We start from the raw sequence: 107,839 nt of genomic DNA, 5'->3' as shown, positions 1-107,839 counted from the left end.
CAACACGTCTGTCTATTCATATATCTTCGTCAGAGAAGCGCAGGCTAGTGCTGGGAGCCTTCGGCGATAGCGCATATACCTGTGTTTATGACGCGTCACATCAGCGGTCATCGCTTCTTGTGCTGGCACTGTACACATGGAAAAATTGTTTATTTAAGAACACCGATGCGAAAGCTTAAATATAGAGTGATTTATCCTTGTTATATTTCTTGATACCTGAGCCTAGACGCGCCGATAGCGTGAGGACGCACTCGGCTGATACGCTAGGCCTAAGCATCGTTGGGGACCGATCTCGGCGCGGGTAGATGGCGAAAGCTAAGATGTGCGTATTTTAGCCTCAAAACATTTTAGTACGATAGGGAAAGTGGAAGCGCACGAATTACTTCAGCTTTGTTATCGGTGCGATAATATCATTCAGCGATAAGCTTCGAGCTCGGGGTCCGTCGCGCGTCTGAACGACTTCTGCATTTCATGTCCACTCCACAGCACTGCGACAACGGCGACAATTCCCAGTCATACGTTACGTGTGAACGACTTAAAAACGCGGTGTCCTCTGCGTTTACGTGGTTTCGTTCAAGAATTTAGCTATCCGCCCAGTCAAAAGGGAAAATTTAAAAAACGAATGTGATTTTCAGTTTCAATGTGCATGAATAAACATGGCCAGCTCACGCACCTTTATTCCAAGCTGTAACACGAAATATGGTTTTATAACCCCCAGATATAACGTTATTTAGGACAAGAGACTAGTATAAGTGATAAAATTGTATAAATTAAGTATTTAATATTCAGCAGCGCTCGTCGATGCGTACTGAAACGAGCGCGCCACAAACACAACCAGCGCAGTTTCCAGTGCGAACCAGCGAACTGCAGCGAGAACCAGCGCCTGTACAGCACAAACCAGTGCGCCCCAGCGTCATGGCAGTGGAACCACCGTCTCTTCCACCGGGACCCAGCTCTTATCCAGCGTTCTCACTGGTGTACCAGTGAGTCCCAGCGAGTGCCAGCGTACCCAGTGCAACCCAGCGCCAAAGAGCGCGCTGTTTTCACACTGGAAGACGCTGGGAGACGCTGGTTTTCGCAATAGGGACGTCCACACAAGCGGGGAAAAATGTGCCCGGCATGCGAAAGCTCGCAGAAAACAGCCGAGGGGGAACATTTCTCATGCGTCATCGCGAATGTCTCTCAGCAATTTCCGCCGCATGCCGCTCGCCGACGATCGGGGAGATCAGTGACATGGCCGATTTATTCACGCGGGCAATTGCCACGAGCAGCTGCCACTCTCTCCAAGCATGGCACATCTCCGCAGCACTGATTCCAGCTGAAAGCCAATCTATGAGATGCTTACCGCCGCGGTAAACACGATTTTAAAATGTGGCCGTGCTATCAACGGAACGACCATCACAAAACGGAAACTCTACGACTTGTAGTACTACTGATCCACAGAGACGGGTCCGAGGCAAGCACGCTCCGTCGACTGCAGGGAACGCTGTCACAGCTCACGCATCTCGTTAGGAGATTTGAAATTCATAGAGGCGCCCTGAAAGCACAAGTCACCTTTGAGCTATGCAAGCAATTCTCACCAGTCGAATAACATACGGCACGGCCTACATCCCATTGACGAATGCAGAGGTAGAAAAACTTGCCATTATATTACGCAAAGCCGTCAAAATTGTCCCGGTACTCCCGTGCATGGCATGGACTACGGCACCTCTCAACATAGGCATACACAACACCTTGCAAGAACTATGGCACAAGGCATCATCATCTGTACATGCACACAAGGCAACAAATGCGCATGTCTCAGCAGGGAGGTGCTCCACAAGAGCAAGGTATAAATAGCCGAGCACTTTGCAATCAAATCATTCCTCGTTCCATCATGCCTGCTTGTCACATGATGTCAGAAGTGGGAAACACAGTTGAGCAACATCGTTAGTATCGAAAGCGTAGGCTCCCTCGTTAAAAACTCCCTAGCAGGGACCGCCGCGACAGCTTGACAAACATGGAATCTGCAATAAGTGCACCCCGGGAACCGCTGGACTCAACAGGAGACGTTTTTCACAGCTGGACCGTCTGGAACCAAGGCTTCGACTTGTATGCAGCGGCAACGAAGCTGAAAGAAAACGTAAAGGATGTTCAAATGGCAGCATTCCTAGTGGCAATCGGTGAAGAAATAAGGCGATCTTTCTATACTTTCACGTTTGAGAATAGCGACAAGCACGGCATGAAGATTCCCATTGAAAAATTTGAGGCTCATCTCAAAGCAATAACCCAACTGACATTCAACGAGGCTCTGTTTGGCTCTAAGAATGAGCGAGAGGGTTAGTCGTTCAACGATTGGCTCGCAGAGCCTGGGACGCTTGCACAACATTGCGAGTTTGGCGCACTCGAATACTGAATGCTGCTACAGCAGAATTATTTCTAGAGTCAATGACACAGCCCTGAGAAGAGACTTGTACTGGAAAATCTGTCTCACGCCAAAACTGTCGAAGGGAGCTGTGCAAGTAAACAAGGAAAGGAACGTTTGATCAATACACAGGACACATGCCTATAGGAATAAATGCAGTGGAATCAAAAGCCAGCAAATGCTTTAGAAGCGACTGCGACAAACATGCGAGTGGGAACTATCCGCTCTTTGTAAGCAATAAAACAAGTGCGCAGGCCGACGCGATTTCGCACGCAGATTCCAAAGGTCCCAATCACGACAGCGCAGCGAAGCATGAAGTGGACAAGAAGTTCAGATAACACACGATGAAGAACTGTTCCCTCAAACACTTAAAGTCAATACTGTAGATGGGCTTGATCGTTGGACTTTGCCAATATTTAATTCTGCAAGAAAGAAATTCCTCCCACCACCATATCCCGGTGCATTTCATCAGAAGCGTGTACGTGGACATTAAGTCTGTAAAATTTTTTTAACGCGGTTTTTGCCGTTACTCTTGCACTAACACTACAATTTTGAAAATAGGAAAATATATTTGCCACTCAAAGCACTCCTGTAAATTTTGATGGTTGAGAAATGCACTACTCATAAGTTGTAACACAACCAGTATGTGCATTAAACCGACGTTGCATGTGGCATTCATCACTGTCGGAAACGTGAGGTATGCCAAGCCGACGAATGCCAAAGGTATCGTAGGTTTCACGGTTCATACGTTGTGTACCAGTGCCACTACACTACACTGAGAAAAAGTGACATTATTACGAAACTTACACTGGGCATCTAGGTTTCACAAGTTAAACATTCTCTGTTTTTTTACTCCCATGTTCTTGCCTGATTCGAAAATAAAGGGTGGTTGCAGTAAGTACGATGAGGACAGCCATAGGGGCTTCTTGGTACGGCATATCTTATTTTGTAGTAGCGCAAGCGCAACAAGGATAACAGAACGGCACATCTGACACACGCAGCGCTAACTTTCAACAACAGATTTATTTCCCGTTCTCGTTACTATATATACACTCTCGAACCGTCATACAGCATGTGAAAAATTTCGGTATAAAATGAACAAAAAATATAAACTTGGAACCGCACGTGAGCAGTTCCTTGACTCACGTATTCACAGACATGCACACGTTCAGCGAGAACAAAGATAATTAAGCTATTTTGAGTATAGTGATATGGATGGTTTACTTACGCATGCATCGCCGAATGTTGATATGTGTCCAGCATCTATTATCAAGCGCGTCATATCACACCTGCTTCTACTCATGATGCCTGTTTCTTTAAATCTAAGTTTGCATTTTGCATCTGTGGCAATGGATGGCAAGAAAGCCGTCAGCGGCCAAGTTGTTTACTTTTTTATTGTGTTCTCGTAGTCTGTCATTTATGCATCTGCCTGTTTGACCAATGTAGGATTGTCCAAACCCGAGTGGAATGCGGTATACCACACCGGCGATGCAATCAATGATTTTTTTTTCTTTTTCGCATGCGGTACGTGCGATTCTTTCTGGCCTTGTGTTTTTCTAGGTATCTGGGCATCAATGCAGATATAAATTATAATAGCTGCAGTCAATGTTGAGAATTCCAAGAGAAAGCAGCTGTTAAAGAACAGGTATTCAAGACACATATGAATAATTTTAACAGAATTATTTGCTCAGAATCCTAAGAGACAAAAAGAATGACAAGCGCTGGGCACACTCGCACAGTTCGATAAGTGGACACAGGAAGTAATGCTGTTCGGATAGATGGCAGCCGAACTACAGCTACGAAAGAGGGGAAACAAGTAGACGGGTCACGAAAGGTTGTAGGCTGGTTGCACAGCAGGTTGCCTTGTTCTCCTGACTCATTTAAGAGTGACGAGTGGAGCCTGGTTCTGCGTTGTTTCCAAGATGCCTGGTCCGAGTGCGCGTCCCAGCTTGGGTAAAATTTCTCGGCAACCTTAAAAATACAAGCCAATATCTATAAGTACAAAAATATTTTTCACCGCAGGACAAATCGGAAACATACCTTCTACACCTAGGAAATTATGAAAACAGACACAAATTAGCAGACTCAAGGTAAATAAGTATGCAAAAAATGTAGATAAGCGTGACAAAATGCTTATAGGATGGAGCGCTTGTCATTTTTTTCTTGCGTGGATGAATAAATGCATCTTACAGTATTGTCAACTGTACAGTACTTGGCCCTCAGTATGCCCCATTTTTTAAAGTATGGTATTCCATACCAACCATACCAAAGTGGCGTTCGAGCACTAAGGATTTCGTTTTGAAAAATGGGAGGCCCTTCAATATAAGAGAAATCTTCATTTTACAAAATACTTCCAGTGATATTTTACTGCACTAAGTGAAAATTGTAATAAGGCACCAAGGTATGCATATTAAAAGGCTTAGTTGAAAAACTGATTCTACGGTATGAAAGCAGAACAAATTTTGTTTCAGAAGAATAATGAGAAGCCTTACACAAAAATTGAATTATATATCATATATTATATCTTACGCAAAACGGCACAGAGATGTGGAGGAACTTGCAAAATAAAACCAGCTGGCCTATTTTTATCCTCATATTTACCATTATTGCTGTCGTAGAAAAGGTATGCCGAATCCCACGTCTGCGAATACATTGTCTATTTTTTTTAATCGGCAAATCTTCATGAAACTACTTTTTTATGTTGGAAAAAATATTGAATAACTAGTTTGCAAATAGTGTCACAATTTGTGTCGTAATGCATCTAATCGGCATAGCCTCTTGGCAGCTAAGACAAAATGCATGACCTTGAGCACTCTGCACCGATATCAAGGAGTGTAAACTGGGACCAATTTAATTTCTTCATTACAAACGGCTTCAGTCAAGAAGGCGCTGGTGGATTACATCGATTTAACCGCATGTTGCTCTCTGCTACAAGCCTGCTTGGCATCATCACTAAGGCTGTGCACTCTCTAGTGGACGTAGTCGGGACAGAATCTGGTGAGAGGCAGGAGCAGTATTCGCCATGCTGTACTTGCAACAAATTTGCATATTTGTTATTAGTCCTACTATGTTGCAATTTTACATGAATAATGCAGCACTTTACTGCGTAATAAGGCTACCATTAAAAATGAACGTAAATAGTTAGGTCCTATACCACAACTATAACCGCAAGAAAAACTAAGCTGCCATCATATTTGTGAAAATGAAAGTAAAGGCGAGAAAGAATGTGCAACCAAACTGTGCATGGAAGCTCGGCTGGAACCTGAGCTAATGAGAACGATTGATCTGCTAGTCGACCGTAAACCTGACATCCTAAAACGACATTGTATAATTTTACAGCATAATAACTTATAGGCTCATTTGAACAGCGGTGTAAAGTCGAGATGGTGTCTGCTGCCGCCGCTGGTTTCCGGTGTAAGTAGCGCTTCCCTCCTGGAAAAGAAAAAAAATACATAGTTCCAGATGGAATCAACTTTAATTGTGTGTGCAGCGGAAAGATGCGCTGTAAACGCATGCTAGCACGCGCGGACACACAAATGTGCCATGCAAACCGCGTAGCATCGATACATGCACGGCTTTCATTGCAGTAGGATGTTGTTAGACAAGTAAAACTCTATGTAGCAGATGCATAAATGCCGGTAGAGGGCAGTTAAAGGTCTGAGGAAGAAAAAGAAGAAAATATATATTGTCTACCTCATGAAATCAACCTGGCTAGGTGACTATGTCACTGGCACATTTCAAATAGGATTCCAATAAATCATCATTACCATCGCGTCGTGCCACTTGCCTTGCGATGTAAGATGCGCACCATATAGGGTCGATACGTGCACGTTTTGCATTGCGGTTACGTATTATTACACAAGGTAGCACGTCATGTAGCAGAGGCCCAGGTAGCGATGCAAGGCAGTTAGATATGGTTTGATGAAGAAAAATGAATGTTTTGGAGATTTATAAATATTCGGGTAATTAAAGACGTGTATGGCTTTCCTGAAGCAGGCTGATTTTTGCCGTCCCATGCCAAAGGCAATTCCAGTAAATCACCATCATTATTACCGCCGATAGTGCAATTTGGAATGCGGGCCGCGTAGGTACAAATTTGCTTTGCAGTTCTTTTATATCCCACCATGTGACCCTATATGTAACACTTTCACATAGTAGTTGCATGTGGCATGTATCTAGATCTGGGTAACTCAAGCAGGCTATGTTATTATGTGTCGCTATCCCGTTTGAATGGACCGCTAAAACCCCCATTATCATCATCATCAGCGGCAATATACGACGATGGGTCAAAAGATATGACATGTTCGCCACGTATAGTCTGATATCAGTTTTTACATTTCAGTACACGTTATGGCGCCTCATCGCAATGTACGAACCGCTGCTGAAGAAGGAAATCGCAGAGGTTGCATGATTGCGTGCGGCTGCAACCGTGTCAGATCGGGCTGAGCAGACCGCTGGGCAGAAAGCAGGACATGCCGCAGCTCACCGTTGGCGCCGGGCTAACAGTGCAGATCGTTCTCATGAAAACGACGCAAAGAGGCTTTGCCGCGTAGATCCTGCAGTGTGTGGTGCCGAAAATGGAGCTCCTGTTGAGGCGCTGCTCTAGCTTGCGCTGTGTCTGTGCTTCGTATGCCGCGCAAGCCAGCGACTGTTTAACCTGCATTATTCGAAGCTGCACTAATCCAAGTTCCAGATCTCTTAACATAAGTATGGGTAAATCGCCAGTGTAATTCAGATAACGACCTGCTATGGTTGTTAATGCTACAAAGTGCGAGGTGTGGGAGAAGCTGGCAAACAAGGTATTGAAAAATAACAATATGCGTCTCTACATGTTACTATTGTTTTTTTTGCCAGTTTCTTGCTCTAGCAAAAAATAGACAACTTTCACATCCTTACGATTAATCCTACAAATTTTTATTACATAACACCTAATCCTTCACCAAGCGCAATAATACTTCATTTTAACGGTAAACTGTGCTGAACGAGGAGTATCACTAGAGCCAACGTTTCAACAAGATGATTTGTCTCCTTCTTCTTGTCAAAACATTAGCCCCAGCGATTCTCCTTGTTCGACGGCTCTTCATCATTTCACGTCTCTGTCTTTATGTGTACAGTCAACCACAGAAGTTTACGGACCACGGGACCTCCGAAAACGTTGAATTCCTGAGCAGCCTGTAACTGTAGTCAGTAGAACGGAACGTGACAATGTAGTACACAAATGCTGGTATAGCCTGTAAACGCGAATACTAGGCTGCGTTGTGAGGCAACGCACACATTCTGCTTTTTTCAGATCTCTTGCTCCGTAAAATATTGTGGTTAACTGTACATCTGTCCTTTCAGTGTTATTTCAATGAGATTGTAATAACAGCGAGTTAGCAAACATCGTTGACGAGAAATTTGGACTTGTTGGTAGATAACGACAGATTAAATCCGTAACATTGCGACACGGACAAAGGAGGTTTGTGTGTCTTGTCTCCTCCAGCCACGTCTCATCTTTGCGCGATTATGCCGTCTAACGTTAGTGTATTCCCCTTTGCACAATATCGTAAAAATGGCTAAACTGAATAAAAACTGGAATGAGGAGATAGAAATTACAACAAACAGCGTCACACTGGTAAGTAGATAAGAAAAAGTACCTGCTACGAGTTCTGTCCCACATATCGGGCTGAATAAGGTGGATACTTACTGTGGCTGTTTGCCGCTTCCAGAATATATAAAATAAAACGCATTTCAAAATTTAAGAAGATAGGCAGACAACAGCAGTAGAGAAGCGGATGACACAACATTGGTCCGTAAAAGAAGCTGAACTAATTTCTGATAGGCGACACACGAAGTTGTTTTCTTAAATTAGTAGAATACGCCACACTTACTGATGTTTCATTCAACGCTGTCAGGACTTAAGGGTACGTGCAAAAAAAATCATTTCTGTGAGGAAGCAGTACAATAAAAAAATAGTATTCTACATTCACAATGAAGTATGCTGCAGAAATTAAGATAAATACAGCTGTTTTTACTTAAAGTTGTTATAGACCATTTCACTGTTTACAATCATAGGCCCTGGACAGTTTCTACTTTTGCTCATTGACGTAGTCCACTAAATTTAGTGAGCGAAAAGGCATTGGCTGCGATATTGACTTGCAAGAGTGTGTTAAAATCATAGCTCGCAGATTTTCAACACTTTTTCTCTCTACATAAGAACAATTTTACAAGTGAATGTTGCCCTAAGAGACACGAACATATTTACGTATTTGTTTCCAGGGGTAATGCGCATGTCCCTGAAAATCCAGCAATACTATTAAGGTTCACAAAACATATCCAGGTTGCGTAAGCCTCGTAGGTTTTACTATATAAAGGATGCAGGAAATTCATGTCTTTAATAACACCAGTGAAAATAAAGATTGCAAGAAAACAATAAATTATATGTCACCTTAGATTGCTAGCTAGTGTGTTTCTGACTTGCAGTGAAATTCGCAATAAATTCATTTTCTTTCAGCATTTAAAGCATTGTGCCTCTTATGTTTGCGCATCCAGCCGCTATACTACAACGAAAGCTTCTATGATGCCACGTCACCCGACACTCCTAACAGCAGTGCAGTGCTTTTCTCATTCTTCGTAATGTTCCTAAAATGCTATCAAAACTTCAAGATACTCAAGCTGCCTTCAATGTTTTTGACGACCTGTCTTAGGGAGCGAATGTCACACTAGCGCTACTTATTCTAGTGGAGTTGGGAGCTCTTTCGTAGTAACTTGGTAATTGTGAAATCGGTTTTCTCGGCAATTGCTGCAGCGACATCGACGAAGTGAGTTACATTTTAAATAAAATGACAAGTCTTGTAAGAGCTGGAAGCAGCTGTTCATTTTTTTTTGCCGTCACCTTCTTAAAAAGTCTTGAAAATGGCAGTGTCAACTTTAGAACTCTGCGACATAAAAATAAGAACGATACAACAATTGTGTAAAGTTCACCGAATAACACATCTAAAGCGGACCGAATCGATTCTGCATACGTGGCTATGAAAAGTACTGCTTTAGCGAATTTGAATTTTTTTCAAAACCCTTGCAAACGTGGGGATAATTTTACGTGGACAGCAATCTTATTCCTATACAAAAGTTTCTGGCTCCATCTAGGTAGACATTTACAGTTTTTTAATCATATATCTTGCTATTTGGTTAAATGTGTGACATATCATTGTGATGCAGCTCAATGTTCTGACTTAGCTGTAAGCGATAAAGTCGCAAATAACACTATAGTTTGGAGATTTTACTGGCACCATGATAAAAACGTCGATTGGGACAGTTGCAAAAAACTAGCCGTCTAGAAACGCGAATTACTGCTCGCCATCTTCAGCGACAAAAACAAATATATCATTGGACTCACCCATCCATTTGTCTGAAAGTAGCGTTCACACTAAATTGGAGCAGCTGCTCAACGTAGGCACGCATTTTCTGCTACCCGCCGTACAGCTTAGTGGCTATGGCATCGTGCTGCAGAGCTCGAGGTTGCAGGTACGATAGGAGCTACCTGCAACAACACTACTGTTCTTAAAGCTAGGTGCACGTTAAGAATCCCATGCGGTCGAAATTAGCCCTGAATCTCCCGCTATGGTCTGCTTCATAATTAGATCGTGGTTTTGGAACGTAATACCATTTGATTTTTTTGTGACGTTTTTTGTTTTCTCAATTAGTGTGGCAAATGCCTCGGGTCTTGTATGCATGCTGACTTTAGCATAATTTATTACGTTTGCGTCATATTCTTTCTTCGTGAAATATTTTTAGATGCTACGACTGGAAGAACAGGGCAATCGCACATGTGCGGCTAATAGAAACCTACACCTTTCAGGATAGCGAAATGATAGACCGAAGGAAAGGCAGTGCACGTACGTGGTATTTAAGTGTAAACATTAGGGCCATTTCCGGCGCTAGATAACAGCCGTATAGAATAGAATAGAATAGAATAGAATAGCTTTATTTCCATCTAGTTGATGGAGGAGGCTGCAAGTGAAAGCTCCTCCAGTAGGCAGCTTGACGAGGCCCGCAGCCCCCTCTACAGAATATTCGGCAACAACATACATGCAAGCACATATGCATCATACATACATATAAACACATACACATATACATATGTATACATTCATATATATATACATACTCGTATATACTCTCATGAACCCACATACTCGCATTTACACATGCAGACCCATATCTATACAGAGCCACTGGTGACTAAACCAAAAATACTTAGGGTAGCTTGCGTGGTTCTCGTGGTGAATACAAATGAGACAAGAATACGCCACTGAACATTATATACACACATATATATACAAGTACATGCATTCATATACCCGTATATACATAAACACTCGTATGCATACCTACACACACACACACATATACAGAAGCATATATACACACTTTATATACATACTAGCCGAGAGGATGTACACTCAACCAGTAATTTAAAAATCATGCATATACTAGTCTCTCAGTTGTTGGGCCGTTATTTGGGTAATATCAAAGCCTAGATAATTATATTTATTTAGAAGCATTGGCATTGTGGGCGACAGCTTCTCCCTTAGATAATTTGTTCTGGGTGTGACCACCCGCCATATCTCTTTATGACGGGTAACATAAAATTTGTCATTAAGTTCAAGGTTAGAAAGTTCTCAGAGATCAGGTCAGAGATATCCGCCGGAATCAATGTTATACCCATATATGGATAAACATCAGCTCAGATATTTTCCACACCTCTTTATAAAACGTCTTCTAGCCGTATTTCCAAGACCTAAGCTGAAAATATCTTATGAAGACCTTTTCTAAGCGCCTTTTACTGCACATCCTCTAGACGTACATCGAAAGACGTCTTGGAGCCGTCTTGAATAGTTGTAGAAGTTTTAGCACATGTTTGCTGGTTCAAGAGGGCTACAAAACGTCTTGTGCTCAGTGGGTAAGGACCTCGTTAAAGCTTTCAGTAACCATTTTAGTGTTGTAGATGACGTGTAGCATGAATCATAATCAGAAGGTTAGCATATCTCATTTCAATACTATCATGGGCGCAAATTCATTCTTACCAATGACTAGCAAAGACTGGAACAGCTTATCCCCTTCATTAACAGATATAATTAATCCACTTATGTTTAAAAACGCACTTGAAAACGAACTTTTGTAATATACTTACCATTTGTCTTGCCTATGTGTATGTACCTTTCTCTATTGCAGCGTTTTCATCAGTTTTCATCAGCATCATGATCAAAAAGTTAACAATGCATTTTGTAAATCTACTGTACATATGTTTTTTTTTGAATCTCTTTACCATTGTGTACATCACATTTGTATTTGTATCTTTTGTACCTCTGTTTATTATCATCGGATGTCAACTCAATTAGCAATTATTACTGCTGTTATAATTAGTTTTTTGTTTGAGTTACTTTTACCGATGTTTACTTTGTATTCCCTTAGCCCCTCCCCTCTATAATGCACTATGTACCTTGAGGGTAAAATAAATGAAATGAAATGCAGTCTCTATATATTTTACTTATACCTTAGAAATTCACTACTGCTTCAGCGTACGTCAGAGGAGGGGCCACGGGAGCCAGCTGACACGGAGGTGGAAGAGCTTCCATCGCTTGCTCTTGAATTATATGTCGGAGCGCTGGAGTCAAACATTGAGAAGGTTTCTCCATGGTCGGCAAAATCGAGAGCTGTCGTACGACCTACTCGAGCCCAAATTCTTTTATTTGCGTCAGCAAATTTGTGTGGTTGTCGCCTATAATTATTGCTGCTAACGAATCTTCCGCAGGCGGTGGGCGCCGCGCTAAGATGCGTTGTTTCCGTAGCTCGTCAAAACTTTGCCACAAATTGATAACTTCGGCCACGGTACGTAGATCCTTCCACAACAACATCTGCAAGGCATCCTCATCAATCCCTTGCATAATGTGCCTTAATATATATATATATATATATATATATATATATATATATATATATATATATATATATATATATATATATATATATATATATATATATATATATATATATATTGATATATTCAAGGCCTGCATATAACACGGTTGGCAGCTGATTTGGTTGTCACCTTCGTTGAGCACTCTGCTATCATGACCAATACTTCATTCTTCTTTTGAAGACAGTCTGACACGTAGGTTAATATACGCGATGTCTTTTTTGCGCCTCCATCGCATTTTCTGTAAGCACAGATTTCTTATATTTATATTGTAAAGCCTAGTAGATATCAACAGTATCTCTAATGCGGTTGTATTATAGAATTTCTGCACCATGATGTAAAAGCATTTCTGCACACCAGCGCTGTTGTTGCTGTCTTTCGGGTAATAAGTAGCGAAATCTATCAAGGCCGTCGCGGAAGAGCAGTTGTAGTAGTATCTCGATTACATTGACAAATCTCGTGATCATAGTGAAAATTGTTGGTAGTAATACATAGTTTTGCAATGAAAAACAGCCTATCATAATGGTTATTGAGAAATATGGTGTCGCAAACGAAGGCTGAATGCTCAATCTAAACATTGTTTCCCTATAGTAATGTGTCTAATTTGATTTTCATTGCACGTATGTTGCACCTATGTTTCGCTGCACCCGCCCGACAACCGGCCAGGGGGTTTTTTGTGTGGTCTAATTGTGTGGCCAAATTGCACGATTTCGACGTAACCGTGCAACATCCTCCTGGGTAAATTAGACTCCGATCCTTAAGTTCCACTGTATCTGTCGCCCTCTGGAACTCTGAGCCCCGGCCAGATGTCTTCATACGCGTTGACTGTCGTTCCCCATTGCCTCGACGCCGCTCTTTCGCTGATGCCTCTTCGACTTACGTCGGAACGGGAAACCTAATCGCCGAAGATCCAGAGGCAAAAACGGCGTCATGCTCGAACACCAAGGTCTGTTCCTGCTCCGACTAATGGGATTGATGTATATGTGTGAGCGTCGTCGGTGCACTTGCCTTCGTCGACACTGGTGTCGCAGTTTCAGTTCTTAGCGTCAGACTTTGAAATTTGCTCATATAGTTTACTATGACAGTGTCAAACATGTCACATCGTACCGCCGGCCCGGACTGCATCACGTCAGCGGCTGCCATACTACTCGCGTTCTGATTAAGGACCTCCTCTTCATCGCTGAATTTCTGGAGCTGAATTCTCGCTCCTACGATCTTATTTTGGCCTGAGATTTTCTTTACGCGAATAAGGCCATCATCGACTGTTCTCGTACTGAAGTGAAACTTCAAACGCTTTGCATCGCCCTGTTTCTGGACGCTTGTGAAGCTGATGGTAACGTATTTGTTGCAGAAAGGTGTTGCAATAGTACTGCCCTCATCTGCCCTTGCCACGGTGTGCTTCCTGTAACGTCGTCGCTGCTGGAAGCGCAATTTTTTGCCATCTGCTATTCTCGCTCGTCACAAATGTTCCCCGCTACCTTTGGCTATTTTAGAAGTTTTTGATGGCGTCAGCAAATTGCTTGTATCGAACCATTGGGATGTTTGCTCACTTTGCTTTGCGGGGAATGCGTTGTGCGTCGAGTCTGCTGCTATCCTTGATATGCCAACTGGCTCCATCAACACTCATGAGGCCGCCAGAGTGATCTGTAAGCCGGTGCCAGAACCCAATTCGACCAATGTTCTTCATAGCTCCTTCGCTGACATGTTGACTGTTTCCCAACGCGCCCAGCTCCAACACCTCCTCGACCAGTTCCGTTACTATTTTGGCTGCCAGTGTGTTTCTGTGGGCTGCACATCATCTCTTTGTCAGCGCATCAACACGTGTATCAATGCGCCACTGCGACAAAGACCACAACGTGTATCCACCACAGAGTTTCGTGTTACCAACGACCAATTATATGGCATGCTCAAGCGGGGCCTTATCCAGCGTTTGGATAGGCCGTAGTTATCCCCAGTTCTTTGTAAAAAGAGGGAACGATCTATTCTTTTCTGTGTCGATTACCGTTGGCTTAACAAAATCACTCCAAAGGATGTCTGGTCTTTGCCGAGAATAGACGATGCTCTAGACTGCTGTCAAGTCGCGCAGTTGTTAAATTCTTTAGACTTAGGCAGCGGCCATTGACACGACCTCATGGCGCCAGACGACCAAGCTAAAATTGCCTTTGTTACTCAAGATGGCCTATATGAATGTCGGGCCATGACTTTCGGGCTTCGGAACGCGCCCGCAACATTTCAGCTACTGATAGACAATGTTTTGCGTGGTGTCAAGTCGACAACGTGCCTGTGCCACTTAGGTGATGTAGTTATATTTTCACATGACTTTTCCATCGATGTCTGCAGACTACAGGATGTGTTACAGTTCCTAACTGACGCTGGCCTTCAGCTCTGCCTCAAGAAATGCTTCTTTCGCACTAGTCAGCTCGCCATTCTTGGCCATGTGATATCTAAAGACGATATCCTTCCTGACGCCGCCAATGTCCACGTAGTTACAGATTTTTCCATATCTTTCTCCGTTGACGATAGCAAACGTCTATTAATTACGAAAAAATCGCAATGAGAAAAACACTAATGAAAATCCCTTTCTCTTATGCTGTTTTGCCCAGAACAGTTATATGTCCGCAATATGTTTATCGATATCTTGGCAAACACATATCACAATCTTTCCTGGTCGAGACATATTGACGCTGTAAGGGCTAATTGCCTTCGCAAATCGCTAAAATTTTAAGCACCTGCAGTTCGTTTTCCGGCATATAATATAATTTGACCACATACACAAAACAAATGAAAAATTAGAACAAATTCAAAAGAAAGCTCTTGAATTTAACTACATTTCTTAAGGCCTAACTTCCACAACAGATCCCCTTAGATGTAGTGGCTCCTCTTCTATTACAGAACGAAATCACGTTCCCCGATTAAAATTCTTCTTGCAGCTACTGAATGGCCACTAATATATTGATGCTTCGCAAATAATAAAGGGACAATAAGGCAAATACTACGTTGACGTGGACTGTTTACATACCATTCCAGAAACCTGGCAACGAATAGCGAATGCATTTCAGTCCGAATACATTTTTCGAAATTCCAATCTCCCACCACCCGGGTTAGTGGCGACGTTCAATACGCCATAACCACGCTCTGCTTCCGGCGGGGAGTGAAGTGGCGCCAAGAAATGACAGTACGGAGCTAAGCCAGAGCAGTGGATTGGCCTCTGCAGCTTCTTTTTGGTCAAGTGGCGTAGACTGTTCGGGAATCGCGCGACATCACATGAATTCGCTGCTATTTGCAGTCTGTGCGCGTTTCGCGAGCCAACAGAGCCAGCGCAGCACTAGGTGATAACGAAAGCACTGTTACGTGAAAGCGTGGGCGGCATGGCGTCAAGCGAAAGCGACACCTTCCTAACACGCGTGTCGTTAACAAGACCTATTTCAATGAGTTCTCTTTTGTAGAAATTAAATACACCTGGACACGCAGCGTTTTCCTTCGTCTCGCAGTACTATACAGCGCTGTTTTTTTTTTGCAGCGAGTGCCTGAATAGTACTCACAGAATTTAACTAAGGAGTGCCCGAATGCCCGAATGTTCCGTGAGGGCTCCCATCAAGCCCCATATATAGCTAAATTTCTCGTTTATTAAGGCATTGTTCGCGATAACATTGATGCTTTAGAGATTCCTCCGAACTAATCAACCATTTTAGCCTAACTTGATATTTGTCTTTAGTGTTCCTTTATCACCTTTACTGGTTATGCTACTCGTGATAAACACTTTCTCGCGGTAACCTCGTTAACACCGGCTAACAACTGCTACAAGTACGCTTATTTTACAAGAACAATACTTGAATGAAATAACCTTTCTGAGGAAGTCGTTACAGTAAACCCTTTAGGAAGTTTTTAGGCGCAGCTGTATTCTTAACTCTATCGTACATAATTCCGTTGCTCAATTTTTTAATATCTTCTGTCCTTTTTGCCATGTTGAATTCACACGTGGACAAGGTGGCATGTAATGAATGTTTGTATGAGTGTACTTGTATTTTCCGACCCTCTTAAGATCATGTAAAAGATTTCGGTGTCTAAAATAAAATAAAATAAAGAAAAATAAAAGAACTTGCTAGCCTGGTTGGCCTCTCTTTTTACCTTAGCCGCTTCATTCAAAATTTTGCCTCGATCCCTGCTCCCTTACCTGAGCTATACCGCAGCGACTCGGACAATTACACTCGATAGTCGTCGCCATTGATCATTAGCACGCTACACAGGAACAGCCGCTCTGCCTGCTGCCACTGCCCGTAATATAGCATCGTTCCTCCTGCAAGAACTACTTCTCCGTCACGGAGCACTTTGTGAACTATTGAGCGATAGACTGCATGTGTTTCTTTGCGAAGTCATCAACGTGCTCCTTGCTGAATTTCGAATTGTTCATCGCATCACCACCACCTACCAATCTCAAACTAGTGTTTTGATGGAAAGAGTCAACCGCAGTATTGATGACATGCTCGCCTAATTCGTCGCCCTTTATCACACTGAATGGAAGCTTATTTTGTCGTTCATGACGCACGGCTACAACACTGCACCCCAGGTGACCACTGGTTTTTAATCATTCTTCCTCTTGCATGGCCTCTTGCATGGCCTTAATAGGGCCTTAAGCCCTATTACGACCCACTTTGTTTGAATGAGTTACGAGAGTGACTCCTTCTCCGATGGGAGTGTTCGCCTGAACACCAAAAGGAGGCTTTTGCCGCAAGGCACACATCCACCCATACATCAGCGCCTATCTAGACGTCAACGCTGCGGGGACACCGGCCCTTGACGTCTGCACGAAATGACACAGCGCCCGTCATCACCTGAGAGCCTAAACTAAGCATGAGGGGGTCCCCCATCCAATACTACCAGACAACGACGGTGACCTGGAGTTCGCAGTAAATTACATAGTTGCCACGAGGAAAAACCCCACCCACCCATCAGTGCCTATCCACATATCAAACCAACCTGGACACCGACTTTTGGCGGGTCCAGAAAAGGCCACTACCCCAACTTTACCTGCGAGCCTGAACTTTACCTGCGAGCCCTGTCCAATACTCCCAAACAATGACGGTTACCTTGGATTCGTGGGTTGCTATCCTGCCGCATGTACCATACTATCGGGCTTCGGAAGCGGAGTTACTACGGAGTGTCGCGAGCATGGGCGTGAACTGCAACTGAATTCAGTATTGTCATTTGCAGCTCGATAGTCTCCAAATTCCCTAGTGAAAACAACGGTATTAAATACGGAAACTTTTCGAACAGGAGCCACAGAAGGTCCTGATGTGATCCCGGACGTTTAACTCGCTCTTGTATTGAGTGAGCCTCCGTACCCGGAGCCTTTTAAATCCCCCAATAAACCGTTTTTCCTTCATTCCTACAGCCTGATGAAGCCGCCGATGGGCTTGGTAGATTCCTTGCACTAGCGCCACCCTAAGCTTCAACAAACTGGTTGACAGCATTGAGATCAAGAAGGCAGTTCTCACGATCTATGATCGGTGAACCTGTCCATGTCTCTCTGGTAGACGCCAGCTTTGCAATATCGAGGAAACTACAAACGGAAGCGCGACTTCTACGGATCCGGGATCAATATATCTGCTCTTCATGGCTCAGAGGAAGGCAACCATTGAAGCTACAACGTGGAGTCTTGGACGACTCGAGAAAAGTGGAAGGAAGATCAGCAGAAGGCATTTCCACCAGCTACGATCGACGCACCTGGGAACGTAGCTCCGGGAGAAGACTTTCGCAAGCTCAAAGTTGGGTGAATGCTTGAGCGACTATATTTCGCCCGACATAAGGGCAGGATTCTATCGGGAAATAAGCTATCAGTGATCGCCACCGGGTGTGCGGGCAATACAGGGTAAGTTGTAGTCAGCTGTCGAAAATCATGGATATAACAGTGCTAAAGAATCAGGAGCTGTTTCTCTTAGTAGCAGATCTCGGTATGAAGATTAACCATAGGTTGAGGAAGCCTGAAATTCGTATGGCGATTGACGAAGTGAGTTTTGATAAGGTTGAGTTCACAAATGCCTGGGAAAAGATAAGTCACGATATGGAAAAGAAGGAGCGGAGACTATAGAAATAGCGGAAGAGAAGGAGCGCGATAGGTTTAAAAGAGCGCAAGAATAGAGGGTGCGAGGATTGAAAAGGAGGTAGAGAAGAAGTGCGAGACAATGGAGCGCGATAGGAAAGAAAAAGCGGAAGACAAGAAACAAAAACAAAAACGAAGGCAGGCAGAAACTGGCTCGCGAAAGTAAGACTAGAGCGATCAAGATTGAAGTGGAGGGCGGATACGGCGCCTCCACAAGCGCAAAACGTGGAAATTGTGTTTGCTTCAGGCGTACGAAACAGGCGATGACATCGCTGTCTACCTCATTAACTTTGAAAGGATTCATGAAAAGCGAGCATTTCACCAGTACACATGGCCGGAGAGGTTGTTTGACTTGATGCCTGGAGAAGTCGTGCAGGTCGTAGACCGACTGAGTGCTGCCGAGAAACGCAGGCAGAGTTCAGTGAAAACGGGTTTGCTCTCTAAATACAAGCTCCCCGTAGAGGAACATAGGTTGGAACCGATTTCATCTAAAGAAATTCAGGAAGAAGGGTTTGCTTTGTGTTAGACGTGGAACACAATGCAATAAAAAAGGATGAAACAGCTAGCTCGGGAGGCGTAGCTAAGCCGGAGGAGGAAATTTTTCTGACTTCCCCGCCAGACATTCAGGAAGTTGGTCATGCCGAGGAGCGGCCAATTGAAAGAAATAAAGGCACTCGGGACTGACCAGAAGAAACGGCGCCAAGAGAGAGAGAGACGCCGTAGAATTGCGGCCGAGAAGACAACGGGGTCGAGTAAATCTAAAGCCACTAAACCCTGTGGGGAGCATAGAAAAAGCCTTAGAACGGCTTCCTTTGCTGGTTGGAATGTTGGGAGTCAGAGCGCATCCGAGTCGTCAGATGAGGTTCAAAAGAAAGCGAGGTTTGTTGCCGAGGAGGACAAAAGCCAGGGGGCAAATATGTTCCCCCTCGTTCTTCTCGAGGCGCAGCCTGTGTGACGAGAGAACGTAATGGTCAGGCTACGTGACGTGGTCATACCAGGCAAGTGCATTCTGGCGACGATGCAAGAAAGATTCGTGGACAGCATGAAAAGTATCGGAGTCTGCAGTGAGGAGAATGACATGCGTGCCATTTGTTTTCCCGAATTGACAAATGTGACAGCAGCATTCACACAGCGCCCACCTTGAGTACGACTTAAGGAGACGCGTTTCGAGCGCGTAACTTTTGCAAAGTTTGTGTTTCGATATGATGTTTATTTTTAAAGCAGATACGCTTGAATTTTATTTTTGAGATACACTTGCATCGCCAAGTCTAGTTTGCGGTTAGAATCCTGTAGCTGCGTACTTACGTGTCCGTTCACTTTTCGGAAGCAGTCTCGAGCATTTTTTTAAAGAAAGGCGCCTATAGAGAGAAGCCGTTGTTAACCACGCAATTTAGAAAATGTTAGTACTGTACTTCTGAGGTGTGTCTCGCTCGCACACAGGGAAGCAACGCGCTAGTGCATATCTGGCACGGGCATTCAAAAGACTACAGTGTTTGACAAGTGCTCAGGGTGTGTGTGGTAGAAGTTAGAAATAAGTTTGAAACATTGTGTAGCATGAAGCGTGTAATTTACGCAGCAAATGTTCTTGTTTCGTTCTTTTTTAATTGTGGGGGTCCTTTGTGGACCACAGAAAAAAGGCTATTCCGCGAGTCCCATGAAAGTCGGTGATTAGCGGAGCTTAATCGCAAAGTGTGGATTGCTTGAGAAGAAAGATGTGACGTCTCGGCCTGTACTTTTCTCGTCAGACTTCTGCAGAGAATGCATTTTCTGGTGAGACATGATCAACCACGGTGAAGGTGTCGTCTTTGCCCAGGTTAACTAAAGCGATGAAGCGCATCCTGTGCTGTACCTTACTCGAAAACTTATACCGCCAGAAGAGGCTTTTAGCACCTCGGAGCAGTGGCGTAGCTTGGTCTTCTGGCACCGAGGGAAAATAGGTCTTCTGTCACTCCCCGGGTGTAGTCGAGGATATCGACAATTTCGTGATTTCAGCACCGATACAGCCGCTTTGGATACCGCGCACGTTCCCCGGGTCATCCTCTCCTGCGCTTTCTTTCCCGGAGACCGCGAATGCAGCAGGTATTCACGCTGTTTTTTTCTGCGCCAAACATGCGCCAATTAACACAGGGTGCTGCACTGCTAACTTGTGATGAGCGCATGTGCACATCTTCTGTCAGACTGTAAGGCTTGGCAGCCAATACAAATGCGGCGTCATGGAAAATATGGCTTACGTCACAAGTAACAAAAGACATCTTTATAAAGTTTTAATTAACAATGTTAGCGCCAATATTGCATTTACAAAATAGAAGACCGGCATTCATGTCTTGCACAACAACTTCACAAAAATCGTCGTAGGTACTATGGCGCCCAGTATTTTCGCTGTGGGCAGCCCTGAACGAAAACGGAAATTAAATTGGGTCAGTAAAGCTGATCTCGCCACCCTATTAGAAAAACAGAAAACGCCACATGCCTCCATGCTGCGCGGGCGCCAATGGTATGACAATTACGAGTTTTCTTCGATCCATTCTGATCAATAAAGCCTTGTTTTTATTTTCTACTATACGGAAAAACGTGATTATTTGAGCTGCGGAAGCACCACAAGATTTCGAACAGATTAAAGCGCGCTTCGCGTCGATGCCTGGCGTCACCATAAAAAAAAAGAAAATGCCGCGATGAAGCCCCTGCTAGCGAAAGCTTGCACTACTGTTGTTCTGCACTTTGAACTGCTGTCTTTGAAGATTGTTCGTCTTCACTGCGCGTTCTGAACGGAAGTGGGACCCAATAGCCTCAACGCCTTACAACGCTTGACTACGTTTAGCGACGCCTGCTACCAGCGTGAACGCACGGCATGAGCGTACCTCACGTGAAACATTCCGCTAAGGCGAGTAGTTTAGTGACCATTTCATGAGTTAAATTTTTTAGCCCGCACATTCGAGCCGTTACTTCGTGGGGAATGTATAAAGCTGCAGCGGACAATTCTGCGGCGCAACGCATCGGGTACATCAGGTCAGGCTACTGGATTCTTTGCCATTTGTGCCCAGTCAAGCCGGTGGAAAGAGGGTTGTCTTCAAACGTATATGACCCCCCCCCCATCCTCACTGGCCCCTTGCACCCGGGGCTCACGGCCCCCTGGCCCCCTCCGTTGCTACGCCACTGCCTCGGAGACAGAGCGTTTTTGCATGGTGTGGAAAATTGAAAAGCTAGCATGCGATAATCAAGGCTCTAGATTCACGGTCGAAAGTAGCAATTAAACAATTCGCTTGCATCACTAAATCAAATCTTTGAAGAAACGACAGATAGGTGAGATGGTCTTATTTGACCGGAATTTGACCGGCCCGGGCTGGGCGGGGGCAACAAGCTCCGAGTGTTTTTTTAGGAGTGTGTTTTGCGAGAATAGTTGCCAATGTTTTCGACATGTGCAACACATTTCTGTCTCGACATGTGCAACACATTTCTGTCTTACTGATAGCTGATCACGGCTATAAAGGACATAGACAGACAAAGGGGTAGAACATTGTAAAGCGATACGGGGATCATAGCGCCCGGCAGGCTTGTCACTCAGGCGCGCCGACGAGTGTATGTGTGCGTACCTGTGTATTCCCAAGGAAATGGACACCACGAAACAAGGGCTAGGGCCTCGAGCTGCTGTGTGACATGAGAAGTCACTTCTAGAACGATCCCCGGGGCCGCGACTGAACATTGACTCTTCAGGAAACCATGACGTCTGGTAATCCTCATTTCGGATCTTTTTGTTGTGGAGGTGTTTGTTACGTCTCAACAGCACAAAGGCGTTAATAATACGTTTGCCACAAGGAAAACACCCACGAATAAATCAGCGCCTATCCAAACCTCAACGCAGCATGGACACCGGCTTATCACGGATCCACCAAAGGTCACGACCCCACAATTACCTGAAAACCAGAACTAAGGATGCAGGGAGGGGGTGGCGCATCCATTGCTGCTGAAAACCGACGGCGATCTCAGATTTGCAGATAATTAAACATTTGCTAGGAGGCAAAGTCCCACCCATTCATCAGCGCCTATCCAGAGGTCAACGCCGCGTGAACAGCGACTCTTGACGCTTCCGCAAAAGGCCAGCACCCCCACAATTACCTGACAGCATTACCTAAGGATAAACGGGGTCCCATCTAATGCTAACGAACACCTATGGCGACCTTGGATTCGCAGGTTGTTATCCTGCCGCATATTCCATATTTTGGGGGTTCGCAGTGCAGCGGGCATGGGCGTTGTTATTGCGACGGATTCGACAATTGGGATTCGCTGATGCCGAGTCTTCCGATTATCTAGTCGACTCGCCTTGGGAAGACGACGGTATTAAATGCGGAGACTTTTCGAGCAAGCAGGAGGGACAGAGGGTCCTGATATGAACTGAGATGTTTTTTTACTCCTGCAGGCAGTGCGTTTCCGTAACTGGAGCCGCGTAACTAAGCCAGTAAACCACTTTTCCTTCGGTCCTACAACCCGGCGTAGCTGTTGATAAGCATGGTGAATTCCTTGCCTTCTCTCCACTCAAAACCTCAGCGGGGGTGATTGTAATGAAGAGAAATGGCTGGTGGTGCAGCCACATCACCAGCCGTCCGGAAGGCGTGAGCACGATTGCCTTGGCAACTCTGGTTGAAATGCTTCCAACGTTATCTCCTGCTCTCTTGTCCTATCCTTTGATCGCGTTAGCATATAAATACTATTATTTTTCTCAGCCAACGCGTTTCTACCTCTTTTTTTTTCTAAAGGTAAGCAATCGATATGTTATTAGAAGGAGTCTCGACAAATCCTGCCTTCCCAGTATGCACAGAAAGTTTGATACATTACTGCGACTAAGAAACGTTCATAAACAATTTATCAGAAATCTACATTGAGGAAGAAACATTCAACTTCTTTTTTGCCTGAATATAATTTTGCCATGTATACCCTATGTATACCTAAGCAAGACAAACGTTTCTCTCTTTGGTCTTGTCATATCTGGCATTTCTCGGCATTTGTGTTTCGTTTTTATGCCAATATGCAGAATATATGGCCACTCGAGGCACGGTCATGCCATCAAAGAGAAAGCCGCCGTCAGCGCGATGCTGTCAAGCTATCGATCTCGCTTGCGCGAAATTAAAATGGTTTTTGAAAGGGACAACACGGGCTGTGAGTTCGGCTGCTAAAACAAGCCTGCATCTACATGAGCCCTAGGCTTCGCCCATGACAGCACTGTAAAATGCACTGGAACGCGGTTATACTGTCAGTACAAGTTCCAGTGACGGCAACACTGCTGCCATTGGCGCCGCGTTTGGCACAAGCTCTCAGCTGAAGTGGCAGGTGGTGCAGTTGTTGTTGCAAGTGTTGTGCAAGTGTGTAAATAGCCTTCAGTGCTTTATTTCTCGTCCGCGGCGTTTTATCTCAATGTTGTATCCCATTGTCCACGCCGGTTTCGTTATAGCATCGTCATAATTTAAGAAGCGATATCTTATTGCCATCATGGCATCGTCGTTATAGGCGTCATTCTTTCTTCACCACTCAGTGTCACAGCGTCGGCATCATGCATTCGCGTTATGCCTATATTCTCACGGGCAACATCGATAACATTGTGCCATGGCAAAGTGAAATTATATAATGCAAGACATTCAGCCAAGTCATCGAAGGTCTCACAATTACCAATGCATGTGTTAAATAACTGACTTCATGAGCATGGTCTGTCGCCGCATTCCTTGATTGATAATATCCTTACCGTCAACAGTGATTGTGAGATGAGTTCTGTTGTAACTGTTAAGTGTAAGCGGTTCCAGTTGAGGACAAGGCATGGCCGGGTACAGTTTGTTGTGTGCAGGCAAAGCAATCCTCCATATTTAAAAAGCAATTTTTTGACTGATACCTGTCAGTGACTGTTTAGTTGCTCCTAACTCTCACCTCTAATTCAATGAAAGTTCCGGTGCCCTTACGCTTTGGGCGTCTGTTTTAACTGTTCGAGCAGCGTAAGGGGACTGTTCTGCAACCACACTTTCCTATTTACGCTCAGGAATCTCATTTTCCTTAAAGGTATTTGTCCATTGAGAGCCGTTTCAAACAGCCCCACCAGGAGCTCCTAATCCTCTAAGAATCTGTGGGATTATTGCAACTGGAAGACGCTTCTTGCATTTGTTCGAGGCTCTACAATTTAGAGAAAAATGCGAATTTCTAAGCACCCTTGCTTAGAAATTGGAATAGCTTTTAGACCAGATATTCGTTAGATCAAAGAAAGTGCGTGGGAAACGCAAGGAGATCCTTTAGGGTTTAAAGCAAAGAATAAAGAAGCTGATCCACTTCAATTACTCAACTGGCTCTGAATTCATTCGCTGCAACGGCATTTTCTCATCTGACACCCGGTTAGGCACCATCTATGGTGCGAGAACTCTTTAACGCTGCTGAATATCTGCCTACCGCTTTCATCGCGCAGCTGATGATAACGCCGCCGCGACAATGACGTTGGCGGTGACATTGCAATGACTGACATCAACGATAGCCTAGAGCCGTATTTGCGGGATAAACGCTGAAAGCACCCTTTGCTCCGTTAGCCCGCAGTAACCAAATGTTGCGCTAAGTGACTTCCACTGTACTTCATTCGAACGGGGACACATATTCTTGTTTTTTGTGCAGACGTTGATCACTAGAGTTTTGGCACGTATACTTCTCCTGCCTTGCTCTTCACGGTTTTAAGTTGCCTTTTGTTTTATAGTTGCCATGACTGTCATGCTGAATTTGTAAGGAGAAGCGAAACGGTTGTCCTAGGCAAACTAGAATGAGAATGGTGGGTAAGCTTTCTGCGACTCGCGCAAACGTTGAGTACGTTATGGTTAGGCGAGGTTAGTGGTTAGAGAGGGGCGACACGAATGAAGAAACTATATTTAAAACTTTCAATGTACCGGAGGTTATGAGCACCGTGTAGCGTTCTTGTGTATTAAACCATATCTGCAAAGCGTAACATTCAGTTCAAGACAATTGTGAAATCAAAGCGGGCACTTCGCTTTCGGCTGTTAGCTGTCGCTCTTCTTAGGGTATCTGGTATATATTTGCCTAAAGCTCCTTGTTTTGAAAACGTTTGATTGAGCACCTACTGCAAATATTGACATTGCATTCAAAGAAGGTCCTACTGAGCGCTTGTAATACATGTGAGTCGTCTGTCTCCCAGTCTCATGAGACGACAAAACAGTAAGCGTACCCATGTGCATAGAAAAGATAACAAATACGGTGTTTTGTGAACCGCAATAACCAGGCTCTATGGCGCACCTAGCGCCTAGGTAAAGGTGTGTGTAAGAGGAATTCGTGCAGGAACCGAATAACTGTTTATAACAAGGATTTATTATATGCTAAGAAAGCCTTAACAAATGAAGGATGTTCACAAGAGTTGGGAAACTTCTATTCAGACATTTTTGTTTTTTTTGACTTTTTATTATTCTTCGCTCTTCTTCTACAGCGTAAAGTATCCGGTGCATATGGATTCTCCTTGGCACCAGGTCGTCTGGCGTGGGCTTCTTTGAGGCGTTCACGTGCTTCCACAACTACAGGTTTCTTATCCGGCCCCGTCCTTGGAGATCTCTGACCATACACTCCTTCTGGTGCAATTGCTTCCACCATTTTGCCTTCTATGCGCCGATCATCTGGAAAATAAGATAATCTTTTTCGTTATTTAAGGACCCACACACCATCCAAGCATATTGCTGCGATAGAGGGATTGTTTTTCTATGTGCGGCAGTATTTAACAATGAATCGTGCAATATTTTGCATATTTGTGGTCGAGCAAGGGTGTAAATGTGTGCGCCTTCAACTAAGAGAAGTGCTTCAGTGGAATAGATAACACAGTCGGTTCGAGATAGAGGAGCACGAAGAATGGAGTGAGCACATCGCGAAGTTCGCGCAAAGCGAAGTTCGGCAATACTTGCTGTGGCATATGCACCATGAACTGCCCGCATCTGTTCTCTAACCCCTCTCATCTACGCAAAAGTTCTTTAACTTTCGCTCTTGCACGTAAAGACGTGGAGTGGGTAACTGTGACCTCAGCCAGTTATTCTCTACGATGAAAGCGACGACATCGTAATAAAAAAGGACGGCTACCTTTTTTAGTTTCAGTTGTCCGTTCGCTCTCTCCATGCCTTGCATTGGCGCCATTAGAAAATGTTACGGTACAGATCACTGAAACAAATGAAAACAATGACTCCATTTTGCATGCACTTTCAAATGAAATAGCCGCTATAAATGAGGGGTCTCCTTAGAAGCCAGGAATAACACCCTCGCTATGCAATGAACGAGGGTCTCAATTTCGCGGGGGTGGGGGGAGGGGGTGATTGCGACGGTCTCCACTCTGGCAGTTTGGATGTCAGCACATAGCGTGCAAGTATTTATCAGCCAGGTTGCTGATCCTAAAATTCTCGTATACTGCATGATTTCTGGAGTTCAAATGTAGTGCTACGTCAGTTGCTGTGGCCACAACTGGGCCAAGTAAAAACACACTGAGGCTGTACCTAGCTCACATGCACAAATATCTAATTATGTGGAAAAAAGAACAACTGCCACTGTAGGTTATTTGTAGAGCGCCGCGGGAATGACGCGGGCGATGTAGTTTGGCTCCCATCGGCAGCGATTTGTCTTTTTGTCTACATTCATTCCCTTTTCCCGAAATAATGCTATGTTTTTGCTAATAGGCAAGCCTCATTTCCCCGCACGTGTCCTTTGAATCATTCTCTGTCGATCTTATGCGCTTGCAGCAACGAACGACCATCGGTTCCCCTTCTCTTTTTGACATGGGGTTGGCATTACACAGGAGTTCATCGATTGTGTCATAAAAATGAAACAAGAAAATTGCGCAAATATTGCTTTCTCAGAACAACAGTGATGCTGAGACGTCCTTCATCAGAATTGTTCAGTAAATGGCACAAACATTTATCGAATACATTTGTGTATGTATGAGAACAGTATGGAAATACCACCTTCAATTCGCGCTATATCTTAAGCATTGATTACAGTGATTGGGGAATATAACACTTTCGCCTTTGCATACAAAAATACTATACTGTTTTCAGATAGAGTCATTTATTCGAAGCACACATCTGCCGTAGCCACGTATAAAGATAACTGGTCGTCGTCCTCTCGGTGGTAGGACAATGTTACCTCAGGCACGTACCCAAGGGGGGGGGGCCGCCCCCCCCCGTAATCAAGTGGCATACCCCCCCCCCTCCCCACTCACGCCACCACTCCTCACACATTCCTAAAGCGCAGCCAGATCAATGTTGAGACTTCACAGCTGTTCATCGGACAGCATTATGCTGCCTTTTTCACTCCTTTTAGATGGCGGTAGTTATCGGCATCTCTTGTAATGTGAAGGACAGTTTTCTCGTAGATTCCGCACCCGCGCGATTAACTCGAGATGCGTTCAGTTGTCACCATCTATTCAACCGTCACGCCCATAGCTGTTGCTTTTGTTAGTTCAACCTTCTTTGTTTAGGCTGATCCAGGGACCAGGAGAGGGATGCGGCTGTTACTCAACTGGTCTGTACTCTCATGGAACGAGTTGCGGCCGGAGAAAACGCCCATTGCGTTTAACTTATCCCTTTGCTTCATTGTTTTCTTGAGTTACGGCTCGCCGCAACGCTGGCAGATGCCCGCAACCATATACACGTGATATGGGTTAGATAAGGTGGGAAATAAAATAATGTGAAAGAGCGTCAATCTTGGAACCCTGCAATAACCCTTAAACCCATAAGCAAGATGACTGTCGCCTGTTACCTCGTCTGTTTTTCCCTAACTGTATAGCACTTTTCGTGCAAAATTGGCAACTGGAAACAAAAATCGCAAGGAGTTGAGAAATTAAGCGATATACTAAGGGAGAGAGCCAAGGCAACAACCAAACTCCAAGCAAAAACGAATAATAAGAAAAGTTAACCGTTGTTTATGATAATATTTATGGATCAACATATTTTTATTTAAAAAGGAAATAGAGAAAACGCCACTGGAAGTGGAGAACAATTACATGTTTTTAATGACGCTTCTACTGTTATCGTTCGAACAACCTCACGTAGCCACTTCTCTGCTGCACTTATGTGGGTGTTTTTCTAACCTTTCGCAGTGACCGCTGTACGTCTAGAATTGCAGAGTACTGCGCTCTACGCGGTTGTATGGGACTGGCAGCCGCACAGCGTTACGCTATTCGCGGAACTGTCAAAACTGATCAACAAGGCCGAAATAACTGATATTCGAAACTATAACATGAGAAAGACTGAAGAAGCCGTAAAAAATGAACGCAGCCCGAAATCAGTAAAAAAGAAACCTGGCATAGGACGAACCACAATGTATGCACTAAAAGATAAGAAGGATAATATCATAAGCAATCTCGAAGATATAGTAAAAACAGCGGAAAAATTCTAAGCTGACCTGTATACAGTACCCAGTGGAGTCACGATAGTTCACTTAGAAACAGTAATGAACAGGATACAGAAACTCTCGTATAACTAGCGATGAGGTCAGAAGGGCCCTGCAAGACATGCAACGATGAAGAGCAGGAGGATAAGGTGGAATAACAGTCGATTTAATCAAATATGGAGGAGACATTTTGCTTGGAAAACTGGCGGCTCTTTATACGAAGTGTCTTTCGACTGCAAGGGTCCCAGAAAACTGGAAGAATGCAGACATTATGCTAATCCACAAAAAAAGGAGACGTTATAGAATGGAACAATTATGGGATCATTAGATTGCTCCCAGTATTATATAAAATATTTGCCAAAATAATCTCAGATAGAATAAGGTTAACACTGGATTTTGTCAACCAAGGGAACAGGCTGGCTTCAGGAAGAGATACTTTACAATGGATCACATCCATGTCATCAATCAGGTTATCGGGAAATCTGCAGAGTACAATAATCCTCTCTATGTGGCTTATGTAGATTACGAAAAGGTATTTGATTCAGTAGAGATACCAGCAATCGTAGAGGCACTATGTAATCAAGGAGTACAGAACGCTTACGTAAAAAGCTTGGAAAATATTTCCACATGCGTGAGGTATTTGTTTGTTTGAACGAGGCGCGTAGGCGCCATCATTCCGGAAAAGAGGAGGGAGAACGAACTGGGCTCGCGCTGTGAATCTAACCGGTCAGCGCTGCAAGCGTTGTTGTAAATATAACCTGTAAATAGTTTCTCTTCTTACTGACTCGTCTTTCGCGTTAGAATATCTACAGAGCTACTACAGCTACCTTAATTCTACACAAGGAAAGCAGGGAGATACATATAGAGAAAGGGGTCAGACAGGGAGACACGATTTCACCAAAGCTATTTTCTGCGTGCTTAGAACAATTCAAGCTATTAAACTGGGAAGGCTTAGGAGTAACGATCGACGGCAAATATCTTAGCAACCTTCGGTTTGCCGATGACATAGTTCTATTCAACAACAATGCAGACGAGTTACAACAAATGATTGGAGACCCCAACAGAGAGTGTGTAAGAGTGGGGTTGAAAATTATTATGCAGAAGATGAAGATAATGATAAATAGCCGGGCAAACGAACAAGAGATCAGGATGGCCAGTCGGCCACTAGAGACTGTAAAGGAGTACGTGTACCTAGGTTAATTAATCAGAGGGATTGGTGATCAAGAGAAGGAAATTCATAGAAGAATAAAAATAGGTTGGATCGCATACGGCAGACATTGCCAGCTCCTGACTGGAAGCTTACCCTTATTATTGAAAAGTAAGGTGTGCAATCAGTGCATTTTGCCAGTGCCAATGCATTTGCCAGTGCATTTCGCCTGTGCATATGCGGCAGAGACTTGAGAGAAAGTTAAGGACCACGCAAAGAGCGAACGAACGAAGATTGCTAGGCATAACGTTAAGAGAGAAAGAGAGTGGTTTGCATCAGAGAGCGCACGGGTATAGACGATATTCTAATTGACATCAAGAGGAAAAAATATAGCTGGGCAGGTCATGTAATGCGCCGGTTAGATAACCGTTAGACCATTAGGGTTACAGAATGGGTACCAAGAGAAGGGAAACGCAATCGAGGACGACAAAACACTAGGTGGAGCAATGAAATTAGGAAATTCGCGGGCGCTAGTTGGAATCGATTGGCGCCGGACAGGGGTAATTGGAGATCGGAGAGAGAGGCCTTCGTCCTGCAGTGGACATAGAACAGGCTGATGATGATGATGATATGATGATGATATGATGATGATGATGATGACGACGATGATGATGATGCTGATGATGATGCTGATGATGATGATAGAGTTGGTGGGCCTCCCCGAAAAAAAATCCTGGGTACGTGCCTGTGCTAGCTCAATGCTGGACACGTTGATGACGTGTCTTGTTGGCAGGCCTCCTATTTATTCCTGCTGAAAAATTTATATAAGCTAAATGTGTGCGTCCCACTATTCAACTTTATTGGAATTAGAAATTAAACGCATCTAAACTTCTCAGAACAATTGGTACGGATGGTAAACACAGATTCAACTTCGCGTCATGTCCCGTCTTTGTATTTTGCAGCTGTATTGTCTAATACGTATGAGTTAAACGCGCAGTTTCAAAACAAATCATATCTTACTTTTTTATTCCGGACTTCAAGAGCCATAGACTTCATGGCTCAGTCCCCTTAAATTTTTTACTCTAGAAAACTTTCCTTAAAACGGTGAGGTCATAAAAAACGTTACCTCCCAAAGTCGACAGGCTGTTACCTTTCAATTTAAATGCAATAGACTTTTAGAAAATAATGCCTTGGATCATATATGTTATCAAAGCGATCTTTCAGATATATGAGCGACAAGAAATAATGAAATTTCAACTTACCAAGTAATGCAATCAAAATAGGGGGCTGGATTTGCATCTTTGAAGCTTCAGACAACCCGGCGAGTAAGTGTGTTGAATGTTCTGTTGTCAAAGAGGAAGGTTTATGCTGGCATTTTATATTCACGGTCATCCTGAAGTTTTCTTTTTATACGTACGGTAATAAATGCACACAACTAAAAAACAAACGTATATAGCTTCTTCTCCCAGCAGCCAAAAATGAAGTGTCTGGTGTTGTGAATTTTTGTGTTTATGGCTTTGAACTTTTTAGTACTCCAAAACTTATGACACGTGTCGACGACTGCAATAAAATGATCGAATAATCATTGTTCCAGTGAAAAAGTCCAAAGGTACAGTACATTGTAATTTTGAGCGCTAAACTTTTTTTGGGCTGCTTGACCTATGCAACGTTTAAAATATAACTCGATAACAGAGAAACGGATAACATATCAGCCTAGTCAACGCAGCCACAGGCGAATGAGCTAATCACAGATAAAATTGTAGCGTTAAAAACCAAGGGTATTGATCCGTCGCGATTTTAGGTTCCTCTGATATATGTCTCGGGTATATATGTCTCGGGTGCCGTGAGAAAGGAAGCTGTGATGTGGGTTGTTGAATGAGAGAGCTCCTTAGATTGAACTTTTTGGGAGCTCATAAATGGTAAAGGTGACAAATGACATTCACGTGCGGAGTTTTTTGTGTTTAGCTAGTTTCTCACTCAATGACTAGGGCGAAATGAAAAGAAATGGGCTCCAATGCATGCTGCGAAAGTGGCTGGTCAGCGAAGCTTACGTATTACTTGATCCGATCGACCAATGGAACGTAGCCTTAAACTAGGTCTGGTCGAGCCTGAGCACGACGCCGTTGTGCATACTGACGTTGCGGTTGCCGTCGTCGCCCTTCGCGTTCACGCTGCTCTACGGCATTCTTAACTATGCTTGGCCTTTCCATAGCGCTGTACGAACGCAAATGAAATCATTTCCTTTCGGGTTATTCTTTTACTCGTAAAGGTGGTGTTACGTTGCCCGGCAACTGCAGCTTATGCAACCGCAATCTTTGAAGGAAAACGCTTGCAGCGAAGGCTATGCGCGAAGGCCAGCTTTCTGGCTCTTCTTTTTTCTTTCGTCCGCACGGAAAATGACACCGCTTACGCGGATGCTCGAAGGCGGGCGCCATGTGTCGGAGCTGCAAAGAAGCAAGCGGTGCGGGCGGCGCACGTGAAATGCAAAACAGTCCGTCTACCGTGCATGGATGGCGGTAAGAATTATTCTGCTGTCGCCCACTATGGCTTACCTTATAAGCATGTCACGGTTCTTATATGTAAAACCCTTCCTTTTAATCTATTCTCAAGAATTCTGAGCTTCGCTGTCTTTAAACTAAGGCCTAGATATGTCGATTGATTGACAACAATAATCGCAAGCCTCTGTAAGTTCCTTGCATTTCATTGAAACATTTGCAAATCCCTCGCGGCCGCATTTCGGTGGGTACGAAATCCATAACCACCCGTGTACTGTACATTGGGCGTGCGTTAAAAAACTTCAAATTATCAAACTCAATCTTCCAGTACAATGAGCCTCAATATATTGTTTTGGCACGTAAAACAACAGAATTTCACTTGTACAATACAATTCACGATTTGTCTGTGCCTAAATTAAAGCCTCGATCGTTGCTTTTGCCACCAATGTTATCTTTCTTAATAAATCGTTTGCATCGTCCGCTAGGAGCACTATGGCACCTGCACACGTCATTCTGAGGACTTTCTTTTTGACGTTTTGCCCATTTTCGATGTAAGGCAATAGTTCAGTTAAAACTGATTTCACTGTGTTCCGGTTTTGTGTCCTTGCCGCTAGCTACATAAAGCGTGAACAGCAATAAACACAGGGGGGATTGTTGATTCAGGTCTTAGGTTATTGCATTTCCGACATTTCCACACAATTGTTAACATGGTTGTTGCCATAAATACCCCTCAGTGTTTTGTGCAAATCAATCAGAGTTGATTTTTGGAAACCCTGCGCGGGTAGGTTAACCAAGCTAGCACTTTAATGTTTACCTTAACCGCGAGGCTGATACTGAACTGAAACTATGGCAGGAAAGAACATAGCGTAATCGGTGCAACTCTTTTGGTGAAAGTGACCTTTGTGGTCTCCTTAAAGAGACAGCGTGGCGGAGTGAGACAGTGCGGCGCTTCGATGTTTTCGCACATTTTCTTGATAATTACATTGTACCTTTCCAGAGTAAGGTGCTGCTTGACATTCTGCGCAAGCTTATAGTTTGTCAACGAGTAATACAAATCGCCCACTTCGGCACTTATATTTGCACAATTCTGGGCTTAACCTTTCTTGAGTAAATCCACAATGACCTTTTTATTAGGAACAGCAAATGGGTGTTTCCCATTTAAGAAAAACATGTGTCTGAGGTAAAGTGCAAAGATTGCGCTGATATGTTCCTGCCTGTCGCAGGGACTATCGCCCTAGTTCAGTTTTTTAGTAGCCCCTAAAACAGCTCGATACCCTTAGGTATCCCAAAATAGTAAACATTCAAAATGCTGGCTGCCTAATACGCCTAAAGCCGAAACTTCCAATTTATTGTCGACCATTGAAGGTAACTTGAAGTCTTTTGAGTGGCACTTGCTGCCTTCTTCACGAACTTGCTATCACTGAACACAGGACGACAAATACTTCTTTATAATGGGCAGTACCTCTCTCGGTCTACTCGAAAGAAGGCTTTCAAAGGCTGTTGAGATGAACCTTTTAACAAGTGCCTTAGAGGTCTGCCGAGTAGCGAGCAAGGTTTGGGTACGGGCTAATTGGTATTCCATGGTATCAATCGTCACTTACAGCGCATACATAGACGAGGGACAAAAAAGGACGACGAAGACAAGCGCTGACTTCCAACTGATTTTTATTTTGAGAAACCAGCATATATATACTTAGACACCAAGACAAAAGCATCCCCTACAAAGCATCAACCCGACATGAGTATGCATTAAAAATTCATGACCTAAGATGAACGAGAGTGCATGTGCGACCTCAGAAAAAAACAGTTCTTTGTCTGTTAATGCAATTGATGGCTTGCTAACTGAGTCACCATCGGCAATCGCTGCTGTTTCAATGATAAGTCTGGCTGCATTCATTAGAATGCCTAGCTAAGATAGTCGTTTCTTCAAAAAGCGGGATACAGCCGCATTGTAGGCAATGAACACCTACAAACCCTTCCCGCCCTTTGCGCACTTTGTTGCTGTGTTCTTGTAACCTAACGTTAAAACATCTACCTGTCTGCCTTACATAAAACCGACCGCATTTCAGAGGCATCCTATGCACAACACCGTTCGAACAAACTGTATACTTTTTTCTGTTATTAATTCTGCAAATTCTACGTTACTTAGCACCAGGATTGGTTCTGACACAAAGCTGGGGAAGTGCTTTTGGAGCAGAGAAGCCAACGTCGATACCTGCTGTTTGTCCTATTTTTTAAGTTTGTGGGAGATACCATGAATCCCCTACATTCATGTAATCTCCCACATGCTCCCGCGTGTAGCCGTTTCCGCGGGAAGGGGGATCCTGGGGGCTGAGCCAATGCCGGGTGTCAGGGCCTTTATGGCCCGTCGGCAAATGCAACACACCTCTTTGGCCTCTGCTTCACGTAGACGGCACCCCCGGGCTGACCCACAAGGGGGAAATCGGCAATTGAATTTTCTTGTTCTCCTCTTCAATTTTCGTCTTTTCTGCTGACTTGTGAATTTCTGATCCTCCAGCAATTTAGGCTTAACCTTGTGGGAAATAACAAATATTGCTTATATTATATTTCGTTATAGTGGTGGTAAACAGCGGTGGTGTACTGTTTAATTACAAAGCCTGTCACGTACCCTTGTTGGGCTGGCACGCCCACCAAAATCACTGTAATGTGCATGGCCTCCTCTTCCCCCAAACTGCGTGATCGCATTCTCACAAAAATAGAGCGCACCAATGAATATTTAAACTTTTTTACTAAGTCCATTGAAATTTCCCACGTTTCCACGTGATGTACAGTGAATCCACCGACACACCCGTAAGAGCAGTATCATCTCTTGTTGTCGCAAAATGCCGGACTTACACTCTAGGCCCTGGATACAAAGTCACTAAAATGGCCAGGTGTAACATCCTCCTCGATGTCTGCGATAACGCTTATTATGAAAATTTGCCAAAACTTGTCTCGTTTGGTGACACCAAAATTTCTGTAAGCACTCATCATTCAATGAATAGTACGCGAGGGGAAGTATCAGACCACGACCTGTTGGAATTGACTGAGACAGGGCCTCTAGAAGGCTGGGAAGAGCAACATGTGACGAATGTGCAGCGAATTAGGATGCAACATGAAGACAAGGAAATTCCGACAAAGCACGTCTTACTTACGTCTTGTGCGAGCATGCTCCCCGAACACATCGAAATAGGTTGCATCAAAATAAATGTCCGACCATGCGTTGCAAAACCTCGACGCTGTTTCAAGTGCCAAATAATCGGTCACAGCTCTCAGACCTTCCTGGGCCGTACCACCTGTGCAAAGTGCGCGTCGCATGACCACCCTGCTTATAACTGGAACCATCCACCGCACAGTACAAACTGCGACGGTAGCCACCCGGCATATTCTGGCTCCTGTCCCCGTGGGAGAAGGAAAACAAAATTATCACCCTCAAAGAAAAAGAGTACATTACCTTCAAAGAAGCACGAACACGCCTCTCATTTGTGAGGCCTTCGTTCTCTGAAGTCGCATCGCAGAGGGAAGTGCCACAACGGTTGTCGGCGCCGTTCAGACCAGGCAAAGGGGACAGGTGGTAGCACCACTCTCTCCCACTGCGGGATCCGCTAGTGCTGAACTAGTGCATCATCTAGTGTATCAGCCACTCAGGTAGAAGAGCCAGCAGTCCACCGGACCTGCAAGCTTTACGACTTCGATGGCCTCTGTTCACACAGAGAAGCCCGAAACACCCGTGAACGTACACCGCGAGCGGGCGTACAAGCCTCGGTGGAGGTGATGGATACATCACCAAGTGTATCGGCGTCTCAGGTGCGCAAGGATTGGCACAGGCTTCAGGAGTGCGCCGAAAAAAAAGAGAAGACCTGCATCACGGGGCCCGCAAAGTGCCTTGTGCTTTATCATAGTTTTCCAATCCTGAAGATTGGCCCAAACCCTTTCACTATGGATACACAAATACTATATTGGAATGCCAGGAGTCTTCTCCACACTCACGATGGCGTTAAAGAACTCCTACATAATTATGATCCAAAGTTGACGTGTGTTCAAGAGACGCGTCAAAAATGCACGCAAACTTTCTTCACCAATACGCCATCTTAGAAAAAGACCGTGACGAGGCAATAATGTCGTTTGGTTGTGCAGTAATTGCTGCAGACAAGTATGTAGGTTGTCGTCATCGCGTAGCCTTACAGACACCCCTTGAGGCAGTGTGAATGCGGGAAGTCTTTTTAATATGTTGGTTGCTGTTTGTTCCATATACATACCTCCCAACTATTACCTCCAAAAACAGATTTCTATGTCCTCGTAAATCCGCTTCCGGAACCCTACATATTCGTGGGTAATCTTAATGCCCACAACACCCTGTGGGGAGATTCCCATTGTGACCCAAGAGTTCGGCTCATAGAACCTTTTGTTGTGATGTCTGGCGCATGCCTATTTGTGTGTTGTGTTGTGTTTTGTTTTATGGCACATAGGCAACTAAGGCCATCATGCGCCAAGCTCGAGGTATAGGAGAGTTTTCTGTGTAATTTTGTAAAAATGTAAAACAATTGTCGGTGGTGTTGAGTGCTTAAATAGTTAGAGCTACCTCACGATGAAGTAAGAAAAAGATTCTAACAATGGGTACTAATAAAAACTTTTAAAGGGGGTCGGGTAACCCCAGCGGTCATGCCTGCCAGGGCAAGGATCTCGGATCTGGAGGCTCCTAACCAATCAAATAAAGTCCTCAGCCTTTTTCTCCGGAATGAGAAATGGCTGTGGTGTATGAGGTGATGTACTGCGTGATTATTTACATGTATTTAAGAAAACCAGCTTCTGTTAAAAACCTAAAACCGCTAGAAATATCCACAATTTCATTATCAATCAAGAGCAGTGCTGGGTGAAAAGGGGTGCATTGGTTATAAAACGGGAAAAAGCATTTTTTTCCGTAGTTTTTCTAGTTTAGAACCTGAAATTAAGATATAATTGAGTGTAAGTGCATCTCCGCAAGTGAAAATTGGTTTGTATTCTTTCTTCAGCAGAAAGTTGTGTGTTGTGTGTGACCTATACGGAGATGGCAGGTAATGACTTCCTTGAAAGGCTTCTGGTGCACGCATAACTTCCATTCAGCTAGAACTGAATTTATTAATTGTAGCTTGTTATTTAGTTCGTTGTTCCAAGTGCACTGCCATTTTTTCCTTGCATTACTATGTAGGAAGCTCATGCAATCTCTAGAGGGCATATTTGCGTTCTCAATTTCCTTGCCGTAAGCTTGAGCAGCGCGAAAATCCGCTCTTTCGTTGCCTTTTATGCAGACATGAAATGGTACCCAGCAGAGCCTGATGTTTTGGCCTTGAGCTGTGGCTGCTGTAATGCTGTGTATGAGGTGTGCAAGCAGAGGAGCCATTGCATTTCCAGAATGAAAGGCCGTGGGCACACTCAGTGAGTCTGTGTAAATAACACTGTTGGCGAGTTTCTAATTTACTATTTTTTTATATGGTTACACAGATGGCATAACTTTCCGCAGTGAAGATGGAAGCACACTGTGGAAGTCTTACTATTTTATTTCAATTCCCCTGTACAGCTGCGCTTCCTACGTAAGCATCTGTGTTTGAACCATCTGTGTAAAAAGCTGCAAAATTACTGTACTTTTCTTCAAGTGTGAGGATTTCTTGTACATGTTGTAGCGGAATATGTTTTTTACAGAAGTGTGTCAGAGTGAAATCACAGATTTCAGGAAGATTGTGCCATGGCGGCAGTGGACCTCGCTTTCGGGCAATGCTTGGCAATATGTCTAGCATGCCGAGGTTTTGGCACATCTCTTCGAAACGCAGGAGGAGTGGCCTAATGGCTTGTGGTTTGTTGTTCTGATCCAAAAAATGATGTATTTTATCATCATTGTGACGGGACGTTGGAGCGCAGGCTTGTACTACGCTTAATCTATACCTCTTTTAAGTTTGATTTCGAGATTTACGACCACGGCGTTGTAAATCTCGGAGTTCATGCAATCGACTAATGGTCACCCTAATGGCTCACGTAAATAACACGTGTATTAAACTTTCTTCATTTAACAGCAACTTCTGGCACTAACTTCAATTTCACAAGAATGTATTTCACATTTTCTATTACTACACGTGAGGTTACCCACAAAAATATCCCATATTGAAGAAATAATAAACTTGAAGTTGAAGGTGTTATTTAATTTCACAGTAGCACACATAACATACAAGGATAAGAGTTAGGAACCGTTTAGTAATGTGTTATTATAGTACGCCTTACCTTTGCGCTTGGAGGATTCAAGTACACATGATCTTATATGGGACGCAATTGATTCCTACAATGATATGCCAAAAAACATGGCAGTAATTTTCCTATAATTAGTTAAAGCTTTAAGAAGGAGCAAACTGTGACGTACGGAAAACCTGTTTTTTTTAATGAGTGAAGTTTGTTGGTGTGAAGCATGCGGTACCTAACTCTGGATTTATGAGGAGGGACCTTATAAAAACAGCATATGACTGAATAACATGCGCAAAGAGAGAACGTTGAGGGAACAAAAGATGCGAGCACAGCGACATGCAAACATTTGATATGTCATCAATCGTACCACTTGCTTTTTAAAGCTTCTAGTTGGCGGAGACCCATGATGTAATTATTACCCCATGATGAAAGGCAATTTGAAATATGACTGTCAATTTCCCGTATCACAAACGCAAAACACCCCTTGAATGAAAAAAGGAGCGTGATTTGGTAGTGACATGGTTGGCAAAATAAGTTTTTGAATAGTAGATTTGGCATGGCTGTTGAATTTTAGGTGCTCAACTAAAATCGTGCCTACAATGTTTTGCTGTTCCGGATTTGGCAATTCTGTGTTTATTTCGTGAAATTCCACAATGCCATAAATGGGAATGTAATGCCATAAATGTTGTATTCGTTGTGCTGACGTATAGTATGTTTTTACGCCCCATAAATGAAGATTAGAGAGAGCATGTTTCCGTTTTTTTCTAGTGTGAGGGAATTTCTGTCGCATAGGAAACTCGTTGCGTCATCAGCATAGAAAATGTAGTGACATGCGTCAATATTTGCGGCATATCATTGATAAGCAATAAAAGTAAGAGTGACAACTGAATTCATTCCTGAGGGATACTTCTATTAAAATTTTAGATGAAGAGAAGGAACTATTCGCTCAGGGCTGTTATGGTCGTTCTGCTAGGTAGTCACAAATTAACTGCGAATGGGAGCCAGAAATGTCATCAAGTTCTAGTTGATGTAGGAGGATTGCGCGATAGCTTGTACCGAATGTGTTAGCCAAATCAGTAGAGCACCGACTAATAGGCCTTTGTCAATAGCCTATTTAACTTTATGAGTAAACATACAAAATTTTGCCCCAAATGCTCTCTAAAATGAAGTTATTGTGGAGATAAATTTGCATAATTAACTACCTAATGCTTCATAAATAGGTTTTTCACTACCTTTCCAAAGAAAGGCAAAATGCAAGTAGGAAGGTAATTACTCAACACTATCAATCACCTTTCCTTAACGAATGGGAAGAGTGTTATCCGTTGTGAAGCGTTTGTGAAAAGCACTACGTTTAATAAACTTATGGATTACTTCATCAAGAACCCATTGAGATAATGGTGAGGACCACTCAGTACGAGTGTTACGATGATACTGCCAACTAGTTCATTTGTAGGGTATAAGTTGGATAAGTAGGGACTGCATTGAAAACTTGATGGGGGTTGTCCATGCTACACGTCATCTAAAGCACTAAAATGGATTCTGAAAACTTTAGCGACGTCCTTACTCGCTGAGCATAAGACCTTCTGTAGCCCTCTTCAACAAGCCAATATCTACTAAAACGTCTACAACTATTCGAGACGGCTCCAAGACGTCTTTCGATGTACGTCTAGAGCACGTGCTGCAAAAGGCGCCTAGAAAAGGTCTTGGTAAGATATTTTCAGGTTTTGTCTTGCAAATACGGCTAAAAGACGTTTTATAAAGAGGTGTAGAAAATATCTGAGCGGATGTTTCTCCATAGATAGGTATAAAATAGATTCCGGTGGATTTCCCTGACCTACACGGTTGTTATCTAGCACCCGAAATTGCCATAATGTTTACACCTAAATAACACGTACGTGCACTACCATTATGTCTACCATTGTGTCTACCATTATGCGATCCTGAAAGGTGTAGGTTTCCATTAGCCGCACATGGTGCCGTTGCCCTGTATTTCCAGTCGTAGCATCTACACATATTTCACGAAGAAAGAATATGACGCAAACGTAAAAAATAATGCTAAAATAAGTGAGCATGATGCAAGACCCGAGGCATGTGCCACACTAATTGAGAAAACAGAAAACGTCACTAATAAATCAAATGCTTTTACGCGCCAAAACCACGATTTCATTATGAAGCAGACCCTAGCGAGAGACTCAGGGCTAATTTCGACCACCTGCGATTCTTAATGTGCACTAGTGTTGTTGCAGTTCGCTCCTATCGTACCTGCAACCTCGAGCTCTGCAGCACGATGCCATAGCCAATAAGCTCTACGGCGGGTAGCAGAAAACGTGTGCCTATGCTGAGCAGCTGTTCCAAATTAGTGTGAACGCTAGTTTCAGACAGATGGGTAGGTGAGTCCAATGATATATTTATTTTTGTCGCTGAAGATGGCTAGGAGTAATTCGCGTTTCTAGATGGCTAGTTTTTTGCAACTGCTCCAATCGACGTTTTTATCACGGTGCCAGTAAAATCTCCAAACTAGAGCGTTATTTGCGACTTTATCGCTTATACCTAAATCAGAACATTGTGCTGCATCACAATGATATGTCAGCCATTTACCCAAATAGCAAGATATATGATTAAAAAAATGGCTGCGGCTTAGCTAAGGTTAAGCCCAAGATGCGAAGCATACTAGCCTTTATTTTAGTTATTTAACCACTGTTTAGCTAGGTGAACTGTTGTTGCTTGGCTATATTTGGTTCGGCTAGACGAAGAAACAACTCATGCGTTACTCTGCTTATTCCTTTATTTTCAAACCAATAAATACGCTGTGGTGAAAGTAGTGGCTCTTTGTTTGAACATCGCTTATCTCGTATTTTCTCGCCACATTTCTGTGCAGGATGAAGTCTTTTCGGGGCCAATCATTGGAGTCAACACTTTAGTACAGTGCATCGGCCATAAAGGTTAGTTAAACCTACAGCTTTCAACACATTTTTTTGGTATTTTGGCAAGTACCTGCGCCTGGCCTGGAGTCCATCCGCAGTCGACGCTCCCCCCCCCCCCCCCGCGACTCCTGCACAGACACGCAGCGACGAGCGTGCGGATCCAGACGCGGCCAGCAGTGAAAACGACGGCGCCGTCTACGAACGCACGTGGCCCATGCCAGCCCGAACGCTCGTCGAGCATCGGGAAAATGGTAGCTACGCAGCCGCGCGCGGCGCAGCACAGAAGAGCGTGGTTGTGCGCCTAGTATGCTTCGCATAAAAACTGTAAATGTCTACCTAGATGGAGCCAGAAACTTTTGTATAGGAATAAGTTTTCTGTCCGCGTAAAATTATCCCCGCGTTTGCAAGGGTTTTGAAAAAAAAATCACATTCTCTAAAGCAGTATTTTTCATAGCCACGTATACTGAATCGATTCGGTCCGCTTTGGATGTGTTATTCGGTGAACTTTACAAAATTGTTATATCGTACATATTTTTATGTCGGAGAGTTCTAAACTTGAAACTGCCATTTTCAAGACTTAAGACAGCGACGGCAAAAAAAGGAACAGCTACTTCCAGCACTTACAAGACTTTTCATTTTGTTTACAATGCAACTCACTTCATCAATGTCGCTGCAGCGATTGCCAAGAAAATCGATTTCACAATTCCCAAGTTACTATGAAAGAGCTCCGAACTCCACTCAAGTGTATAGAATAAGTAGCACTAGTGTGAACTTCGCTGCCGAAGACAGGTCGCCAAAAACATTGAAGACAGCCGAGTATCTTGAAGATTTGATAGTGCTTTAGGCATATTACGAAGAATGAGAAAAGCACTACACTGCTGTTTGGAATGTCGGGCGACATGGCATCGTAGAAGCTTTCGTTGTAGTAATGCGGCTGGATGCGCAAACATAAGAGGCACAACGCTTTAAACGCTGAAAGAAAATAAATTTAATGCGAATTTGGCTGCATGTCAGAAACACACTAGCTAGCAATCTAAGGTGACATATAATTTACTGTTCTTCTTGCAATCTTTATTTTCACTGGTGTTATTATTAAAACCTAAGTTCGCTGCAACCTTTATATAGTAAAACCTACGAGGCTTACACAACGTGGGTATGTTCTGTGAATCTTAATAGTATTGCTGGATTTTCTATTATGTTGCCTGTGTTTCAGGGAAAAAAAAGGTCCTTTGATTTGTATTTTTTGATAAGGCTTACATTTTCAAGACGAAAGGAGTTCATAGCAAATTTGTTCTTCCCAGTGAGCTGGATATGAAACCAAGTCAATCCTGTCTTTCGTGTTGTAATATGCTATAGACCATTTCACTCGCGCGATAACTGCAGCGAGATTGCGTCCCCCCCCCCAAAATTCCGGTCACAGGCCTTATCAGTCTACTGCGCCGGAACACAGAGCACATTTTTAAGTTGTTTTAGTTACGGGAAGTCTATTTTTAAGTTTTTTGATAAAATAGATGAAAGACATGCGCAATACGCCTGAAACCAAATACATAAAAAATGTTCGTGTAACTTAGGGCAACATTCACTTGTAAAATTGTTATGTGCAGAGAAAAAGTGTTGAAAATCTGCGAGCTATGAATTTAACGCACTCTTGCAAGTCAATATCCCAGCCAATGCCTTTTCGCTCGCTAAATTTAGTGGATTACGTCAATGAGCAAAAGCAGAAACTGTCCAGGGCCTATGTTTGTAAACAGTGAAATGGTGTATAACAACTTTAAGTTAAAACAGCTGTATTCATCTTAATTTATGTAGGATACTTCATTATGAAAGTAGAATACTATTTTTTATTGTACTGCTTCCTTACAGAAATGACTCTTTTTGCACGTACTCATAAGTCCTGACAGTATTGAATGAAACTTTATTAGGTGCGGCGTATTCGAGAAATTTAATAAAAGAACTGCGTCTGTCGCCTATCAGAAATTAGTTCAGCTTCTTGTACGGAACAACGTTGTGTCATCTGCTTCTCTACGGCTATTGTCCTGCTTTTTTTCAATTTTGAAATGCGTTTTATATTAGATATTCTGGAAGCGGCAAACAGCCACAAGAAGTATCCATCTTATTCACCACGATATGCGCGACAGAACTCGTAGCAGGCACTTTTTCTTATCTCCTTACCAGTATGACGCTGTTTGTTGCAATTTCTTTCTGCTCATTCCTGTCTTTATTGAGTTTAGCCATTTCTACGATATTTTCCAAAGGGGAATACAATTACGTTAGACGGCATAACCACACAAAGATGAGACGTGGCTGGAGGAGACAAGACACACAAGCCTCTTTGTCCGTGTCGCAAAGTTACGCATTTACTCTGTCGTTATCTACCAACAAGTCCAAATTTCTCGCCAGCTACGTTTGTGAATTCACTGTTATTACAATCTCATTTAAATAACACTGAAAGGACAGATGTACAGTTAGCCACAATATTTTACGAAACAAGAGATCTGAAAAAAAAGCAGAATGTGTGCGTTGCCGCACAACGCAGCCTAGTATTCGCATTTACAAGCTTTACCAATATATGTGTACTACACTGTGATGTTCGGTTCTTCTGACTACTGTTACAGGCTGCTCAGGAATTCAAAGTTTTCTGATGTCCCGTGGTCCGTAAACTTCTGTGGTTAACTGTACACATGAAGACGGAGACGTGAAATGATGAAGCGCGTTGAAAAAGGAGAGTCGCTGGGGCTAATGTTTTGACAAGAAGAAGGAGACAAATAATCTTGTTGAAATGTTGGCTCTAGTGACACTCCCCGTTCAGCACTGTTTACCGTTAAAATGAAGTATTAGTGCGCATGGTGAAGGATTAGGTGTTATGTAATCAAAATTAGCAGGATGAAATGCCAAGAATGTGAAAGTTGTCTATTTTTTGCTACAGCAAGAAACTGGCAAAAAAGAAAAACAATAGTAACATGTAGAGAAGCATATTGATATTTTTCAATGCCTTGTTTGCCAGCTTCTTCCACACCTCGCAATTTGTGGCATCAACAACCATAGCGAATCGTTATGTGAATTACGTTGGCGATTTACTCATACTTATGCTAAGAGATCTGTAACTTGGGTTAGTGCAGCTTCGAATAATGCAGGTTAAACACACACTGGCTTTCGCGGCATACGAAGCACAGTCACAGCGTAAACTAGAGCAGCGCCTCAACAGGAGGTCCATTTTCGGCACCACGCACTGCAGGATCTACGCGGCAAAGCCTCTTCGCATCGTTTTCATGAGAACGATCTGCACTGTTAGCCCGGCGCCAACGGCGAGCTGCGGCTTGTCCTGCTTTATGCCCAGCGGTCTGCTCAGCCCAATCTTACATGGCTGCAGCCGCGCACAACAATGAAACCTCTGCGATTTACTTCATCAGCAGCGGTTCGTGCGTTGCGATGAGACGCCATAACGTGTACTGAAATGTAAAAACAGGTATCAGACTATACGTGGCGAACATGTCATATCTTTTGACCCATCGTCGTATGTCGCCGCTGATGATGATGATAATGGGGGCTTTAGCGGTCCATTCAAACGGGATAGTGACACAAAATAACATAGCCTGCTTGAGTTAACCAGATCTAGTTACATGCCACATGCAACTACTATGTGAAAGTGTTACATATAGGGTCACATGGTAGGATATAAAGGAACTGCAAAGCAAATTTGTACCTACGCGGCTCGCATTCCTAATTGCACTTTCGGTGGTAATAGTGATGGTGATTTACTCACATTGCGTTTGGCATGGGACGGTAAAAAACAGCCTGCTTCAGGAAAGCCATACACGTCTTTATTTACCCGTATATTAATAAATCTCCAAAACATTCATTTTTCTTCATCAAACCATATCTAACTGCCTTGCATCGCTACCTGGGCCTCTGCTACATGGCGTGCCACCTTGTGCAATAATACGCATCCGCAATGCAAAACGTGCACGTATCGACGCTACATGGTGCGCATCTCACATCGCAAGGCAAGTAGCTCGATGCTATGGTAATGATGATTTATTGGAATCCTATTTGAAGTGTGCCGGTGACATAGTCACCTAGCCAGGTTGATTTCCTGAGGTAGACAATATATATTTTCTTCTTTTTCTTCCTCAGATCTTTAACTGCCTTCTACCGGCATGAATGCATCTGCTACATAGAGTTCTACCTGTTCTAACAACGTCCAACTGCAATGAAAGCCGTCCATGCATCGACGCTACGCGGTGCGCATGGCACATTTGTGTGTCCCCGCGCGCTAGCATGACTTTACAGCGCATCTTTCCACTGCACACACAATAAAAAGTCGATTCCGTCTGGAACTATGTATTCTTTTCTTTTCAAGGAGAGAACCGCTACTTACACCGGACACCGGCGGCGGCAGCAGACACCATCCCATCTCGACGGCTGTTGAAATGAGCCTGTAAGATATTATGCGGTAAAAATACACAATGTCGTTTTAGGATGTCTGGTTTGTGGTCGACTAGCACATCACTTGTTGGCATTAGCTCAGGTTCCAGCCGATCTTCCATGCACAGCACGGTGGCACATTCTTTTTCGCCTTTACTTGCATTTTCACAAACATGATGGCAGCTTAGTTTATCTTGCAGTTCTATTTGTGTTGTAGGACCTAACTATTTACGTTCATTTCTAATGGTAGCCTTGTTACGCAGTAAATTGCTGCTGTATTCATGTAAAATTGCGACATAGTAGGACTAAGAACCATTGTGCAAAGTTGTTGCAAGTACAGCATGGCGGATCCTGCTCCTGCCTCTCGCCATATTCTGTCCCGACTACGTCCACTAGAGAGTGCGCAACCATAGTGATGATGCCAAGCAGGCCCGTAGCAGAGGGCAATATATGGTTAAATCGATGTTATCCAGCAGCGCCTTCTTGACTGAAGCGGCTTGTAGCCACTGCGCAACGAAGGAATTAAATTCGTGGCAGTTTACACTCCTTGATATCGGTGCAGGAATGCTCAAGGTCGTGCATTTTGTCTTAGCTGCCAAGAGGCTATGCCGATTAGATGTATTACGATACAAATTTTGACACTATTTGCAAATCAGTTCTTCATGTTTTTTCCCTAACATAAAAAAGTAGTTTCAGAAAGCTTTGCCACTTTAAAAAGTATACAATGTATACGCAGACGTGGCATTTCGCATACCTTTACTACGACAGCATTAATGGTAACGATGCGGATAAACTTAGGCCAAACTGTTTTTTTTTTTTGCAAGTTCATCCACATCTCGGTGCCTTTTTGCATAATATATAATATATAACATATAATTCAATTTTTGTGTAAGGCTTCGCATCATTCTTCTGAAACAAAATTTGTTCTGCTTTCATAACCATAGAATCAATTTTTCAACTATGAATTTTATTAGGCATATTTTGGTGCCTTACCACAAATTTCACTTAGTGCTTACAGCAGTAAAATATCACTAGAAGTATTTTGCAAAATGAAGAATTGTCTTATATTGAAGAGCCTCCCATTTTTCAAAAATGAATCCTCAGGGCTCGAACGCCAGTTTGGGATGATTGGTATGGTACAACATACTTTAAGAAATGGGGCATAGTGAGGGCCAACTAATGTATAGTTGACAATATTTTAAGGTGGCTTTATTGATCCACGCAAGAAAAAAATGACAAGCGTTCCTCCTATAAAATGTTTGTCACGTTTATTTACATTTTTCGCATACTCATTTACCTCTAGTCTACTAACTTGCGTCTGTTTTCATAATTTGCTGGGTGCAGAAGGTATGTTTTCGATTTGTCCTGCGGTGAAAAATATTTTTCTGCTTGTAGATATTGGCTTGTATTTTTAAGGTTACCGAGAAATTTTACCCAAGTTGGGACGCGCACTCGGACCAGGTATGTTGGAAACAAAGCAGAACCAGGCTCCACTCCTCAATCTTAAATGAGTCCGGAGATCAAGGCAACCTGCTATGCGACCAGCCTGCAACCTTTCGTGACCCGTCTACTCATTTCACCTATTTCGCAGCTGTAGTACGGTTGCCATCTATTCAAACAGCATTACCAGCTGTGGTCACTTATCGAACTGTGATAGTGTGCCACCGATATCCACCAACACCGATATCCATCCATTTTTTTCCTCTATTGTGGCTGTATTTCCTGAGCTGTGTGACCACTCGCTGGGCTACTCTACTCTCTGAAAATTTCGTGACTAAAAGGAGAAGACCTCTCGACACTAAAAAAAAAAATGCCGTCAAGTACCGAGTGCAAGCCCACCTACGAAACAGTGTCAATCCATGAATTTTGTTGCATTGTTTCTTTCAGTGAAAAACAGGCGTATCGCCAACTCCTTCGATATTCTAGTAGACTGCACCACGTATTACGCTGTCCAGAGCTAGAAAGAAAGCTGAAAGAGCAACATCCACACCTTAAAATGCGTGCATTGGCTCTTTAACGGCCATAGAAGCGAAAAAACTTTATTTTCAAAAAGCATACAAACGATATGGCCACTCCTGTCAAACATGTATTCTATGAGGCTTGCAACTGACCTCTTTACGCAAATACAGCGCTCAAAAAGGACCACACGTGTAAAAAATGTTGCCGCTTAATATCGTTACATAAAGATTAACAATGCAATCACATATTATTAAAGTATACTTGTGAACAAAAGCATAAACACAGGAATTTGGCACAATATAGGATAGAAAAGCAGTGGAATTTTTAAGTAAACACCCAGCTCACAATACTGTCTGTATTGTTTCCCTAGTGTATCTCTGCTTTAATAAGTGTACAAGTTCCGTAGCGTGAGAATTGTCAGAAGTGAGTTTCTTTGGAACATTTCTATGAGAAGAAATACCAAGCCGTAGCTATCTGCATTATTTGTTGTGGGTAGGTTGAGAAATCATAAGGCAGACCTGTTCAGGGCCACGTATAGGCATATGCAGGTATGTGGAACACGCGTCTGTTTTACCAGGAGGGGCAAATGCAGTGTCAGCAATTACAGCCAACAATCCTGTGTAAGCTGCTGCAATAATGAAGCTCTAGAAGTGCTGTACGTAGACCAGAATCACCAATTGCGCCCGTAGATTGGCTGTTTCAACGCCTGAACACTGATGATTGCCTATCTCAGGCGTTAAGTTAACGTCATTTAAGAACATAACAGTGACACAAATGCGGCAGTAGTGTGTTAATCGTAATGCATATTACCACAGTATACGGATTAAACGCACTATGTATATGTCAAATCGCACAAGGTACATTCGTAAAGCGGAGACAATAGAAGTCGAGACACTTTGAAGCGTTCCTGTTCCTGAAGCGTGCCTTGAATTATACCTGATGGGTCAGTGCGAGATGTGCCCCCCAAGCAAAGTAACTTTTTTGAAACACAAGGGATGACGAACTTCAATACTGAATACACAATTTTGTGATATACTTCTGACAAAACTTTCTGATACAAGGCTTAAGATGTGCATACGGCTGGAAAATGTGCCCCTAAAGCGTCCACAAAACATTTAGGCAAAAGCCTGCCAAAACTCCTTTACAATTCCTGTTTTGCAAAGATTTAGTTTCTTAAAGGTACCCACTCTCGTGATTTTTGTTCAGTGTGACGGGTCGTATCATCATCGTCACACTGGGATAAGAGTAGTGGTACAGGAAACCTACGCCATTCCGGATGCTCCACTCGATGCCGTCGGCGTAGCTGTCGTGCGGGCCGTTTAAATTGAGACCGTTTAGGTTAGCCGAGTGACAATTGTTGTACCACCAGCCGCCGCGGTACTTCTCAGCACAGTGGTATTCCGTGTTGTCGTGGTCCTGGTCGAAAGTGGAAAATTTGCTGTGGTTGCAATTGTAGAGCGAGTCCCAGCCTGCGTGTTGCGGTTTGTAGAATACTTAAGCTCATTTCAATAGGGAGCAACGGTTTCAAAGCAGCCCAGCAACCAAGATCAACAACAATCAATGATTTTAGGAATTGACGCAAATGTCACTACACAGGCAGCACGAAGCCCAACAGTTCTGTTCAAAACACCACCTCCTATTCCTTTCCCTTCGTGAAGTGCCACCTTCTTTGCTGAGAATTCTCACGCACGAGGTCTATTGACCAAACTACTTTAGCCATTACGCCAAAGCAATACCACCAGAATACAAAAAAGCAGATAAACAGATAAAAATTGCACTACGATAGGGCTGTGCGGCCACCTCGTGGCGGATGACCATATACCAATGCGGGGATACTGTGGCAATGCGGCAGTATTGGTATTTTACAGTACCAATACAGCGACTGCAATCATTAGGGAATGATTGATGGTCCAGACAAAAAAAAAACAATCAATCAAACAAAGCTGCTGACGATGTCACTTTGAAGTACGCGCTGCTGCTCGCCATTGCATCATGGGTTTCGCGGCATTTGTGCTAAGCAAAGCGCTCTTTTATCGCAAAAGATTGACTATATTCCAACTTCGAAGAGCCAAATGCTGAACTTCGCGAGTTTCGACACCTTTTACTTCGTGACGGTGAGCCGAATAGGAGACAATAGATATGCACATGATGATATACCCATGTACTGCAACTGGATTTCCCGCGAGAAATTTCAATATAAAGGTGCTAGTTTGACCTTCATGTAGCTCTTCAGTCTGTCTTATAGTATGAGCGAAACCAGAACAAGATGAAAGCAGGATGGTAAGACGGGTGGATAGGGCAACGGTGGAGGGTGCGTTAACGGCAATGGTGTAGACTTGAATAGGAGGAGGCTCTACGCAACATCGTCGGAGGACAATGTGGTAGCACCGTGTGTCCGCGGGTCGACGTGTATCCTCAGCCGTGTGTCAACAATCAGTAGACGCACGGCGTTACCACACTTTCCTCATCCGACGATCAGTGGCACATCCATCTTTTAATAGTACACCCTCAACTCTTCACAGGTGCTCGGCCGCTGTTTTGCCTACCCACCTTACCGTCTCTCCCCTTTAGAAAGAACTTACCCATATATGCCGAGCCCAGAAGAGCATATATCACCTTGATAAAGACAAATCCACTTGTAGAAATGTTAGCTGCTGGTTTCTTGTTATTCTCGTTTCGCTCATCACGTTCAATTTCCATCACCCACATTCCCCTTGTTTTCCCTGCGCGTCAGATACTACGCTACATACAGGACAAGGCAGTTTGCAGCCGAGGACTGGTATGCCTTGCTTAGGCATGGCTAAATCAAAATGGTAAATAATCCCAAAACGATTCCTTAACCATATTCTTTGTCAGAAAAAAAAGCAAGCATAATTAGAGATCCAAGCGCGAAAAAGTGTCTCGGAATCACAAAAACGTTTTACCAAGACTATCATGTACCAGGATTGTAGTCTGTCGAAGACACTGTAGCGCTGAGAGAGAGAGAAAAAAAGAAATAATCTTTATTTATATAGCCGGCAGAGTGGTGGGGGTGGGGGGCAACCCCGCCTAGATGGCGGCCAGAAGCCCTTGAGCTCTAGCGGCGTCCTCGCCATGATGGACGGCCAAAAGTTGGTCTTAGGGGCCGAGCTAGCAACACGGTACTCCACTGCTTCCAATTCTCAATTTTTTTGGCCATTTTGAGGAGCCCGAGGGCTGGCCCAGATAATGTGATTCAGGTTCACCCTTTCTTGACCAAATTTACAATTGGCCGAATATTGGTCTGGGCAATAATAATTATAAGTCACCGGATTTCGATACGTATTCGTTTGAAGGAGGTGCCATGCCACCACCTGTTGCTTATTAACCTCTTCTAGCCTGAATTTAGCATACTGCATAAAAAAATTATTTTTGCTGTGGCTTTTTATGTTCTGGTTATGAGGAAGTTACACAGCAACTTTTATGCGTGTCGGGGTTTTAGGAAGAAAGTTACAGCTATGTCGCGAAAACGCGACAACAGGTCGTAATGGATCAAAAAATGTTTATTTTCAAACACACTTGAGAGCTCATTTCTTTGAGTTTAGCACATTTGTATCTCAGTTCTTATGAAAAGAAATGAAACAATTTGAACTTTTTTTTATACACAGATGAACTTTGCACTTTGTGCAGAAGGAAACAGGTTGGCCTTTGCAGCCAGGCATCTTGCATCGTTGTCGTTGCTGCGACACTTCAGGCCAGTGGCCAACATTGTCTTGACGGACTTCAGCATTAGGTGTTGGAGCTGCTGGTCCTCTTCTTTTCTTCTTCTCAAGCTCTCCTTCCACGGAAAGAGACGGCCGGCCCCTCTTCTTCATCACGTCCTTGTTTTGATCGCACAAGCAGCTGGCTAGAGAAGCCTTGAACGCTAGAAGATCCAGTTGATGTTTCTTTGGGATTCCTAGAGCATCACAATCCCTCCGGTAGAGCAGCCAGCTGCTCACAACAGCCATGTCCACAAAATGAAAAAAAAAATCGCAGGTAGAATTTCTTCGACTTCAGAAAAATTCTGTAGTACGCCATGAGCCCATCGAGAAGGTCGACTCCACCCATAAAAGTGTTGTAAGCCTTCACAATGGCTGGCTGCTCAACTTCACATCTTTCTTTCTTTTTGCGGTCATACCACTGGCAGCTTCCTAGAGGCTGGGCACTCCCGAATGTGCTAGCAATATTCACTCCCCGGCTGTCGTACCACTTCACTACTCGGACTTCGACCCCTTCAATAGTAGCCTGCCTCTCCACGTGGCTTCCTCTACCGTTCTTCTACATTTCTGCATCGCTGGGCAGTCGGCATCCAGAAATTCTGTTTGCGCGTGCAGTTCCCATTGCTGGAATACCACGCTGATGCAAATTTACCAGCAGTTTTATGGATGTGAACCAGTTGTCAAAAAAGAGCAAGTAGCTCTTGTTCTCTGGGATGGAGCGCGAAAGCTCGAGCACAACATTAGAGCTTGCTCCAAGGTCAGGTAATCCAGGAACAGGGCGGATGTCCCCTGTGTATATAGAGAAGTCAGAGACAAGTCCGTGGGTGTCGCAAAGTACAAAAATCTTGTAGCCCCACTTGTGAGGCTTGCTAGGGACGTACTGCTTGAGTGAGGAGCGGCCTTTGAACGGCACAATTTGCTCGTCGACCACCAGCATCTGTGACTTTGGAAGGATTTGAAATTTGAGCAGCAGATTGTCAATGAGTGGTCGAATTTTGAAGAGCCTGTCTTTGCCAGCATTTGCTTGTAGGAGATTGTTGTCGTTGAAATGAAGGCTGTTCTTTATCGCTTGCCACCTGTCACGTGACATAACTTCTGCCACTTTTTCTACTCGCATCTCGCGGTTCCAGTACATGCGCGATCGCGGAAGCCTGTATATGGACATATACATTGTGGCCCCAAGAAACTGCTCCAGTTCAGCGCGTGTTAGGCACAATGCTTTGTTGGCATTCTTCTGCACTGCATAGAGATTGGACTGGTCTGTAATCTCCTCAAGAAGCTTGTCGTCAAAAAAATACCGGAAGTACGCAATGGGAGCTTTCGGCTCATCTGGAGGGTCTGGAAGACCGTCTTCCCATTGAGGGTGGCATGTCCGCGGATGGTTCACTTGCTTCCAGAGGAAACTTCTTGCGCTTGACGTTGACGGCTCTTCCGTTTCACCTTCTTCATCTGCAAACAAAAAAAGAAAAAGAAATCACTGCGAGGTCGCAAACCACATTTGAGAAGCCACAAAAACCTTGGCTTGAAAAAATTGGCTGGGGCTTAGCTAAGGGCCTGGATATCTCGAAGCGAAAAGCTGCGGTGATCCGCGATAAACACGCGCTTGCGGCGAACGTCAAACGATGACGCATAGCGCGCGGCAGCGTGCGCCTGTTCTATGGGCAAGCGCGCCTTATATACCCCTCCTTTCAAATGCGCACGGCTGCGGCGAAAGGTCAAACGGTGGCGCGGAGAAGCGACGGCGCACATGGGCAGTCATAGAGTTTCTCACTATAACACCTAGAGGGTAATCTGGCGCCACCCTCTATGGGAGTTTCTTAAGGGGACACCGTGCCGTCATGGGAATGACGGTATATGTGTCTGCGAGGCTCGTGTTGGCTGGTGTTCTAAGAGGCTTCGTCTAAAACGTGGATATGGCTACGCAAATAACGCGTTCTCAAAGTAAAATCTTCATAAAATGTTTCCATTCACGCATATTACATCTTTACTCACCCACGATGCATGACCAAGGGAAGAAAAGCAAGAACAGACGACCAACTGTTTCAAAGCGAGAGCGAACCTTGTCGTCTGTCCTCCAACTTTAGCGGCCCGCTGATACTTTTTACGTAAAATGTAGTCGTACACACAATAACAAGTTCTCATAGTTAAACAAAACATGTTTTCGCGTAATAATAAAGCTAAAACAGCTTTTCACGTGCTGCTCTAGTACAAAATGAATCATTGTGACGGACGGAACGGTACTTGCCAAGCGCGTCTTCAAGGTGTCCTGTCTCTACGAGAACGATGCCAATCCGAATCCACAATATACCGGCATTCCCATGCATACCACAGCGCAGCAGCGCCAGATTTCCCTCTAGGTAATGTAGTGAGAAACTCTATGTGGGCAGTAGCCTGCGCAGTGCGTGACGTCACTCGTGCTCCGACAAACGCGGTGTTGACTATCGTAGTGAAGCTTTTGGCTTCAAAAGAAAAAGACGCGCCACTGCAATACAACACGAAAGAACGCTGACGGCGTTTCACATTGCAGCCGAATGCAACTCGCCCAACAAACAAAAAATTGCGCACCTGTGTCGCTCCCAGACTGCCCAGATTGATCTGATGGGGCAGCATGTACTGTGTCAGGGCTGTATTCCGAATCGCTGTCGCTGAGGCAGCTATCTTCGCTTTCTTCAACGGGTGGAACCCTGATCCCGTAGAACCTTCTGGTGTCCATCACGAACAAAAAGCACCGAATAACTGCAAAAAACAAAAATTACTAGTTTTTTGACCACATGCCGAGGAAGACGAAGTTGTGCACAAATCGGGACGCTACAGCCTGTTGATGCGAAAACGCGACAAAGCGACACACGCTTGAAAAAACAACTAATCTTCAAAAACAAATTATTTACGTGATCTGCGTGCATTATTCAACCAAGTGCCTATCATGCAAAATTTTTTTATATTAAAAAAACTTACATACCTTGAATTGAGACGGATGTCAATGGATGGATAGTGAGAAATGTTCTTCGTCGGCATCAACTGGAGAAATGGCAGCCGTCAGCTCTTTACTGAATCGACGATAGATGGCGCTGCCTTTTCCACGTGTTGCCAGACATCTGTGGATTCCCTCTGAGCGCAGGGGTAGCGGCTACAGATGTTTTCTTCTGGTGGTGCGGCTTAAAACCGGTATGATGCGAAATCGCGACAACAGGTCATAAGAGGTTAAGTGACGGTTGTGCGGAAGGAAAACGCACCCACCCCAATCTGTAATGGTTAATTATCTCTCTGTAGCCAACCATCCGGTCCCCTGTCAGCTCCAGCCGCGGCGGCCCGGTGGTTTGGCTTGTGACTCCTCGAGCCACGATGTTGCCGGGGAGGGAGGAATGCGCAGGCGCCCAGATGTTATGGTAACCAGCTGACCACGGAAGTTTGCCAGGATTTGTTGTGATTTCGGCGAAATGCGCTCGATTGCGTAATTATAAATGGCGGTTTTAGAATCACTGACTACTGTCGTGGCCACTATGGAAGACATTGCGAGAGCAATGGCCGATTGCTCAGCCACCTGGGCTCTGTTGGTTTTAATACATCCGCTAACCTTAAGATCACCTTCCGTGTTCACTGCAACGATAGGCATATTCTGATTAGTCGTGTACTCTGCCTCGTCGACGTACACCACATCCTGAGAGCATTGGAATATGCTCTGTATAGCCCTTGCCCTTTCCTCCCGCAATTCCCTGTGGTGTTCGGGATGCATGTTTTTGGATAGCGGTGGGATAACAAGCTGCTTCCTTATGTCGTATGGAATGTCTACTTTAGTACCATACGGCGATGCATGCGTTACTCTAAGCTTGTTAAGTATGTGTCTGGCAGTAGGTATTTGTGTTAGCATCTTGTATTGCGATATTGTATGGGCTTACTATGAGTTCTTCGATCGTGTTGTGGACACCTAAGGCTATAGGAACCTGTCATTCGATGTATTTATCGGCAAAACTATGGCTTGTTTGAATGGCGTCTAATGATTGATGCCTTTGACATTTGTCTTTTCTGCTACTTGGAGATTTAGGTGAGGTGTTGCTTATACTATGCGGCTAATGACAAAAGCCTGGACTAGTCGTACCAGATTTCTCTCTTTCATCCTATTATGGCGATTTGCTATTCTCTTTTTTAGTGTCATTGTTTGTTGTGCGTTGTTTTCTAGTAATCTGATTGTTTTCCCGTTGTGACTGTTCGCTGATACGTGGGGTCCGAGGACTCTAATGCTTTGACAATTGGTATGTGGTTGCCATTTGCAAAATGCGTGATATTTAGTTTATCCATAGAACTCTTACGGCCCATGCGTGTCGGTGGGCATAGAAGTAATTCTGATTTTTGTGGCCAGCATCTCAATCCTTTGTCCACGACATATTTCTCGACCGTACTGTAGCGCTGAGACGAAAACGTTTTATGGAAGAATGAAAAATGTAGCCTGATGTTTTGTATGATCAATGCTGCGTTCGGCTATCATACGTGATTTAATTTATGTTCACTTTCAAATAGCATTCTTGGCATTGTCAGATTAGTTTTGTTGTCAGCTATCTAGCTGTACTGCCAAATGTGTGGCCTGATCCCAAATGTAGCCCATTTTAAAATATGGGCCAATAATATGGCTACGTGCTACCGTTTATGTGCCACTACGTATGCGACACTCTTCAGTAAATCTCTTGGGCGCCAACTTGAGTCACTGCGCATCTGCCATGACCTGCCGGTGGCTTCACCAGAAGCTCCAGTGTATCCAAAGAAAAGCGCGAAATGTCAGCATGGGTGCCGTACGAGGCTCATAGTTCGCACATTTCCACTAATCGGAGGGTGGGACAGGTAATATGGGTGAGCTCTGCCCTATATTTTAATTTGTTAGCATTCTTAAGCTCCTTCAAGGGCTTTCTGCACGCTTTCTATGTATGTATGTATGTATGTATGTATGTATGTATGTATGTATGTATGTATGTATGTATGTATGTATGTATGTATGTATGTATGTATGTATGTATGTATGTATGTATGTATGTATGTATGTATGTGTGTGTGTGTGTGTGTGTGTCTGTAGGCATGAACATAAGCAACCGTTTTTCCGCCTACCTCGGTCGCAGGGTAGTCAGTGGTTGAAGGAGTAGCGCATCGGGCTGCTTTGCTGAGGTAACAGCTTCGAAACCGACTATAACACAAACTTGGGTCGCTGATTATCTGGCAGTGTGTACATATATGCCGCTCTTCCAGGTACTTCTATCACGGTGACATGGTTCCCTCTAGATGCGGGACTGGGCAGGTGCCGCTGTTCGAAGAAACTCCTTGATGACGATTTTGAGTGCTGAGAATGTGCCACTTTGTCTCTGGTGGTTACGAATCTTCATCTTTAATGCCAACTTGGGTCACCGGGTATATTCCAGTATGCGGTGTGCCGCTCTTCAATGAATGTCTTTTACGCCAACTTTGGTGACACGTATGTGCTACTGGAAGTGTGCCACTCTACAATAACGAAAAGATCCCTTACATCTCGCACGCTGAGTTGAATCGAACCCCCCGTCACAAGGGTCCCTCAAGGACAGCAACCATACACGTTAACCGGCTGCGCCACACTGCGTATTAGCCAGTTGACACAGGACCCTTGGTAAGACTATAATAATATATGTATCCGTAAGCACAGGTCGCCCAAAAGTATGTTGTTGAGTCGTTCTCGGCAACACAGAGAGACAGTTACAGAAAGTGGGACAGTCTAAAAAGTGCGCCACTGCTTCGCTGGGCTGCCTAAAAGCGAGGCACGATAGTCTCGGCGCACGTCCTTGTCGACGAAGGCGATATGCGACATTTACACACCCGATGCGTAACTTGAGCAAGAGTAACTTGTCCTACTGTGGTGACTGAGAGCACGGCCAGTGATTGGTGTAGGGAACAATTCATTAGCTGCATGTTGATCTGAGTGCGTCTCGGAAATGAAGAGTTTCATGACAGAAATGTTCCCCTCACTATTGCCTGGCGCAGCACAGTGCTAACTTACTGTCTAAAAAAAAGAAGTTGCTCGAATTAAAAAAAAAATACGTATAAGCCCTGGGATTCCATATGAAGCACCTATTTTCTTGATTCGCTCTTTTTCGACTTAGATATAAATATATGTATTCTTACCACGAGGACCAAAGTAGCTTCCCATCAACAACTTGAAGTGTGCTTTCTCCGAGCCGACCTTGAAGCTTTCGTAGAGGACAGAGATGTTTTCACCGGTGTGATTCGTCAAAACAACCTTCAGCTCCATGCTTTCTGCAGTCGACGTCAAAGTATGTAGCGCTCTGTTGCCTGTTTCGGACAAACAAAAATAAGAGTCAAGAAAGAGAGGGAGAGATAAATTTATTTACAGAAAGCCATAAAGGTCGAACTGAACTATACCGTACTCTGGCCTGCTACACTACACTGTGTAAAAGAAAAAAGAGACGGGGAGGAAAAGGGCTGATGAATGATGATGATGATGCTGATGATGATGATGATGATGTGAGAAGGAGGTGAACATATACAAATTCACACTGTGGTTAGATCTCTAAACCTGTCCCTTTCGTCCAGTTGCTTGAATAACAGTCAAAGTTGAAAAGCAAAGAACGAATTTTGGGCTAGTTGCTGTATAACTGTTGATGTTTGTGAAACGAAAGGTTAGCAAGGGAAGCAAAGAAGAAGAAAGTGCATGCTATTTGCCTGTTTTTTTCTTGATTTCCTGTTCTTTTGCACCATTACCATCGACTGAGTAGGACACCGAATAAAACCTATACACTCGGTGTCAAGAAGTGATGGCGCAAAAAAACAAAAAAGGCTAAAGTTGGGCGCGGAGCTTCTCACATGTGTCCCATGACTTCACGATGCAAACATGAAACAAACTTATATTGTGCAAAGTTGAAGTGGTTATTCCTTTGGAGAGTTCAAATATAGGGTTCAACGTCCGAAAGTAACTCGCGGTCTATATGAGGAACCGTAATATCATGCTCAGGATTAAGTTTGACCACATCTTGTTTTTCAACGTAGACGCACAGCTCGGTGAACAAGTAATTTTTGCAATACGCCCCCCATAAATATACGGCCGTTGCGGCAGAAAATTCCGGAAGTCTTTGAGCGGCACGGAGGGCCACGCGCGTTCGCCTGGGCCGTTGTAGCTTCAAAGTAACCGCGACGTAGACAGAGTCCACCGTGCGCTCTGTTTTCGCGGCTTTGTTTGCGTTGGTAAGAGACGGAGGACAAAGGTGAATTCGCTTACTGCTGCTGCTGCGTTTCGTCACTCCAGCGTTTTGACAGTGAGTTTCTTGGTCATCGAATAAGATGTGTTCATGTTCGCCTGTGGACGCATGACAGCAGGCTTGTTAAATTGGTGTGTCTATGTTCACAAGGTTATACGGCCGATAAAAGTATTATCCCCACTTAGAATAACTAGCTAACCGCTAATTTGCTGGCGCAATTGATGCTTCGCTTTTCGGGGGAAACTGACTTTTTTGTCATTTATGTCGATAGCTGGGACGGGCACAACGTTTCTGGAAAGCATAAAACGGACATAGCAAAAAAGAAAAAAAAAGAAACGGCTAAAAGGTTTATTTAGGTGGGTTGAACTCCTAGTCCTAGCAAAAGCGTGTACATACTCACTCTCTGACTATAACTCCTAAAACTGCGTACATCACGCGAACGTTACATTGGCGTTTTTGCATTTCACGGAAATTGAGATGCTGCTGTTACGGCCGGGACTCAATCCCATACTTTCGGACTTAATAATTCAACACCATAGCCACTGCGCCCACACAGCGAGGGTTTACACTGACTTCGGTCCACTATCATATCTTCCCGTGCTTATAACCACTGCGACGCCAGAGAGGATTCACCACGCTGAATGCAGTTTTCTGTAGAGTCTGTAACTTCGAGGCCACTACGATTCATCGCGATGTTCTCCTTGTGTGCTAATCCACAAGAACTTCATTTTCTCGCAGAAATATGTTCATTGCTGGACGAGTTTGCGAATTTCATTGAGTGCAATGAAGGACATACAACAACGGTCAACTGAAGCATTTAAAGCAACAAGTAGGAGGAATGGAAGAAGAATGTTGTTGGCTGCACGCGGATCTAGGCTTGCAAGACATGGTGGGAACTGCTCAGCCCAAGAGCCACCTTTCAGGAAAATCCTTCACCGTTAGGAATAAATTTTTTGCGATTACGATACTCTCTAATGCAAAATCTGAGCGCAGCTTTATACGACTTTTCATTTCGCGATGCTTTCAGACCGAAATCACCGCACAGAGCGGTAGTAGATCAGTGCTGCCAGCGCTTTCGCAGAGTCATGGGCAGTATGGCAACGCTTGCATGATGAGCGGCATTTGAGGCAGCTGACGAAGCCGATGACGAAGCCGCGAGCAGTGGCACAAGCGCAAGGAGAAGTATGGGAACGCTGCCATGACGAGCGGCATCGAAGCCACTTGTGAAAAAAATTATTCAGATCCCACGCACTATCGGAATCGATGTAAGCGAAGCTTCCCATGCTGAAGCTATGATTGACCACAGTTAGGGGTGATTTTGACGGCTAAAGCTTAATTTCTTCAACGTTTAGTCTCAGACGAGAGTGGTGAATTGATGTTTTACGTTACGTTGCGTGCACTATTGCTGTTTACTGCGTAGTACGCAGATCACACCGGGAGAGGTGCTTGCTTGAGGCGTTGTTGTGCACCATATTTGATAATCTCTCAGAGGATTGAGCATTGTCATTGCCGCACATGGCACACCCTACCATGTAAAAAGTAGTAAACTGGAATTGAGTTATGGGGCTGTACTCGCTAAAACCACAATCGGATTATGACGCACGCTGTAGCGATAGACTCCGGATTAATTTTCGACACCGTGATGTTCTCTAATGTCTGCCAAAATCTACGTGCACATGCGTTTTCTATTACGCCCTTTACGAAATGTGGCTGCCGCACTTGGGATCAAATCCTCGACCTCTAGAAATGCCATAGCTGCAAAGCTACCGCAGCGGCCACAGGAGTGTTGATTTGATGTTCGACCGCTTGCGTAGTGTCGCAGTGTCGCCTCGACCCTGCAGTGAGCTCTAATTATTGTGGCTCTGCTTCCGCATGCCCTGCGTAGTTTGTCCGCTTTACATATTTGCATGGCGTATATTTAACAGAAATATCAGCAACGTACTGTACCGTACCTTGAACTTAAACTTATCCAGTTTCCCCGCAACCACTGTCGTATAGTAATACGGTGTCTCTGCCGTCTCGCGTCACCTCCCGCACCCTCTCTTGTATGGGAAAGGCCTCTTCTCCTCCCTTCTCGCAAAAGTTCTATCTACAGCCCCTCTTTACTCGCACCTTAGTAGAAAGACAAGCGCTGCAGCTTGTGCTAATGCTTCTGATGAGAGTCAGGGATAACTATAGTTGTCTAGAGGCTAACGTAGCGACGCCCAGGGAACTCCAGAGGGGATTGTGCACATTGGACGCTGTGTGGTGAAAAGTGAGTTTCTCCGATCACCTTTCCACTCTGACTCGCTCCTGTCATATAGACCTTTTCATCGGGAGAGGAGGAAAGGGTACGCAGCGAGCCCTTCCTCCTCTCTGAATTGTGCAGATCCGGCGCGGCGGTGATTGAATGTATTGCTCTCGCGTGCTGCGGAATGATTTCAGACGTTTAGCATTGTACTTTCAGAAATTTACAGAATGACCGTTCATATAAGGGAATCAGGGAAGCCCTTCGGTGCATTTGTAACTACAGTACGCGTAAATATCTCTTGGGGGTGCAAACATGCGACGTGCATTATCAGCCGTGGTGCGCGTATATGTCGCGAACTATTTTGCGTATTTCGGTTTTATTTCAACGAAGAGAACTGGCGTCTCTGTATTACCAGCACGAAATAGTAAACTTGCTCACTATCTGATCGCTTGGCGCAGGGACTAAAACATAAGAGCGCATGTTCATATCCGGCCAACCGAAGGCAACCACGAAACAACCAAGTGGCAGGCGCTAACTCCGTGGAGAAAAGGTAGATAAGAAAACGAAGGATACCACTGAAAATAGATTTTTATTCTTTCCTATGACGTTTATCTTTTCTTGGACTTTTATAAACAGACGTATGGCTACATTTCAAATTATTGATGTGCCTACAATTGCCGGGAAAGCCAGAAAGCAAAGCAGCAGTGCGCCTCTATCATGTGCCAACGTTTAAAGAAGAAGAGGGCTTTTTTTTGTCATGATGTGAGACACATGAGGTCTGCAACATACGCTTACCGAGCCAGTATTCTTTGGCAGGGTCGCCAAAGCCGGTGGCATACTCCGTCCAGTTGCGGTAGAAGTAGTAAACGCTGTTGCCGAACTGCCCTCGCCTCTGAATGACCTGCACAACGTACACAGAGAAAATGGCTTCATTGCCTTAAGATGTAGCGATCATTGAGCTATAGAGGTTAGTAGAACGGGCTTTTGCCAGACATTTGACAGCAATGCGTCAGCATCACAGTGTTGTCATGCAACAGTGAGGGTGAAGAACCGGAAACACTACAAAAGCTTTCGGTGAGAAATTTACGCTTTCCTCGACTAGCTTTTGAACAGAAAAGGCAATAGTACTCAAATCAGAGCCATGGGCTGATCCCGAAGACAGTGCAGCATGAAACATTGTCTCAAAGATGTTGCTGTCAAACTTGCACATAACGCAAGCGCCAGAAGTCTCAAGGAGTGATTATGGCACATAATAAGCACGTGTTTGATCGTGGACAATCAATAAGAAAACAGGGATTTGGCAAGACAGTGCGGATCCCCATCGTTCTCGGATTTCTTTGTATCATTAAACCTCATTTCGCCAACCGGGGGTCCAACGGAAAAGTGCGGGTGTGTGTAGCGAGCACGACGCAGTGTGCACGAACTAGAAACTTTGTAAGACATACGACGCTTGAAAAAGCGAAAATGAAAGCGAATATCTTTCTAGGAGCATTGCAGTGTTCCTTCATATTGTCAATCATGATGACTGGTTTCTGCACAATTATTTATTCACGTCTAACGGTGCATTCAACAGTTGCCGCTGGTGTTTGTTTATACTCGAAAATGCGCCACGCCACTCACAATACGCGCTCAAACTGATTAGGCCGCCTTTGCTACAGAACGTTGACATATATTGTAAGGCATACAAACAAGAAATTATGCCTGAAACTAGTCAACGTATTGTTAGGGTGAAATGTTGCAATATTCTGTTAAATTGCCACGAGAAAACTCGCATGGCACTTTCTAGTGGGGTTTTAAATGGATTTCGTGTTTCCCACAGCTCTTTTTTGCCTATGTCGCGGGCCTTCTTTCAGGCCTTAAAAAAGGAAAACTTGATTTAGCTCGTATTAGTCAGCAGAAAGTTGGTTCGTGAATTTTTTGAGAAGGTGAATACTTTTCTCATTTACACCTTTGATCTGAATTCCTTATTCCAGTAGCTGAACAACTAATTTAACCAGTGACCCATTATACATTAGCAAAAATACAAAAAATACTCTGATTTTTTTCCAAGCGACGGCTACCATTACTTTCGTTTTCTGCAACCACATTTTACTTGCACAAATTTTTTTTCAAGTTTGGCACAAATTACGGGCGGCACATAGTGCACAAATATTAGGGGATATTTAAAATACATAGTTATTTGGCAGCTTACCTTCACCTACTGCACACAAATAACCCCTTGCGTCCAGTTATGTCGGTAGTGTACAGTAGATTTTGCGCGCCGCAGCAGTCTGACTCGGCATTCATTACATAAGCTGCTGACTTTTCCAGTTCGTTGCGTGATCTTAGCTTAGAGTTGTGTCTGCCTCAGTAGTATGGCAATCTCGGGACAGTCCAAGCATGGAGGCGGCTAGGTGTGTCTATTTGCGTTCAAGAGATTGAGCCACCCCATTAAGAAACATCGCAGCGCTCTGGAGCCATCTGCTAGGTGGAATCAACGCTCTTGCGCCTTTGAGGCAGCCCCCGTAGGCGTACGAACGCCAACACAAACAATTATTATCAATAAGAAGAAGAACAGCGCGCATATATTTTGTCCGCAGCGTACGAATAAACTTATAGTGATGTCTGATTTTACCATGAATTTCGTAGTCACTGCGGATCTATATCGCTCAACAGCGGCCTGTATATATATTTGTTTGTTTGTGTCGTTGGGCAAACTTCCGAATTAAGAAAAAAAGTGGGAATGTAACAGGAACGAATTGGGAGCGAAGCAGGCCGCCTGAATACTGAAATTTTGATACGCGTCAGAGTAACTGGTGGGATCCGCTCCAGTAAGAGTATTGGAGCCGAATAAACTCCGCGCACGCGCATTCATGACAGTTGGTATCAGCAACGGTAAGGCAGTAATGTTATCTCCCCTATTAGAGCAGAGTTCAAGTCCGGAAGCGGCGCACGCCATTTAAGAAATAAGGATTGGCGGTACGCACCGTCCAACCTCCTCCATCTGTGTCCATGTCGCAGTAGACCACTTTCCCTGTGACGTCGTCTTTGCCAAGAAATATTTTGTACAGGCCACTCACCGTCTGACCGGCCTGGAAATTGTCCGCGCAATGGCGGGGCCGTATACTGCCTGCAAAAGACGAGCTCACAAATGCTACAACAGCGCTCTTTCAAATTTTCAAAGTCAACAAAAGCTGGTTTCCTTGCGTCAAATGGGTGTCAAGATGCCTTTCAAAATGCACTGGCACTGATGCTCTAAGCCCAATGAGATAGGATAACATAGGTGCTTATAAATGAAGTTTATTTTACGATACCCTTTTTTAGAATTCAAGCTCTTTATCTCTAACACTTTTAGGCACCTGATGTTTGATGGCACTCAAGGCGTCTCGGTTTTCAGCATTGTCATCCGTTATTATTTTATACGAGTGCTCTTTCCTGCGTACTTCTGGTACAACCGTGTTCACCATACAGTTAGTCTGACAGATGTACCTTTCCTTATAGGTCGATCACCCATCCTAAGTTTCAATAAGGCCGTTGCCTCATATTTGTGAATTTTGATAACCCTATTTCTTCTCGAAGCCATTCTTTCACGAATCAAATACAGTCTACAGTATTTATCAAATAAACATATAGCAACAAAAAATCATGAGCCATTCCCCTCTGTGAAGATGGATGACCAGCGAAGCTGTTTAGCGCACGACACAAAATTGACACATACTTTTGAAGAAAAGCTACAGACACCTTTATTTTCTAGATCGGTACTGATCGTGACAATACTTGCGCACACACGTTCTCATCCCACCTCTGTTAATAAATGTGTAAGCATTTCTATGCCTAACCAACAAGAAATGTGTCCGTCACTTACGAGAATCAGTTGCTCATACCCCGTTAAGCAATGACTCTTACCGCCGTAAGCAAGCAAACGATATATAACCTACATGGGGGTGTACTGATCTTGAAAGCGGCGCGTATTGATAACTAATCTACGGAAAATACATATCAATGTGATGAGATTTATAAGCTTTTAGCAGAAAGAAGCAATTTTGCATCAAATTTGGGAGCTTAGTCTTTGCCCACGCAGATTTGTTGACGGAAACAAAAATTCCACGGAACCCTAGCAGTAAAACGTTTCGCTGTAAAAAACTAAAAATTAGAAGTTCAATGCACTGTAGGAGCATTTGTACCAAAACGTGCATATCGGCACTGATCATTGTTCAAGGCTTCAAGCGCATCAGCGGAACAACCATACATGTCATGCCTAGGAAATGTGCATGTAACGCTAAATGTGAGCCGGAGTTTAACGGCAAACCATGTGCAACCGCGGCAGCAAAAAAAAACACCCTAAAAACACATGCAGTCTATGCCGACAGTCTTCTCCCTCTGATGTAAATACATGGATAGTTCACCGTCATGCCTGTAGTACCCACGTATCATTTTCGTGTCTAACCGCGAGCCTAAAGCATTTCAAACGGTTAATTTACAACTAAGAGCAGTACAGTGCGTGAGCCATACAGTGCGTTATAGAAACAACTACCAGCAGGTAGTTGTTTGTACTGGTCCCATGGAACCATACCGCGCGAGTGAAAACAAGGGATTGGCTCACATCTGATGTCGGAGAAGAGGTCCACGAGCTCCTTCATGCGTTCTTCGGCTTGGACTAAGCCAGGTGGAGCAACAACAGCAGCCTCGACACCGCTTGCACTTAAAGCCGAATACAAGATCATCAGGCTGATGCTTGGCACTCTCCAGTCCATTTTTCCACTATACCTATTGAGATTCCAGCCGGCTGAAACAGAAAAATGACACGCAAACCACACCGTAAGAAATATATTTTAGGGGCCATAAGAAGATACATCCCTGAGATACCGCACCAGGGAAGCCATTTCGTGTTCTGGCGAGAGAGTTTCTTTTTGTAGCTCAGTGAAGGGGGTCTTCCAAGTTTGGTCACACCTGAACCAATCGTGTCTGTTTTTTACAGTTTACAGCCGCCCCTCCAAATCTGGAAATTTAGTGCCCTCTACGAGGGTTTGACCTTTAGACCTTGTGCATAAAAACCCGATGCTGAACAGCTACTCCATGCAACGAATAGGGTGACTGCGAATCACGAATTTTTGGCAAAGCAACGAGAATTCGTTATAGGCGGACTGCTTCTCGAATCACTGAAACAGTGTGTAAAACTTTACAACCAAAACGCCAGTAGGGAACCTGAGCACGAGGAGCAAGTTCACAGAACAGAAACCGAGTTAGAGTACATGCAGGGGGCATTACCAAGTTATGACCGGCAGCTTGCCAGTCTGCTTGAAATGTTTTGCCTACCTGTACTAATATATGGGGCAAAACCTAGCAGGTTTACAAAAGCAGCTTGAGAATAATTCAAGGACTGCGTAGCAAGCGATGGAGCGATAAATGGTAAGGCTAACGTTAACGGACGGTAATAGACCGGTGAGCATTAGAGAGCAGACGAGGGTAACCTAGTATTCTGGTTGACACGAAGAGGAAATTGAGCTGGGCCGGAGATGTAATGCGTGAGGAAGATAAGCAGTTGTCTGCTAGAGTGACAGAATGAGTACCAGATAGCAAGGGTACCCGGGGTGGGCAATCAACTAGGGGGTGTATCAGCTAGATTGTGTATGAAATAGCACAATCTCTAACATTGCTATGGGCACGTGAAAGTCATCTGACATTAGGCAGGTGTAATTGGAGATCGGTGAGATATGCCTTCTCAGAGTGATAGGCGTAATTATTACGATGCTGTGCCACATACCCTGTGCTTCTGCTTCATCTGTCCATATAAATAGGGAACTTTGACACCTATACACAGGTTGGACGCACGTCACTGCACGAAACTGCCGGATACGGTTCTGCCATTCCCGAGCACACAGCAGCCGATGACAAAGAGTTGACATCCTTTTGCACTATCGAAGAGCACGATTTTCTCGATCCCATCAACAAGGTTGCAATGGTGATTTGGGCGTTATTGGGCTGCCTAAAGAGCAGAAAATTCAGGTAAAATAAACAAGTCACAGGCCTCTGCCGCACACCCAGCTCAGTCACAGCGTAAGCTGGAGGAGCTGCACCATAGCAGCTCCCTTTCCCACCGAACGCACTGCAGGGTATTTGCTGGCGACATCTTTTGTCGTAGTTTTAGCGAGATCAATATGAACTGTCCACGCATAGTCGATGGCGAGCTGCGGCTTGTGCTGCTGTCTGTACAGCGGCCTGTTGAGCCCGACGATGCCGGATTGCAGCCGCACGCGTAGCTCTATGATTCGCTTCTTCAGCACCGGTTCGTGGCTTCCGAGGAGGCGCCATAGGGTGTAGTTGATCACCGTCAAGCGCGAACAAACAAGGATGGCGTTAGGTGTAGACAACACAAGTGCCATAAAGTGTAGCGAAGTGAAAACAAGTATACAGGCTACGCGTCGTATATAACACCCCTTGACCCGTGGCACGATACGATGATTTTGATGACGGGTGATAATGATTTATTTGCATCCCCTATCCATTTAATAATCCCCAAGGCTGCTTGAGTTATCCAGGTCCCGCTACATGCAACGTGCGGCTGTCACCTGTCGGCAAACCTGGTGTAATCTAACAAAAGCCCAATGTGAAGTTTGCATGTATCGATGCTAGCGGGCGCATGTCCCATCAAGCCATGAGTGGCAAACTTGGACGCGACGACGCTGGTGTTGTTGAATTACTGGCATACCCTTTAAACGGGCTGGGGACAGTCACCTAGCCTGCTTGACCTAGTCAAGTAGGCTATAAATGTTTCTGATTCAGGCATTGATATACATTTCCTTATTATGTATCTTCCTCAAGACAATACATTCATTTCTTCGCCAATCCCACGAAATGGATAGGAGCCACATACGTGATTCAAAACACAAACAACCTTGCACCGCTACCTATGCAACTGCTAGATGACGTGCGACCCTGTGCAATGCCCTGTGTAATGCAGTGCAAAGTGCGTGCGTTTCTACGCTACGCGGCGCGCATCTAACATTGCGCGACAAGTGACACGATACGGTGCTAACGATGGATTATCGGCATCCCTTTTAAACGGCGCAGTGACAATCACCTAGCGTGCTTGCTTTTATTAGGTATGCCACACAGGTATTTCGCGCACGACTGACGCCTGCCTGTGACTTTTTACGTCCTCAAGGCAATCTAAACATATTTTGGCCAATCCCCGCAGTGGGTAGGAGCCTGGCGATAGCTGCGACGGATACCGGACAACGGCGGTGGCGGACAATATGGCCAATGGCAACGGCTCTCAGAATGAGTCTATTACAGTTTCCAGTGTAAAAGACCAAGAGAAGGTACGCCTAGGGTTTGTCTAAGGTGACAGCAAATGAGTGCGACGGCACAGGGGTTTCGTCAGAGCAGCATTGAGGCACATGGCTTGTGTGACCTCCCAGAAAGAGGTGGAAAATAGCGAAAAGCATTAGTGCCTATGGGCGCAAATGGTTGACAAGGCAACCTTGTAAGGACAAAAAAAAGACGCACATGGCTAAAAAACAAGAGAGAATTTATATTTTCAACATTCGTGAAAGGTGGCAGCCGGCTCACGGTGACAGCGCCGCCTGTAAGCGAATGACCGTCGATATAAAGTGAAGCCTTCCCATGTGACAAATTTCCCTCTGCGCCAAGCCCACGTCGGCCCCCAAAATTTCTCAAGCTATGTGGGACATAGTCCTAGAGCTGGCATGGCGACCAATCATCTATGGAGGAACTGGCGTCTTGTGCAACCTACGTATGTGTGGCGGCGGCTACACCTAAATAATATAAGTATACGAAATGAAATTAGAAGAACAAAACATGATGATGCGTATCATAAGGTGACACTGAACTGAACCGAGGCCATGAAAATGAACATCAAAATTACATCGTTAAATATATAATGAGAGAGAGAGAGAGAGAGAGAAACGAAAAGGAAAAAGTAGAGACGTCAACGAAGGACGTGCTCGGTTAGCCACCTTACACTTGGGGAGGGGGAATGAAGAAAAACAGACGAGAAAGAGAGAGGAGAAAAATAACACAGTCCGTCATTCGCAGAGTCAGTCGCCGAGAATTGTCCACTGTCACAAGCGCTCGTACAGTACAGTAGCCTTTCAAAAGTGCTGAGGTGTTTTGGCAGCCTTTCACCAACAACAATGCATAGGCCAGGCTTTCAAGATCTTTTTCTTCGAGAGAACTATTTTATCTAATGCACAGAATTCTACTTCTAGAACACGTCGTGTAGCGTCAAAGGGTGATAACATGAGCGCCACTTATATGCATACCATGACAAGTCACAGAAAAAACACAATAAATCAAACAATATCAACAAAAACTTCCGTGTGATTCATGTAGACAATCTGCAACATCTAGAGCACTTCATTACTTTTAGCCACTTGAGTTATAATTGCTCGTGGTACAGTGTTCGCTCAGGCGTCTAATGTGCTGCCGAATAGAATACCAGCCAGTTCTCTCCCATAACAAGAAGAACGAATGGCTTAAGGCTTTTCTTTTAATATATGTCTATTAACTCGTTCATATTCCTCTTTCCGATGCCGTAAATGATTGCTGCAGAAATAAGCGTGAATACGATCCCAGTTGTTTCTTTCCCTGATCAGCGTCTTTCTTTAGCCATATTGTCTTTTTATTGGCGAATAAAGGCTACCTACCATGTCTGCTACGCTATTTCGTCTAGTGACAACGCGGCCTCTAATGTCCCCATAGGCGCGCGAATGAAGATAACATGCCTTCCCAGCCTCGTTGAATTCTTCTAATTAATTTTTATTGCTGCAGCAACTGCATAAGCGCTGGATGTGCTGTCGCCTTGTTACCATCGGCACCGTCACCGAAGCCGTGCTATCCTTGAGTGCGCCTTTACGGTTCCTAGTATACGCACACCGGAGTGCGGCATGAATTTGCATGGGAGTACTTCGTCATTGTAATTTCCAGAAGGGCCTACCTATTCAGTCTTTCTGCTCAGGCCTCTTCTTTCTAGCTTTGTTATGCAGGAAATAATGTACGCTTTCTGCGTGATTTGCTCCTATGATACCATTAGGTATTCCGAAATAAAGATAATACGAGCATAAGAAGGCCTCAGCAACGCTGTTGAGATATTGGTATTCTTCCGAAGCGTAGAGGGAAGAGGGAAGTTTCACAAGTACTAAGTGCAAACAACGTGTAGATATTGTCACGTAGGTGACGGTGATCTACCTGGCACGCAGGCAGACAGAAAGAGACACTGCGTCGGCGGTAGACTTAGAGTTTAATGGGCGAACTTGTGCCCTAAATCAAGCGAACAACGTGGTGACGGCGAAAGTAGCAAGTGCGACTGGAGCGTTCGTCGGACTGAGCCAGCGGAAGCGGTGGTCTCATATTTATACGTTTCGCGTCCATGATCGAAACGCGTCAAGCGACGCGAGCTGCGTAGCTCGCGTCGCTACAAGCCTAAATAAACGCACGTGGCATTACCCTCCGGGGGAAAAAGCAACGCCCCGATGCTAAAGAAAACAAGAAACTTGTAAGCATGCAATGAACCATGGAAAATGAAAAAAAAATAGCTGTGGCTTAGCTAAGGTTAAGCCCAGGATGCGAAGCATACTAGGCTATATTTTAGTTGTTGAACCACTGTTTAGCCTGGTGAACTGCTGTTGCTTGGCTATATTTGGTTCGGCTAGACGAAGAAACAACTCATGCGTTACTCTGCTTCGCCTTCAAGAGTGGAACGCGACAGCGTTCCCGTCGACCCGCCAAGGGGTGTAAGACAATGGGCTACGGCGCAGCAACGACGCGCCCCGCATTGGACGCGGTGAGCGTCGAGCAACGCAGCGTTCGGCGCGGCAACGAAATGTACGCCTGAGGAAGCGACGCACGCCTGAGCCTTAGAAACAGCTCGTTTCTAAGGCAACACCGCATTCACTAGAGGCGCTTTTCTACCGCTTTGAAACATCGTACTCGTGGCTCAGTGGTAGCGTCTCCGTCTCACACTCCGGAGACGCTGGTTCGATTCCCACCCAGCCCATCTTGCAAGAGTTGGGCCAAAGCCACCTAGAAACAAGCTCAGCTGCTTATATACCGCCGCGAGCGACGGCGCGAGTTGGAGCCCCGTTTCTCCTCTGTCGTGACGTCACGGTGTCACGTGGTATGGCATGGGGTCAACGGTCATTGAAGGCGACACCACCGCGCCTGAGGAGCTGGGTTGAGCTCTAGTATTATGCTTCGCATAAAATGTCTATTAGTCCGCTAAGGCTCAAAAAACTTTTTGATGTGCGCGACGTGCACCATCTCTGGATGCGCGGGACGTCGCTGTGAGTGTGTCACTCCATCGGGCACAACTTCGTAGACCTGCGGTCCAAGTCGTCGAGTTATCTTGTAGGGCCCGAAGTAATGGCGTAGGAGCTTCTCACTAAGCCCGCGGCGACAAATCGGTGTCCACACCATATCGCTGTCACCAAGTGCGTACTCTTGATCTCGTCGTCGTGGGTTTCGTCGTCGTGAGGAGCGACTGGAGCGTTCGTCGGACTGAGACAGAGGAAGCGGTGGTCCCGTATTTAGACTTTTCGCGTCCATGATCGAAACGCGTCAAGCGACGCGAGCTGCGTAGCTCGCGTCGCTACAAGCTGACTGAGTCAGGCGTCGACGTTTTGACTCAGCTACAAGCTGAGCCAGGCGTCGACGTTTTGCTGCGCTTTAATGCGCATTACGGGCTTGCGAGCTTCCTCGGTGCTTTGAAGGAAGCTGGCAACGTCTGCAGGGATGTTGTCGTCTTCAACGTGAGGCAACATCGCATCAAGCATCGTGGCGACTTGGTGACCGAAGATAAGCTCGAATGGCGTCATCTGCGTTGTCTCCTGTGGCGCGGTGTTGTAGGCGAACGTCACGTACGGAAGGACTTCGTCCCAAGTCTTGTGCCCGACGTCGGCATACATAGCGAGCATGTCGGTGAGCGTTTTATTTAAACGCTCCGTAAGGCCGTTTGTCTTTGGTGTAGAATCTGTTGCGTAAGTTCTGCTGTGAATACCGTACCTCTGTCCGTAATAAGGACCTCGGGAGCCCCATGACGGAGAACGATGTTCTTTATGAAGAATCTGGGGACCTCGATTGCATTTCCCGATGCAAACGCCGTTGTGTCGGCATAGCGCGTCAGATAGTCCTTTGCTACCACTATCCACCTGTTCCCGCAAGTAGACATCGGGAAGGGGCCATGCAGATCTATGCCTATATGCTGTAATGGTTTCTATGGTGGCTGGATTGGTCGCACGAGGCCGGCTGGCCTTGTAGGCGGTGTTTTCCGACGTTGCCAATCTCGGCAGGTTTTCGCGTAGCGTGCGACGTCTACGTACAGGCCCGGCCAGTAGTACTTTTGTTGAATTCTTCTGAGAGTTCGAGTGAATCCCAGGTGACCTGCTGTCGGCTCATCGTGAGGCGCTTCTAAAATCTCTTACCTTAGCTTGACTGGCACGACGAGTAGATATGCCCCTTTGTACGGCGGGAAGTTTTCTTTTTTTTTCACAAGCTCGTTGGCGCGCAGGCACAGCGATGAAAGCACGCGTCTGAATGCCTTTGGCACTGAATCGGTCTTCCCTTCGAGATATTGAACGACACCGCGTAGATCAGGATCGGCACGTTGATCTTGTGCGAACGGGTTAGAGCTTATGGGCCCAAGGAAGATATTGTCGTCATCGTCGCCGGGCGGGGCGGATCCAACAGGGGCTCTCGAAAGGCAGTCGGCGTCTGTGTGCTTTCGGCCTGACTTACACACGACGGTGACGTCGAACTCCTGTAGTTGCAGGCTCCAACGAGCGAGCCGTCTTGACCGGTCTTTCAGGTTAGCGAGACAGCACAGAGCGTGGTGGTCACTGACGACGTTGAAGTGCTTCCCGTTAAGATACGGCCGACATTTTGTGAATAGTTCTATTCAGCTTTCGACGGGGATCAGCTTGCGCAGGCGATGGCTCGCTCCAGGCCGTTCTTCTATTGAATCAACACAGCACCGAGTCCTATGGCGGTTGCATCCATGTGGATCGCGGTGTCAGCGCTCTCGTCGAAATGGCCGAGTACTCGCGGTGACTGCAAGCGTCTTTGAAGTTCGTGAAAAGCGTCTTCTTGGGGCTTCTTCCATGTGAACTGCGCGTCGGCTTTCGTAAGGCGAGTGAGAGGCTCTACGATTCCAGAGAAATCTCGGACAAGACGCCTGTAATACGCACAGAGCCCCAAAAGTCTACGGACAGCTTTCTTTTCACTGGGTATCGGGAAACTTTTGATGGCTGCCATCTTATTGGGGTCCGGAGGCACGCCTTCACGATTAACTACGTGGCTGTGGAACACGAGCTCTTCGTAGGCGAAACGACATTTCTCTGGTTTCAGAGTGAGTTTTGACGCCCTAATTGCTTCTAGCACGGTCTCCAGCCTATTAACGTGCTCGTCGAAGGTGGATGCGAAAAGCACTACGTCGTCGAGATATACGAGGCATATCTGCAACTTCAGCCCAGACAACACGGTGTCCACGACACGGTGAAATGCCCCCGGCGCTGAGCTTTGTCCGAATGGCATGACTTTAAATTCGTAAAGACCGTCCGGCATGATGAAGGCAGTCTTCTCATGGTCCCTCTCGTCGATCTCAATCTGCCACTAGCCGCTCCGGAGGTCCATTGACGAAAAATACTTGGCACCGCACAGTCGATCTAACGTGTCGTCGATTCTCGGAAGCGGGTAGACGTCTTTTTTCGTGACGCTGTTGAGACGCCTATAATCGACGCGAAATCGTAGGGTACCGTCTTTCTTCTTTACAAGCACCAACGGGTGAAGACTATGGGCTCTTGAACGGCTGAATGAGGTCGTCGCGAAGCATTTCTTCAACTTGTGGCTTGATTATTTCACGTTCTCACGCTGAAACGCGGTAGGGACTTCGGCCTTTCCAATTTGGCTCTTTTTATATTGATTAGTCTTGTTACCGAGCTGTTGGGAGTATAGAAGATTGTATTTACAATATATATACATAATGAATCAGAGTAGTAAAGATGGCTCACCACCAACAACACCTAGCAGCCAGCGTTCCGCGATCTTTTTCCTCTCTTGTTTTCGCCCTTCCGTAACAGGTCCCCCGGGGGGTGAAGCGCCGTCTCGGCACATGGTAGGCGAAGATATGCGAGCGAAGTATGGCTTCAGCCAGGAAATGAGGACGGCGACAACAGGAGTCGGACTTGAGGATGTATCAAACTGTAGAGGCGAAATCTCGTAATCTACGTCATTAACATGACGTAGGACTTCATAAGGCCCTGTGTTGCAAGACAGAAGCTTCTGGAAGAGGCCAACTCGACAACATGGTGACCAAAAGAGCACCCAAGCACCTGGCGCGAACATCATGATGACACCGGTCGTAACGCTCTCTTTATATATGCTGCGACGCTAATAAACGAGATCGGGCGACTTGACGTGCCATGTGAGCGCGATCGATGCCTTCACGAGCGTACTCAGTTGCAACACTTGGCACAGAAGGGAGGATGGTGACAAACGGCAATGTGGGGTCGCGATTATATAAAACATAAAAGGTTGAATATCCTGTGGTGTCATGTCAGGACGGGTTATACGCGAACGCCACGTAGGCCAGCGTGGCGTTCCCGTCGCGCTGATCGTTGGTGACGTACATCGACCGCATCTCTGTGGTTGTTCGGTTGAGACGTACCGTGAGACGGTTAGTTTGTGGGTTGTAGGCGGTGGATAGCTTGTGCTCAGTAGCATAAGAGCGGAGGAGGTTGTCGAGAACTCACAAAAGAACGAGCGTCCACGGTCTGTATGTAACTGTCGAGGTGCAGCGTGGTGGAAAATGATGTCCTAGAAAAGAAAATCGGCCACTTCTGCTGGGAATCTAGTCAACAATGCCTTTGTTATCACGTAGCGTGTCGCGTAATCAGTAGCGAGGGTGATCCACTCATTCCCTCTAGTCGTCGTCATAAAAGGGCCAAGCAGGTAAAGCCCTACGCGAAAGAACGATTCAGAGGACACTTCAATTGGATGGAGTCGTCCGACAAGTGGCAGGGGAGGTTTGTTCCGGCATCGACACAATTTGCAAGTTGCGAATTGTGCCATCGAGGATGCTTTTGCGTTTTTCAACATTTGTTTTTCTACAAATCGGAGGCTTAGCATCGAAATAAAGCCACTTGCCTAGTATTCCCATGGGATAAAACAGAATTTTCTTCTTTACAGCACTACGTCGCTGTTTGTGTTTTGCGATGAGCTTCTATTTTATGAACCCAATCCTTCAAAAATAAAATTCGCAGCATTTATTCCATGTTTCTCGGGAAGTTCTGAAAACGCGGCTAATTGTTGATGCTTATGAATATTCAGTGACACGCGTCCGCTAAAGACGCGCACCCGATGAAGAGTGAAATTTGTAACTCGCGCTTCTAGCAGCTCTATTTTTTACCGTTACTGCAAAGCAGCAATACTTCGCATGCATGGTACCTAATTTGAACAAATTAGTCGAGACATCTCTTTGAAAACTGTTACTGTACCACAGTTGCATTTTTACATATCATTGCCACACATTTCTTACTGTTCCAGTTTTAATACACAAACTAAATACCGCGTTTCATTGTTGATATTTCCTCTATGTCTGTAATTTGGACTTTCATCCCTAATCGGACCCTAGCCTCTGCCGTACGTATAGTTGTGAATAAATAAAAACCAGCCTTTTTTTCGGCAGCAGCTTTCTTTGGTCTCTGATGTAGTTTACGTCTTTCGTTATATTGCTTTAAGGATATTCTTTCTTCTTTTTGCTTCTGAACGAAGCATTCAAGCAATGAATCCGAGGCTGCTGCCCTGCTATTTGTACTAAAGTATGTGACAAAATATGTTAACTTGCTTGCGTTTAAGCGAGGCCGCAGTAAGCACAAAATCCTGTATTGAAGTTGTTCAAATAGCAGCGTTGGTCACTAAGGTGCCCGGTGAGCGCAACGCACGCAAAGGAACCACTTACCGGTTAAGGAGAACAAAGATTTCAGCACAAAATGGTACCGCTAACGTAGAATTCACAGCTCCACGACGGACACGCCAAGTACATGAAATATGTCTGCTTCACGCCGCGCGCTGCAGCACGCCTTACTGTGCGATTTTTTCACTCCCAAGAATCCCCCTATTGGTGCAAAGCCATACGCAGCGCCAGCCTCCCATTGGCCGAAGATACAAAATGAGGAACTGTATTGAGTTGACGCAAGTTCCTCATGAATATCAGTGTTTTCAACGCGTCTAGAAATACTTTCCTTCTGAGGGCGTTGTGTGTGCTTGTCGCATATTGACGTCAATTGGTGTTACGAAGGAACAATACCTATTTGGTGAGAATAGTAATCGCGACATGACTCAATGTGACAGTCAGTATAAAATATGTGATGCTGAATGATTGAACGCCAATGAAAGGATTACACAAAAGGGGACGACGATGTTGAGAAAAAAATATGGTCACAAATTACCGAGATGGGCTCAGATTGGCCCAATAAAAACAAAATTGACAAACGAGGAAGCAAACGCTTGAAAGAAGCGGACCTGCAATAGACAAGAACGCGAAACTATTGCGCATAGCGGACGTCGACCCAAACCATGAGTGCCTTCTCGTGGGTCGACACAACAGGAAACGGTACTCCATGACGCAACGTTTCCCACGGAAGCAGCAAGACACGGTGTTCCCTGTTGCACGTTAATAGGCTCGCTATGTCATCCGAAGTATGGGGTTCCGCGATAAGAATCCGCAACTTAAAACTCGTGACTCAGAAGAATACAGTGCGGCAAGCCACACTTGCACTCAGCGCGCTTCTGCAATACTTATTCGGTTTCAGTGTATTGCTGCGTTTTCATAGCGATGGCGAGGAGGAACGGCCTAGATATTCGCAACGATACGGGCGCAGGGTGCAGAAATTACAGTAGGGAGCGGAAAATTTCAAGCTCCCCTTGAAGAGATTTGATCAGTTTCTTAATACGTTTCGAGCTGTTATAAGCGAATGCAACGACAAGGTGTTGACTGTGACGCAGTCTGCAAAATAACGCTGCCAAGGCATATTCGCTGCAAAAACTCTCTTCTTCCTTTCCTTAATTGCGCAGTCGAAACAGGAGTATCTTCAGGATCAAATAACAAAAGTTTGCGCATAGTAAGCGTAAGAATGTTGACATTTTTTGCAGGCGGACCCATTACTGGTATCTGAGGCAGGTCGTATAAGCCCGTCTGCCAGTTGCCTTTGTTGAGACACGTTTATTCTTGATTCATCCACTGCAGCGCTTTAGCAGCATTCTACTCAGAGCAATCAGTTCACGGGTTGGATTTTCAGTCGCGACGGCCGTGTTCACAAGCAGACGAATAGCGAAAGCTTTAACGTATCTTGGTTTGCGTGCACATAAACACAGCTCAGGTTTTTTAGTGTTCCCAGTTTTCTTCTTTGTGGTCCCTATCACGGCCTCATGTTGCTTTGTAACGTTAGGGCTCAGATATTATCAATGTGCTAATTCTTAACCAGAGTTGCGTTGCCTGTAGTTCCGCACTATTACATTCGGTCATCGTGTAATTGACGAAGAGAATCTGAGTAAGGCTACTAACGCGAAAAGACACGCCAGACAAGATGGAAAGCCCCCTCCTAACTGGCGCATCCTTCGGTGCTCTGTAAAACCAAAGAAGGCGAAAATTGTATTTTAAGGGCTACAACCTCACTTGAGACTACAAGGCTCAAACCTTGCTGCCTTAGAGTGGTGTAGAAATGTTCAGCGTCATCGATTTTGTCCCCTGGGATACAAAAGTAGGGAGTTCTTCAATTTTAAAACATTTAAGAGGAAGTTTACGAGAACGCTCACTTTAGCGTCAACAGAGTTCTATTTCTAGTTATCTGCGTTACTTTCCTTGAGTTTATTCAACCTCTCTGTGGGAAGTAAACGAGCGCACATTGAGCACTTGTTGAGAAGTATTCACGAAGGAGAGATATAGTGTTAAAATATTTTTTTCCAGCAAAAATATACATTTCCAGGATGCCAGCCAATTTCTTCCCTTAAAAAAATGCTTCCTTACTTTCTTTAGAACTTTTATTAACTTTCTATCAACATTAATAACATCCTATAGACTTTTACTTTTTACTAACGTTTCTCAAAAGAAAGTTGGTTACTTTTTTTCTAACTTCAGTATGTTAAAAAAAGTCACTAGAATGTTAATACACACTATTTTAACTTTTTAGAAACACCATTGAATAGGAAATCAATCTAAATAATTATGCTTTTTAAGGTACGTAACCCAAGTTACAGAACCATGCATGAATATTATTAAATAAGCTTATAATTATTCAGTGAACATGGCTGGTGCAAGATAGCCTTGTTTCATGCACAGGTGTAAATTTGCTTCGTTTTCAATCAACTTTCTAGTAACACTGGTTATTAGAAAGTTTGTAAAAATTATTTATTGAAAAAATTAAGCGATGACATAATCTTAATTATGAATGAATATGCAGAGACTGGCTGATTTCCGCTTTTTGCACAGTAACTGTTCATTAATTCATTCAAATAATTTTATTCAGTGCCCTGCGATTTGGTGGGGTGGGCCTGGACCCTGCCTAGGTTTCAGCCAAGGGTTGTTGGCCCTTGGCAGCTTCCTCGGCTCGCTGGACGGTCCAGAGTTGGTCCTGCAGGTCCGAGCTGAGCAACGCAGACTCCCAGCGCGCGCGGAGGCTGTCGCTGTTTGAGGCTGCATCACCGTTACCCTGTATTACAGTCATACATTCCCATAGGATATGCTCCAGAATGGCTCTAGCGTTTCAATGTCTGCACTTGTCCGTTGGGTGTAAATCTGGGTGTATTAGGTGCATAATAGCTGGACTCGGATAGAATCTGGTCTGTAACTGCCGCCATTCCACGGACTGGTTTTTGCTTAGTTTTCTGTGTGGCGGTGGGAATGTAGGCCTCTGAAATCTATGGTGTTGTGTAATTTCGTGAAATCTGGTCATTCGATCTTGCCACACCCACTTATCGGTAGTCGGTGAGGCAGGGCTAACCGCGGCTCGGTCCGTAAGTTCTCGAGCCATGTGGTGCGCCGCCTGATAGCTACCGTCTGGTAGTGTGTGAGCGGGTGTCCAGATAAGATCGACACTTTTATCGTGGTTCTTACCTAATTTTAGGAGTCGTAGTGCCCCTGTGGAGATTCGACCATCGACGAAGTTTCGTATGGCAATTTGGGAATCACTGATGATTACCCCCGCTGGAATTTGTGCTTAGTAACTGTTTCTCTGATTTTTAACCAATTCCTAGTCACAGATGTTAGTAGAATGTTCATAGAAAAAAATTCCTTTCAATACCGGACGCGAAGTGGAAATATGGTCTCACCAATTCAATATGAGGGCACACGTTCTCGAAAAAACGATAGCTAGCGCCATAAGAGGCGTGTATATGAGCGGTGATCATGAGTTTCTGCTCAGTAGGTGTCAAGAAGCCCGTAGGCCATCCACCATTGCAAGCAGATGAAGCTGCACGGATGGCGCGCCGATCGGCTCGTGTTCGCCAACCAACTAAAGCGGGAGACACACGGTCCACTTCGATGTCCCATCCGGAGTCCGAGGAGCCGGAACGGCAGCCGGAATCGAGGCGTTTTGCCGTGCCGAAGCTCCGGATCGGACGTCTGGCGTGCGACAAACCAGGTAGATTTTTATCGTCTGATGCGTCCCTCAACCGCACCTTCGTTTGGCCGTAGCCAATGACAGCGCGACTGGCATGAGACGTTCTCTGACGTTCCATCCACGGAGGTGGTGCTGGCAGGCCGGTTTCTCGCCGTATTTTTTCTTCCTTGCTTGCTGCGATTTGTTTCCGACACGAAATAGTCAACAGTTCAGTAAAATTATCTCGAACGTGTGCTTATTAGGCAAAGCAGCGCCAAGTACACTAGCACTAAGCTACTGGTAAAATCGGGAGCCACGACGCGAGGACATTTCGCGGGCAGACAGCACACACCGACGTCTGAGCGAGGCTGCTCGTTTCGCTTGCGCGTTTGCTCTTCGCAATGACTGCGGCGAGTAAACCAATTGTATTTAATTACGGGAGACCCAAGTGTACAGTGTTACAGTGAAAGCTCGTTAATTCGAACTTCAATAATTCGAATTTATGGATAATTCGAACTGTACGATTTGGTCCAGCCAAGCTCCACAGAAGTCTATGTATAAAAAAGTCCGTTAATTCGAACGCGAGAAGGCTCCCTCACGGATAATTCGAACTACGCTCGCCTGGCACACGGCCAGAGAAACGCGCTTACTGCCTACACACAAGGTTGTATTGCCTCCTAAACGGAGAGGACGGCGAGAGAAGGCAAAATCGGAAAAAAATCTAACCGACGCGGGGTCAGCCAGAAGGCAGCGGCGGCTGCCGCCTCTCCGTTCTACGTAACCTCCGAGACTTTTTGTCCGTTGCGAATCTCGGAGGCTTTGCAAATCTTGTACAGCTGCTAATGCTGTGCGGAGATGGCACGGCAAACGCCAAAACACAGCGAATCAAGTACGTCGCAGCTGCGCTTGCAATCAAGAACCAACGAATCAGGGCTTTCGCCACCTTCACATGTTCGGCGTCTTTGTCTCGGCAGTCTTCATCGGTTCTGTACCTCTGTTTTCAACTTAGGAGGTATCGGCCGTCGCAATTCATTGTGATGGTGTTAAGCCTCGGCTAACGTTCGTTTCGGTGGACATCGGTGGTGTGGCACAGTCAGACCCAGAGCTTCGACTTGAAGATGGCGTGTGCCCACGGCACACGCCATCACTCTCTGACACGCCAAATTTCTGACATTCGCTACTGCTTCCAAATCGCAGTGTACTGTCGCTCTCCTTCACTTTCGTTAGTTCGAACTTTCGTTAATTCGAACTGAAGCGGCTTCCCCTTGCGGTTCGAATTAACGGGCTTTTACTGTAATTGTTTTGTCAAAAATAAGCTCCATTGGACGAGCTCGGGCTGGATCGCAAGCGACGTCGGCCACTGCATCCGCCTAGCTAGGCCTCCCGGCCCTATAGCTGGCTGTTAGCGGAGCCGTCAGTGGACAACGCGCCGTCGTGAAGTCTTCTGTCACTCGCAGGGGCATACTTTTATTGACAGTGTTCGCGTAAAGCGAAGCAGTGTTGTGCAGAATTGTTTATATTACGTTTCTCGACGTGGATATGAACTGAAGCTGGGTGGCTCGATGTGGGCGGAGCTTACAAGCAGCTCGATCTTTCGGTCGCGCGTAACATGTACCATCAATGGTCGTATGCCGTATGCTGGAACATGCAGCGCCGGACGTCGGATCGGACGCCGAATCGTACCGTGTCTCCTGCTTTCGTTCATGGTTCGGCTTAAGTCCCGGTATATGCTTTATAAATAAGGAAACCTACCTAGACACTGTAAACCAAACAATTGCGGCATAAATGCCTGCCCTCCTCCCAGCTACGGCTTCCTTTGAGTGACAAGGTCTTATCTCGAAGGCCGTGCTTTTGCAAACTGCATGCGCCTGAAGCGATTGCGAATCTTGAAGGCAACATCCGCTTCGTTCATTTTTATGGACATTTCCTTAAACTTCGTATCACGAAGTATATATTTTTGCAAAGTACACACTTTTGGACTCAACAAATTTGTTAAAAGGTCCCTACCAATTGTTATTACGAAAGAACACGCGATTTTCTCATTTAACATACATTTTTCAAAAAAACCACACAGTGGTGCTACTGCAGTATTTGTTTTGCCGACACGCAACGTTGGTAATACTGAATGCTCCTTCCAGTAATGCGGTAGTTGAATTATATCTTACAAGTGCCTCGACAAAATGTGCTCCTTGTCGTGGGCATTAACCATCGCAAACCCTCCGGACTCGTGTAACGGCAGTAGTTCGCCGTGTGTTTCGTGCGATCCACCAGTGTCGACAGTGAGTGCACTAATTCAGCGCCCGTCCGAGCTGCCTCTGTTCTGCAGAGTTGCCAGTCGGCGCTCTTGTGAAAGATGTTGTGCTGGGGCTTCGAATCGTAGTGTATGGAAGGCTGTTGGAAGCTGTGCTTTTGTGGGGAGCTGGAGTTCATCGGAAGTTCTACAGTGCTAGCGCCAGAAAAACGTCGGTGCCGCGGTACCTGTGAGACGAAGGAGCGTTTGCTAAGTCTTGAAAGGTAAGCAAGTTTGGGGCTTCCGCGAATTCTTGAAGCTTAGGATTTATGTAATGAGCGTTGTGTAAGTAGCTAGAGCAAAGCGCTTTCTGATCGTAGGTTGGCCATGCTGCTGTGCACAGTTAGCAAGTAATTTCACGAAAGCTTCCTCTGATGTTACAGCGTAATTCCATTCAGTTGTGAAATATATGCTACCCGCCTGGATTGCTATGCCTGAATGGGCACACAATTACGAAAACACTGAAAGTTGCTGTTCGTTCGGTAGCTTCTTGGCAAAAATTTATTCGTTATATCGACATTCCCGCAAGTACAGTACATGTGTAATGTATACGTCGATGTATCATGGGCTTCGCGCGTTGGCACACGATTTCTATGTTTGACGCTTAAGAAGACAAGCTTGTATGAAGATTTTTCTATATATATACAGTTCGGTTTGGAGGTCCGCGGTGGAGGTCCGCGTCGCGAGAACCTGTGTGTGTTGTTTATGTTGTTGAGTGTCTTCGCGTATTTATCATCTATGTTGTAGAGCGGATATAGACCGATATTACAATCACGAAATATATTTTTAATCGAGACATGCCAATCAGACGCCGGCTTTAAGAAAGACATAGAGCAACCAAATCTTAAGAACGGGTTGTGCGCACTTGCAATCGTAGGTTACGACAGTGCATATTAAAGTAAGGACTGCGATTTTGTTGCGGTACTTACCCCTCGATCCCATACCACTCTTGTCGCCCACCGCTAACGGCCGGCTGTTCCAGTACGTAGCACGGGCCGGTGCGTCGGTCAGACCACTAACGAATAGCGAAAAAAAAGCAGCATCGCTAAATACCACGGTCTAGCTTTCAGAATTATTTTCATGAGCTCAATATTTTTTTTATTCCAATGCTCCATGTTTTACTACATATTTGAGTTATGTTGTTGATTGTCCTGGTATTCTGTTGTTGCTGCTGATTTCGCTCCGACCTGAAATTTCGCTTGTTACAAAAAAGCAGTGTAACCTCCTGAGATTTAACAGACACGTTTGTACAACCAGACGCGAATTCATGCAACTGGCTGTGTGAGGCTCTCTTTGCGATTCCACATGACACTGGTAAACCACCAATTTTCAGGTTCAAAGAGCAATCAATTAAACATTTCTTACTTTTGCAGGCTATGCCGATTCTGGAGGCATCCCTACATCCCGCAGGAATCTGCTGCATTGCTGGAAGCTGTACAGCACGACGATAAAGGACCTGATCAGTGTGCTTTCACAAAGGTGCGTACAAAACTGGCACTGCATTTCGAGTTGTAGGGTACATATGTGTAATATGCAATCATTTCACTGTATTGCCATTTTCGGGATTTTTAGTGCCTGATCACAAATTTTATGGTTCGATAGAGTGCCCTCAGTTTAATAAATTTACCTAAAGTAGCCTCCCCTGTGTTATAAATAATTCGGGGCTTGAGTAATTATGCCTGATATACTCCATATAGACTCTATATTATTCTAGCCAAATTGCCTTTTTAAGAGCCACGAATTGAGGTTTCGTGCTGTGAATAATGTGCTTTAGGGCGTCTAAAAAAATGTGTTCTACCACCTAAAGACATGGTTTAGGCAAAAGTGCCTTAAGCAATGATTTCGCACCAAAGTTGTATCATCAAGAGTTTCACGGAAGCCTGTGTGGTCGGTATGAAACATAACAAAGACAGACCAACCAAATACAACAATAAAAGCAACACGTTTCGGCTTCAATATTGAAGTAATAAGGTAGCAATAAGGTAGCAGTGCATTATTAAGTACGTTTTAGCATAAAACGGGGGTGGGCTTCTTCGTTTCAGATGAGCGTGTGTCCTGTTGATTTCATCTCTAGGGAATCCGGGTACAGGCATGGCTTCAAATTTCTTCCCTGGCTGATTTACTATCCAGTCACAATTGTGTTTATTGATTGCTGCATGCTCTGCCAAAGCATTTAATGCCACACTTTTCTTATCCACATCGTTCTGATGTTGGCGTAGCCATTGTTTAATGTTGCCCATTGTCATTATGTAGATATCATTCATATACACATGTTATGATTCAAAGGTCAAAATTCATGTCAGTAAAATGTTTAATACGGCTTGTTACTGGGATGGCTGTCTCGTTAGTTTAGCTTGACTTGTTTGTTTAGCTTCTTGGCGGGTTCTTATGGATTTGATTTTGTGCACAATGAGATGTTACAAACACACCTTGCAGATACATGAAAAAAAGGTTTACAACAGAGATAACATATATGCATGGGCCAATATATATGCCACCGAAATGCGCAAGCTTCATTTCTGCCTACAGAAAAAAGTTTTCTCCTCGAGGGCATGGCAACTTGCACTAATGAACCTCCAAGCGAAGGTTTTCTCTAATCCCTATTTTTGATATCTAAATGCTTATGTGGCATGTACAATCTGCTTGGGTCAGTTTCTCATGGGGATGAGCTGTCTAAAATTTAATTTCGAGTAATAATTGCAAGAATTAACTTACTTCACCTGTCTTCTAATCACTCTAATATTCTATGCTTCTACCTTGACAAACGTTTTATTAAATTAGTTTGGTGAGGCCCAATATACAGGGCTTTCTAATTGAAGGTATCGGTACCTATAAAGACTATGGTAACTATGAAAATGCCGCTTGTGTATGTGGTTCATTCACTTTGTCAAACAAAATCATTACACCCTAGTGCAGTCAGTAAATTGAAAACTGCATGTCAAGGGGAAGTCAGACAATTGTATTCGAAGACAATTGCATCTTGTTTGATAGTTCTCGAACACTTGTGCGTCACTAATCGAGCGCAGCTTGACCCCTGGCCCAACACTCAATTAGGCCTAAAACTTTCAATGTGTGCTAATCACTAGAACAGCACCAGATTTCACTCTGTGAAGGTGGGGAGCACGAATTTGCTTAGATATAGGAAGATGCATGTCTTTCTCTCGCATTGAAGTTCCCATTAATTTTTAGTCTTAGGTGAAAGTACACAGCTCAGCACAGTGCATGTATGGTATACGTAAGGCTGCTTTGTTCTTTAAATCGAATCAGCAAGAAGAAGCTATTTCCGTTTTTGCAAACCTCACCCTATTTCCAAACAATTCCTTGATCAAAAGTGTATAAAATGAATCTGTGCTTGTTCTATTGTTTCACAGGCAGACATGGGGTGACGGTGTATATGTTGAAAAGAGTCTGCTGAAGAGGCTGCGCCTGGATGCTAACAACTCAGGCTTTCATTTCTCGGGGGGCCTCTATAAAGCTCCTTTTACAAAAGAAGAGGATGAAAGGAGGTCCTTCTTTGGGCGGCCACCAAGTGCCTTCCACCGAGGGATCCGTTGGATTCCAAGAAGTTCGACGCCATACTCGGTACGTGTGCGACAAAGAAACATCTTAATATGCTTTGTGCAGTTTTCAACAACGCTCCTTTCATGGCAATTTCAGTGCTATCTTAGGGTAGTGCTTTCTTTGCTGCTGAAATAGCTATTAACCTGATTTTTATAGCATATAATAATGCAAGCTTTGCCACCATAACTAGAAAATTGTAGTTATGTTGGCATATGTATTTTTGTGATAGAGGCCCTGGTCATACGAACACTGATAATATAATATCCTGTCTTGTGAAAGGCTAACATGTTTAGTACCAACCTCACTTTGACAACGTCTGCCTGCACAGCAAAGGCATCTTATAATCTTGCTGTAGAACGTCCATAATGCATATTACCGAGCTTTGCTCCTGACAAGCTAGGCAGATATTTTATTGCTGGAGGGACACTAAAGAAAATTTTCCAGAGACGGTTACGATACTCTTATTATTACTTTCTAATGCAAATTTTGAGCGCAGCTATTAGATTTCCGAATTCGCTATGTATTGTGGCTGAGAATCAGGGCCCGTATTCACACAACGTTCCTACGCTAAAAGCATTCGTGCTAGCAAACGGTGATGTCGGAGATACTATTAGCGAAGGTGTTCAGGAAATGCTAAACAACATTTACGGACGAATAATTACGGGGTCTCTTAATATCTCTCTTAAGAGGTGAACGGTGAAGGCCTACTCTCCTTGCTCTTATTATTAACCTCATTATCTTTACCTGCTCTCTTTCTCTTTTTCTTTTAGTTATTACTGCTCACTAGTAAGCATGTTTATTCACCTGTAATCAAATAGGGTCATTACAAGCCGTCATTAGACATGTTGGTCATATCACAGTCACCAGTAGTCATTACAAGTAATTTCAGTCATTATTAGTCATTACTGGTCCTAACTAAGCTTTATCATCATTTGTAATCAATTGTACCCGTTACATGTTCTCCTTAGACATATTGGTCATTTCATAGTCATTGCTAGTCATTACTGCTCACTAGTAAACTTGTTTAGTTTTTGTAATCAATTCTGGTCATTACAAGCCGTCGTTAGATATATTGCTCATTTTCTAGTCATTAGTAGTCAATATTAACATCAACCAATCTCTATTATAGCGTTATAATTCACTAACTGCCACTATCAATCACTTTCTTTAATCTATCTTGAATTGCGCGATGACTCTTTGGCGGACACTCGAGCGGTCGGGTCTGCTGACACAAAATTCACCATGAGCCTAGAAGGGCTTTCGCCTTAAAAACTTTGTGAATTCGGGCCTTGATTTTGAATGATATGGTGCTCTCGGCGGTGACGCTGGGTCTCTGCTTTGGGAGCTCGTGTAGCAGAAGCGGCTGGTGAAGCATTCGCAGCGGTTGCGTCGCTCATGTTCAGAATTAAAGCGTGCGCAGGGTACCCCATGGCTCCCGCTGTGCGCCTTCTCTAGTGACGGCGACAACGAAGGCGAAATAGTGCATGCGCAATGGGTCCGAAGCTTACGCCAGCGTTTGATTCTACGCTGGCTGCAATCCTGGTCGCCGCCAGTACTCCGCTTTCCTCCCACCCTTTCGCCATACCATCCTCCGCATTCTGCGTCATGGTGCCGTTGCACCCTCCTGTCTGCTTGTATCCTAAGCCCCAGATCGCCCCTTACACGGCTTGTTTCATCCCCCGCGGTGCGCCAGTTCGCTCAGAAATTTCGCCATCCTAGTTCTCTCAGTTACAAATGACGCCGACGCCGTTACCACTTTAGAAAGGGAAGGCATTTTAGAGGGGAACGCACAAATGTCAATAAAATATTGACACATTCTCATGATCTTTGTAAAAAGGAAACTCACTAAGTTGTATACTATGAAGACATTTTATGAAGAATGAATTTAGGTTTTCGCTTATTATCTTAGTGGGGCCTTCCATGGTAACTACCATAGTGTTACCTGAGGCACAACCACTAAGTCCAGTTCGGCGAATTATTCCGAGCAAGCACATGCAAGGAGGTTTTAGGCACCACCAGATATATAGAACCTTAAAAATAGTGTAATTTATAAAATGGCACAGTTCTAATTCTGGTGCAGCAGCTGCACGTGCGGCTTTTACGTACACATTGTTGCCATGAACAGTGATGTATTTGAATTTTAATGGGGGCATATCGCATAAAAATGCGTGTGAGACAACAGTACTTTACGTAAATTTTATTTCGCTAAAGCGGCATTAAGAATTCATCGAACTGTAAACTCGCTTGTACAAATGGGACATCACACTTCATCAGAGCGTATTGTGCAGACCATGAAAAAGTCCTTACTGCCCAACCTCCTCCGTCAGTGTCCATGTCGCAGTATACATTCTGTCCTGAAGGGCCAGTGGCCTCATAGAACACGGTGTACACACCGCTTGTGGTTTGGCCGTTGTGAAGAAGGAGGACTGCGCAGTGTCGAGGGTGGAAGGAATCTTAAAGAACAAGATAACGCCAAGAGAGCGACTTAAGTTACATGATAATATTTGTATACCTCTGCTTGTTCGCTAATATGTCGTTGCCGTAGAACTTGTTTCGCTAAGTTTCACATCATGGTATGGGCTGACAGCATCGCTTATGTAGCGCCAAGGTCGCTGTGCTCCTGTAATTGCCATTTCATGAATGTCAAGGGCCGAGTTACCACAGCTTACCGACCCTAAATGGCGCTTGTCATTGGCTGACCACCTTCTACATTGGGCGCGGGAGTGGCAACAGCATTATTGAGTAGACGCGGGAGTGGCAACAGCATGATGGCTCACCTCCCGCCGTTTGGCACTTCGCAGGCATTCCTGGCATCCTTTCTTCTGTGGTCGGCGCTTGCGTCTGATGACTTAGCTGACCGTTCCAAATATGCTGCACCACCAGACGAACCCGCCGGCCATCACTTCCTAGACTACTCCCAACTGAACCCACCCGGACTGCCCTGCCCAATCTACTGCGCATCTACGTCATCAATGGTGACGTCAACCCCTGGTGCCTACTTAAACTCCCGGCCGTTCGACACCGTCTTCAGTGGGCGCGGGAGTGGCAACAGCATCATGGCTCACCTCCCGCCTTTTGGCACTTCGCAGGTGTGTAAGCGTTTTTCCCTGTACGCTAGAAAAAGCGATGATCTCTGCTTGCTGCTACTTCCACGCCCACACGTGCTTTGTGATACTATTTGCGAATGTTTCCATATGTTTGTGTTATTACTTTGCTGTGGCGACATTGAAACTAATCCTGAGCCTACCACGCGTTCAGAGTATCTTCTTCATACACAGACGCTACCTGATGAACCCTTGGAACAAATGGCCGTCCTTTTTCAGCTTCTGAAAGACGTTCAATTGCGATCGGTTCAGTCCTCAAAGCATCAGACAGAATTGGTTGCTGATGTTAAAGCAATTAAAGCCAGCCAAAAAAATATTGAAAGCAAGATTGGCTGCATACAAGAAAGACTGGATGCTCTTGAAGATAAAGCTAATTCACTAGATCACCTTAAGGAACACGTCACAGGTCTCCAGAAATCTGTAGCGACGTGCAACACTCAGCTTGTTTCCTTGCAATCTGGGTTCAACGACCTAGAGGACAGATCGCGAAGAAACAATTTAATTTTTCATGGCATCCCTGATTCTCGTGAATCATGGGAAGATTCTGAGGCCCACATCATTAACGCGCTAGCAACTATCACCGGCAGTCTACCCGACATGGCAATTGAACGCGCTCATCGTCTCGGTTCCTATTCACCCGATAAACGCCGCCCCATTATAGCGAAATTCAGCAACTACAAAGTAAAGGAAAAGGTGCTTTCCGCGCGTAAGCTCCTAAAAGATAAAGACATCACGATCTGTGATGACTACTCACCTGCCACCCGCCATATCCGAAGTAAACTGATTTCCTTTGCAAAACAGTTACCGGGCAAACCCCTGTTTCATCTTCGATACAACAAATAAGTTGTAAACAAGAAGCAGTACACGTACGATCCCGTTACAGACAGCGTGACAGAGTGCACGTCACAACACATGCGTGCTAACACCGAACCGCGTACTGCGCCACCTAATCTTCCATAGGGAAGCGCGAGGGGCAGTGGAAGTCACTTATATCCCGTATCTGTCCTTTTCACTAACATTCGAAGCATCAAGAACAAACGCGACTCATTCACTTCCACAGTCGACACGTTTAACCCACATATTATTACACTTACCCAAACTTGCCTGCACCCACATATTAGAGACCACGAAACCTTCTCTACCGCCCATGGCTTCTCCGTTTGTCGCTGCGACCGTACGTTGCGTCAAGGTGGTGGTGTTCTTCTGGCAATTAATAAACACCTACACTCTCAACCCATTACTATTGCTACTAACTCGGAGATAGTCTGGGCAATTATCGAAATAAATTCCGTAAAAATTATGATGGGCGTATGTTATCGCGCTCCTACTGACGTTGCCTCCTTTGCTAACGAATTACAAGACACAATTAATATCGTCGTAACGCGCTATCCTTCCTTACCGTTGTTTCTACTGGGTGACTTAAACATTCCAAACATAGTCTGGCATAGTGAACCTATCATGATACAACCGTTCTCCGCGTTAGCAAAAGATTTTCTTGACTTGTGCGCACTGTTCTCTTTCAATCAACTGATAACCCAGTCCACCAGAATCACACCACAAGTCGCTAACACCCTTTACCTTCTGTTAACAACATGACCCGATTTTATTTCGAACATTACTTACTTACCATCCTTAAGCGATCACTCCCTTATCCATTTCAACATCAACATTTCACGTCCGAAATCAGAAAAAAAGATCAAGACAATTCACGACTATAAGAAAGCTGACTTTGAATCAATTAACAACGAGCTCTGTATATTCCTTGAAACTTTCCTGACTGATTTCGATAACCGTAGTGTTCAGTTGAACTGGAATATGTTTGTTACTAAAATTCGTGAACTAACAAGAAAATTTATCCCTACCTACACTCTTTCCTGTAATTATAACGCTCCCTGGATCAACACCCACATTAAGCGCCTTTCAAACAAAAAGAGACGTTCGTACAGACTACCCAAAACATCTGGAAACGCTCAGATGGGCAGCTTAGAAACGCGCTACATATAACTACATAACAGCGCTTAAACAAGCTAAAGATTACTTTTTAAATAACACATTGCATTCCATGCTAACTACTGATACGAAAACGTTCTGGCGCACTATTAACCTAAAACATGACGACGCCATAACCCTTGTTGATAGCACCGATACCGCAATTGCCCCTGCCGATTGCGCATCTGTATTAAATGACGTTTTTGCGCGTAACTTTTCTGACACGCTCATGTAACACGCCCAACTACACTATCTTACGACTACGCCGCAATGCACCCTTTAATAATCGAACCCGTTGGCATAGAAAAAATAATCGCCTTATTGAAACTCTCATCCGCTCCTGGCTGTGACTTAATTAACGCTAAGTTTCTAAAAAAACACTAGCACATATTGTTCCATTATTCTTGCAAAGATTTTCCAGCAATCACTTGACAACCCAGTTGAAAAAGACAACAGGAATTCCTGTCGCAACTACAGAAATTTCTGTTGTACAACAGGATTTTTCTGTAGTAACTACAGATTCCTGACGGAGCGACAGACTTTTCTGATGTACAACAGACATTTCTTGTTGTGACTACAGAAGTACACTCTGTCGTATGTCTGTTGTTACAACAGAAAGCTGAAGCTCTACAACAGATTTTTGTAGTACTACAGAAAAATTTGTCAGCACAACAGGCACCCTGTTGTCTCAACAGAAATGTTCCTGAAGTAACTCAAGAAAATTCTGTAGTGCTACAGAGAGCTGTTGAAATACTACAGAAACCTATCGTGGCAACAGGCACCCAATTGTCACAACAGAAGTGTTCCTGAAGTAATGCGACAAACTTCTGTTGTACTACAGAGAACTGTTGGTGTACGACAGAAACTTATCGCTGCAACAGGCCCCCAATTGTCATAACAGAAGTGTCCCTGAAGTAATGCGACAAACTTCTGTTGTACTACAGAGATCTGTTGTTGTACGACAGAAACCTATCGCCGCAACATGTACCCAATGATGACAACAGAAGTGCACTGAAATTATGCGACAAGCTTTTGTAGTGTGTACTACATATATGTAGCACGGAATTTCGTTTTGACACATAACCTACTGTGAAGACATAACTCAGTTTAAAAATTCCCAGTTGAAAAAGACAACAGGAATCCCTGCCGCAACTACAGAAATTCTGTTGTGCGACAGAAGTTCCTGACGTTTCTTAATTGAGAGACATCTCTGACGTTACGACAGAGATTCTGATGTCGCAACAGAAGCATTCTGTCGCGAAGGCCAAGAGTTATGAAGTCGCAACAGAAACGTTCTGTCGCGACAACAAGAGTTCTGAAGTCGGAACAACAGCTTTATATCGAGACAGCGACCCCGACGTTACGACACCAATTCTGACGTCGCAACAGAAACATTCGGTCGCGAAGGCCAAGAGTTCTGGAGTCGCAACAGAAGCGCCTTCCGTCGCGGCCCTTTAAAATTGTATGTCAATTTCAGATCGGTGATGTACACTGCACTTTTCTCTTGCGCGGTTTTCAATCGCGCTTCTCTGAAGCCGGCAATGCTGATAGCACGGACACCGGTATTAAAGTCGACGTGGCCAATACTTATAATTGTGCCGTGACGACGCGGCACCAGCAACGCCCTGCCGGTCTCCTTAAAATCGGCCGCTGATCAAAATTGTACCATCTGCGGGAATGGCTGCGCATCCGTTTTGTTTTATTTGGTAAAATGTGACACACAGGCCTGTGGACTTACATGTGCTGTTACACTGACACATTAGGTAATTTCCCAGGAATATTTACCAAGCTTATGCGAAACGGAAAAGAAGTTTTGGGTTGTTCCACAAAGTTGCGTGAAAGGCTGTCTCGCTCGGGTCACATTAATCTGGTACAGCGCTGCCGTGAGAAGCCAGTATGCTGTCAGAAAGAACACTCATCCACGAATGTTTATGTAGCTATTTTGCATTGAACACAAGAATTATATGCGCGCTCGAAAGTGTAAAGAAAGAGCGACAACTGTCGAAATTAGCAGAAACAACCCTAACAGTCACCGTTGCCTATTTCTGAATTTCTCATTTAATATGGATATCGTACATCAAAATCGATGTTCTAGCACTCCATGATGTAGCTGTCGATGGTAAGAACACTCTTGGTCTTCTAGAGATGCGGCACTTGACGCGGTGGAGTGATAGCGCATCTTGACCCTTAAAACGCAAATGTAAACATCAGCGCATCAGCACATCGTACTGTTCAAAACGCCAAAAATTTACTCTCGAAGAACGTGTCAGCGGTGGTGCAGTGGTAAGATGTCGGGCTCAGAATCGTGCGGTCGCAAGTTCGAATCCTGGCCGCGGACGTTTTTTTTTAAATTTTTTTTTCACTTTTATATTTTTCTTTTTCTCTACTAACAAATTTACATATCCTTAAGGAGGTCTCTGTCAATTTTTAATTAAATATTGATCATGAACTACAGAGCTTTCTACTACAGGACGTCACACTACAGACAACAGAACTACAGGCAACAGAACTACAGGCAACAGAACTACAGGCAACAGAACTACAGGCAATAGAACTACAGAAACAGCGTCCCAAAATACGACAGACTGTCAAAATTTCCTGTTGTGTTTTTCAACTGGGAATGGTTCACTGCCTGCTGATTGGAAGGTGGGGAAGGTGATTCTACTTTACAAAACAGGTACTAAACATTCCCCACTGAACTATCGGCCTATTTCCTTAACGAGTATACCATGCAAAATTATCGAGCATGTTCTGTCTTCTCATATTGCCAACTTCTTAGAAGAAAACTCCTTTTTTTTCTGAGTTTCAACACGGCTTCCGCAAAACATACTCATGTGACACCCAACTAGTATCATTCACGCATAAACTAAACCTATTGCTTGACCACTCTTCAGTTGCAGATCTAATTTTTTTGGACTTCGCAAAAGCATTCGATAAAGTGTGCCATAGCTTATTAATCTACAAACTGCAACAACTAAACCTTGAGCCTGAACTTCTGTACTGGCTTGAAGTTTTCCTCACTAACCGTTCACAGTTCGTTTCAGCTAACGAAGTAACATCTAATCTGAGTCCTGTTTATTCAGGTGTACCACAAGGCTCCGTGCTTGGACCCCTCCTATTTCTCATATATATTAACGACTTACCTTCCTGTGTTTCATCTCAAATTCACCTATCTGCTGACGACTGCGTAATTTACACCGAAATAACTCGCGACGAGGATGTTACCAGGCTTCAAGCTGACCTTAACGCCATTTCTGCATGGTGCTATTCATGGTTAATGGAACTAAATGTTAACAAGTGTAAATTCATGCGTGTATCTCGAACTACCAGTGAACCACCTGTGTACTCCCTTAATAACACTCCATTAGAATTGGTAACAACTTACAAGTACCTTGCCCTTCACATCACCTCTGATCTTACTTGGAATACCCACATCACCGATATAATAAGTAACGCTAACAGAATGCTAGGTTACTTACGACGCAACTTTTGCAAAGCACCTTCATCCTTAAAATAATCCTCTATAAAACTCTAATACGACCTAAACTTGAATACGCTGCTTCAGTCTGGGATCCAGGTCAAGTAAACCTAAAACACTCACTGGAAATGCTTCAGAATAACTCTACTCGTTTCAGTCTTTCTAACTATAATAGAACCGCCAGTATCAGGGCCATGAAATCTAGCCTTAACCTACCGTCCTTGTTATCACGTCGAAAATTGTTCCGTTTGTGCCTTTTTCATAAATTATTTCATCACCCGCTGCTACGCAACAAACTTATTTCTCCGCCTCCGTATCTATCACCCAGACTAGACCACATTCATAAGGTTGACATTTCATTTTGCAGATCCAACGCTTTTTGCAGTCATTTGTTCCACGCACTTCCAATGAGTGGAATCACCTCCCCGCCTCGATAGCCGCTATCACAGATCACCATTTATTCAAGAATGTTTAGCTAGCACGGTATAACTAGGAACCTTTTTTTTCATATTGTTCAACCTGTACTCACAATAGCCGTAGCTAACATTGTATAACTAGGTGCCATTTGTTAAATAGTTTTGTTTATACATATTTATATACATAATTTTCTGCACTAGTAACTCCTGTTTGTTGAATTTACCTGTTTTTGCTTGTAACCACTCCCCTCTATAATGCCGTAATGGCCCTGAGAGTATGATAAATAAATAAAAAAAATTAAAATGTAGGAGTTCGCTGGTATCTCATTAACATTATCTGGCACCTTACCTTAGGAGCTGGTATCTTATTAACAGCTAGGAGGAAGGACTTTTTCGTGGACGCGGGCCCTGATTCTTATAAATTTCTTTGGTGCATTCACATCTGAGGCTAACACACGTATTGATGACAGTTACCCGCAATACGCATCGCTACACTAATTTTTTTTCAAACGTCCGTAACAGTTAGCGCACATTGTATCGTGTAGCATGCTGGCACCACTCTGCAAGCGAGGCCTGCATAAAATAAAAACACCGCCCATGCAGCTCCTACAGATTGTAAACCAGTGAAACGGTAAAATGCTGCCCCGACGCTTATCGCTGGGGTGATTCCGACGATTTCGATACGCCTCTGTGTTTCTCGAAGATGTTACGCAAATGTGCGGATTGTGTTTATCACAGTGCTCATTTGAAATACCACACATTAGCCTTCGCTTAATCACCTTCATGGAACTGTGCAACGAGTGGTTCATTGTGGTAATCCAGCGGGTTCATCACGGCCTTTCTGAAATATCTTACACAATTGTGTTTCCTAATGCGTTATTTATAGTGTTTATGTCTCAGCTGTGCACTGCAGTATAGTTACCAAACGGCACACGGGGGCCGCACATTTCATTAAGTTAATGACTGGGGCACATTTTTGATAATATTTCGAAGCCAGAGGGACACTGCTGCGCGTGTTCCCTGCTGCGGGAGTGAAATGACGTCGCTATTCCCGAAGCCAACGGCGTGCCTTAGCTCTTGCCGGATGGTTTCTATGGTCGGACCACGAGCATTTCGCCTAGGCATATACAGCTTCGCTGTAAATCTATTTCTTTAGGTGGGCCATCATGACAATGTCTTGACCATGATACCTTCGCTGTATCAATGTTTGTTTGTTTGTTTGTTTGTTTGTTTATTGGTTTCTTTCCAATACAAGGAAAAAGCGAAGGGAGAGCTAAAGGCTACTAGCCTGACGAGGCCCTCCCTCCGCATACAGTTTCGACAACATTACAAAAGAGATTTGAGAAAAACAGCACACACATTTGTAGTTACACTCTACACAGTTCTATGTCATAGAGGATCTAGTTCATATCACTGCACACAAATATATAAAATAGATTTCTTGTCATAGATGTGACAGAACGGGAAAAAAAACATATGAACGCAAATGCAAAATGTCAATCATCGTAGCGAACATATGAAAAAAGAGAAAAAAGGCGACATCCAACACACAGTAAAAGAGCACTGTTTTACAGACAAACGCTACATATGGTTTTAAATGAGATGTCACTGGTAGCGAATTTCTTTCTCGATAACCATTGTTTTGAATGTTTTTTTCTTAATCGATTTGTTGAGGTCGACATCATCTGGAAGTTTATTTAGAAGCACCGGAATTTGGTAATTTAAATGTTGTTTTCCATAATTCGTGCGTGTTCGAGGCTTTCTGCGCTCTTGCCTTCGAAGGGCGAGCGTGTGTGTTTCAGCGGGATTGCTAAATGCGTGTAGTTTATGTTTTTGTACATACTGCAATAACTTGAAGCAATAAATTTCATCAGCTCTTAGCAGAGAATACTTTACAAACAGTGGACCTGTTGGCAAGTCTTGTGGGTGTCCTGCATATCTTTCGAGTAGGCGAAGTACACACTTCTGAAACTTTAGTATTCGGAGGTAGTTTCTACTAGAGGTTGTACCCCAAACCAAAATACAGTAGGAAAGTCTGGAATAAAAGAGAGTATAATAAAGAGAAACTTTAAGCCACAAAGGTATAAGTGAGCTTATTCTATACAAGCAGCCGAGCGATCTACTGAGCTCCAAAGCAAGATTATCAATGTGGGTGTTCCAAGACAAATTTTCTTGGAACCATACTCCCAGAAATTTTTGCTTCACCTCTTGTTTTAACGGAGTGCCCCGAAAGGTAATATGAATATCATTCTTCATTGGCTTGTTAATCGGAGCGAATATAATATATTTGGTTTTATTAGTATTCAACTGTAACCTGTTGGCATGTAACCAGTCAGAAAGTGACTCCATATACTTATTAACAATCTCCTGAAGCTCTGTAAGGGTACGTGCAGTGAAGAAAATATTCGTGTCATCTGCGTACATTATTAGTTTAGGGGAATTATAGATGCTACAGAGATCATTAATATAGACTAAGAATAATAGCGGTCCAAGAATAGAGCCTTGAGGAACACCTTGTTTAATTACTATTTTTGTAGTCGTTCCTTGGTGGACACTTACATATTGAAGCCTATTGCTTAAGTAACTCTCTATCAGTTTAAGGACGACGCCGCGAACACCATATCTTTTTAGTTTAATTAATAGCACATCATGACACACTGAGTCAAAAGCTTTTCGTAGATCTACAAACAGTCCTAGCGTGTAAAGCCTGTGCTCAAAGTTATGTATAATATCATGCTTGATACTGAGAAGTGCGTCCTCGGTAGATTTTCCTTTTTGAAATCCGAACTGCATGTCACTTATTACCCCATATTTCGCAAAGAATTTTTCTAGTCTTATATTTATGGCCCCTTCAAATACTTTCGATAGAACAGGCAGGACCGAGATTGGCCTATAGTTGCTTATGTCTCCTTCAGCACCACCCTTGTGAATAGGACAGATGCGGGCTATCTTGAGCGAGTCAGGGAAGATTCCAGTCTCAAACATTTTATTTATCATGTCTGCTAGGATGGGGGATAGGATTTCAGACACATGTTTAATTGGCATTGCTTTAATTTCATCAGAACCAGAAGCAACATCATTTCTAATCCCATTGATAAGTTTGTTGATTTCGTGAGGAGTTACTGGTGCGAGAACCATAGAGTTCACTATCGTAACGCTGTTATCAACCAAGTTATGCTCTTCATCATTTTCCTGCTCGTACACTGCGCTCGTGGCAAAATAGGCGTTAAGGGCGGTGGCCGCTTCAAGACCGGTTAGTGTGCCTGTAGGTGTGACTATTTTTAGTACGGTACATTGTTCTTTCTTCCCAGTTAGATTTTTTACTTCATTCCATATTTTCCTAGGATCCTTACCTATTTTGGCAAAAACCTGTTCATAATATTCTACCTTAGCATTTTTAATTTCACTGCTCAGTTTATTTCTATACTGTTTGAAAGTGATTAGGGCATCTTCTCCTCGCGTTTTTAAAAACATATGGAACAAACGGTTCTTTTTTGTTATTTTCTTTAATAAGGAGTTGTTAATCCAGGGCTTCCGTATTCTTTTACATCTTGGCCTACTCAGTTCCGTTGGAAATGCTTGATTGTAGCATGCAATAAGTTTATCAAGAAAAATATTGTACGCCTTACTAGGGTCGTCTTCTTTTAATACGCATGCCCAATCAACGGTAGCAACCAGAACGCAAAAGAGTTTCAATGACTGATCATTTATCCTGCGGATGATCTTCTTTGGTACATGACTACGTTTACCACACAAAGAGGGGATAAGACAAAAAGCTGGAAGGTGATCACTAATTCCTAGCGTCAGCAATCCAGCAGCACAATTCGGTGGGTGTATGTTCGTAATACATACATCAAGCAAAGTTGCAGTATTGGGTGTCACTCTTGTTGCTTCGACGATAGTGTTTACGCATGCGTAAGATGTGACTAATTCTGTCAGTTGTCTTGAAGGGGCATCATGCGATAGCATATCTATGTTGACGTCACCCATTATCACGAAAGACAGACCAGTACAAGTAAGGTGTCGCAGTAGATTGTCTAGGAACTCGAAGAAATTTGTTTTGTTACCTGCGGGTGGCCTATAGATAACGGCAGCTACATTATTTTCCACATGTATGGTAAGGCACTCAACATCATTGTTAACGACCGAAAAATCACGCAAAACTTCATGAGACATAGGTCGTTTGATGTACGCGGCTACGCCACCGCCCCTTCCATGCGACCTAACAGCACCTTGATAAGCATAGTTTTGAAAGAATGGGGGTTGTTCTTCAACTCTTAACCACGTTTCTGTGAATAACATCAAATTAAATTCAACGGTCAATGAAGTGAAGAAGTCGCGTAATTCTTGTTTGTTTCTTATACTGCGCACGTTCAAGTGGAACACTCGCAACTGGTTCTGAGTAGTCTCTGCCAAAGAATTGAAGGCGTTTATAGTATAGTAGTGAGAAGAGTTTAAAGCTGCCATATTCTTGCTTGTTGCTATTTCTGGCATGTGGTTAATCACTTCACTTAGTTTCGCGGGACATTTTTTCCAGGTCACTCGTAGCGTTTATCCGCAAAGTTGCAGACTGTTCGTCCCTTCGAGCAAAGATTTTGCCACCGTTTGTCCACACAAACTTCCAGCCTACTTCACGCTTTTTCTTTGTCGCCGCACCGAGAAGCTGCTTACCATGACGGGTAAGATGCTCATTCACGTAGACTGGCTTAGATTCTTCAAAACCCAGTTTTGTAGTGTTAATCCGGATTTTTCTGGCCTTCTGAAGGACAGCATTGCGTTTTGTGCGTCGGACAAAACGAACGATGATATTTGTCTCATCATGTCTTGCAGTCGGCACTCTGTGGCATGCATCAATGTCGGCATCGGTAATTTCTTCATCCACAAGCGCACCAATCTTTTTAATTATGATCACTGGCTCGCCATCAAGTGGCACTCCCTTAATTTCGAGGTTATTTCCCCTCTGGTATTGCTCCAGCTCCTCGATGCGGCGTGACAGTCGCGCGTTGTCAGCTTTAAGATCTTTATTTTCTTGAAGCAAATTATGAATGTCATCTCTTAGTGTCCTTAGGTTCTGAATGTCTTCTTTCAGTGTCTTTACATCTTGCAAGCTATCTTTGATTGCCCTGAGCTCAGCTCTCAGCTCCCGCCGCAAGTCCTCAATCGCTTTAGCCGTTTCCCCTGGCATAATAAATCGATGCAAAAGTAAACAAAGATTTACAACAAGTAAATCAGCAGCAGACTAGGCCACATGTACATTCGGCAGGTGCGTTCGGCAGCGGTGCACTGGTATTGTTTTGGAATAGCAAAGGACAATGCTTACCTGCAAAGAGCAGATATGAATCTCAGTGACGTTGAACACAGGTGCACCGCTGCCGAACTGCCGTGAGGAAGGATTCGGCGATCCCTTTTAAGCCCAGCAGAAGATGCTTGCAGCCCTCTGTCGTCGCAAAACCAATGCTTGCGGTTAACAGCCGATGTCTGGGGGGCGTCAGTCTTGCCTTCACGTCGATCCCAGCAGTGCGGTCTGTGCTGGCCGATAGCAATCTTCTACGGCTTCTGCGATGAAAGAACTGCAAAGAGCAGATATGAATCTCAGTGACGTTGAACACAGGTGCACCGCTGCCGAACTGCCGTGAGGAAGGATTCGGCGATCCCTTTTAAGCCCAGCAGAAGATGCTTGCAGCCCTCTGTCGTCGCAAAACCAATGCTTGCGGTTAACAGCCGATGTCTGGGGGGCGTCAGTCTTGCCTTCACGTCGATCCCAGCAGTGCGGTCTGTGCTGGCCGATAGCAATCTTCTACGGCTTCTGCGATGAAAGAACTGCAAAGAGCAGATATGAATCTCAGTGACGTTGAACACAGGTGCACCGCTGCCGAACTGCCGTGAGGAAGGATTCGGCGATCCCTTTTAAGCCCAGCAGAAGATGCTTGCAGCCCTCTGTCGTCGCAAAACCAATGCTTGCGGTTAACAGCCGATGTCTGGGGGGCGTCAGTCTTGCCTTCACGTCGATCCCAGCAGTGCGGTCTGTGCTGGCCGATAGCAATCTTCTACGGCTTCTGCGATGAAAGAACTGCAAAGAGCAGATATGAATCTCAGTGACGTTGAACACAGGTGCACCGCTGCCGAACTGCCGTAAGACCCTCCAACGGCCCTCCACAAAGAGGTAAGACCCTCCACAAAAACCCTCCAACGGAAGCTGTGGCGCGCCATTGGCTACACTATAGGGACGTTGTTTCTCCCTCTCCGACTTCGCTGTGGTAAGACCACGCATCATTCATTTTCCCGAGGAGCAGCTGACCTACGAGCAGCAGCGGCCGGAGCAGGAGCGGGAGAGTTCTCGCTGGCGTCGCGCCGACGCCTCGGCAGAAGACCGGGCCCGCAATGCGGAGGGCAAGCGGCAAAGTCAGGCCGAGGATGAGGCGTTTCGGGTCCGCGAGACATAGCAGTGACAATGTCGACGTCAACATAAAAACCAGGGCCGCACATTTCAGCCTCGCTGGTTTGCCATCTGCACGGAGTGCATGGGCGATGTTTCAGCTTGTGTTTCAAATCAACGAGAACTTTATCTGTCCGTCAAGTAAAACGAATGTTATGGCCCATATCCCTCCTCCCCTAAACAAAGGCTCATGCCCCCTCAGTAGGCTTTCTCTGATCTGACCACGCATGTTTCGCCTAGGCATATACAACTTGAATGTAAATCATGCCGCTGATAGTAAAAGCAACTCTCTGCTGAGACACTGATGCACATGTGAAATCAGTCAGATACGTGGTGCCAGAAGTGGCCAGCCCACGTCGCCGACCACGGCTACAGCCATGACAGAGATTCCGCCGCCAGAGCGACAACGTCTTGGCGAAAACGCGCCTGACAACTGGCGGAAGTTGAAGCACTGAATGCAGCTTTACTTGATCGCAGCAGGGCCAAAGGAACCACAAAAGCAACTCAGTAAGGCTCCGAAAGCAGCCATCTTTCTTCACCTCGCCGGGCAAGAGGCCATCGTTTTACGTATTGATCTGCGGTAAAGAAAATGCCAACTACGACAAACTGGTGGAAGCTTTCGAGGTATATTGTCCATCGCAAACCAACAAAACATATTCGAGGTACGTGTTATGCCACAGAATGCAATCTGATGGAGAATCGTTGGAAACGTTCTTCGTGGACCTACAGTTGAAACAAAGGAGCTGTATTTTGGCAGACTGCGAGACTGGGTGTTGCAGGATCAGGGAGTTGGCGGAACTACAAGCAACAGCCTTCGAGAAAAATATATTAGCGACGAATGATTCAGCCCTTGAGACGACCACGGAGGGAACAAAAGAAGAATAAGTTCGACTTGCGCGAGGTAGAATTAGGGACGAGAAAAAATAGTGTTCCTCCGCTAAAGCACGTCAACGAAACGCAGCAAGACAGATCCCAAGTATAAAGCAGATGCGGATACTGTGTCGCGGTTCACGATGCTAGACCATGCCCAGCTTTTGCCAAAACTGCTGCCCAATGCAACATGCTAAACCATTTTTCTGTGTGCGACAGAACAAAATAACCAAGGGCTGACAACGCAGCCCAGCGAAGCGACGTAGTACAAAGCAACAACAGCAACATTTAGTCTTTCTCGAAATATTCGCTGCTGGTAGCCTCAGCATCGAAAAGCGAAGGCCTGATTGACTGCTTATTACTCGCATATTTGGCCATGCCGTAAAGCTAAAAGTGGACGCGGGTGCTGAAGCGAACTTTCACTATTTCACTATGCACTTTGGAGGCGTTGAATGCCCGATAGCGTCCGCTGGCCACGGAACTATGTCTTCGCAATTACGAAAGAAATGAAATTAAGCACATAGGAAAGGTCCACCTTTATGTTCAAGTAGGGTTCCAGAGCCATCCGGTGGATTTTTTTTTTGTCTTGAGAAAAAAAAATGCAGGCCATACTGCAGCTGGAAGGGATGAGTGGTTCGGCTTGGTGAAGGTTAGCCAAGGCTATGACGTATCAGGTAGAAGCCAACTGTGTAATTGCTAACAGCAGAAATTTGAAGACATCACAGTGTTCTTAAAACTGTGTTGTGTAGGAGGATGAAAAGTATACGAAGGACAGGACGGGTGCCGGGCTTTTAACTAGAATATACATAATATGGCCGGCTATTCGTACGCACTGCGCATGAGACACATATTATCGTGAGAAGAATTGCAGAACTCAATCGAATTCGCCTGTCCAGATGCTGTAAAGAAATGACATTTGCTTCCTCACGCGGCGCCAAGGAAGGACGGCTGATGCACTTAACCCTCGCATACCTTTTATAATACACATAAACTATTTCACGGTCTGTCTGTCTGTTTGTTTTCTTGTTTTTTTTGCTCATGAAAAGTAGTGTGTGAGAACGTGTTCACAAGTATTGACAAGCTGCAGCGGTAGTACAGAGTGACCTTGGAAACCCGGTGTCCGCCGAGTAGCCGAGTCGGCAAGACGTGTTTTCCTTGTTTGGCTGCCTCAGCTCAAGCAAGAAATGGACCACCTGAAAGCAGCAGCCATCATCATGAAAGCTCGACAACTGTCTGACTGGGTGAACTCACTGGTAACTGTTCGTAAGTATAACGGGAAGTTCTGTATTTGCAGGGAACCCAGGAACATGAAAGGAGCGATAAAGAAGGAGGATTTTCAGCTTCCCCTCCAGCAAGAGATTGAGATCGAGCTGGCAGGCGTGATATATTTCGATAAATAGGATGGAAATAGCGGCTTTCATGAAATCCCGCTAGATACAGAAACTTCATGAATGTGCATGTTCATACGCGATTTAGAACGTTAGCGCTTTTTAAGGCTACAATTTAGAGATGGTTTTGGCGCAGGCAGTGCTTCACAGGACGATGACATACGTAGTTAAAAGCTTACCCAGCATGCGGGTTTGTGTGGATGAGATCATTATCTGACGAACCACGTTGAAAACGCATACGGATAGGTTGTGTACACTTCCAAAATTGCTGGCGCCACATGCTAACGCTTAACGCTTAACGCCACATGCTTACCTTAGTGAAATGATTAGCAATATGTTCCATGCACCTCAACCAAAAAAGACTTGCGAGGATACTTGGGTACCGTGAGTAACATTCCTAAGTGCCTCCCCGACCTTGCTCATTGAATAAAAAATCTTCGTGCCTTGGCGCGATAAGATGCCATCTTCGAAAGGACATCAGTACACCACAGAGAACGGGCGCTTCTGCGCCAAATGCGTATGGAAGCACCCGTTCCAGCAGTATGCTGTGTTTATCTTCATAAAAGTGTTAAATGGGACTAAATGTTCCACAGGAACACCAATTATTCTCTATGTAGATTAGAACCAAGGCATCACGAGTTATCGGAATCAAAAAAATTGCTGTACCTTTTGATATGACTAACCACTGTAAATATAGAGTGGCTCAGCTAATCTTAGCCAATGTGTTCATCGAAATAAAACATTTTTTAAACACGATACAAGGTACTAGTTAAGACCTCTGTTGTTCGGTAATAACACCTCTGATGAGCCAATGCAGTAGGTTTGATGTTTGTATTTCGCGCACTCTGTCTGAATATTTTTTTTTGCCTTCAGCAGCTTGGCTAACGTTGCTCGGACACATAGCACAGTCGACTGCACATGCACAGTGAAGTGCTGTCGAGGCGCCCGCATGGGCAAGCTACAAGGCAGCAACCGATGCACACTTCCGCGTTTGCGAGAGATAAACAATGTTATATTGGGGTTCAATAATTGATTTCGGTAAGGTGGGTAGAATATCCCTGAGGCAATGACGCCCGCCACATTATATTGAAAGACATCCGAATCAATGCGGAGGTCTGCAGTCAAGTTTGGAGAGATTAGGAGACTTCTTTCGTAGGGAGCCTTCGTGTTTATTCTAAAAAAACAGGACCATAACTTGCCTAAGACACTGTGAAAGTAAATTCGGGCCTTCCAGGATTTTCACGGCGGTGACGCATGCACTATCAGTTTCGCTGTAATCGGAAATAATAAAGGGATTTTACCGAGTATGAATGTCCTCGTTAAAACCAGAAATATTTCTTCCAAAGAAATCTATGGGTGTAGCAATCGTGGCGTTTACACAAATATCTTCAAAGCAAAGGCACGTATTAAAAGAATTTAAAAAAAATTTCTTACATAACTTTTCTATTAGAGCCTCGGGAGCAGCTTCTTATGTGGTAGATTTGAAGGCGGCCACATCTTAAGGCATCAATATCCTTTTAGACCTTGACAACTGCCTCCAATTTTTTCGTCCTATTTCCATACCTAATACGTGCATAACAGCAACCGAGTCCGCCCACTGCTAAATCCAGTAGAGACGCCCGGTGAGGAAATGCATGACGAAGTTTTCATTGCGGCATGTCACTAGAAATACTGATAGTGCACGTCGCGGCACATGCCTGCCATGACAACGTGCCCTATGATTACCTGCTACGACGGGCCATGAAGTCCACTGTGAAACTTCCTCGATCTTTTCATTACAAGGAATATCTGTATAATATGACAGCGGGACCTCTTATTCAGCGTTCCCGGTATGCTTCGTTTCGATGTTGCTCGAATTGAGAACTGAAATTGGATGATGAATTTCTCAACTGAGGTGCAATGTTGAAAACTTCAAAAACGGGGTTGGGAAATTGCGATTGCCACTTAGAGTGGCCCCCAAAGTTCAGTAAAACGTTATTTACCAATGTTAAACCAGACGATCGTGTGGTTCACCTCCCTGCTTTACCTCCATTTGCTATCACTCTGTCTCTCTAGACATATACTAATGTTTTATTTTTTATTATTCGAAGACTCAGGATATTGTCGGCAAAGTATGTTCACTTCGCCAAGGAACTCACCTACAAAAGCAATACGCTCGCTGTGCTCATAGCAATTATAACAAAAAAATGCTTTATTAAAATAAATCACATACTCCGCGTAAAATACACATCTGTAGGGTGTCCTGCAAGCAGTAACAAAGATGTTTAATGGAAAACAGAACTAAAAGAAGTACACGATGCAACATATGACCTTAAGGCCTGCAGTGTTCGACTGCCGCATCTCGAGCAACCAAACATTATTGCATTTTGTGCCGTGTTTCTGTTACGTTTTTTACCAGCTTGGCTATCGTTAGTAAGTACTCACAGTATTAGATGCTATTCGTGCATCGTGCCCAAGTTGCAGCGCTGCTTAGTTTCGAGTATGTTAAAATTACGCTCTTTTGTGCGGCCCAACATCTCTGCTGCTAGAACAAGCTTAGCTTAAAGGAAGGAGGGTCTGCAGATGTAGCTATTATGCATCCTTTCTTCGTGGTCAGTAAACAGCATGAAGAAATTTTGACTGCACTTACAATGAAAGATAAATGCGCAAAGAGTACTTGGTGTGGTGACTAAGCAGTAGATTTGAACGCATTCCGGTGTGTTTCGTGACTTTACATTCATTGCAGCGGTGGCGTAGAGGTAGAACACCCGCCTCGCATGCAAGAGGTCCGTGGTTCGAATCCTGGTGCCGGCAATTTTCCACCGGATTAAAAAAAAATCCGCGTGTTGATAAAATTGCATAAACAGGCCTGGAGTGGGGCCTGATCCCGGTGACCAGAACCGGTAACGCACTCCCTCACCAGAGCAGGATTGGCCACCCTGGTGCAGTACTTGGCCACAACCTCCTATATGAACAACACAATCAAACCCCGGCCCTCAGTCCCCAGCAGCTGCGAAGCAACTGAGCACGGCGGCGGTCAGACCTGCGACGCAGCAGAGGGTGCTAAGAATCACTGGCTCCGGACAGGCCGCCATTGGAATATGAAGCTGGCAACGTTTAACGCTAGAACGTTATCTAGTGAGGCGAGTCTAGCAGTGCTATTGGAGGAATTAGAGGACAGTAAATGGGATATAATAGGGCTCAGTGAAGTTAGGAGGCCAAAAGAAGCATATACAGTGCTAAAAAGCGGGCACGTCCTGTGCTACCGGGGCTTAGCAGAGAGAAGGGAACTAGGCGTCGGATTCCTGATTAATAATAATATAGCTGGTAACATACAGGTATTCTATAGCATTAACGAGAGGGTGGCAGTTCTTATTGTGAAACTTAAGAAGAGGTACAAAATGAAGATTGTACAGGTCTACGCCCCTACATCCAGTCATGATGGCCAGGAAGTCGAAAGCTTCTATGAAGACGTGGAATCGGCGATGGGTAGAGTGAAAACTAAATACACTATACTAATGGGTGACTTTAATGCCAAGGTAGGCAAAAAGCAGGCTGGAGACAAGGCAGTGGGGGAATATGGCATAGGCACTAGGAATAGGAATAGTGTTGAAGCAATGAACGACAATCTTGTGGACATCATTAAGGAGTGTGCAATGGAAGTCGGTGGTAACTCCGTTAGGCAGGATACCAGTAAACTATCGCAGGAGACGAAAGATCTCATCAAGAAACGCCAGTGTATGAAAGCCTCTAACCCTACAGCTAGAATAGAGCTGGCAGAACTTTCCAAGTTAATCAACAAGCGTAAGACAGCTGACATAAGGAATATAAGTGTAAGTGGATATGGATAAGTGTAATATGGATAGAATTGAACATGCTCTCAGGAACGGAGGAAGCCTAAAAACAGTGAAAAAGAAACTAGGAATTGGCAAGAATCAGATGTATGCGCTAAGAGACAAAGCCGGCAATATCATTATTAATATGGATGAGATAGTACAAGTGGCTGAGGAGTTCTAAAGAGATTTATACAGTACCAGTGCCACCCACGACAATAATGAAAGAGAAAATAGTCTAGAGGAATTCAAAATTTCACAGGTAACGCCGGAAGAAGTAAAGAAAGCCTTGGGAGATATGCAAAGGGGGAAGGCAGCTGGGGAGGATCAGGTAACAGCAGATTTACTGAAGGATGGTGGGCAGATTGTTCTAGAGAAACTGGCTACCCTGTATACGCAGTGCCTCATAACGTCGAGCGTACGGGAATCTTGGAAAAACGCTAACATAATCCTAATCCATAAGAAAGGGGACGCCAAAGACTTGAAAAATTATAGACCGATCAGCTTACTGTCCGTTGCCTACAAACTATTTACTAAGGTAATAGCAAATAGAATCAGGAACACCTTAGACTTATGTCAAGCAAAGGACCAGGCAGGATTCCGTAAAGGCTACTCAACAATAGATCATAATCACACTATCAATCAGGTGATAGAGAAATGTGCGGAATACAACCAACCCTTATATATAGCTTTCATTGATTACGAGAAAGCATTTG

General features: G+C 44.5%; 1 protein-coding gene and 1 pseudogene across 8 annotated transcripts; both read right to left on the bottom strand.

Annotated features, from left to right (window-relative positions):
* Window positions 1–48,052: 48,052 nt before the first annotated feature.
* On the bottom strand, window positions 48,053–100,768 carry LOC135913107 (techylectin-5A-like). 8 transcript variants are annotated; one of them, XM_065445768.2, is made up of 8 exons: window positions 88,143–88,295; window positions 87,938–88,056; window positions 82,999–83,084; window positions 65,772–65,954; window positions 64,156–64,298; window positions 61,985–62,090; window positions 57,869–58,036; window positions 48,053–49,483 (listed from the first exon to the last, which is right to left on the bottom strand). In XM_065445768.2, exons 2-8 carry the CDS (start codon window positions 88,003–88,005, stop codon window positions 49,188–49,190), a joined length of 1,050 nt encoding a protein of 349 aa, XP_065301840.1. In that variant the 5' UTR covers window positions 88,006–88,056; window positions 88,143–88,295; the 3' UTR covers window positions 48,053–49,187. The 8 variants fall into 8 exon arrangements, with proteins under 8 accessions (XP_065301840.1, XP_065301844.1, XP_065301842.1 ...); XM_065445772.1 differs by lacking the exons at window positions 87,938–88,056; window positions 88,143–88,295 and adding an exon at window positions 88,408–88,556; XM_065445770.2 differs by lacking the exons at window positions 82,999–83,084; window positions 87,938–88,056; window positions 88,143–88,295 and adding exons at window positions 83,435–83,501; window positions 88,408–88,555.
* Window positions 51,518–53,470, bottom strand: LOC139055961 (piggyBac transposable element-derived protein 3-like; annotated as a pseudogene).
* Window positions 100,769–107,839: the final 7,071 nt, after the last annotated feature.

This window comes from Dermacentor albipictus, chromosome 2 (genome assembly GCF_038994185.2).
Source record: "Dermacentor albipictus isolate Rhodes 1998 colony chromosome 2, USDA_Dalb.pri_finalv2, whole genome shotgun sequence".
In the NCBI taxonomy this organism is placed as follows: domain Eukaryota; kingdom Metazoa; phylum Arthropoda; class Arachnida; order Ixodida; family Ixodidae; genus Dermacentor; species Dermacentor albipictus.
The sequence above is the reverse complement of the archived record's forward strand: the minus strand, read 5'-3'. Positions and strand labels throughout refer to the sequence as shown.

Bases quoted from the DNA above. Each gene is read 5' to 3' on its own strand.
- LOC135913107 (XM_065445768.2), bottom strand. From the start codon at position 88,005: ATGAGGCCACTGGCCCTTCAGGACAGAATGTATACTGCGACATGGACA. The intron at 83,085-87,937 runs GTAAGGACTTTT...GCTATTCGTTAG, and splicing joins CTGACGGAGGAGGTTGGGCA to TGGTCTGACCGACGCACCGG. The intron at 64,299-65,771 runs GTGAGCCAATCC...CGTCTTTTGCAG, and splicing joins CCTCTTCTCCGACATCAGAT to GCAGTATACGGCCCCGCCAT.